Below are 121,038 nucleotides of genomic sequence, written 5' to 3' on the forward strand. Positions count from 1 at the left end.
ATTGGGCAATATTTCTGTTATTTGTTCCTAAAAAAGATGTGATCTTTAGTTTTGCGTTAGTTGTGCGTTATTTTTTAGTATTTATAAACAACGTGTCTGTACCCTATTAGTAAAGTAAATGCTTTAAAATGGGTGTGAACAAGAATTTATTTTAATTTATTTTGTTATGATTTTATTCTGTTTGTTTCATTTTGATATTTTTGTCTACAAATAAATATGACTTCTAAAGTTCAGTTTTTTGCTTTATTGCAAGCACCTACCTACCTACCTTCAAGAAAATAAATAAAAATACATGATCCAAAATGCCTTAAGGGGCGCCAAAATAATTGTTTGCACACAGGCGCCAGTAGCCCTTACGGGGGCCCTGTCTGTATAGATAGGCTTAACACAGAAAGAACAGCGATGGATGTATTATTTCCGGAAGGCTTACGTTTAAATGTCAATTGAAATTGATGGACATCTGATAGCTGAAAGTATGAAAATGATAAAGGTAAAAATGAATATAAGTGGCGGTGGCGGAATTTTTCAGTTTTTGCTCCGCCTAAAAAAATGAAGATCCGGAGCTGCCGGCATCCTATAATCACTAGTTTTTTTATGTTTTTATAATTGTTCTGTTTATTATTATTAAAATTCACACACAAGTATCACAATTAATGTTCATGAGTTAAACAAGCTTTCCGTTAGTTTACAATCGCATCATAAAAGTGAGGTTGATTGCCAAATTATCATTTTATGGAATTTTCCAAGGTTACTACTTTATAGTTACGCAACACTGTGTCGGGCTCTCCTTTCATTTAGTTCACTTCGCCAGAGACAAGTTGGTTGTCTCTGACTTCGCATAAACTGTTAACCCTGCAACACTGCATAAGCTTTTGATCTAATCTCTCAGATCTAACCTATAAAAGTGCAAATGTCAGATGAGTACAATAATTCAACATTCAATTGTGATTGTTGATAGTATGTAGTGTTTATCATTGATTTACCATAGTAGTGAATTCAGAGTTATTTTTCTAATATGCCAGCATGGTGTCTATTATTAAGAACCAGTTACTGAAACATTTATCTAGGTAAAAATGATTTTTTCTTTATCAGAATAATAAAAATGATTATTATTTATTTCATTTTCAAAAACTATTGTGGTAGGAGACGTTAATAAAAACGTTTATAACGAATTCAGTGATATTTCAAACATTCCTTGTTGATATGAATACCTAATGTCACTGATTATTTTTGAGAAAACTGTTCATTAGCACCTAAACTTTTCAAGGTAGAGAATGTGTCGTCCCACACGTTCACATTCATGTCTTTTCACTTTAGTACTGTAATGTTGTTTAGAAATATATTGAATTCTGAAGTTTCAATGTACATAAAATTAAAACATGGATTCTTGCACTATTTATTGGTGTGAAGTTATCCACAGATTTCTGGCCACACAAGCTGACGTAGAGGAAAATAAAAATCTGTGGTTGGGATACGAAATTATTAGCACCCGTACTAATATCTGTGGCTGGAAATACCTATTCACTATAGGTTGAACGTGAAATTATTGAGACTATTTGGTGTTTAACTTTTTTATAGAATCTTGACTAGATTGACGCGTCGATAATCGTTTTCTCATCAACAATACAGATTTAGGAAATAAAAAAATTGTAAATATTAGACTTACTTTCCAATAACCCATATAGAAATGATATCAGATGATGTGCGTCCATCAAAATCACATAACTTCTATAGTTTCTTGAGAATATTAACTTGGTGATGACAGTTTTCTTGTCATCTAAACAGATTTCGAAAAAGAAATTGTTGAAACAATCAGACTCACTTTTTAAAACACCTTGTAGAATTGGAACCAGAAAATGTGCGATCATGAAAATTACACAACTGTTATAGAATCTTGGGTAAATCAATATAGTGAAAACCGTTTCCTTGTCACCCATACAGATTTCGAGAGAAAAATTGTTGCAACAATCACACTCACTTTTTAAAACACCTTGTAGAATTGGAACCAGAAGATGTGCGTTCATGAAAATTACACAACTGTTATAGAATCTTGGGTAAATCAATATAGTGAAAACCGTTTCCTTGTCACCCATACAGTATTCGAGAGAAAAATAGTTGCAACAATTAGACTCACTTTTTAAAACACCTTGTAGAATTGGAACCAGAAGATGTACGTTCATGAAAATTACACAACTGTTATAGAATCTTGGGTAAATCAATATAGTGAAAACCGTTTCCTTGTCACCCATACAGATTTCGAGAGAAAAATTGTTGCAACAATCAGACTCACTTTTTAAAACACCTTGTAGAATTGGAACCAGAAGATGTGCGTTCATGAAAATTACACAAGTGTTATAGAATCTTGGATAGATCAATATAATGAAAACCGTTTTCTTGTCACCCATACAGATTTCGAGAGAAAAATTGTTGCAACAATCTAACTCACTTTTTAAAACACCTTGTAGAATTGGAACCAGAAAATGTGCGTTCATGAATATTTCACAACTGTTATAGAATCTTGGGTAGATTGATATAGTGAAAACCGTTTTCTTGTCACCCATACAGATTTCGAGAGAAAAATTGTTGCAACAATCAGACTCACTTTTTAAAACACCTTGTAGAATTGGAACCAGGAGATGTGCGTTCATGAAAATTGAACAACTGTTATAGAATCTCGGGTAGATTGATATAGTGACAATCGTTTTCTTGTTACCCATACAGATTTCGAGAGAAAAATTGTTGCAAAAATCAGACTCACTTTCAAAACACCTTGTAGAATTGGAACCAGAAAATGTGCGTTCATGAAAATTACACAACTGTTATAGAATATCGGGTAGATTGATATAGTGAAAACCGTTTTCTTGTCACCAAATCTTGTCTCGAAATCTGTATGGGTGACAAGGAAACGGTTTTCACTATATTGATCTACCCAAAATTCTATAACAGTTGTGTAATTTTCATGAACGCACATCTTCTGGTTCTAATTCTACAAGGTGTTTTAAAAAGTGAGTCTGATTGTTGCAACAATTTTTCTCTCGAAATCTGTATGGGTGACAAGGAAACGGTTTTCACTATATCAATCTACCCAATCTACCCAAAATTCTATAACAGTTGTGTGATTTTCATGAACGCACATCTTCTGGTTCCAATTCTACAAGGTGTTTTAAAAAGTGAGTCTGATTGTTGCAACAATTTTTCTCTCGAAATCTGTATGGGTGACAAGGAAACGGTTTTCACTATATTGATCTACCCAAGATTCTATAATAGTTGTGTAATTTTCATGAACGCACATCTTCTGGTTACAATTCTACAAGGTGTTTCAAAAAGTGAGTCTGATTGTTGCAACAATTTTTCTCTCGAAATCTGTATGGGTAACAAGAAAACGGTTTTCACTATATTGATCTATCCAAGATTCTATAACAGTTGTGTAATTTTCATGAACGCACATCTTCTGGTTCCAATTCTACAAGGTGTTTTAAAAAGTGAGTCTGATTGTTGCAACAATTTTTCTCTCGAAATCTGAATGGGTGACAAGGAAACGGTTTTCGTTATATCAATCTACCCAAAATTCTATAACAGTTGTGTGATTTTCATGAACGCACATCTTCTGGTTCCAATTCTACAAGGTGTTTTAAAAAGTGAGTCGATTGTTGCAACAATTTTTCTCTCGAAATCTGTTTGGGTGACAAGGAAACGGTTTTCACTATATTGATCTACCCAAGATTCTATAACAGTTGTGTAATTTTCATGAACGCACATCTTCTGGTTACAATTCTACAAGGTGTTTCAAAAAGTGAGTCTGATTGTTGCAACAATTTTTCTCTCGAAATCTGTATGGGTAACAAGAAAACGGTTTTCACTATATTGATCTATCCAAGATTCTATAACAGTTGTGTAATTTTCATGAACGCACATCTTCTGGTTCCAATTCTACAAGGTGTTTTAAAAAGTGAGTCTGATTGTTGCAACAATTTTTCTCTCGAAATCTGTATGGGTAACAAGAAAACGGTTTTCACTATATTGATCTATCCAAGATTCTATAACAGTTGTGTAATTTTCATGAACGCACATCTTCTGGTTCCAATTCTACAAGGTGTTTTAAAAAGTGAGTCTGATTGTTGCAACACTTTTTCTCTCGAAATCTGTATGGGTGACAAGAAAATGGTTTTCACTATATTGATATACCCAAGATTCTATAGGAGTTGTGTGATTTTCATGAATTCAAGGAATCTCAAAAAATTATTCTGATTGTTTCAACAATTTCTTTTTTGAAATCTGTTTAGATGACAAGAAAACTGTCATCACCAAGTTAATCTACTCAAGAAACTATGGAAGTTGTGTGATTTTGATGGACGCACATCATCGGATATCATTTTTATATGGGGTATTGGAAAGTAAGTCTAATATTTCCAATTCTATTTTTCCCTAAATTTGTATTGTTGATGAGAAAACAATTATCAACGTGTCAATCTACTCAAGATTCTATAAAAAAGTTTTAGTCCAAATAGTCCTAATAATTTCACGTTCAACCTATAGTGAATGGTTATTTCCAGCCATAGATATTAGTACGGGTGCTAATAATTTCGTATCCCAACCACAGATTTTTATTTTTGTCAACGTCAGTATGTGTGGCCAGAAATCTGTGGATAACTTCACGCCAATGCACTATTTTTGTAAATCAGAAGTTGTAGTTGAGTCATTAGTAGAAATGTAATTGATTTTTCAGTGGCAACATTTATGCCCAAGCAAATATAATATATTATATATACTTACTGATAATGTCAATGTCCTGGAGGTGTAAATATCTAGTGATAACTTACAGAAAACATGAATTCTTAAGTCTTCCAACTTAATTTGAAGAACTTTTAAAAAATATTTATTTATTTATCTAATTAGAAAATTCTCAGGAATCCCAATTTGTACAAATCATAATCTCAACTATAAAATCACTAAAACTATTTTAAAATGGCTAGTATGGGCACTTGATTGATTGGCCTATAAATTTATGTAAAAGAAAGCTAGTTGTGAAAATCAAAAGATGTATTTTTCATACTTCTATCTCTGTCAACTCAGAGATACTGTATGGAAGCTATTTAGGATCATTCCCATTTAATGTTTTTGTTAATGACATCAAAACTTGAATTAGTTATTCTCTGTGAAAAACATTTTTTCGTGGAGGACTCAATACTTCTTACTTACTTCTAATAAACTCAAAAAACTAATAAAAATTAGTTATCTCTGAAATATCAATGTTTGCTGCAGAGTTGAAATTATTCAGAAATATGGAATCCAGAATAGACTGAAAATATTCAGTCCAGAATGGTGTATAGCCATATACAAGGATGTTAATGTATTTTTATTCTTGATCTCTTACTCATTACAACACTGTGTACCATAGCAGGCAAACCATTATAATCAGTTAATTTCATAGGAGATCTCAGTATTGTGGTGGATGTCAAAATGGATTTTCTCCTTGAGTAAGAACAGATCTCCAGTAGAGAAAAGAAAATGTTCAACTTTATATACAGGTCTGCAAAAGGCTTCACCAATATAAATTCTTCAAAAATATTGAACAATGCATTGGTAAGATAAGTTATAGAATATTATAGCTGCTCTTGGTCACCAACATATCAAATTTCACAAATATAACACTTTTATCCTTGCAGTTATCACTTATACCATTAATGATCTCTGCCGCAGTAGTAGACAAAATGTTTGGTACTTCAGGTTCCATTCGATGACAGCCTACTACCCTAATTTTTTTTCTCTTTAATAACAGAGAATTTCTAAATATTTTGAACTCTGACATATGAATTTCATTTCATATATACATGACTTCAGGATTCCATTTAATTTTTCGAACATTTTAAAATATGGCAATCATCATAATTCAATTTCTACTTAACACAAAAATACTATATTGGTCACTGAAACCAAACATTCAAAAGATTACTCGGATCATAATCACAACTCATCTATACCCCATGGTCGTTCTTTATTTATATATATAGTATATATAGTATATATATATATATATATATATATATATATATATATATATATATATATATACAGTGTGACCCATTTAAAATGGAACCACCCCTGTAGAATGTGCATTTTTCAATCAATCTCAATTTTTTTTTATTGAAATATTAAGCATGAAAAACTGTATCTTGACACTAACTTTCACAATTTTAGTTTCATTTCCAAGGCACTCTATGGTTTTTTTTGTTTGTCAAAAACGGCAAAAGTTTATTAGGCAATTTTTGTTTTCAAATTTGACTACACCACTGGATTCGTAGTCGTTATAAATCAAAACTGTCAAATTTTCATTAAAAAATATTTGTTAACAACGAAGTTACAACAACTTCAATTTTGGAAACAAAGTATTTGTTTGTAATTTTTATTCAGATTATAGACATATTTGAGATCTGACAACACTGTCATCACCAAGTAGAACACCAGTGAATTTGTACAGTGAAAATCCGAAGTCAACAGCTCAATGCGTTCTACAGTTATAACTCCTGAAAATATGGTTATGTGAGAGATTTGTGGTGCAAGCGTTTTGTAATAAAAATCTGACTACGCCACTGGATTTGTGGATAATATTCCCTTAAAATCATTCATTTGAGTGTAGGTTACGAGAAGTGAAAATTAAAATAAAAATTGAATAATTGAATAACAGAAAATTAAAAGTTCATTTTCAAGTTACGCAGTAGTAGACCAAGTTCAGAATCTCATGTCATGGGATCTCCCAATTGCGCTTTTACCAAATCTTGATAGAATCTTGAAGTATTAATGGTCATACTTGTAAGCTTTTTGGAAGTTTCCCAATAATAAATAATAGTACTTTTGTAACAGCGCACCTGGAAAATCACATTTTATGAGATTCTGAACTTACTCTACCTTCTTCTATAGCTGATGAAAACAAAATGTATACAAACAAGTTTCAAAGTATTTATTTAACAATTAATTGCCATTAAGAAAAAACTGATACTAAAATAAACATTGATTTAAAACTAAACATTCAAATTTTTGTGGCTTCTACCAAACCTCCATTAAGTTCAATACATTTATCGTATCTCTTCCGAATATTGTTTACACTATTTCTTATTTGTTGAACTGTAATTTCGGCACAAGCTTGTCGTATCCTTTGCATGAGTTCAGCTCGATTCGTTGGTCTTGTTCTGTATACTTTTTGTGTCAGAATACCCCACAGAAAAAAGTCTAATATTGTTAGATCAGGCGATCTAGGTGACCATTCAATTAAGTCACTACCTCGTCCTATCCAATGATTTGGAAACTGGTTATTTAGCCACTCTTTAACAATCCTCGAATTGTGCACGGAACAGCCGTCGAGCTGAAAATATAAATTTACTTGTTCCGCAAGAGGCATTTCATCTATTTCGTCCGATAATTGGTTATTTAGAAATTCCAAAAAATTTTGCCCGTTTATGTTTCCATCAAAAAAATATGGACCTATTATTCTATTTTGTACTATGCCACACCAAACGTTAACTTTTTCGGAATATTGACTTTTACAATTTATGATCCAGTGCGGATTTTCCGTAGCCCAATACCGAGCATTTTGCGATGAAACTACCCCATTGGTGCTGAAAGAAGCTTCATCACTAAACATTATGCAGTTTAAAAAATTTCTTGTATTCAGATACTCACCTTGTGCCCACAAACAAAATTCCATACGTTTCACTTCATCACCTGCCTTTAAAGAGTGAAGAAATTTAGGTTTAAATGCTCTCATTTTGTTTTGTTTAAGACATCGTCGAATAGTCTCTCTCGGTAAGTTTACATCCAAATTGGCGACTCGTAAACTTCTGTTTGGGTGGTTTCTAAAATAATCTAAAACAGCACCTTCGTTTAAATTTCTTATTCGGTGATTATTTTTTAAAATATGTTTGCTGACTGCACCGGTTTCTTTAAATGTTTTGTTAATTTTACTGACGGTGCTTCTGTCAATGGGAAGTCGATTTGGATGTCTGTGATTAAATATCCTAGCTGCTTCTCTTTCACTATGATAATTGTCCCCAGAAATTCTCACAATTTCAATTCTTTCTTCTAATGATAATTGCAAAGCCATTATTAAATGCACGTAACTAACAACTATTATTTTATTTATGATTAACTGTCAAAATCACAGCCTACTGTTGATTTATTATAAAACCTTTGCATAGTGAGTTCAGCTTCCTCAAATTATTGATATCTCCTCTAAAAGATTGTTTTAGCTGAGTTATGAAGAATTTACAGGGAACAATTTTTGTCCTGCTCTCTGTTTTATTATTGAATAAATGATTTCCATGCTTTAAATCAATTTGATTTTAGCGGCTATGCGGAAGAATGTACTAAGTACTGCATAACTTGAAAATGAATTTTTAATTTTCTGTTATTCTAGAATACACTTCTCGTAACCTACACTTAAATGAATGATTTTAAGGGAATATTATCCACAAATCCAGTGGCGTAGTCAGATTTTTATTACAAAACGCGTGCACCACAAATCTCTCACATTACCATATTTTCAGGAGTTATAACTGTAGAACGCATTGAGCTGTTGACTTCGGATTTTCACTGTACAAATTCACTGGTGTTCTACTTGGTGATGACAGTGTTGTCAGATCTCAAATATGTCTATAATCTGAATAAAAATTACAAACAAATACTTTGTTTCCAAAATTGAAGTTGTTGTAACTTCGTTGTTAACAAATATTTTTTAATGAAAATTTGACAGTTTTGATTTATAACGACTACGAATCCAGTGGTGTAGTCAAATTTGAAAACAAAAATTGCCTAATAAACTTTTGCCGTTTTTGACAAACAAAAAAAACCATAGAGTGCCTTGGAAATGAAACTAAAATTGTGAAAGTTAGTGTCAAGATACAGTTTTTCATGCTTAATATTTCAATAAAAAAAATTGAGATTGATTGAAAAATGCACATTCTACAGGGGTGGTTCCATTTTAAATGGGTCACACTGTATATATATATATATATATATACTATATATACTATATAATATATAGTATCAAAAGCACTTGAATATGTCAAAGTCTATAATAAGAATAATGGAGACTTCAACGTAAATTTCATAACATTAGAGATATTGGAAAAAATAATCTTCTTTTTCTTCATAAATTCTCTAAACAACATCCAACTATAGAAAATAAAAAAAACTTACACAGATTTCAAAAAAGCATACAATCGAATCTTAATATCTGCCAAAAAAGTCAGAAGATTATAATAAAAAAGTATGGCAACTTATAAATCGTGAAACAGGAAGGAAAAAATATAGAAAACGTACTCAAAAAACACTTTACACTTTATTGTGAGATTTTCACTAAACAATTTTACAAAAACGCAACACGTGTTTTGCTATACAATGGCTTTTTCAAGCGTGTCTTTACTAACTATATTCTACATATTCGGGACAAGAGTTGTTCTAGAATTGGACAAAACTTATATTAGTGTCGAATCTTTATTGGATAATTTGAAAATGAATTTCATCAATTCTATGTTTTTCGTACCAACTACACCTGATGATATCAGAGTACTCACTATGAGACTCGAGAATAAAAATACTGGAGACATATGGAATACCTACATTTATTTTTTTTAATGGTGAATTTTTCAATGGATCCATTATGTAATATAATAAACAGTTGTCTAGAACAAGGCAATTTTCCGTTGGAATTGAAAATGGCAAAGGTATTACCTGCTTATAAAAAAATAGATCCATCTATAATAAATAATTTTTGATAAATATCCATACTGCCAATATTCTCTAAAATCTTGAAGAAAAAAATGTGTAATGACTTAACATCCTATCTAGATACTCACAGTATACTTGTAGCAGAACAATATCGCTGTAAGAGAGGAGTCTCGACTGCCAATGCCATAACGTCTCTTACCAAATTTATTGGAAGAAAGTTTTAAGAAAAATAAATATTGTCTGGATATCTTCAAGTATCTTACGTGTGCTTTAGATTCAATCAATCATTCAAACCTCGCAACAAACGCCATACAAAACAAACATAATTTCCTCCCACCAGAGAACATAAAACTCATAAAATAAGTCAATAAGGGAAACCGTATGGACATTTGGGAAAACTTAAACATCCATAAATTTAACAGTCATAAATCACTTATCGAGGAACAAATACAAATCAAGACACAACAAGACCTAACATTCAATATATTAAACAAATCAATACACACTCCTAGAAACAGTAAACCTAGAGAAGATCCAATACAAAGAATAGTACCTGATGTAACCCAAATACAGGCAAATTTACCTAAAGAACCTGGAGTACCTGTATTGAGGTGTTCGGACCGTATAAAAGGACATACAACAGGATGACACGTTCAGTTTGAGTAGAGCCTAGATGATGATAGTACAACCTGTTTCTGTTCAAAAAAATCTGTTTAAAATCTGTTTTTTTCGTTAATCAGCTGTCGCCCCCATACGAACGACAACTCTCAGAAGTTGAGAAACTTGTGCGAGCTAAGGACTAACGAGGTCTTACCTTTAAACGTGTGATTCCTAACACGGTTGCAGAATCATCCCAGCTTTAACCAGATAAATTATCTCGAGAAAAATATCTGGTCGAGGCAGGAATCGAACTCACGGTCTTCCGATCGTGAGTCGTGCGCACTACCACCGCGGCCAATTCCACATATATATATATATATATATATATATATATATATATATATATATATATATATATATATATATATATATATATATTGATGCAACTAATTTTCCTTTATTTTGAGTATTTCAATATGAAATTCTACAAAAAGGATTCGAAGCTTTATATCTTCTATCAATTATCTGCGAGCGCTTTCGACAGTTGGTAGTACTGTCATCTTATGGCACTCCTCAAACTGAATTGGTCATCCTGTTGTATATAATAGGATATAACTACAACAAAACACAATTTCAAATGGCAATATACAGGAAACCTACACAAACAAGCTCCACCATACCCGCAAGTTCAAACCATCCACCATCACACAAAATGGCTGCCTATAACGCATTCATATATAGAATGTTAAGGATACCACTCAGCAATGAAGCCCGAAACAAAGAACGGAAAATCATATACCAAATAGCGAACGAAAACGGATACACCCAAAAGACAATAGATAAACTAGAAAACTGAATCAAACAAAAAATGCAGAACAAGGATCAAGCCACCCCAACAGACAAAACAACACAACGATGGACAGCATTTACGTACGTAGGACACCAAACCAAAAAACTAACAAACATCTTCAAACCACTAAACATCATCATCACATACAAGCTGAACACGAAGATAACACAAAAAATAAACAACTATGAAAAAGAAGAAGACAAAGACCAAAACGGGATATACAGTATACAATGCTCGGACTGCAACAAATTCTATATCGGCCAAACCAAGAAAAAACTGATCCAAAGGTACAATGAGCACAAAAAGGCATACATAAATCCAACAGTATATAAATCAAACCTTGCAACACACGCCATACAAAACAAACATAATTTCCCCCCACCAGAGAACATAAAACTAATAAAACAAATCAACAAGGGAAACCGCATGGACATTTGGGAAAACTTGAACATCCATAAATTCAACAGTCATAAATCACTTATCGAGGAACAAGTACAAATCAAAACACAACAAGATCTCACATTCAATATATTAAACAAAACCATACACATTCCTAGAGAAGATCTAACACGAAGAAGAGTACCTGATGCAGAACAAATTCAGGCAAATTTACCTAAAGTACCTCTGACCGTATAAAGAGACAGACAACAGGATGACTAGTTCAGTTTGAGGAGTGCCAGAAGATGACAGTACTACCAACTGTCGAAAGCGCTCGCAGATACTTGATAGAAGATATATATATATATATATATATATATATATATATATATATATATATATATATATATATATATATATATATATATTTTTCAATATTAAATTCTACAAAAAGGATTTGAAGCTTTATATCTTCTATTATTTATCTGCGAGCGCTTTCGACAGTTGGTAGTACTGTCATCATTTGGCACTCCTCAAACTGCCAGATGCCAGATGATGACAGTACTACCAACTGTCGAAAGCGCTCGCAGAAAATTTATAGAAGATATAAAGCTTCAGATCCTTTCTGTAGAATTTAATATTGAAATACTCAAAATAAAGGAAAATTAGTTGCATAAATATATATATATATATATATATATATATATATATATATATATATATATATATATATATATATATATATATATGGTATCTTGAGGTTGCAGTCAAGGTCAATGATGAAAACTCTTTGCTAGTTTGTCAAGCTTTCGGAAATGTTTATTTCCTTCTTCAGGACAATCAACATGAGATTAATATAAAAAATTAGCAGCAAATCGAAACGAAAAATATTTTGAAAATTAATTTTGACATGAATGAAAATTATTTGCTGCTAATTTTTTATACTAATCTCATGTTGATCGTCCTGAAGAAGGAAATAAACATTTCCGAAAGCTTGACAAACTAGCAAAGAATTTTCATCATTGACCTTGACTGCAACCTCAAGATACCATCTGATTAATTCATAGATTCATAGATAGGGTGTCCCATATAAAACTCCGCGGGCAAATATCTAAAAAATGAAAAAGAATATTCATATTTCGTGAAAGCAGATAATTTTGGTGTCAAAGGGTCCTCTTATTTACGACGTAGAGATCCAGCACTAGGCGTCATCCGTTAGGGCCATATAAAGCCATATAGACTGAATATGTGGTTTCAACAAGATGGGGCACCCAATATTTGGATGATACTTTTAATGAGAAATGGATTGAAAATAAGGGTCCAATACCATGGCCAGCTCGAAGTCCAGATATTACTCCACTAGATTTCTTTTTGTGGGGATATATCAAAGACTTAGTTTATATGCGACGTCCACAAAATGTAGAGGATTTGAAAAATAGTATCACAAATGTTTGTGCTTCCATAACGCGAGAGACGCTTTTAGCTGTTACGAATCGGGAATTACTAAAAAGATGCAATATGTGTATTCTACGTGAAGGGAGGCAGTTTGAACACTTACTAAAATGATTCTTGTTACCACTAATTGATTTCATTATCATCATGTTAGTTGAGTTATGGTCAAAGTAACATATTTTTTGGTAATTTGAAACATTTATTTCAATTTGTACAGAAATACGCAACTAGATAAAATTGAACAGACAATGAAACTGATGGATTCATTTTATTGAACTCGTATTATTGCATTCATTTTGACTTATTCATGACCCTCTTTATAATATGCAATAATAATAATAATAATATTATTATTGATTATTGGAGTCATTGGTGGAATGATGTCTTCTCTACTCTCGAATCTGAAAATCATTCCGGCTTGCCGCACTAAGGCAGAAATCTTAGCCGCACAGATGCAGAAGGCTGTCATTCTGGGCTCACTGCGCTTGCTCAGGGCACATGATTCTCGGACCCAATGATCACTTACCCCACGGTGTGGGGGATGGTCATTGGTTGATAATGCTGGCGCGCCCTCCCGAATGTATCGGGGCTTCGGGGGATAGGGCCTGACCAGCGCACACTACGGGAAAAAATAATAATAATAATAATAATAATTACATATCTTAAATCTACCAATCATAAAATTAACAAAACAGAAAAAACCACAAGGAAATGAATCCGCGCGTGGCATGAAATCTTTGTTCATCTAAAATACAAATGTTCTCCAGATCTGTTTAAATATGAAAGGATGTAAATCTAAACGATTCAATAACAAACCATATGAATTTTTGTTTGAACATTTAACGTAAACATCATAAAAATACAAATATTCTCTAATTTTGTTTAAATAGAAAAACATACAAATCTAAAAATTAATAATACTAGAAGATTTAAAATTCAAACCAAAGACTAAACAATTTGAAGTGGAATAAGATTATAAAAGCTTTAGTCAACTCACACTTCTAAAATATTAAATTTCATATCAGATTAAAGGAAAATTTTGGCCTTAATTTGGCCAATAATTACATCAGAAAATTACATCTACAGATAATATTATGAGAAAGTGAACAGTCAAAATCACTTTTCAGTGGATGACGCCTATTGCTGGATCTCTTCGCAAATAAGAGGACCTTTTGACATCAAAATCATCTGCCTTCACGAAATATGGATAATCTCTCTCATTTTTCAGATATTTGCCCGAAGAGTTTTATGTGGGACACCCTGTATATATATGAGATGTGTCTCTACGTTTATTAGAATAGAGAAAAATTTAGGGCAAACCAACACTACCACTCACACGCAACTAGAGCTAGAAGGTTTCTGATAGCGAAGCCCCACCGAACCTCTCTTTATCAGAACAGTCACCTATACCTCGGATCTAAACTATATAACAAGCTAGATGTTTCTATTAAGGATTCAATGAATATCTGCATAGTCAAAAGACAAAAAAAATATCTCAGTGAAAGAAATTGCTACACCGTTGACGAGATTTAATAGCTACTCTCAATAAATAATTTTTAGTTAATTATCGTTATATGTCTAGATTAGTATCTGTCATGTTTTGTTGTTTTATATCAACTTTTTTTTTGTCTTACACAGACGTCTTCCTTGTTACTGTATATAAATGTTAATTATAATGCTTTCATACTGCTCAACAAGTGAAATAAAGTGTCATTGCTTTTCGAGTTTGAAAGCCGTGGATTTTTGGAATTTCTTCCTGACGTTTCGCTGGCGCGAGTAGCTAGCTTCTTCAGAGGTTTAACCATCATGGCTTCCTGTCCGATGACTACCTTTTAGGCTTTGTAAAGCGTATTTTTGCCTTGTCAGGTAATCCGTTGTATTTGTACCTTTATTCGTACCTGCACTCGAACCTGGAGCATTAACAATCTTGCTGCCTGTTGTCCTGTTCGTTATTCTCGAATCCCTTAAAATGGGGTTCCATATTTGATTGAGGTTCACCGCTTCTTCTTTTCTGTTAAAATTATCCGTGTGTTTGTGGATATCTATTGCCTCCCGTACCAGTCGGCTATGGTATCCCTGGTTGGGGGCAATTAGTTCTGTGTTTTCAAACAAGATTCTGTGGTCTCCTTCACTCAGTGCGTGTTCTGCCACAGCTGACTTGTCTATTTGGCCTAGTCTGCAGTTCCTTTTATGCTCTTTTAGTCTTGTTCCCATGGATCGTTTGGTGGTTCCGACGAAAAAGGATCGGATGGTTGCACGCTCATATCTACCGTTTATCCCTAGGGTTACGGATAGAATTGGAAAACTATTGGGCAAACACGACATCGAAACAGTCTTCAAACCCACGAGGAAGATTCAACAAAGCCTCAGGTCGGCTAAAGACAAAAGAGACCCATTATCAGCGGCAGGGGTCTATCGCATACCGCGCACTTGTGGAAAGGTATATTTCGGAACCACCAAACGATCCATGGGAACAAGACTAAAAGAGCATAAAAGGAACTGCAGACTAGGCCAAACAGACAAGTCAGCTGTGGCAGAACACGCACTGAGTGAAGGAGACCACAGAATCTTGTTTGAAAACACAGAACGAATAACATAGCCGACTGGTACGGGAGGCAATAGAGATCCACAATCATACGGATAATTTTAACAGAAAAGAAGAAGCGGTGAACCTCAATCAAATTTTATGAATTCGAGAATAACGAACAGGACAACAGGCAGCAAGATTGTTAATGCTTCAGGTTCAAGTGCAGGTACGAATACAAGTACAAATGCAGGTACAACTACAGGTACAAATGCAGGTACAAATACAACGGATTACCTGACAAGGCATAAATACGCTTTACGAAGCCTAAAAGGTAGTCATCGGACAGCAAGCCATGATGGTTAAACCTCTGAAGAAGCTAGCCACTCGCGCCAGCGAAACGTCAGGAAGAAATTCCAAAAATCCACGGCTTTCAAACTCGAAAAGCAATGACACTGAAAACCTCAGCCGTGAAAGTCTAAACCATTTTGTCAAGTGAAATAAATATTATAATTATTATTATTATATTCACCTATAGTATTTGGATTAAGGTTTGGTCGTGTCTATAAAATGTAAATTTTCTTGAGACAACTAAAAATAAAATGAAATTGAAAACTAAATCCAGCAATTAAGATATACTCACTCTGGAGAGAACCCAGCGATTACTGCCTAGTTGTTTGTTACTATCTTTATTTACTCAAAAGTATTATTTGTGATCTATGTAATAGGGTAAAAATTATACATGTAATATTTCATTTAATGAAAAGTATTTATCATTCATTTTTTAGATTTACAAAAAACCTGTCGGCAGATAAAATCAATATAAGCACATTCAAGGGTGAAGGAGAACTTTCCAATTTAGAACTAGATGAAATTGTTTTGACAGATTTACTAGAATTGCCGTGTTGGTTGAGGTTGACTCAAGCTTGGTGCAATAAGGTATATTTTAGAATACCATGGACGAAATTGAAGAGTGTTCCTATATGTTTGGTAAGTTACTAACAGTAATGTTTTCAGAATGAATATTTTAATCAAATGTTTTCTGTCAAGAGACTGCTGAAGATTTTAAGATCAGGTTGGTTGAGGTCTTCGAAGTAAAATGCTGCTCTAGATATTATTATTTATAAATGGGTAACCTTTGTTGGAATTAAAATACAAAAACATACATTATACTTACTAATCCTAATACTAATATTATATTAATATAAAAAATACATATGTTTAAAATTATAGTAAGAGATAAATAATATCTTGAAGCTGATATAAACTTCAATTTGAATGTTGCTCTAAATGTACTTAATCTATCTAAGCTATCAGGTAGATGATTTGCTTCCTTCATCACTCTAGGAATTGTGCAAAAATAGCCTTAATATTTTGAAAGAAAACAGACACTAAACAACTAAAAATTTCTCGAGTTTTGCTACATCAAAATTTGATTTTTTAGTACTGCTAAACAATCAATTTTATTTGATATCGAACAGTTTCTTACATTTAATGTAAAGTTGGGATTTAAGGGTAATTTCACAAATAAAAGTTCTGAAAGTTTTTTTTTATCATTTCCTATTAGAATATGAATTGTTTCCAGATTGGTCGAGACCAAATGAACAGGTCTATCAAACATTGGTAGGTACATTTTCCACTTAATACACCTATCAGAATTGATGTAATTGTGACTAATTCAAAGAAAATAATAAACATTTTGTCTTTTAAAGGGTACTTGTGAAAGGGTGGGGTTGTAGGAAACGTCCTGACAAATTATCAAAATTTGATTTGTTTACTAACCTACAAAATACATGTTGGAGATTTAGGCTAGGTCAATATGTGATGTGAATGAAGGACAACTTGTTGCCTGACGAGTGAGCACTGATGATGACGAAAGTCGAAAGCACTTTACAATAAGATTTTACAATTATATTACTTCTATAAAAAAAATTCTTCGATTCATTCATTACAGCAAGTGTATTCAGCTTCCCTAATTCATTCAGTACAGGTTTAGACAAGGAAAATCACCGAAATTGCAATTAAAGTATTATGCACTAAAATCTATCAATATCTGAATAGTATTTATTTAAAATAAAAGGGGTATATATTAGTAGAGGTTAATTTTCGGGAAAGAAAAGTTTTGGCTGTCTACTTCTCCATCTTGATACAAAAAAATGTGGGAATCTTCCAAAGAAATGAAGAAAGCAATCATTTTCAAAAAAGTAACTTCAAACAAAGATATGTATATCATGCAAAGAATTTTCTTATTGATTCGGCCATTACTTGATGAAGATCCATAGTAATTTCAAAAACTACACCTCACGATTTGATCTCCACAAACTTTATTTGAAAAAATATAATCACATGTGTATACACTTGAAAAAGCTACTGTGCTAGCGAAACATGTCATTATATTTTTTCAAATAAAGTTTGTGGAGATCAAATCGTGAGGTGTAGTTTTTGAAATCATACAAAGAAGTAACTTTCATACACGAAATGGAACAATAAGCCCTCTCAAAACAGGTACTTTCATATAAACATTGAATTACATAAAAGAAAAAAAATCGAATTAAATACTTTTATATGAACACTGAATTATACAAAAACCGCTATTCTCTATTCAGTTTGTATTCCAAACTTTCGTTATGGAATTGAATCAGATATCATTCACATGATTCCTACACAATATAGTGAATGAAAGAGGTAAAATTTCACTTACATGAAACACTGTCATCCTCACTGGTATCTGTTATACAGATTTGGTACTGAAGAGCTAATAAGGTAAGTGTCTTACGACGAAACATCGGATGTCTACCAGTGAGATGAAACAAGTGTCTCATTCCGAAACTTTGAAGTACACCATTGAAGAAGAAAGTATTTTATTTAAGTATGAATGATATCTATTTTAATTTCATAACAAATGCTTGTAGTACAAACTGAAGTTTTTTTGAAAGAAAAGTCTATGTATGATATATATAATTTTCAATAAATTGATGGATGTAGCCGTTACTATGTGGTAGAAGATCATGATGAAAAGAGAAATGAAAATTTCTATGTTTTTTACCACTTTTAAAAGTGGTAAAAAACATAGAAATTTTCATTTCTCTTTTCATATATAATTTTATAAAAAGTTTTTATTTTAGTAATTTTCTTTCTTTTTTCCATTGAAAGTGACCCACATTTTTGAATAATAACCATATACCATATCTTATGTATTTAGACATCTAGTGAATGTTTTGAAATCTAACTAATTCAAAAATTTATCAATTTTTCTATATTCGTATCTCTTATTGGTTGAGTGGACTTGACTTATGTTATCATCACTTCTATCACGTGATTTGGCCTTCCAAACCTCATTCGTCAATGATCAAGTTCACGTTGCCAGATGTCACCAGCATTCCAGAAACAGTTGATTTTGCTTCACCTCTCAAACTTTTTTGCAGTTAGACTAAGATTTCGTCGTTGGAGTAGCCACATGTTTTTGTGATTTGTTGGTAACCAATCCTCAGGATTTCCATCAAAAACTGGAATTTCTGTATTAACAATTGGAAAAGCGACTGTCAACAATTAATATCAAAACTTAATTCATTGAAGTTTCTCTTCATCAATTTACGAACAGTTTTAACAAAGAGTCAACTGCTAAATATATATTATGCTCAAGTAGAATCAAGACTTAGGTATGGTATCTGTTTCTGGGGTGGTTCCACCACAGCAGGAAATGTTTTTATAGCACAAAAGCGAATTCTGAGGTGCATAGCAAATTGTTCTAATAGAGAATCATGCAAGGCACTTTTTAATGAGTACGGCGTTTTAACTTTAACATCGGTTTATATTTTTGAACTATGTATGTATGTGTTCAAAAATAAATCAAGATTTACAACAAATGTAAAACTTCACCAACATGATACTAGAATCAAGAACCATTTTCACTTGCCATTAGCTAGATTCAAAGTAACATCATGTGGACCAGAATACATAGGTCCAAAGATATATAATCACCTTCCAGATTATTTAAAAGCCTTGAACAGTTTTTCTCTGTTCAAGAAATCATTAAAAAAATATTTATTAGAAAAATGTTTTTATGCTTTGCAGGAATTCCTTCAATAATGCATAGTCATCTTAGTTTTAGAGCATGTATTGTATTGACACTTAGTACACAATTTTATTGTCCTACTGGAAATAAAGAATTATTATTATTATTATTAACAAAAGTATCTGATCATTAGCTGGTTGTGACCAGATGAAGCAATATTCTGGATTATATTGGATATTGTTTGGCATAGCAGTTGTATGTCATCTCGACGGGTTTTCAGGACAAATTGTTGTTCTTCTTTATTAGTAGACTATTTCTCTTAAACATCGGGGTGACCTTTCCACATTTTAATAGATTTGGGAAAGATGTGATGAATTCACAAAATAAACGACAATTCTTCTATACATCTCAACACATTTTTCAGTAAAGAACGAGGTATTTCATCTGGGCCACTTGGTCGTTTATTTTTAATTCATAATAAATTGAAGTTATTCGAAAAAAAGTTCAAGAACCATCCATTTTTTTGAAAAATTACATTTATCAATATTTCATTGTTTCAACAATTTTAACAGGAGCTGGTTTAAAACAGTTGTTAAACATTTCGATTATTTGAAACTAATATTATCATGTTCAATAACTGTTTTCACGGAATTTAAATTTCTGTTTAAATCTGTTTAAAATCTGTTTTTCCGTTAATCAGCTGTCGCCCCCATACGAACGACAACTCTCAGAAATTGTGAAACTTGTGCGAGCTAAGAACTAACGAGGTCTTACCTTTTAACGTGTGATTCCTAACACGGTTGCAGAATCATCCCAGCTTCAACCAGATAAATTCTCTCGTGAAAAATATCTGGTCGAGGCAGGAATCGAACCCACGGTCTTCCGATCGTGAGTCGGGCGCACTACTACCGCGGCCAATTCCACATCTGAAGTTCTCTGTAATTTCAAATACTAAATTTCATGTTGCTTCATGTTTACTATCAATGTTGAAAATAAAATTTTGATATCTCGCTTGGCCGCTTCAGTCTGAATTTGTCTGATTTTTTGCATTTAGATATCCATTTTTCTTTTTTGGGAAAGTTTTTGATATAGTTTAGTTGTTTAAGATAGTTGCTGCACTCTCTTATCTCACAATTCACCCATTTTCTTGGATTTGATACACATACTTAATTTCTCAGAGGAAAATTAACGTCAGAATAGTATTTAAATATACTATGAAAATAATTACATGCTGAGTTTACAAACTTGTTTTATTTTCTTTTAAAAGTTCTTGTTTGAAATTATATGAAGATAAATCATCAGAAGACCTTTAAATACATGCTCTTCATTTTGGCTGTGTTGAGTTTATTTCAAATCAGAATTGACCTATGATCAGACTTGATGTTGTCCAAAACTAAATTTTAATCATCACTGACATCAAAATTGATGAATCAACATGGTGTATCTATTGTTTTAACTGGTTTTACTTTATTTTTGTTAATTCTAGTGGGCCATTTGACTTTCGGTTTGAAATTGAATTCACTCAAGATCTTATATAGAATTTCCATGCAAACAGATAAATCTGACGGAGTACGATAGCAGACTGAAACGATAGTATATCTTTTATAATTTTTATGGCTACTCCACGAGCTTCTATGTTTTTAAAACAAAATCCTTTTTGTCAATCATAATTTGGTTTACGAAAGAATTAGCTATTTCATATTCATCAATTTTTGTATTAACAATTTTTTTGAGAAAAATTTCAATCAAACAAAAAGTATCCAAATATTCAAAAACAGTTAAACATATAAATAATCGATCAGGTTTCAGATGATTCAGTCCCTGCACTTACAAACAGTAGCACTTTGGGGATTATTAAACACTGAAGTATTGATTTTGTATTGTATTATATTGGTTTCAATCTGGAATAAGTAGACGTTTTGAAATCAATGTAACCCATATGTTCTGTTCGCGTCGTAATATTTGTTTCAGCTATGTAGACATTGGAGATTCGTAAACCATTCATATGTTTGGAAGCTGTGCTGTCTGCTACAAACCGACATCTTCATAACCCTCTATGCATATATTGATTTCTTCTGCAATGAAGACCTGGAATTTGTGTTCTTGCTTATTTTTCTCAGCGCTGTATTATTTTTGATCTTTTTCAACATTCTGCTCGCATATGACTTGTTTTTTTGCTAAACGTAACAAAATAGTTTTGATTCCTTTCTAATTTGAGGTATTAAAAGAATTACTATTGCTTTGAAAACTGGGACTAGGTTTATTTATGTTGACCACTGCAAAATTAATTTCATTGCTTCGGTTCAAATGTAATTATTTTTTCAATAATCTTGTGACGAGATTATCGAAAGTATGTTTTCTTCAATATGTTGACCGATTCTATCAGTACTGTTCATTATTCCTCGTGTATTATATCGAAAATTGCTCACATTGAAAATGCGTCTTAAAAAATATCACTTATTTATTTGACAACTCTGACATTGATTACTTACAGCGTGTAACATAAGTACGTCAAAATATTCAAGTGACGTATTCTTAAGACAATTTTAAGAAAAAAAATATATAAATTTGTGTTCGGAAATGCTTCGTTTCAGAAATACAGGATGTTGATATTGATTTTTTTTATTCGTTTTTCAAAAATAACTTTTGCATTTATTCACACTTTTGTTTTAGAATTTGGATGAAGTATACATCACTCTTGAAACATGTGAAGAACTTCGAGTTTCGTCGACCTCACCCAGACCCAATTATGGAGGAGTACCTAGCAAATATAGCTTCATTCACAAAGTAATTGATGGAATAACTGTTGGAATAAATACAGTGAACATAGTATTCAATAGTCCAGCATTTACTGCATCAGTTCAGGTAACTTAAATAATATTGATATTATTAATAACACTCTTCTGTCAAAATTTAGATTAGTTTCGAATGACATAAAGAAAAAAGGGAGAGGAACTTTCAATACTGTTTCATATTTGTTATAATCTGATATAAACCAATTTGGAATGCGACGTTTCGTTCATTGGATGTCATCATCAACTCCTTCTTTTTTTTTGAATAAGGACCCTCAGTTTTTTTTCCTCGATTTTTGTAGCCATATGATACAGACATAAGGCGGAATCATGATTGAAGTAAACATAATCCAGGTTGGTAGGCTGTGGTCCAATGGAATCCGAAGAACCAAACTTTTCATCTGCTACCGCAGTAGACATCATCAGTACATGCATTGACTACGTGGACGAAGTCATATCTCAATGTCTCAGCAATGACTTACAGGCGAGCTACGTGCTCACTCACTCATTTATAATTTCAAGGGTGATGGGTATGGTGGTGATGCCGATGATGGTGACATAGTGGCGGCGATGGCGGAGTGTTTATACAAATGCTCACTTCTGATTGGTCCATACTTTTGCTGTAACTTCAACATTTTTTTTTTCAGTTCAGGATGTAATTTGCCCTTACATATTTTTATTGAAATCCATTTAGGTACATGCAATGGCAGCTATTCATCAAATAGCAAATTGCGTGGGATGTTAGTGGGCTTCAGCTCACATGCGGTTTTTAATGGTTTAAAACGTATTGGAAAGGTCAATAGAAAAGTGGGCGACCCACGATTTGAACGATCAACACATTTCAAGGTCTGTTTTTTTTGCAACCAAAATAATGCATAAAAAAATAATGCGAAAAAAGACCACAGTTACTGTATGGTGGTCAGCGGCTGGTGTAAATCACTATAACTTTCTGCAAGGAGCCCAAACCATCACAGCAGAGTCCTGTGATGGTTTGGCCTGGAAATCGAAGAAATGTACCGAACATTGCCTCAGCAGCAATGGTCAACAGAAGAGGTTCGATCCTGCTCCACGACATAGCGCATCCGCACGTTTTACAAATTCCTATAATTAAACGAATTGAGCGTTAGAAGTTCTGCCTCATGTAGAAAGCCAAAACCTTTCTTTATCAAAAAATATCTCTCCTAAAAATATACCTCTTTCGAATTTCACTGAGGTATTACAATTTAAAAACGAACAAAACTCTTGTAACAACCTAATAATAGTAATCATATATCCATTGTTTGGTCATACAAAATTGTAAATATATATCATTGAACAAAATCTTCTATTGAGGCATTACCATTTTGCACCATGATTTTGGTGTAAAAATAATCATTCAATCAATGAAAATTGAAAAAAGAATAAAAATAAATCTGGCCTGGTAACTGGATTATCCGGTAGTTCAACTCTTTTCAAATATATATCTTTAGCACGATTGTGTGTCAGTTTCTTTGAGACAAAGCAAATCTTTTCTGCGAGCAGTGTGTGTTCACTGTATGCAGTCTAATACATTGATCATCAATCAATGAGCCATGTGGTTTTCAAATAGATTAATATGGACTAATAACCCATTTCGATAATGCAAAATATTGAATCAATAATGCAATCTAAAAGTTTTCACAATTTCAACATAGCATAGAATACGAGAATAAATTTCCATCAAGAATATTTTAAAGCACCACAGGAAAATATGAAATAGTGACAAATGAAATTACTACCCTTGAAATGAAAGGTAAGCCCAAAATAAAACGACAAAACTGTTAGGGATGAGAATATAGTTCTTTAAAAAAATATAGTTTTGAATCTCTTTTCAAAGGTCAAAAATATCTGTTCTCAAAGTAATGGTAGGCGGCGTAGGATATTTGAAGGAAAGCAGGAATCCAACACCAGACCGATCTTCATTATTAGAAATGTGTTTTCTTGATGAACTTCTAATCCTTATCACACAACATATAAACTTGATGAGAATTTTTTCAACACTACCTCTCTCCTTGAATTAAAATTCGTGAACCCGCTAAATTTTGAGAGTGCTCATGGTTGCCTATCGTGAGGTACCACTGACGTTCTCACTAGCAATACTTGATGTAAATATACAGAAAAAATGAAAAATAAATTTTACAAATTTAATTTAGCATTTTGATTATTACTATCCAAAATTGTCTTCGGATGATGGCTGACCTATTCCTGTTATTCATGATTATTTATAGGTCACTTGTGCACTTTTACTGCTCCTCACTCTCCTCTCCCTTTTATCGACTAACGGTTCAGTGCAATGCAGACTACTTTCCCTCCCTCTTGATTAGTGGAAAACACTACTCATAGTTTCTGTATGTTCCTTCGACCACTGACACATGATGTTATTATGGGTCAATTTTCTCAGAGTTGCTGAAAGATTAGCTATGCATTTTCCAACAAATTTTACTGTACCCAGAAATCTCATTAGTTCAGATTTATTCTGTAGATCTGGCTTTAACCCTAAGATGAATTAGATTTGGTTTTTTTTTGGAAAATTTTGTATTTCAATCAAAATAAGTCTGAAGACGGTATCTATGAAAAACATATGTTTAAGAAAATTAATATTTCGAAATGGTATCTCCAAACATTCTTCTCTCCCTACGTACCTACACAGCAGGTTCTGGAAAATACCTGCTAGAAAACATGTGGTCCTGCTGCTGGACGAAAGAGAAACATTGCAAGACTAACCTCTGTGAGGTATCTTGCATGAATGTCTGTCGGATATAATTCAGTGTCCATCGTGGTATTAGCTGGAAAGTAGTTGTTTTCTGGCAGGCATTTACCAGAACCTACTGTGTAGGTACGTTAGGAGATAAGAGAATTTTTTCAAGATTTCATTTTGAAATATTCATTTTTTTATTAGATATATTTTAAAGTTTTTTCCGAAACTATTTATCATGTTCTTCAGTATCCTGTAATGAACAAAACATTAAAATACATACATACCCATACCTTTAATACTCCTGAAAATTTCTTGATTTTTCGTCTGGGATGCTTCTGAAGTTGAACAAATTCAAAAAGGTAGGAGAAGATACTGATAATGTCTAAAAGATTTTTATGTAGACATATTTCATATCAAAAACAAAAAAAATTGCAACTGATCTGCAAGAAATGTCATCATCTGCTAGTATAGGAAGATACTCACATTGTATTGCAGTTAAAGTTGTTTATTGAATATCAGATAGGGATTTTTCTGGGAGGGCTAACGTTATAAATATGTTTTTCATAGAACACTAAGGTTACAAAAAGGGTCAGTAAAATTAATGAATAAAAATTTTTGGCAGGGTAGGTTGGAGTATAGTTGTTGGAATATTGTTATTATGAAAGAGTAAGTTTAATTCAGAAACACAGAAATAAATTTAAAAAATTAAAGGCCCCCTCATGCGTACCACCTTCTAGGGTACATATGTAAATTGTAATTATATAAATAATAAATTCGACACCAACAATCAAGTTCATACATTCAATCACTATCATTCTAAACGAGATGAAATAAGTACAAAATAGTAATCTTGTTCAATTATTTTGTAAGTAGAAATCATAAATGTTTCCTTCGCATTAATTTTTAGTAATATTTAATATTATGTAACGAATTATGTTTTTAACCTTTTAACTTCAATTTTGTACTAGTTTTAAGATTTTAAACCTGAAGATGACAGGTACAATATCGAAACATCGTTGATTAAAAATACATAGACTGAATAAGACTCTTATTCCAAGAAATTGAAGAAAAAAAATTGTGGTCACCCTACTGTTAATACAATGTCCTATCAATTTTTTTTTCTAATTTCAGGTTTCAAATTCGTATTTTCTACAGACGAATAAATCCATACTTGTCATCCATATTTCAAAAAACAAGTGATTTTTTCATATTCACATTTCGAACCTAAATATTCCTCCAACACTTGATATACTAATAAGAAAACTAATAGAATAGAAAAGAAAATAATTAATTATATTTTGATAAAAGTACAATGACATTATATATTTTTTTTTGTTATTTCAGATAACAAGAATTTTGGTGGAGTCTAAAACGCCAAAATTTACTCAGTCAGATTTGAGAATGACACGTTTGAAAAACCAAGAGAAGGGCCAACTCTTAATATTCAAAGAATTAGTTTGGCAAAATATGAGAATAGAAGCAAAGTCTACTGTTGATAAGGATTTGACACCTCTGAGGCTTCTGACTAACCAGGCCAGATGCAGAATAGTGATGAAAAAAAGACTTTCAGGTAGGATGATTTATTTCTGAAACAAATATTTGTGGTGGTTCAGAATTTGAAGTTAAATATTTGTAATGCGATATATCATAAAATAAAACCCCTCTAAGCAATAGAAATTTTGTCAAGTTCAGTTGCTGATTATAATTTTCCTAATTTGTTCTGAACTAGTAACTTCTAATTTATACTAGTTTTTGAAAAGTAGCAGGAACTCTTGTAATGAGAGTACAAATAGTCTAAATTAATTCCTAAACCCAACTTGATACATACATATAAAGACACCACCACCACCACAAACTAACCCATACAGACACAACTATCAATAACCATTTTAATCACTCTCATCAACATATGTTAGCAGCTTACCATGTCATTATCCACAGACTCATCAGAATCTCCACAGAGAAATTGAATTTTATAAAACACCTTTTAGAAAATAACCACTATTTTAACATGGACTACAACATATTACATATAGAAAATAAGGGACAAAAATTAAACCTGCTAGAATCTCTGGAAATCAAATAAACGCAAATATTCAAATTTTCTTTCAAACGATCAACAAGAAGTTATTCATTCACCATTATTCAACTTATTTAACAAGATTTAATCATTTATCTGATAAGTTTTGTCATTACCTACTGTTATATAAAAGACATTGTAGAATAGTTTGATGTAATAATATAATTATTTTCATGAATAGAGTTATACATAACAGAATCAACTTTTTTCAGTAATATTTCAATTGTTTCTGGCTTACAAATTGATTAACAAAGGGCTCTTTAAACGTGTGTTGAATGTGGTTTTCTGGTAACCGAAAACCTTCAGAATTTGAAACTTGTGTGAGCTGAAATGGGATCATTATTCTTGTTCATAGTTTTCATGCCACAGTTAGCTATTTCCAAAACAATTACAGACTTTTTGATTTCGATCACCTTGTCTTTTGAATTGCCCAACACCTGTTGAAGTGAATAAGCAATTTTTATATTCCGTTTTTAAAATATCAGACCCAACCCAACTTCATTCCTGCGTACTGACAGTAAATTTCATACAACATTCACTAATTTTACGCTTCCTGAATAATTTATCGACTATTTTTGAAGGATAACCATTGTCTCAGTTAAACTTGAATGAATCATAACATAATTCTCAATATCATATCTTTCTTTACCTGGAAGATACATAAGTATTCTATTTATGCAAGGCTTACACTGCGACAGGACGGGAATATGTCGGGAAGGGAACATGACGTGAAGTTTCGTTTCTCTTCCTATAGTTTATTATGAAGGTTGCGCACTAAGGAGGCAACGGACAGGCACATGCCACTCGAAGAGCGTAAACTTCCTGTGCCTGTCCCAGGCCATCCTCCCATCTCTGCTCCGTTCCTCCTCACGGCGTATGTTTGACCTTGGATTTTAGTGCTCTATAAAGACACTGCCTTCAGACGTCAACAATGCCCTGTATTGTTTGAATAAATTATATTACGATGTAAAAGTTGCAATTACAATATCCTCCTCACTGGATGAGGTATCAGAATCCGAAAGGGGAGTCTTTGTTAACAATACTAGTATCGAGATATTAAATACGAGAGGGAAAATCAGAGGAGGATCCGAGCAGGAAGGAAAGGAAGAAGGTGGGGAAACAGGATGTGGCATTTCGCCCTCCCATAGTGTGCGAAGGAGGCAAAGGACAGGCCACAACCTGTTATGTTCTCGTCCTGTTGCAGTGTGCATCTTGCTTTAGAAAGAAGAGTAGTTCAGTCATTTTTTATTATAGACAATAGAAAGAGCTGTCTGGAATAATTATTAAAGTACAGGTGTTACTATACATATCGAATTATAAATCCCTACTTTCAGTTTCATATTATGTAAATTTAATACTCGGAGACCTGTCGTAACTCTATACGAAGTCCTATATCTTACTTGTTTTACATTACTGCAAATTTTCTGCTAATTTCTACTCGATATATTACATGTTACATATATACGTTACAAGGCTCTACTCTACGTAAAGCCTTTATAATGATAGCATGACCAGCTGTCGAAAGAGTTGGCATATAATTGAATAGGAGTTATAAAGTTTCAAATCCTTTTTGTAACATATATTAATATTAAAATACTGAAAATAAAGGAAAATTAGTTGCATCATTCAATAAATACATATATATATATATATATATATATATATATATATATATATATATATATATATTAATGTAAGTCACAAAAAGGATTTGGAGCTTTATATTATATGCGAGCGCTTTCGATAGTTGGTCATACTATCATCATCTAGGCTCTACGACCGTGTGTATATATAGAAGAGTGGTTTTTCGGGGATTTGGCCTGTTTAGAATAAAATATTCGCGAAAGCTCGGGCAGCTAAAAAGAGATATATTTTTTTCAACACCAGAAATTGCTGTTTCGACCTGCCATAGGTCTCATCAGTGGTGCTAAGCTGTACCACAAATTAATTGCTGGACTCAACTACCCTTAAAGAACAAGACGAGGTGAGCAAAAAAAAATCTGTTTAAAATCTGTTTTTCCATTAATCAGCTGTCGCCCCCATACAAATGACAACTCTCAGAAATTCAGAAACTTGTGCGAGCTGAGGACTAATGAGGTCTTACCTTTTAACGTGTGATTCCTAACACGGTTGCAGAATCATCCTAGCTTCAACCAGATAAATTATCTCGAGAAAAATATCTGGTCGAGGCGGAAATCGAACCCACGGCCTTCCGATAGTGAGTCGGGCACACACCACCGCCGCAATTATATTTGAGTTCTCTGTCGATTCAATAGATGGCATCTTTGTAAGGGGAGATGTCATCCCCGTTACTTACTCAGGCTTGTTCTTCAAGTACAGTTAAGTCCAGCAATGCATTTCTGGTTCAGCCTAGCACCACTTCTATGGCAGGTCGAAAAAGTGTTGTCTGGTGTCGAATCATAAATGCATTGTGTTTGGGCTCTGTAGAAAATAACGAAACTTATTCTAAATGCACTGATTTCAATATGGCACAAGTAAACAAAATCCAACATTCCACTCCGGATTTGTTGAAAGATGTGCAGTTATGTATATTTCCGTTATTTCAAAAATGCAAGTTTCTTGTACTCTATTTGGTGGCAAAGAAATCTAGGGAGTTAACTTCTATGCATGAGCTACACTTATTTGGAAATTTCCAACATTTTTTTATATAAAGATGGAGAAGTAGAAAGCCAAAAGCTTTCTTTCACAAAAATTATTCTCTCAAAAAAATACCCCTTTCACCATAATCTGAGAAAAAACTATGGTATGAGGTCACATCATTTTCATTGGATACAAGCGAAAAAACAATTCCTTTCTTTTTTGCCATTGATAAATCTTTTGCAAATAAAATGTTATGTAAGCCATAGGTTTCAGGTTTTTCTAAATCATATAAATATAAATACCATATAAATATATACATATAAATACCGTTATTGATTCTGGCCAAGAAAATACAGGTAAATCAAAATCAAAATTTATTTTCCAAAATTTTCTTCAATAATTGGGCTCCAATAGTTGCAGCTAGTAATTCTATAGTAATTCCAATGCTCATAGTTTTCATTGGGGATACCCCGCATTTGGATTGTACTAGTTGCACCCCGATTTCATCTGATGTTTTTATTCTAATATAAAAAACAATTGTGTATGCTATCTGGCATTTCAGTATATTGAACAGTTGAGAAAAAACTTCTAACCGATTCAAAAACGCCACTTTTCAAATTACAATCTACTTTTTTATCCCAGTCGTTTTAGTTGAAAAAAAATCTGTATTAACATCAAGATATGACCCAAGGGTCACAAAGAAACAGACGAAGAAAATCCTATAGAATCGAAAACTTATGAGCCGCAGATAAAAAAGTATGCCTTGTTATTGAATATGTCTGTATGGCGCCACAATAATCCGAAAATATAAGAAGAGAGCCAGATTTTTATTCCAATTTTAGTCCTAGAACAAGTATCAAATTTGTGGGACTCACAAAATAAGTAATTTGAGTACTCCCAGCCTTTCAACTTAAATTATGCATAAATCATTGAATTGGTCGATTCTTCAATAAAGTATTATCTACGTAACAATTTACACTCATCACACAATTTATGACTTAGAAATGGTGCATGGATAATTGACTTGATCGGTAAGAGATATATGTTTAATGTCATAAGAAATACATCTTGTCGACAAACATTTTTCTGCAAAAAAAATAACTACTATAAATATTAATAAATTGTTAAGTAAATATATAAATGTACACAAATGAGCACATACACAAACAGTATTTTTGTTGAAGTGTAATCTTGTACATGGATAAGGCTATGATTGAGTAATTTTTGTATTCATGTAATTTTGTATAAATAAAAAACGATACAAATAGTATGTATGTATATATACTTATAGTTGAAGGACAGTCTTTGCTGACTAGTTAAGAATAAAATTTGGGAATTATCTTTGGGTGATCAGCAGAACGGAAGTGTACTCTTATAACACAAGTTATTCCAATATTTTGATAAAATTTATTATCATCTTCAGGGAAAAGTGTTAGTGAGGTTGGCCGTGTTGAAAAGAATGTTACATTTAAACAATTGAAACATGTCAATACAATAAACAAGTCATTAAATTAAAAGAGGTAGACACCTCACTAGATACAAAGAAGAATATTGAATTAAAATGTACTAAAAATCGTTATTTGTTTTAAAATTATGGATTACCGGTAAAAGCCATGTGGTTTAAGAACCATATATACATACATACGTACATACAAACATATATACACACATACATACACATGAATATTATTATGTGTTGATGTTATCCTCAAAAAATTCATTTAATGTATAGTAAGCCTTTTTGACCAGAATTGCCTTCTAGTTTCTCCTAAAAGATAGTAGCGTGACTTATTCTATTGAACTTTTAGGTAACTTGTTATACATTTTCACTCCATTATTTATAATTGAGTTCTTGTTGGGATAGAAACCTTTAATTGGCTAGCTAGTCTAGTATTATTATTGTGAGGCGGAGAAGTAAAGGTATCTTTGTTCTTGTGTATAAGGCATGCTTATTCAAGAATAAACAATGAAGTCACAGTTAAAATTAAAAACAGTGGCTTACAAGGATCATTCCACTTTGCTCCACAGAGATACCGTACTGCACGTTTTTGTAATATGAAAACATATTGAAACAGCTGTTTACTACATACACCCCAAAATGCTATGCTATACCTTAAGTGAGAGTCTATGAGGGCATCCTAGTTCCTTTGATACTATTCTGAGTGCAAAACACCCAGAGGAATGTTTCTTGTTTATAACGCCTATATGTTCCTCAAATTTCAGACACTCTTCGATATCAATTCCCAAGAATTTTGTAGAGATCTTATTTTCCACTACTGTACTTTCCATATGAATTTCTGGTAGATTGCACTTAAAGGTGATTATACTAGTTTTTTAGTGCTGAATGACAGCAGATTTGCATCGCACTATTGTTTAATTTCGCTGAGGTCATTACAGATGCTTTCATATAAATTCTATTGATTTATATTATGCCACAAAAGTGTGGTATCATCTGCAAAAATGCTGAAACTACCAGAAATACGTACAGTAGCCAGGTTATTTACATATAGTAAAAAAAAGTATGGGTCCTAAGATCGATCCTTGGGGTACTCCTGCTTTCACGTTCTTTGTACTTGAGCAACTATTGGTTTTAACAAACTGTCTACGTCCTGTTCCAGCAATTCCATAATGATGTAGCTTCCGCAGCAGTATTCTGTAGTTAACACAATCAAATGCTTTTGACAAGTTATGTTATGGACTAATTCTAAATCTCTTTGCAAATTATGACCTATAAAGAAAAAATTCTATATAAATAATACATTCATATCCAACACAAATCAGAACTGCAAAACTTTTCTCAATGCATGTCAACCAAAAATTTGAGAAATATTAATATATTTCAACCCTATGAAAAAAAAAACAGTTCTTATGCAAAAGAAGAAAAGACAAATTAACTTTTGAAAATATGTTTGAGCGCCACTGATATTTTTTTTACTGTTAGTAACTCCCCCTCATGTAAATCCGAAAGTTTTCAACAAATTTGAACCTCTAAATATTGAAATAAAGATCAAGTGGAAGTAAATAAATCATGAAAATGGAATATAAAAGATAATTTTTTTAAAGAAACAGAAATAGAAAATGGACAAGTAATAATGCAAAGGATTTGAAACTCACGACATCTTGAGATGATAGTCGCAGAAAAGGTTAATGGGCAACTTGTGATATTTAATTATACTATGAAAAATTTAACTTTCGCCGTGCATGGTCACATATAACAATGCAAATAATTTTTATTTCTTTTCAGATTGTTTCATTCTTGGTTCTAGATTAGTTATTATATTAGATGAATTATTATGGGTTTTAACCGACTCTCAGCTGAAAGCTGTTCTGCATTTCCTAGAGTCACTTACAGATCTTGTTCAGAAAGCCACACAAATGACAAGAATTGTAAAAGCAGCTAGAAAATTAGAGGTGAGTTCATATTATTACAAATATGATAAAAATTAAACCATTGTCAAAAGGTCTTTTACCACCAGGTCCATACCAAAAATGAAGCTCTTCATTATCTAGAGTGTTTTATTTACATCACATGTATTTAAGAATAGTTGAATATTGTAAAAAAAAATTCAGTAAGTTTTCAGAAGATTTTGATAGCATTTTGTATAAAAATAAAAGAATAAACCAATATAACATGGTGCGATATACCATTACATTTTCAATTGTACAGCAACTTGAGTGAAAACTAGGTGAGTGTCAAACAAGCATTTCAAAAAGTCTTTATATCAGAAATTGGTTGTAAGAAACAATAAATATAAAAGTTATATGAATAACTTCGACTAATTTTGAAGTCTTATGGGTTGAAAGTTGTATATTGCATTTTCATTTGATTAGTAAGCTGGGTCTCAGCAATTATGGTTAGTTGGGAAGCAGACTAAGCATTCTTGTGTATCATTTATTACTATTTAATACAATTGTGAAGGCAGAGATTACATCCTCCATTTTGTTATTATTAGTATCAATCACTTGTCTGATCTCATATTCCTTAGCCATCAACTTATCTTTCTTTCAGTTTATTTATTTCAGCAATCAACTTCTGTACTTTATCAATCAAATCCCACTTCACAAGCAAACACTTGTAAACCGGCATTTTTTATACAGCCTTTTCGAGATTTTTGTGAGACAGACTAAGTACACTTCAAATTCTACAAATTTCAGTAGCACACAGAAATAATCATGTGGAACAGTCACATAAATGTGTTCACTACAATTCTCAACTTGCAACCAAAGAAAACTTATAGAAATATGACAGATGTGGACTATCTCACAAACTTAGAAAATTTCCAGCTTTTTAACTGCGAGAACTGTCACTATATGAATCATTGCAGTTCCATATGCACATATGTAGTGGATACTTGGATTGTGAACTTGAATAAGCAATCACTCAAAATTTATTCATCATCCGAAACCACATCGAATTGCTGGAGATTAAAAACATTTGGAAAAATGTTCTCAGAAAGTTTATTTGACATAAATGCAGTTCTTCATATGAAGCAGTATTTTTGGTACTTTTTGATAAGAAAGCCAATAGTGTTGCATCCTTAGTCGCCGAGAGGACGCTACCAACTTATTTTTTAAATGGAAAGGGGGTGTTGTTATACTTCGTTTGATAAGTCTTTGAATTCTCTATTCAATTCAAGTGAAACCCTTTGTTGTATGTTCATTTCATTTTTTTACTCAACTTAGTTGCTGTTTTTTTTTGTATTTATTATCATTTGTATTAGTTTTCATATTGTTATCCATCTATGTATTTATTAAATTTTGAATGTTATCAATAATTCAGTAGGCCTGTTGTTTATTCACAGATTTAAGGAAAATTGTCTCGAAAGGCAAAGCCATCCTCAATATATTTGTCCATATGGCTGGTTGCTTATATAGCAGAGCAAATGTTTTTTGCACGTATAAAAAACCCCTTATTTCTTCTATATTTCACTCTGGAAAATATTGCTTCCATTTACCAGTGGAAGTTGAAACAGTCAAAACCTCGCTTCACTGCACAATAATTTTTTTAAACCTTTACGGATCTAATCTACTTCCATAAATTGTTATTGATGATTTATACTGGCCATAGTCATGGTATGTAAAAATCATAATTTTGAATAAATTTTCATTATTTGAAATCGTGTTTACATTCAGATTTTCATCAAGATTTGGCAAGTGCGTAATAGCATAGTCAAATTTAATAGTTGTAACCATAAGAAATCAGAGTCATCCATTTGAGAAGACTATAAAATTATTCCACTAGAGCAGGTGAATCCACTAGTTGTATTCACCTTAAAGCCCAGAGAGAAAGTTTTATTGCACTATTTTACTTTTGGTAATTGGATCAGCTGTTCTTGATCAATTATCAACTGTATATTTGATTTAATAATCTGCAAACAAACGATATCATAATTTCAAGAAAAATTTTATTCAAAATGTTAACCATTCAATTCCTGAGTCTGTGTACAAATTTATGGATGGAGTAATTTCGTTGCAAGCACCTCTTTTTCTATCCTCGAGTTATTAAATGAACTGCAGTTGTGAATCGTACACTTCAAATGAATTTTCAGCTGATGTTACGTCTGAGCAAGGTGGGATACCTTCTCATTACGATAGGTTGGATTGTAACTGTCACTTTGACAATATCCAAACTGGTGGATATCAAATGTGGTCCCTCAAAGTATATGTTACACAACAGTAGCAACCTAATGAAAGTACCCCAGGAACCGTTCATAATATAAGGAAAAAATTTGTAAACAAAATTTATTTTTATCAGAAGTGAATGGTGAACATCCTCAAAATTTATCAAAATCAACTGAAGTGAGTTTTTGAATAATTTTGAAAATATGATATTTATCTAAGATGGCAAAATCGTAATACAATATAAAAGTATTAATTACTCAAGAAACGACTAAATTGATCTTAAAAAATGAAACAGTGTTGGATATAGAGAATTGAAATACCTCTTAAATAAGGTATAATAAGACCCTACTATTTTATGTCAATATATACTGTTAATGTTCAATAAATATTATATTTCCTTTTATTATTTATTGGTGTCAACTGCATCGACTGCTGTGGTCATTAGCCTCGTGTTGTGGGTGGGCAATGTTCAAGATTGTTTTGAATTTTCAATTATTTTTAAATTTTTGGTTGAAATCTTTGAATAATATAAAATGTTACATTACTTCATTACAAAAACGCAACACGTGTTTCGCTATACAATAGCTTCTTCAGGCGCGTAAAGGTCTGAAGAAGAATCAGAATGAATCAGAAAAACAATGCAAAAATAGTACTGTATTTTTTCACAATTTCCACCGAAACTAAATCTCTTATTGAAAAAACTAGAATATTGAAGTTGTGGGTAACTCAAGTGGAAACTATTTTTCTACACATTCTGAATATTTTCGAGAAAAATTTTTCTCCACAAAAATTATTTGTTTTTTAGGTAATTTTGTGAAGACTTGCCTTTTTGTACTCCTGAAAAAAAATCATTCACAATATTCATTTTAACATTTCATTTTCATGTTGATCTTAAAAAAAGCCCTAATCATAATATCAATGTGTTAGATGTTAAAATAGAAAGCTGAAATAATAATTTCTGAATCATACTGTCGTTATCTACTGATTGTAGTTTAGTTTTGTATTGTATAGTTGGTAAAATTGTATGGTTGGTAAAAAGTCAGTAGTATGACAGATAATAAAAAGTAGTAATTTTGATGATTGCTCCGCAGTATCATCTTATATTATTCAAAACAGTAAAAATAGAATAGAGGCAATATAGTAAAATCTATCAGGTTATGGGCCCAGATGCTCCAAAAGTAAATAGTGGAAGTGATCTGAAAAACTAAAACGTAAAAAACGACAAAAAGTAAGAACTATAATATCGAAAAATGGCCGCCAACAACCCGACAATGGAAGAGTTGTCATCGATTGAAAAACTGAGTGATGGTGAATCATTTCAATTATGGAAATTTCAAACTACAGTAATCTTCAAGTCACAAGGCGTTTGGGAAATAGTTAATGGAGAATTATTGGCAGAAAATATTACCGATGCAGAAAAAAAAGCTGATTGGATGAAAAAGGACGCCAAAGGTCAAAGAGTAATAATCACAACAGTCGATAAAAAAATATTAATGCATATATTAAACTGCAAAACATCATATGAAATGTATCAAAAACTACACAACATCTATGAAAAGGACTCAGAAGATCAGAAATGCACCCTTCTACGAGAATTCTTCAACTTCTCCTATACAAAGGGTTCAGACATTTCACTTCATATAAGCAAAATTGAAAACTTGGCATACCGACTCAAGAATTTGAAACAAAACATTGACGATGAAATGATAATGTCTAAAATTTTATCATCGCTACCAGAACGTTTCAAATATTTCAACACTGCTTGGGACTCTTCTCCGAGCTCAGATAGAACACTCACAAAACTAACATCAAGACTGATTGCTGAAGAAGCCAGAAGTAAAAATAACGAAGAAGAAGGGGCAGTTGCGTTCAAAACCTATGAAGAAAAGAAAGGAGGATATAAATCACACAATTCCAGAACAAGAACCACAGAAAAGGTGAAATGTTATAAATGTAATAATTTTGGGCACTTTGCAAAATCGTGCACGAAAAATACTGAAAATCAGCGGAGGAACTGTTCCATCTGTAAAAAAACCAATCATGTTGAAGAAGATTGTTTTTTTCGAAAAAGGAAAGATGACAGAAAAGTTGCATTTTTGACAGAAGGCGAAATAAAAACAAAAGAAACATTTAAAAATTTTGTGGTAGATTCAGGGTCGTCAAGTCACATGTGTAATGATATAAAAATAATCAATGATTTGGAAGAAACTACATCCAAAATATTAGTTGCTAAAAAAGGTGAAGATATGAAAAGTTTTGGTATTGGCTCCATTGAAGGAAATGACTGTGTTTTAAATGATGTTCTTTACATCCCAGAACTAAGTAAAAACCTTATTTCAGTCAACGCAATCACTGAAAAGGAAGGAAAAGTAATATTCGAAAAGGAAAAAGTAACCATAATAAAAACCAACAAAAAAATTCTTGAAGGACAGAAAAAAGAAAATGGACTTTACGTAGTGAATTTGGACAATAATTCAGAAAGTTTATTTACTGAGAAAGAAGAAAATGCTGAACTATGGCACCGAAAATTGGGTCATTTAAGTATTATTAATATTAAAAAACTTTTGGATCTTTCTACAGGGATAAATATTAGTAAAGCAGACTGTGAAAAAATAGGCAAACCATGTAAAACATGTTTGGAAGCAAAACAAACACGACTTCCATTCAACAAAATCAGATCAAGAGCAATGAGACCACTTGAAATAATTCATACGGATTTGTGTGGACCTATTGATCCTGTTACTTGGGATAATAAAAGGTACATTTTAACCTTCTTAGATGACTTTACCCACTTCACTATGGTTTACTTATTGAAAAATAAGTGTGAAGTTTCAGATTATCTGAAACAATATGTACTTGAAGTAGAAGCTTACCATAATCTTAAAGTATCAAAAATAAGAAGTGATAATGGAGGTGAATATCTTGACTCAGACCTCAAAAATTGGTACAAATGTAAGGGAATCATCATGGACACCACAATACCCCACTCTCCTCAGCTGAATGGAAAAGCAGAGAGATTAAATAGAACAATTATGGAAAAGGCGAGAGCGTTAATCTTTGACTCTGGCCTTGATAAAGGTTTTTGGGGCGAAGCTGTAAGATTTGCTGTTTATCTGCTGAATAGATGTCCAACTGAAACGATAAATGTAACACCAGCTGAAAAATGGACTAATAAAGTACCAAATTTGTCAGATCTGCACTTATTTGGGTGTAAAGCACATGCAAAGGTACTTGGTTATTTAAAGAAACTGGACGCAAGGAGTAAACAATATATTTTCATTGGATATTCCCCAACAGGATACCGTTTGTGGGACAATGAAAAAGGTAAAATAATTATACATAGAGATGTTATTTTTGAAGACAAGATTGATAGCAACTTACTGGATAAAAAGGATGTATCAAAAATAAATATAGAATGGGTAGATGATGAATGTAAGAAACTGACAGATCCAGAAATACCAGTAAATGAGAATAACGATTTGGAATCAGAAAACGAATCGGACCCAGAAAATAGAGAAGAAACAAAGACTGAAGAAGAATTTTATGAAAACAATGAAATGTTAAGATTCAGAGAAGGCCAAACAACTGTCAGAGGAAGAGATGTAAGAGCACCAAAAAAATACGATGATTATGTACTTTTAACTTATGAAGAAGCAATAAATAGTGAAGAAAAAGACAAATGGTTGAAAGCAATAGAAGATGAAAAAGAATCACTAAAGAAAAACAACACATGGGTGTTCGTGAATGAACATGAAGTGAAAGATAAGAAGATTTTGTCGAGTAAATGGGTTTTCAAAGTAAAAGAAAATGGAAGATACAAAGCGAGACTTGTTGTACGAGGCTGTGAGCAAAAATATGGTCTGGATTACAAAGAAACATTCAGTCCCGTGGTAAATATGAGCTCTTTGAGAATTTTATTTGCATTAGCAGCTCACAACAACTATATTATCAAAAAATTTGATGTAAAAACTGCATTTCTCTATGGAGAATTGTCTGAAGAGATCTATATGAAGATACCAGAAGGCTATTCCGAAGAAAACAAGGTATGCAAACTCAAAAAATCCCTTTATGGCCTAAAACAGGCCCCCTTAGAGTGGAATAAAACTTTTACCAATTTTTTGAGACTAAACGGGCTTCGCATTCTCAAAAGTGAGAACTGCATATTTTTAAATGATACCGGTTCACTTATGCTTGCCATATACGTGGACGATGGAATATTGATCGGACAGAATGAAGAAGAAATGAATGATCTCTTGAAAAACTTAGACAAAAAAATTCGAAACTGTTTCAGAAGATAATCCGAAATTCTTTCTTGGTCTAGAAATTGAAAAGAAAGCAGATTCAATAATCATAAGTCAAGAAAATTATGTAAATAATGTTTTGAAATCATTTGATATGGAAAATGCGAAACCGGCTAACACCTCTAGCGACTGATACAAAAGACGAAAGTGTATTTAACACAAACTTTCCCTACCGAAACTTAATAGGAAGTTTGCTTTACCTTTCAAACAAAACTCGCCCTGACATCTCATATGCTGTGGGATATGGAAGTAGAAGAATGGAAAATCCAACAAATAAAGATATATCCAATATGAAGAGAGTGCTCCGATACCTGAAAGGAACAAAAAATCTAGGTATTGCATATTGCGCAACATATGGAATAAATGAAATAACTGCTTACAGTGACAGTGACTTTGCGGGTGACACTGAAACACGAAAAAGCACCTCAGGCTATGTAATCATGTTTTGTGGTGGCCCTATTTCTTGGTGTTCAAGAAAACAGCCAATAGTATCACTATCCAGTACTGAAGCAGAATACATTGCTGCTGCAGAGTGTGTCAAGGAACTGGTATATTTGAAACATTTAATTGAAGAACTCACAAATGTTGAAGTGATAATAAAATTGAACGTGGATAATCAAAGTGCTATAAAAATAATTGAAAATAATCAGTGCAATAAACGTTCTAAGCACATAGACGTTAGGTTCCATTTCATAAATGAGAAAATCAAAGAAGGTTTAATAAGTATTTTGTATTGTTCAACTGACATGCAAACTGCTGATATATTCACAAAACCTTTGGATGTAAACAAATTTCAAAGATTCACGAATACATTGATGTGTGGTATTCCCGAATAACTTTATGTATTTGTCCTTTTGTTGAATTACTTTTATATTGTTAATTTGACCCAATGATTCAGTAATTATTAAGAGAAGGTGTTAAAATAGAAAGCTGAAATAATAATTTCTGAATCATACTGTCGTTATCTACTGATTGTAGTTTAGTTTTGTATTGTATAGTTGGTAAAATTGTATGATTGGTAAAAAGTCAGTAGTATGACAGATAATAAAAAGTAGTAATTTTGATGATTGCTCCTCAGTATCGTTTTATATTATTCAAAACAGTAAAAATAGAATAGAGGCAATATAGTAAAATCTATCATTAGAAACCGTTTTTTTTTTTCAAAATCAACAGTGGCCTTTTTTTATTGAAACATCTTTCAGTTGGTGTAGAGGAAGTTACATTATCATGGATATATTTTCCGGAAATTGTGAAAATAAAATTTCATTAATTTATATCAATTGTTCATTGGAAAGTAGTTAATCCATAATTCAACCAAAAAAAAATACCACTGGTAATTTTGACGAAACTATTTTCAGCACGTGGATATTTTGAACTGAAGAAGTATTTTTATGTTTAAAGTAAAAATAAAATGCTGAACTAAATATTCCTATTGAAAAAATACACAAGAAAATGCAACAGGCCTCTACCCTCTATATAATTATATTCTATCCACATATCGGATAGATTACTTTATTTTCTAAATTTCAGGAACTCCCTGAGTATCAGGCTCAAATGGATCAAGAAACTCGCGGAATTGATATTACACCAAAGTCATCCTTATTTGCAGCTTATGATGTTATTGAGACTTCATACCATTTTCTCTCAAATCAAATAGTATTACATCTATGTGATGATCCAGGAAGTAAGTCCTATTCTATCAATTTCACTTATTTTTATTAATTATTTTCAATATAACTTGGAAGTGTTAGGGGGCGTCCATAAATTACGTGAGGTGTTTAAGGGGGGGAGGGGGTCGAGTCAAATCTCATCTAATCTTACGTTGGAGAGAGGGGGGGTCCCGGCGAATATCACGCAATTTTTTTTCTGATTGAAACAAAAAAAATGTACTATTTTGGTCCATTTAATCCAGATTGTACATGCTTAAGATTTAATCTTAAGCGTAATCGTAATATGATTAAGATCATTCACTAATTTGTTCGAAAGAAAATAATTTCATTTATACTTCGACCGATTCAACCGCTGAATGCCTTCATCAGCACGCCTTAAGATCTCTATTGCCCAAGTGTACGAGATGATTTAGAGAAAAGATGCTGCAGTACATGCGGTATTTACATTGCATCTAGCACAAGAGCTGGAGAGCACAAGCGAGCAGCTCACATTGCACCAGCTAAGCAAGCGCGTATGTTCCGCAAAGTGCGACCCTCGCGGATTGTCACAAGACGAGCTAATGAGTTACTGTGCGCAAGCGCCAACGCCTTAGAGTGGCTAGATCAGAACGAAGTTGAAGGAGCAGATGATTTTACTGAAAATCATATGGACATGTTGGTTCCAGTAGTCTCTCTTGAGAACGCGCATGATTCTCCATGGACTGAATTAGAGTAGATATTCTTTTTTTAAATTACAGTAGTTACGATTTAAGTATTCTATTGTTGAATTTTTATTACACTTATAATTAAACTCTCAGCAATATTGATTACTAGTCTTAACTAGTCGTAAATAAAAGCACGAAGCATTTTTTTTTCTTTTTACAATAACCATCCAACGTGTTTACGTAAGAAACCCACATTTTGAAAAATCTCACGTGAGATTGGGGGGTGGGGAGGGGGTTGTGTAAAATCTCACGACATCTCACCAGGGGGGAAGGGAGGGACAGAAAATTAAAAAAAAACACCTCACGTAATTTATGGACCCCCCCTTACATATGATGTATATGGTTATTATCCTTTTCTAGTCCCATGTTGGGCGCCAATTCTTTATATTTTGGTTTTTAGAATATTTTTAATATCACTATCATTATTGATTTCATTAGCTATTAGAGAACAACAAGTATTTCTGAGCAAGAACATGACAATAAACAGACAAAGAAAATATCAACAACAACAAAAATCGAAAAAAGGGTGATCTGAAAAAACCCAAATTAACTAAAACCAAACCGTTTCAAGTCAAAGTAAACATAAAGGAGATATATAATTATCTCAACAACAAAAAAGAGGGATATAAACAAAACCCAACCAACTAAAACCTATATATATATATATATATAATATATATATATATATATATATATATATATATATATATATTTTCATATATATATTCAAGGAAGAGCTATAAAAAGTGATGATAATACAATATTATTAATTTGTTGAAAAAAGGTTAAACTAACTGTTAGTGAGGATGGCCGTGTCGAAAAGAATGTCGACTGTCTAAGTTAAAGAAGAATCTTTTATATTTTTCGGGTACGCAGTCAATAAAGGGATGGTAAAATAAGTGAACTTTTTTTTCTGTTCTAGCTTTCGAGTCTTTATTGGCTCTTCATCAGGAACTGAAAGTGAAGTTAGTAATCCCTTTCACTTGCCGTGATTTGTAAACATAACATTTCCCAAACAACAAACACTCTTGGTAAAAAACAACATGAAAATAAAAACTTTACATTATGTAATGATTGATAGATTATTTGAATTACTCTCAGTAATTATTAAATCATAGTCTCCCATGAGGTCGCTTCCTCTGTGACTCCATCATAGTCTCCATGGGAGACTATGATTTAATAATTACTGAGAGTATTTCAAATAATCTAATCAATCATTACATAATATAAAGTTATTATTTTCATGATGTTTTTTACCAAGAGTTTTTGTCGTTTGGGAAATGTTATGTTTACAAATCACGGCAAGTGAAAGGGATCACTAACTTCACTTTCAGTTCCTGATGAAGAGCCAATAAAGATTCAAAAGCTAGAACAGAAAAAAGAGTTCACTTATTTTACCATCCCCTTATTGACTGCATGTTTAGCTATCACAGTAGCTTTTTCGTGAAAAAGCAAAACGTATTCTGGAAAACTTAATTTTCTGTCACCATGCAATCGTATAAAATCATATATGTCAATTCATTTCCAAACCTTTGCTCTTAATTAATTTTCAATACCAATGAAAACCATTGTAGGAGTACCTCAGGATTTGATTCTTGGTTCCCTGTATTTATCATTCTCATTAGCGATATTAATAGAACTTTGGCATTCCTGATCGAATCATTCAAATCGCATGATACATATTTTATTCTAACAAATCATCAATTTGAACAACACATTGATAGTTGTAATAGAGCATCTATTGAATTCAGTGATTACTGTCAAGAAAATTGTCTAACATTAAACGCAACAAAAACGACATATAAGCAGTTTGTATAAAATTCCAGTACTCATATATACATCAACAATAAACCTACCAAAGTAACTGATAGAACGAAATGTCTAGCTTTAAAGTTGGCTCTGAAACTTAGGAGTCTCAGGTTTAGAAGTAACTGAAAAATCAAGTTCGCTTTTTTATGTGATTCAAAATATAAGAGAAAAAATATCATCCCATGTATTGAAAGTCCTATATCATGACTTGATGTAGTCATCTTTTCATTATTGCTTGAAGTCATATCAACAGAATTTTTACAGATCAGAAATGAATATTATGATCCATGTATGAATATCATCAACAGAATGGAGTAAGGCAGTCTTTAAAAATGAAAACATTTTAAGTCTTCCAATGTCTGAAATTGTATAAATGCTTCCACAGAAATTCACAGGTTTTATTCGATATTAGGATTATGACAGTAACTAGAAAACATTTCAGGAAATAATATTTGAATGCCACTCAACCTAAAAATTTCCTCAGATAAATATCCTTTTTTGTAAACTGAAACTTTGTGTCTTTATCATGCTTTTTGTCGTGGTATTGCTAAATAACAAAGTTTCTGTTAAAAAATGAAAATTTATCCATATAATTTTGAGGTCTTGTGGTATTATTATTGATAACACCACACTTTACCAAAAATTCTTCTCATTTACCATGATTAAAATATATAACGCCATCCCAAACACGTTAAAGACCATGAGTAGCTATGCGATCAAATGCACATTGAAAAAACTCGAGGATAGATTCAAAATATAAGTGTTTCTGAATGAAAAATACACGATTTCTTTTAAACAACATATATCCTCTGTACCTACGAAACCTTTTTTATTGTTTTGCCACTTTCTTCAGGAAAATATAATAAAAATTATCATTATAATTATAAATCGTTCTGTTATTACTTCTGCCTTGTTATGAACAATGTAATATTATTATTACTATTATTCACTTTTCAGGTTTTTTAATAATTGATTTTGGTTGCGTGTACTTATAATTTTTCATTACATCTGCATAACTTCTGCGAAAGGCAGGACAAACTGTATCCTCGGACGAAGCTACTGTTACATGAGTGACATATAGCAGGAGAACTAGCCAAAACAAAAACAAAATAGAGAGAGAGTCAGTATTCATAAATTGATTAAGGTTTTCGCGGCCAAGATTTTCAGTGTTACGATCTTCGTTCGGGTTTGAAGGCCGTCGTGGTTTGGAACTGTATTCTAACGTTTCGCCAGCACGAGTGACTGGCTTTTTCAGAGGTGTATTCATCCTGGTGGTGAACCAGCTACTCGTGCTGGCGAAACGTTGGGGTACAGTTCTAAACCACGACGGCCTTCAAACCCGAACAGAGAGACAGTATTGTTACGTTTTTCCTGTGGGTTCGACAATAATTGCCACACTGTACAATCGAACTCAACTTTTTTTCACTATTACACTGTCAATACAACACAAAAATCATAAGTGAACTTCAAACTCAAATATCCATCGACTTATTAGCCCACTTCGTAACGCACTTTCAACTAGACTCCCTCCTCTGCCTGTTGGTAGTGTTTATATATCCCTATGGATGTCTTTGAAAGCTAATGGGATAATTTTCGAAGCGACGGCACACCTAGCGAACACAAGTAGGGTTGAGCGCGATCTTAGCCAAGTCACAATCGATCGGTGATGACCAGCGGCGGCCGGCATTACTTTTCTTCAGGGAATAATTTATAGCACTACCCTACCCCCTTCCTCGAAGTTGGTCAACCCGAACAACATTCCAAGTGGATACATCACGACCTATGTATGGACTCAGTTGCTCTGCATGGAAAACCTTAGGCTTGTTTCTGGGTGACAATTGGATCCTGTACACCAGATCGTTTATCGACTTTGCCATGGTCTCTGCAATTTGGGACACAAACCTTTCCTCGAAGTAGTGTAGCTCGGTAGATCTACACTACTTCACCACATAGAAGGATCGAGAACACGAGTAGAGTTGAGCACGACTTTGGCCAAATTACAGTTCATCGGTGATATTTTGAATTGTGTTCGTCAATTGCCAATACATCGACTGCTATTAATAAATAATAATAATAATTCATCTTCAAAAGTTCAAAGACAAGAGATGTTGAAGACAAGTGTTTTCAACTTGAAACTTCGACAAAGTATGCCTTGAGATTGATGGAATTCCAAATAGGTGAAATATTATATCACTTCTATTTCATATATTACGTTGTGTGGTGTTTCTGTAAATGATATCTATTTGAACTTCATAACGAACATTTGAAGTACAAACTGAATGGAAAAAAGTGTTTTCCATGTGATTCAATGTTCATAAGAAAGTAGTTGATTGGACAGGACTTTTTCTTCCAGTTTGTATCTGATAGAAACTTCTATGCATGATCTACATAACTATTAAAGTGTTTATTTCGGAGTTAGTTGATTCCTTCCTTCGAAAGTTTCATGCATTTTTTGTTTCAAAATGAAGAAGTAGAAAGTTAAAAATCTTCTCAAAAATTAGTCTCTTCTAAAATGTATTCCTCTTTCAATATAATAATGTTTCATGAAGTGTGTTCGCTTTTTCTGAATAGATCTTTTCTTTATGCCCTTAATTTTAAATTTCAAAAGCATGCTTTTTGCAAATACTTGTTGGGCTCGCAGGATATAAAAAATCAAATGATAATTTTGTTTCCACTTCTTATGCTACTCGAAATAGAAATTTCACCATTCCCGTCGCAAATTCAATTAGAAATTCCTTATACTATTTTGATGGTAAATTATTCAATCACTATTACCATTAGAAATAAGTTCTGAAATCCTTAACAACTCCAATTTAACAAAAAATAATGAAAATTTTGCTTATTATTAGGATTCTTAATCGATGAAATTATTATTATCATAGTTCACAAAAGTATTTTAACATTTTTTTTTTCATATTATGAGCATTTCATTTAATTATTTTTTGAATTTCATTAGTTTGGACTTACATTGTCTTATATATAAAATTATTTGAAATCCCTGAAAGAACTAACAAAAAAGAAGAAGAATTAAAAAAATAGCTGAAAATAACAATTATATTAAGCCAAAAACCTGATATGAATAAAAGTGAAATAAAATACAAGTAAAAATAGAACAATTGAATAAAAAGTTAAGAGATTCCATGCCAAGTTACTTCACGACGTTTCGATTGTGAGTATCCACAATCGTCTTCGGGTGATGACTGGAGTAATTCCTCCGAGAGATGACTTTTTCCGCTTAACCTGTTCAGTGGGAGATGACCGTTTGGCGGAAGTTGGCCATTTTTCGCTTGATTATGGGTTTCCATATGTTGCGTATCTCTACGCTAGCTTGGCTATGTTGATGGGTCCAAACATGCTCTGCTATTCCTGATTTGCTGGTTTCGGTTTCCCCTCGCTGCGTGTGTATCTTGTGCTCGGCAATGCGAACATTCAATGGCCTCTTAGTTTCACGGATATAGGATTTTCCGCACGCACAGGATATCCGGTAAATGCAATTCTCGGAATCACAGTCCGCGTTTGGTGGCCTGGTTTTTTTCAACCTAATAAGATGCAAATCTTCAGAAGTATATTTTTGTATAATTTGAGTTTCAGGAAGTAACAATGAAATTATGATCCCTATTCTGCCAAGTAATAAATAAGCCATATGCTCAACAATATTTTCTAGCAATAAAAAATTATTTATTAATAATCATCTTTTTCAGGTGGGCGCTCATCTCATCCCAATTTGCAGGATGGTGGTGCATTACAAGTAACTCTGAAACAACTTCAAATTGATTACTATCCCTATCATTTAGCAAAAGGTAAAAAAGATGTGGTGTGTTTAATGGTTTCATTAGGTTTTTCATGTTGTAGGGAACCGAAAACATTGGCCAAAGTATAATGTCAGCTCTGTACCACATCCTTCGTGGCAAGATCAATCTTTCAATTACTTCAGAAACAAACTAATGGATATAATAGATGAGAATAACTCACAGCATAGCCCGCTCAAAAGACCACTGAAGGTAACTAAAAAAATATGTGAATCGAAATTATTGTCAATTAGATGGCAATGTGGTTGAGCCGACCTCAGATGAATTTGCATGTTTTATCATGAGTCTCATATTGGAAGGTAGGGTCTTCGTGTTACCAATAAATCGCACAAAGGTCACTATAATTTCTGGGAGTTTTTTGTAGGGAGAAAATTTTGCAGTTTGAAATGAGGTGCTCATTTGCAGTTTTATTTAATAGCCCTATCACACTTACCTGTGAAATCGATAATCTGGTATATTTTCCTAATGACAAAAAAATGTTCATATAAGCAACCTTACCCAATATAACTAAAATCTTTGAGAAAAGCATACATAATTGTCGCATTGCTTTTCTAGAAGTACGACAAGAGCAAGGTATCATGAGTTATACACAATAATTAATAGTCAAAGAAACACACTTTTATGATTAGTTCGGACTGACAATCATCAAATAGTATTTCACAAACTCAAAACCTATAGAATTAGAGAAGTATCCAATTTTACATGTTAGCATTTATACAACCACAAACAGAAAGTTGTAAAAAATACTGTATTCAGAGTAAACTCACCAAATCTGATGCACAAACTTTTTCATAACGGTGTTACACAAGATTTAGGAGCCGTTGCTTTACATACACTAGACAAATGAGTTACCAAGTATGAATAACTTCAACACTTTTCAGTTTGCTGATGATACAACTATAATTTTTGACGTATCAAACTGTGATGGATTGAAGCAAAATTTTCAATGAACTGAATGGGCTAGAATTCTTTTTTTAAAAAATTATCTGAAATTGAACATTAACAAAGTTTAATTAAATTCATTCAGGCAACATAACATAGACACACTGTGACAGATGACATATCAGCACTTTCATCATCTAAGAGTAATCACTTGTTCGATTGATGACCTTTGTTGGGAAAGAAAGTTTTTGGCTTTCTACTAAAATAAAACCCTTTCAATTCAAATGACCTTTGTATTTTGTAGAAATTCATATTGAATATAAGATAAAGTAAATAACTTTTGTTTTTATTTGTTATGACCAGTTTCGGTTTGTTAAACCATTTTCAAGTAAAATATAGCATGAAGAAAATAACTTTAAACTTTAGTCTGATTTCTAATGTCTAAAAACTCAATAAATATCAGACAAAAGTTATTTTCTTTATCCTATATTTAAGAGGAATCAATTTTTGACACTTGAGATCGATTTCAGATTGAAAAATACACTTGAATACATTGGCACAGAACTTCTCGAAACATTGTTATCTTTGAGGGTTATTACATAAACTCTTCATAGTCGATAAACAGGTTGTTTTTTAAGCGATACATTATTAGGGTCTGGAAAATCTTCAAAGTTAGAAGTCGGTTATATATTTTGAATTACCTTCACCTGCAACTAAAACATCAACTGTGAAAATAAACATGATTATAATGAGTTCTACAGCAATTCACTACCTTGTTGCAAATACAAAAGATGATTTCAGTGTATACCTACATGATACTCTATTAGCTAAACACATTTCTTTTAATTGATATTTCATGTATCACCAATTGATTTTTAGGACATAACTACAAATTTTGATAGTAAATTTAGTGACGAGAACTTACAAGAACTCAGGACACGACTAGCTAATACTGACTGGGTTTTATGAGAACATTCACAACAAATAATGCATTTGAAGCATTTATGAAAAAATTAACATGGTTTTATGTCCTGCAGTAGGTGTGAGTAATGTAAAACATGTAAACGAGCAAATCGCAAAAAATTGAGTGATTGGTGAACTTGAGGATAAAAACAGAAAGCTGAAAAAGTTTTACAGGAAAAAATGATGAATGGAAACGTAACTGAAGAGATCTATAAAATAAAGAGAGAGTTGTACAAGAAAAAAATTGATAAATGGTAACTTGACTGAAGAGATCTATCGAAAAAGAATGAGAGAGTATACAAATGAATTGGTCAACTCAAAAACCGACTATTATGCAAATAAAATAGAAATAAATGAAAACAAACAAAAACTACATGGTTGCAGAGGAAAAATAAAATTGATAAAAATAAGAATATATAGGCGGTAACATAATAAATGACGGAACAGAAGCTGCCTATAATTTTGCTTATCATTTTACAATTTAAAAATCTGGCAAAATACACGGCTTAGATTATGTTACTACCAGATACGTACAGTTTTTAAATTGAATGAAAATAATGTTTTTCGGGTAAATTTCAGGGCCTAAACTACTGTCAAACATCAACAAGGTAAAGAATAAAATATAATTATAGTAAAAAAAATTCAAGTACAAGCTTCAATTTACGAGCTATAAAAAGAAAAAATAAACTATGAAGTGAATGAAACCCTTTAATTTATTACATTACACAATTTATATGATATAAAAGATTTTCGCGAGATTTACCTATTTTAGCGTCACTTAGCTAATCTTGCATTGTCATCCAAACTATTGTCAATCCTCCACAAGAGTCAAAACTTGGTTCCAGATGTTCACATCGACTTTTTCAAAGTGGTTACAATAAATGACCTGCATCAGTTTTCTCCTGAGTCATGCCTTTGGGACTTTGCGGGACTCAAGTTATAGCTATTTTACTTTTTACCAATTCTTCACCTACATAAAACCATCTTTTTGCCATTTCTATTGAATGCAGTTTATCTACTGGAAAGACCCTGAATAAGAAAGTGAGATAACCTGTCTCCTTAGGAAGACGTCATCTATAGGATCGACAAGAAACTTGAACCACCCTGAATTGTTAAAGATGATGGCATGGTTATTTCTGTTAGGGGAGGAAGAGTTCAAGAGTTGCAACTATAACCCGGCCAGTACCACTGATGAAATATATGGCAGATTGAAACAGTGTTGTCTGCTGTACCAAATTAAATGCCACACTTTCGGACTTTTTTATCATCTAGTTGTCTGCTTGCATTGAAAGTTGCAGAAATAGACAGAAAACAAATCTCATTGAGAGGTCGATGTCATAGATTGACTTTGGAACTGATCACCTTTGGGAGCCTCGTTTTACAAGACTGATATTCAGGGTTCAAGTCTTCTGTTAATCTCAGAGTCATCGTCCTTTCCATATATTGTGTATCATCTTATTGAAACTCATAATTTTATCGTTTCTGAGAACATTATTCAAATCAGATATTAATTCGTATTGTTTCTAATATAGGAATATGGAATTAGGGCAACTGAAAATACGAAACAAAATGAAAGTGGACGTCAAAAGGAAAACAAGATGAAAATGATGATGCAGTTGTCAAAGATAATGACCACTTGTGCTATTGTGAGGATGAATGATTTTATTGTATACAAAGTAACAACTTCCAATAACAAACAAGGATTGAAAGAGTTGCTTTTTGGTAAGGTCACAATATTTTTATCACAGTACTTTGATGCAAGGAATCCACATATATGAATAAACTTTCAGAGGCTCATTTTAACTGATTTATAGAATATCAGAAATTAATTCCACTCCGATGAGGTTGACAACTGATAAACTAGTTTTGAAGTATAGATAATTCTCTTTTGTTTGTGATGTTAATGAACTTCAATGAACTCGACTCATTGATTCGGCCGTTATTTGATGAAGATCCATAGTAATTTCAAAAACTACACCTTACGATTTGATATTCACAAACTTTATTTTGAAAAATATATTACAACATGTTTCGCTAGCACAGTAGCTTTTTTTAAATCACTTGAAAAAGCTGCTGTGCTAGCGAAACATATTGTGATATATTTTTCAAAATAAAGTTTGTGAAGATCAAATCGTGAGGTGTAGTTTTTGAAAAAAAAGCACATTTTTCTATTTATGCATATGATAATAATGATAATTTCAGACAAAACAAAATATTAAGATACGATATATGTTTGTGGAGTGATTTCTCCTTATTACATTATATATTCTTATCACAAAAAAGAATCTTAGGTGTATCTTTTATATTTCTAATATGACCTGTAACTGTAGTATCTCTTTATGCTTATGACATGTATCTTTATGTAATTTGCTAACAGAACAAAGTTTATTCATAACAAAAAATGTCATCATGGTAATACCAGACAATGTGAAAATTTCTGTATACCATTCTCCCAATAAAAGTGAAAAATGACTCTCCATAATGTTTAGGACTAATATCTTTCAATGAACTTCAAAGCATGACCAATTCAATGAACTTCAAAGAATGCCCATGGATGATTTTTGTCTTGAAAATATGGTTTTAATTTAAATTGAAAGGGGTATATTGTTATTTCAACGACTTTGGTTATACAACATTTTAGGTTTTGTCACTGAATATTTCATTATTTACAGTGAGCACACTTAATTCACCATCTGATCTGATTGTCATCTTGTGATGTAAGAATCATATTCGTACTCATTTTTTTTTTTTTCTAAAATAATATCCCACACACCAGAACTATCAATGCATGCTCCACAAAATAAATTGGTGTCATCAGGAGATATCCAAACTAATTCCTAAACACTAACTAAGCCTATTTACATCAATAGACTGAACCCTCACTCTCATTTCCTTTGCTGTTTGGAAGCCTATACTAGTTTGTTTGTACAAGTTCTTTGTTGGATATTTGACATATTCTTTCGCACTTTGTTTTGGCTGTATACAAATTTCTTGCCTATTGTAATCTAATGCCTCACATTCGTAAGAGACATGAAGATCTGCTCTATCCCTTTTTTACATTATCTGCAGCTAAGTTACAGTGATATTTTGTTCCCTCCACTGAGCAGGCTTGTAGTTATTCTGAACAGATCTTACTCCGTTGAAGCAGTTCTTTGGTTATTTTCTCAGATGGTTTGTAATTCGTGTCAGGAACACACATCAGATTTTTTGTTTCCTATGATTCCCGAGTGTCTTGGCAACCAGATGTTTGGTTTGTGACCACCAAATCTTCAGTTATTACATTGTTTTTAGGTTCATTAACCTGAGTGCAGGCTGATAAGATAAGAAAGAATTCAATGGTTCTCAAATTGTTGTTCTTTGCACATTACAGGGTTTCATACCATCATCATGAAAGAAGAATATTGACTTGACTGAATGGGTAGCTGTAAAGTACCCATACAGTATGTTTCAGCTGTCATATCAAAAGTAACGTATGATGTTAAGCGTGTTCTCATTTCATTATTTAATTTTTGTCCTGAAGCAAAGTGATTTATTGGTTTTATAAGCATATGATTATGCTGCTTTTTTCGTGACATGACATGAATCCATTTCTATTGATGTACCTGCCCTATATTGATATCGATGCAGTGGTTTCTTGTAAAGTGAAGTAGTGAAGTAGTTTTTCTAATATTTCAAGCATGACTGAACTGATGATTTGAATGGTGCTTCATTCTATTGTCGTTTTCTAACATGTGATTTGATGGACTCTAGACTTTGCTGGCCTACGAAGTTGAATATATACTGGATGCTCTTTAAAACGAGTGTTTGTTTATTCTGACCAACATATATTTTTGTTGTAGCTTATTTCATAAATCTTCAACTGCTATTTCCATCTTATTTTTCGAGTTGCCTAACACTTGTTATGAAGACAGTTTTGAAAGTTTTTTAAATTTCGAAAATTCCAATTAAGTGTGATATATCAATAGAGTTGTCACCAAAAAGACTAGTTAAATTAAATTGGTGATGGTTTCTCGGAGACGAAACGTCTGATTGAACATCTGTAAACGCCATATTATACAATTCGAAAAGTGGCACTGAGAATGTTTTTTAGTATCTTACTAAATAATGTCAGAAAAATTAAAACAGAATTGGAGAATTTCGATTCTTTTTGAATAACTCCGAAAATGATCAGAATTTCGTGAATTTTGAAATGTAATTCAAAAACGTTCTTAAATGGTTAACTTTTTTTTAATTCAATCGGCAGTTTTCGATTTTCCCATGTCGGTCTTCCTTATCTTGGACATACAGTATCTCTAGGGAAACTTGCAGGAATATGTTAGTGTCAAACTGAGAAAACCATGTTTTTATCAACCAATAGTATTTTGGATAACTGTCAATTCACAATTTCTTTTCGAATAACTGACATTGTTAAAAACGAATCTGCTACAGCAGTTGTTATTTCTATAAAGAGTTTGTATCAATATTTGTTGTTTCCTTTCTTTAAAATATTCTTATGCTTCATCTTGTAATAATAAAGTAAGAGAAAATAGTTAATCTCTCTAAAACATATAAAGTTTGACGATGTTTATTTTGAATGTTGTGTTTATGATACATCTAAAAAAATCTGATAATTTGAAATAAAGCACTGCCCAAAAAATTCCACCATATAGAAGTTTCAAGTTCAGAAATTCATATAGCAAGGTACCCTGTGCCACAATTCCGTTGATTGATTTTAATATAGCAAATACAATAAAAATTGTCAAAATCAATTAATAAACAATGGAAAATTTACAAAAATATATTCTAATCAGTAGTGTCCGACCGAAACTGGTTTTTACGACCGAAACCGAATTTCGGCAACGGTCTCAGTTTCAGCCGAAACCGAAACTTCCATAAAAGGATTATGTTCTGAGGAAAAAATAAAGAAAACTTTATTACAATCAGTCAGTCTTCATTTTTTTAATTTTAAATCACAACGTTATGCAGTCTTTGACACTTTTACTTATTGATAATCAACAAATCAACATAAAAACCCCTTATTACAAAAAAATATTAATTGCACCTTAAAAATACTTAAAATGGGTGATATGTTTATTTGAGTAGGTGTAGATTCTTCTTTTGAATATTATTAATGGTTTTTCAAAAATATTGAATATAAAATTACTTATTTAAGTTGTTACCTAACATCACAATAGGTATTTAATATTTATGTAATAAACAATGTAAATCACAAAGTAAGTCACGACATATGATTAAGCACGTGGACGCGGCAAAATGTCTTCGTCGCTTGTATGAAATTCAACGTGCCGAACATGACCGATCATAGCGCGAGAACTCCCGAATACGGTTTCGGTCGTAGTTTCGGCAGGTTTGCCGCCGAAACTGAAACTCGTTTTTTTTGCCGAAACTCGACCGAAACTGAACTTTCAGTCGGACACTACAAATCAGATTGCCAATGTTCAAATGGGAATTTTTGAAAAGGGTATCACAGTATTTGAAAAATAAATCTAAAGAAATGAACTTTAGATGATCAAGCCAGTCTCGGATATGCCTACACAGTAGGTTGAATGGACGTACGCCTATCAGAAAACAACTACTCCACTGGCTAATACCATGAACGGCGTTGGATTATATCCGATAGAAGTAGTTGTTTTCTGATAGGCGTCAGTCCATTCAACCTACCGTGTAGGTATATCCAAGAGTGAAGTTCATTTCTTTAGATTTGTTTACTGCCTGTCTTCAAGCATAGCCCACTGACTAATAAGAAAGTTTTTCTTCATTATTCAGAGGAATCGGGCAAATTCCGGATATGCAGTTGGTTAGTACCTCGTCCACTAGATATAGTGACATTTTTGTTGTTCGCTCCAACTTAAGACGAGGAATGAAATACTCTGAAAGAATTTCCATTTTCAATTATGGAATATCATTGACTTTAGGTCGATGATGGTCACTGTCTTGCACTGACGAGTGGCTAAGGGGCCCGAAACCGGTCTGCAAGTGTGCCCGTTCCAAAATTGAAGGTCGACTCTTTCAGTTGTATTGCCAATTGCATATGCAGGAAAATTTTCTGTGAAGATTCCTGCACTGACGCCTGTCGGTATAATCCAACGCCGTTCGTGGTATTAGCCAGTGGAGTAATTGTTTTCTGATAGGTGCCAGAATATTCAACCTACTGTTTAGGTATATCCGAGGCTGGCTTGAAAATTTAAAGTTCATTTTTTTTTACATTTTTTACGGCCTGTCTTCAAGCATAGCTCACTGACTGATAAGAAAATTAATCTAAAACAAGCTCTGCTCACACACATTAGAACTGAAACAATCTTGCCACACTTTTCACCAACCGAGTTGGCCTCATCAAAAAATAAACGATATTGAGTAATTGCAATTTGTTTATTATTTATGTTTGAAAGTCTGTTCGAAATCTGGTTTTTCCGTTAACCTTCTGTCGCACCCCTACGAACGACAACCCTCAGAAATTGAAACTGCGAGCTAAGGACTAACGAGGTCATACCTTCCTAACACGGGTTGGACAAGTGAAAATCGATCGTTCAGCCTGGGGCTTGAACCACCGACCAACACGGCGGTCGATTTGTGTGAATGAGCCAAGCACCCACGTCGAACCGACTGGCTACCAACCGGTCCACACTTAAGTGGATTTATTGGTGTTATTTTTTCAACCCTTCAATGAATAAGAGTAAAAGTGAATCTTACTGAAACTGAAAAATTCAAAACTTAATGATTAGCTGGAGAAGTAGAAGTCAATAGCACCAGTTACCAATATCATGATCAGCGGTAAATCAAATTGAAAATTAATAATATTACCCCGTTAGACATGAAGAAGGGACATAAAACACTTTCATCCACTTCAGTTTCTAGATATAAGACATCATAAGCACAACTTTCATCCATAAAAAGTACACTTTGTACAAGAATCATCAGATGATAATTTTTAGTGATTTGGTAGGACAATGATGGCACTCTCCATCGCAAATCCTTAATTGTTTTATCATAAACTAGTTGTTGCTCGGGACTTCATTCATGAGAACTTCAATTTTTGGATTCTCCCAGATTTTCCAACATCAAATATTGCCATGTATTTGATTTGTATCTTTGATTTATAAGAAAATCGTATTAAAGACTATAAATATAAATTGATGGATGTAGCTGTTAGTACGTGGTAGGAAATCATAATGAAAAGAGAAATGAAAATTTCTATGTTTTTTAAAAATGTCCGTATTGGACGAAACTGCAGTAACGTTAGTTACAAATAAAAGTGGTAAAAAACATAGAAATTTTCATTTTTCTTTTCACTGTACATATAGTTAACCAAATGAACTAAATGGTATTTTGATTGGTATTTTTTCCAACAAATGTTTACATGAAAATATTGGAACTTTTAAGAAAAAGAAATTGGTCAAGAACTCTACTCAGTTGTGGAATCTTAGCTGATTCTTGATGAAAATTCATCATAACTTTTTGATGAAATTTTCACAGAATCACAAGTTTCACTATACAATATTGTAGTAGTTGTTTATTATAGCAATAAAACATGTGTTGCAGTTCTGTAAACTGTTTGCTGAACAAAGTGTCTCACTAAGTCTTGTTGGATTCAACTGAGTCATCTCATAAATAGCAGGCAAAATTCAACAAACCCTTGTCATCGAAAAAGAGCTTGTCGTCATTAATACATAGCAGCTTGAAATTTTCATATTTAAATATTATTTTCCAAATTTCTGTTGTTTCCATACACAAAAATGTTTTTGTTGCAGTCAACCAAAAAAAACTACCAATTGAGGGTTCCCAGGGGGTATTTTGCCCTTTGAATAGTTATAGTTGGGTTTTCCAGCCTTTAAAGATGAACGGATGGGTGAAATATTTTTGTCAATGATTTCAAATAAATATTCGTTACTTTTTGGAAGCACTCTATTTACAAATAAATATTTTTTATTTACTCAAAAAGATTTTTTCATCAATCAACTTTGTATTTTCAGGTGAAAGGGGTCGAACAGGTCTTCCAAAAAACACGAATATCATTCATGCAGAGTTTATCTACTACTACTATACCACATCTTTTCCCTTCCCACGTAAGTAATATTTTACAGTAATCACATATTAATCTTAACATTTATATTTCTGTTATTTATATACAAAAATTGTTATGAATCCAGATCTCTGTATGATTTGTTATTATAAATAGGTTGAAACTGATTGATTTTAATCATTTTCAAACAGCTTTCTGAGTGGTCAATTAATTCAAACAATTCATATTAACAGTTTTTTTTACATTTTATACTTATGTTATTACTGCTAATACTACTTCGGCTGCTATTTAAGGATTATTCTAAAAATACTAGAAAAGTGGCTATAGCTGTAGGCGGGTCCAACACTTTAATAGCATAGCAAAAAATTCTATGTTGTCGTATCTAAAAATCCTTTGTAGTCCAAATAATGGCTTCTAGAAGGTATACAAAATTAGTGAAATTACCTCGCTATATTTGGAGGTAACTGTCACCAAATTCAGTACCTGCTTATATCCACTGGCATATGCAATATCTTTTCAACAAAATTTAAAACTGTATTAAGATATTGAAAACTTCATAATAATCGAACACTGGCGACCTTATGTCGAACTGACAGTACACGAGCTTGGTCAAATTTCAATATTGGTACAGATCTGATGGAACAGCACATTTCACTCAACATCATTACTGCAACAGCTACAATATACTGGTTACTGAAATACGTAAATACTGTTATTACTTTTCCGTCACCTGTTTTAAAGCCATACATTTACAGAAATTATTGGGAATTTTAATCTAAATAATCATCCTGGAAACAAATCCTTGACTCACATTTTTTATTTCTAGACGCGTTTTGCTAACACTATAGTTTCACTACGGTGTTAGCGAAAAAATGTTTGTGAAAATTGTTTAATTATTATCATGGATAACGCTTTCTCGGCGACGAGTGACTTCACATTATTGCTAAAAAGTATTATAAATGAGACATTTTATGTAAATTTTATTCAACTTTGATATCCATTCTTGTTTGTAAGTTGTGACGCCAAATTCAATACCAATCAAAATTTCAACCTCAATACCTCAATGTATCAATGGTTGTTGAACCATAAGTACCAAACTTCGAAACTAGTAGAAATCAAAAAATATGTTTAGTCCGAATAAATTTCTAAGTGCCGAAATATTTTGAAGGTATCCACATTTTGAATTTTGAAGAACATCTTCAAAATTCGAAACATAAAATAGATAAAGATAATTTAAACATCCTACACACATGCGAAAAAGGGAAAATGATGAATCTGTTGGAATCTATGGAAATAAACAGGTCAAAAAAAAATCCCAATTCTATTGTCCTCAACGAACAACTTGATTTAAATAATAGTCCTCTCCTGAACCTATAATCCAGATCCCAAAACCTACATTATATTGAAAGCTTTGTTATGTTCATGGATTTTACAGGTATATGAAACGCAGGTACCGGGTATCAGGTATATCAAATCATTTATGATAGAATAAGCAACAGGTATAAATTACTCAGATTTAAATGTAATCAGTTAGTTTTGAAAATGGTGTAATAGCCGAAACCGGTCAACAATAAAAGAAATATAGTGGAAAATCGACAAAAGTGTGTTTTTGTAGTGTATCCTCAGTGAACATGAATTTCCACAAAATAAACAAGTCGTCAATCGAAGAAGATTCTCTCAGATGCCTTGAGATATATCTGGTCGAGCTAGAGTTCAAACAAAACCAGGTCTCTTTCAGAGGTGGTGTGTTTCAGGGCTTTTCCCTCATCCCCTCTCATTTCCAGAACCTCACTATTGTCATTATCTATTGTCTAAGGAAAACTCATGGGTATTGAGTGGGCCAAATTGGACACATTTTAAGAGAAACAACGGTTTTCAAACTAGATAGATGAAAACTGATGACTGTGTCTGACAGTCAAATTTTATGACAAAAATGGTGAAAACCGCATATCGATATTTATCATTGTTTCTGACTTAAGTACCTATGTTTTTCGAAAATGTGCATTTTCAAAAAGTTGCTGTAACATATTTCCTGTCAAAAATTTCTGTTTCTATGAAAATATTTCCAAAGCACTTCTTTACGTAGTATTCAATGGTGTAAAAAACAAATTTTTTCAAATGAAGATATCCATAGTTATTGATGGAAAACTATTTTTTTTAACTGACACCTTGTATATTCCTGCATATTTCAGTAGAGCTTAGAGCTTACCAAATGTAGCACATTTTGTGTTTTGCTAAAGTCACCTTTGAAATACAGAGCTTTAAGTTTTTTTCATATAGACTTTGAAATGCACATTGTGATCAAGTAGGCTTTGAACGATGTGGCGAAGAAAAAACAGAATGCCAATATTTACTGGTAGCTGTCAAATTTTGATTTTCAAACACATTCGCAATGAAGTATGAGAATTATGAAAAGTGGGATATGATAGTCTGTATAATACAAACCGGGTAAAATGCAGAAGCAGCAAGCCATTTGTATCACGAGAGGTATCCAGAGAAAAGACACCCTTTTAGAGACATTTTCTCAAGATTGCGACACAATCTAATCGATGTTAGTCAATTTGAAAAGAAAAGGCCAAAATTATATGAATCAAATAGGGACAAGGATTTAGAAAAAATAGTTGTTTAATGAGCTGTTGAAAGTAATCCCAAAACAACAACGTGAAATTTCAAAATATCAACAGGCCTATCAAGAACTAACGTTATGGGGATTTTGGAAAAAAAATTCAAGCCAAACAGGACCAGAAGAGTTCATCAACTTAGATCAGGAGATTTTGAACGCCGCATGACTTTTTATCAGTGGTTCCTGAAAAGTTGTAACTATGTGCCTGATTTTTCGTTAAATTGTATTTGGACAGGAAGCTTATGTGAGCAGTGCCGGCATTTTGAACCGCTATAATTCTTATACTTGGACACAACAATATCTTCATTCTATTGTGGGGCAGAGAAGTCAAGGAAGATTGGATTTAGTGTGTGTGTGTTTTCAAGGGTAGAATTATTGGCCCTTTCATTTATATGGCACTCGCATATCTCAGAGGTATTTTGAAATTTTAAGGTAAAATCTTGAACTTCCTTAGACCTTAGAACCTGGACCTTAGAAAAGTATACTTTCAACAAGACGGGACTACGCCTCACAACACTGCAATTGTCACCAATTTTTTGGTTGCAAATTCTGGTAATAATTGGATAGCGAACCAACGTCAGGGGGTCTTGTGGCGAATACTTCACAACCCTAGAATATGAAGTCAATATCTTCACCTACTACAAAATGGCGGAACATTTAATAATTTCCTGAATACAAACACATTAATATCGATATATCTAGAAATATTCCTTTTTATCTGCCATATGGCAATTCCAACAACCCGATAAGGTTTGTTAAGTTATTTTTTGTTTCCCGGTCGCTAACGACCGCGAAAAGTAGTATCCAAATATCGACGACCAATCCAAATTGGCCGTCAAGGTCCTACAGAATGGCCAGCCCGCTCGCCAGATTTGACACCTTTGGACTTTTTTTATGGGGCTATTTGAGAGAATAATAAATATTTGTAGTGATATTGACGTTGCTGTGTTCGAAAATGTTCGGCGTGAAATATCGGATAGGCTGTTCATATGTTAAGAAGTTCAAGGCAACCATTTAGAGCATCTTCTGAACCGTCCTCAAGCTTATAACCTCATATTATGTAGTTAAATGTCAATGTATTCAGGCAATTATCAAAAGTTCCGCCATTTTGTAGTAGTTGAAGATATTGACATTATATTCTAGGGTTGGGAAGCATTTGTCAGGAGCTTCAAAAATATTATGTGTCACAAGACCCCCCCTTTCCATTAATTTTTTTCCCAGATGGCGCCCAGTCGCCATCTTGAAACTTTCATCTGTCAATTTCACTTCAAAATAAAATATCCCAATTTTTTGAGTTGCCCGTTCAAAAAATAAAGGGGGGGACATTAAAGAAATGCACTGTATATTTCATTGTTTGTTCTTTATCATTATTACCATTGTTGAAGTTTCATTTATTAGTGGTAAATATAGTATAAATTGTCTCATCAGTTTCATCGAAACTATGCCTTTTAATTACCGCTGTGCTAAGCTTTCTCAACATTTAATAGCTACTTACTGAACAATTTCTTTCTGTTTTATCGCCGTGTCGTCCAAAACCTACTTGATCACAGTCTGTGTTTCAATGTCTACATGAAAAAACCTAAAAGCTCTGTATTTCAAAGATGACTCTAGTAAAACATCAAGAGTGTTACATTTTTGAAAACGTAATTTTAAGCTCTATTGAAATATGTAGAAATATATAGGGTGTCCCATTGAAAAAAATTGTTTTCCATTAGTAACTATTGATATTTCATTGAAAAAAACATTTTTTTTACACCATTGAACACTACGTGAAAAAATGTTTTGGAAATGTTTTAATAGAAACAAGAAATTTTTGACAGAAAAAAAGTTACAGTAACTTTTCGAAAATACATATTTTTGAAAAACATGCTATAACTCAGAAACAATGATAGATATCGATATGCGGTTTTCACCATTAAGTTTGTCAAAAAATTTGACTCTCAGACACAGCCATCAGTTTTAATCTATCTAGTTTGGAAACAGGAATTTCCCTTCAAAAGTGTCCAATTTGGCCCACTCTACAACTGTGATGTCCCCAAAGCAGGAGACATAAATATTTTATATAGTTAATCTTAAACTTCATACCTCTATTCCTCTGTAGAACAGGATCTTATCGGTTTTGAAGAGTGATGGAAAAATACACGAGAGCTACCAGAATTGGAGTTTGGGATGTGAAGAAAAAGATGTGGAAAATTGGTAGAGTGTTTTTTCATAATCCACCTGGTAGGCCGGAATTAATCATTTATCTAATTGAGTTTTGACATAAAATGCCAATGATTAACATATTTGTACCTGTTTTAGTGGAATTAATATTTTAATTGTTTTTCTTTCAAAATCTACCTGTTTAACTATAATGAATCATGTATCTAATTGAGTTTTGTTATTACCTACTGTCATATAAAATATATTGTAGAATAGTTTGATGTACCAGTCCAACAGATGAAGCTACTATGTAGCGAAACGTGTCATAAATATAATTCATAGTGTGAAGATTGTAGATTCTATAATTATTATCATGGGTAGTTTTTATTTATGGTAGCTGCAAGAGTTGCCACTTAACTTGCCTTGATTTTCGATATTAAAGGAGGTGACCATTACATTGTCAATGAGTGATTACACTCTTTCAGCCATGTAAGAATACAAGAGTGTACAGGGTTTTTCTCCAAGAATAATGAAGAAGTTGGGTTATCCAAAATCTGGCCTGCCCTCCTTAAATCAAATGGCTCAAAGTCAGACATATAGGAAATCCTATTTTTTTTTGTCAGGATGGTATCATTAAAGTCCTAATTATCTGTGTGCCTGAATGTGAGCATGCAGTTATATATGTGTGTGTGTATGTGTGTGCGTGCGTATGTATGCGCGTGTATATGCCTGTGTATATGCCTGTAGTTGTGTAGTGCACCAATCTGTCTTATCAAGAGCACATATCAAAATTCTGCTAGAATATCTCTTTGACAGCTGAGCTGCGACCTTTGTTATTCTATGAAGGGCCTCAAAACACTGTCCAGATCTCCCTTCAAGAGAGTATCAGTAGATTTATTTGTACCTTTTCCTGTGACTGATAATGACAACAAATGCCCGATGGTAGTAATTGACCGATTCTCTAACATAGCCTCAGGTGGTTCCTAATCCAAATCAAAAGGCCAGTTTGCTACCAAAAACTTGGTTGTCCGACATGGACTACTTTTAAAACAAAATTCGCTAGAGGGTTAACATTTGGACCAGATCTGTGGCAAAAATTGATGCATTAACAATTAGACTACCTGTCTCTGCTTGTTTTAGAAAAGACGGACAAATTGGTACCGATATTCCTCCTGGTTTATAGAATTACAGAACATGTAGCATCATGTTTTTCTCCATCGATGCTGAAAATCAAAGGGTCTGAAACAAATGGGTGTATATCTTTTAGTTCGCATATCGGAGCTTCAACGCAGACGACAGGTTATGCACCATTAATGTTGATAAATGTCTGATAAGGTTTGATTTTTGACAGAAAGAAGAAGTTGGTGAAATTCTCCCTTTCAGTATAGGATAAGAATGATTACCACCACTAATTAGTCAAATTCAATCTACAAATCAGCAGTGTCATAATAATAAATGCAAATTGCTAGTGACATAATAAAGACATGGTTCACAGGAAAGCAGTATCAACTAGTTTGAAGTAAGAGGATGCGGTGAAGTTTTGCCAATCCTGACTTCAAAAAGGTTGGGGTTATAAAATGTAGAGAACGTAACAAGGTTCTGACTCTGACCTAGTGTATAAAATTCAGTTGTCATATTGAAGCAAACCCAAGGTTGTCTACCTAGAGATATTAAGTCTTTATATTAATATTTCTGTTATTCCTAGTGCACCACCTGAATATGAGTGATGTAATAAGTATCCTAACCTCAAAGTCACGAATGCTTTTATAACTTCCAGTGAGAAATTATAAGAGTATTCCAACTTCGAAAACAGACCTGTGGTCAAATAAATGATAGTCATTATTATTCACCTTGCTAAAATTGCAATTCGTGCAAAAAGTAGGTAGATAGATAGATAGAGATATGAAAATTACAATTCAAATACATCGAACAAGGCCTTAGTAAAGCCTTTAAAAACAAATTATGGTGAAATTATCAAATGAAGATAATTCTGTTCAGGAACAACCCACATCAGTACCTATTTAAAATGATAACTTTCCTTTATATGTTGAATTTTAATTTTGAATTCATTATAGAACATTATAATGTTCTATTATAGAACAGTATGGTATAGTGTAAAAGGAGCATATTATAAAACCTAGGTGCATAATAATTTTCAGAATATTCAAATATGTGTTGTATATCATGAATCCATAATAAGCATGGATAAATATATAAAGAAGGTAGTGTCATGATTTTGTTCATCTTAAATGTCCCACTCAAGGATTCCATTTGTTGAATGGAAGTCTAGAAGGCTAAAATAGTCACACAGTGAAAATTCTGAGTGAAATCTATAAAGGGTAATGCCTATTGCACAATGCAAGGAAGGTTTACAAACTCAATTATTTGGAATCCTTGGAAATTCTTAAGAATAAACATTGCGGGTGCAACCTGTTAAATGATCAAATCGATCTAGTTTACTCACCGGTTTTCAAATAAGCATATCCACATTGTCACAAGTAAACAAAATTCAGGTACTCAATTAACTAAGTACCTCTATTATTACCTACAGTGTTGCTATATAAGGGCTAATTTAATTGATTATTTTTAGTTTAACGTATAACTTTGAAAATGTCCTTATAGGACGAAACAGCAGTAACGTTAGTTACAAATAAAAGTGGAAAAAAACAGAAAGATTCAATTCTCTTTTCTTCATTATGATTTCCTACCACATAGTAACGGCTACATCCATCAATTTATTGAAAGTATTTACCTTAAGTCTTTTTACATTTTCTTAGAATTTTCTTATATTCTGAAAGTAAATTCTGTTAAGTTTGAAATGGATGGATTCTGTCTGTATAAAAAAAAAAACAAAATATACTGGAAATGCCTAAGCAAAAGCACAAACTTTACAAAAATAGTCCATTGTGCTTGAGTATTATACTAAATAACAAACCTTCCATGAGATATTATGGGCAGTGTTCAGCCAAGATATATTATTCATGTCCATTTGGCAGACGTCCTTGTATTTTTCACTAACAGTAGTTATACAGGGTGAGTCAACAAGATTCCCTCGGTCCGTTGCTATCAGATGAAACAATTTTTGAACTGCTCAAATTTTTTTGCAGTCATATTAATAAATACTATCTTTTAAAATTATTTTCTCGCACACTGGGTGATTCAGCCGGGCGTGGCCAACCAAAGTTATATTTTTTTAAATAGAACACCGAGTATGTGAATACTTCATTCGATTCCATATTTTTTTTAACTCTCTAAGGAATTTTTGTTTTCGAATTTCCATTGCGGCATTACCAATTTATTCCAGAAAAACCTATTTTACAGATAATATTTTTTTAATTCACCACCCACATGTCTACAGCAATTAAGTGGATTTTTTATTAGGAATAGTTATTCAAAATTACTATGATAATTTCTGGAATCTCAACTTTCGAAAATAATATACAGGGTGCTCGGTAAAACCGCTCAAGTTTCATTCATTTTCAAACAGACATAATTCAACTTTTTCATTTGTATGAAATGTTCCAACATTTTTCATCAGACGTATACTATACGGAAAACATATATTTTACAAATTATACCCAGTTTTATTGATTGTTGTAACCACAAAAAATTCATTTATTTACGTTCACTTCATCATAAAGTTTTCAATATGAACAATAACGCCTAAATTCATATTTCATGTTTTAATTGAAACTGCAGAATTTTCCTCTTTTAGACAGCTCTGGACAACTTGGAATATAAATTGTTTTTTACAGTGCCACCACCAAAATTTTATGTACAATTAAATCCAATCACGTTCGTTTATGATTTGGAAAGTTGTTTATGGTTAAATGCATTTGGATTAAACTTATTTACATCTGCAACAGATTCCAGAAATGAAATACAACTTTCTAGCTATACCTATGTGGATGTGAGGATTGAAGCTATTCTTCTGAAGGTAACTATTCACTTTTAATAGCACAGGTCATTTATTCTCAAATATGAAAAGGATACACTCCAAAGGCTTTCAGCCAATTGATCAACACATTTTTCATTTGTTAACATTACAAAAACACCCATTTAAACCTGAATAGAAGATAGATATTTCAGATCAGGCAAAAGATCAGTGTTTTGATAACTCATGTACCTTCTACTCAGTACAAAAATTCTCATTGTCGACCCTTCATCGACAGTAATCCATACTGGAGAGTAATCCATACCCTTATTCCGTGGGTGAAACCTGATAAGACCCAGGCACTATTCATCCTTTGACATAGGTTGCATAACACTACTGGATTAGGCCCGCTTTTTAGCTTTCTAACCCCCGATGCTGCAGGGGGAGTATCCTTTTTCGTCTAACTTTTCACTTTCCACCTTTCTGGCAACGAGACCCTACCGGTACCTAAGCTAAAGTCGCTCCTTCATATCTATCGGGTTCATAAAGTAGATAAACTTACCGTCGATGGTGCTATGCATTCTTTAAACTTATTATGACTTTTTTCATCATGACTATTTGAATACTCTGAGTGAATTTGACTTTCTATTATTCATTAATGAACGTATCTGAATAATGGATGATCAAAAATCATGTGTAGATCACATTTTTATTAAAAGTAACCATTAACAAAACAAAATGTAAAAATTATATTCACTATAAAAAATTACCTGTGATGCACTGTTTGGAACCTTTAGTGTAGTAATAAATGTTACTGGAGTTTTATCTCAACCTCAAACTGTTATTTTTAATACCTCGACGCGTGTTTCGATCACCAAGTGATCATCTTCAAGACACAATGAAACTCCTGTAATATTTATTAAAAATTATAAGATACTTTCTCAAAATATTGAATTTGGTCAGTATTTTGGAATAAATAACTGATGTGCTTACAAATCATCTCATCGATAAAATAAAAGAAACTTGTAAATTTTTCTTCAGAGTTGTACCAGAGAACAAAACACGAGCATCTCATTATTCAATATACTTATTATTCAAAACTGTAATTCTCAGATGGTAGCTGGTTGTTCATAGGAGTGGTTCATTCTTCTCAGTCAACCCATAGTTATATGAACGGTTCGATTCCAACTGTGGGTTTTTCGATTTTTACTAGGACGGTAGCTGGTCGGGTTGACGTGGGTGCTTTTCTCCACTCACTCAGTCGACCGCTGTCTGAATCGGTGGTTCAAGCCGCATGCTGAACGATCGATTTTCACTTGCTATCGTCCAACCCGTGTCAGGAATCACACGTTAAAAGGTAAGACCTCGTTAGTCCTTAGCTCGCACAAGTTTCGACTTCTGAGGGTTGTCGTTCGTAGGGGTGCGACAGCTGGTTAACGGAAGAACATATTTTATTTGATAGGATTCAAACTACGAACAAGGAATGGTCATCCAATGAAATTTCAAAGTCAAATAAATTTACTTGATTTTCAGAGTTCCAATTTTTTATTATGTGTATGATTTTATGCTTTAAAAAATCCTACTTTGATAGTATCAAAAGTTCCAACCGACCTTTTTTTATCCCTCTTAGATATTGGAATGAAAAAATATATTCTATGCAGTTATGCAGCAGACAATGTGGCTCCTTGTCATTATAATTTATATGCACTTTCAAATCACAGTGGGACTACTTACAACGGACATTACACAGCATATTGCAGACACCCATATAGTGGCACATGGCATGAATACAACGATTCACACGTGTTCCCAATTTCGCCAAAATCAATTGTGAGCAATGAGGCATATGTCCTCTTTTATGAACAGGAGGGAACGAAGCAGCACCTTTGATGTGTTTTTTTTTCTTTCTTTTTGTTTTTCTTTCCTTTTTTTTATAATCTTAGTTCTTTGAATTGATTTGTATTTCTAGTTGTGTCATAATTATAAATGATAACCTTCTAATAATTATTCAATGAATTTTTAGGTTAGTTTTGGAAACGCATTTCTGCAATCCAATCATCAGAACCGACCAAAATCATTGGCCATATATGTGACAAAAGCTGTTATAACAAATGTCAGGGGATTTGAAGAATCTTCTAGAGCCGATTTAGCTAAATGTCTCGATTCACTCCATATGGGCTCTCTGTTTTTTGGGACAGATTTTCCATCTGATGCTGATGATTTATATGTTGTCACTCAAAAATTTGTAGATCACATATCAGCTGATGACGATGTACGCAAAGTATCTGTGGAAACGGATTCATCTTTCTCAGAAATACAGGTAAATATTAGTGTTTTTATTTTTCTCTCGAATGAAAAAAAAATAATAATTTTTGCCTTGAACATATACATGTTACAATTTCAAAACAAATACATATATTATATTAAATTGGGAATTATTCTCAGGAATTATAACTTCAATAGTCTTTTAAACTACAAAAACATTTTTTATTAAGAAAAGTTTCGTATTGTGCTTGAACTCTTGATTGAATCAGGCAGTTTATTGTATATAAAAGAATTTTTAAATTTATTTGATTTGTGGGAGGATTTCCTTAACTAACCACCATGTCGTGTACAATAATTATGAGTAGAAGCATTCGTTTCAAAAGATGCGAGATCATTTCTTACATAAGTCACACATTTGAGTGTATATATATATATATATATATATATATATATATATATATATATATATATATATATATATATATATATATATATATATATATATATATATATATTGTGTGACATCTGTAAGGTTCTATTACATCAAGAAATGAAACAAACACATGGATGGAATGATGATTTGGAAACCTCATAAAATACAACCATGCAAAGTAAGGTTTAAATGCAACAAAACATATATATTTTATTTGAAACCGGATCTGCTTTTTATTGCTCTGCAATGTTTTGAAAATCTAATGGCAAATTTTTTTCGGTGTAAAGAACATTCAAATAATCATTTTTTTCTAGAATAGATTCCGGTAAGTGTAACCGGCATCAGCCGGATTCTTCTTTGACTTGATATAATTTATTTGGTGAATATACCCACTGAGAATAACACACCATCTCTGGAAAAACAGATTTTTTTAAACAGATCTAAAAAATTTGTTACATTCGTAATACCAACAAAAATTTGTTTAACAATCCTTTGAAAACTTTCTGGAATCACTGATACCCCATATGATAATCTATTCATTTCAAAAAGTCCTTTGTGAGTATTCAGTAGGTACCACTATTTTTTTTTATTCATCATCTAATTCAATTTGCTGAAAATTTTGTCATCGTCCAGTGCTGCAAAATAATTATTGATTATGTGTATTGTATAAAGATCAACGTGTAGATTTGGATTCAAGATTATTTTAAAAATTACCACATATTCGAATTTCTGCAATTTTTTTAAAGGATGGCACGGCATGGTGGGTGTTGCCCATTCATTAAAATCTACCCGTGATGAAATTTCAGAATTTTGTAGTGCGATTAATTCTTTTTCAACTCTGTCTTGGAGTGCGAAGGGTAAATTTCTTGCCTTACAGAAAATAGGTCTGGCATGTTCCTTCAAATACAAAGTAGCCAGTGCTTTATTAAATCTACCTGAACCCTCTGACTACTTGAATATTACATAAGCCCACATTATAAAATTAATTTATGACCAGTAGGTAAGGTATCATTGTAAAATTAATTTAAGACAGACAATTGAGACTCAGGCACCTAGCAGAAGAGGTATCTGTGGTATAAATAATGACAACATTGTATGTATATTCAGTTCAATCTTCCTCTTGAAGATGATCGATTGGTGATCAAAACAAGTATCGTGGTGTTGAACATAACAGTTTGGTGTTGGGATAAAACTCCAGTAATATTCATGAGGTACTTGTTACCGAATGTGGTCATAAGGAGTGGTCCCAGAATGTCGATTGCGATTCTCTCGAAAGGGCGCCCACTGAGGTACTAGTTCAACTTTCCTCCTTGCCTTGTCTTCGGACCATTTCTTGAAGAGCACAGGTCACAGCACTTACACCACTTCCCCACGTGTCGGCTGCAAGCCACCCAATAGTATATTTCACCATTCAAAGAATATAATCCTATTCATCATCTTGTAGCTCCCTGATGATGACAATTTCCATCGTCAAAATATTGAAAATATAATGTTATAACAGTACAACTAGGCTTTTGCTGCATTCCTAAATAATTATATAACAAATAACAGAGTGATAATTGAAAATACTTCTGAATACTACTTACTCACACACACACACACACATATATATATATATATATATATATATATATATATATATATATATATATATATATATAATCGATCGCTTCAGAAACACTTCACTAACTTTCTTTGAAAGCTTCTGATAATTCCTCTTCAATATTCTCTGTTTCACTATCACTGTTGTCATTTAAATCAATAATGAATTTATTTCCACCATTGATATGGAAGTGTCCAATCTCCATATAGTATTTTTCAACTAAAATTACTTTTTTAATCCTTTTCTGCCAGTCTTCTTCGGTAATATTAGTTAATCCTTCTTTAATTAGCTCTATTACCTTCTTATCAAATTTTGGAAAATTATTTTTAGGCCTGATGCTTTGTTTCAATTTTCCCCAAATCAACTCGATGGGATTGAAAACACAAAAATAGGGGGAAGTCTCAGTATGGTGTTACCATATTTTTCAGCAATACTCTCAACATTTTTCAAATGTTTTTGTGTGTGAAACTTCAAGTAGTTGGTTTTTGATATAGTAATCTTCAAAATACAAATTGTTATTCTTAAAGAAACTTTGTATTTCATCTTTCCTCGAATTTTTATTCGGTTCTTTGATGAGCTGTCGTGAAAGATTGGAAGCGTTGTCAAGAACTATTACACTATTCGCATCCAAATTTGGGATCAATGTGTTTTCAAACCATTCTTCGAAAATATTAGCTTCCATGTTCTTATGATAGTCAACATTGCAATCTTCAAGTTTTTTTCTACATAATAATTCGGAACCCATTCTTTACTTCCTCCGCAATGCACAATGATTAGTCGCGATCCTTTGTTTGCAGGCATGTTAAGCGTACATATTCTCCATTCATCAGTCCACCCTTTCGTATCTGTGTCATGAGTGTCATACCAAGATTCGTCCAAATAGAAAATTTTCCGTTGTTCTTGTCTATGTTTAGTTATTTGTTTTAAGTATTTGTTACGAGATTCCACTATTCTTCTGCTTTCCATAACTGCTTGACGTTTGTTTATTATTTTAAATCTAAATCCTAGTTTCTTTATCCAATTCTGAAGAGTTTGTCACAGCAGCTCACGTTATGGCCGGAAGGGTTCAATATTTTCCTTATGATTTCAGTTGTAGGAATCTCATTGCTTTTGTAACACTCGTATAATGTTTTTTTTCTATGATTTTATTAAATGAACATCTGAAGGTTTTGGTAATCAATCGCGTCTTGCGTTCATAAGGTTTGTTTTTGACTATTTTACGTACAGTTGAGAAAGGAATTTGGGTCAAATGTGATGTTGCTTGTAATATGTTTTTCCCTCGAAACCAAACTTGATATGTAGATTCTTATATACATTGAAACATACTATCTGTGTTTCAATATTCAAATGAATCGGAATCTTATTCACTGGTATCTCTTTTTCGCATTGTTTACCAGCGCTATTGGAATGACTACACAGGAAAAAGTCTGCATTGTTATCACACTCGTTATTACTATTAGTACTTGTCCAAGGACGCCACATTTTAAACAGATAACAAAAATTTTAAGTAATTATACCAATATCGAATTTCAACACTCAAATCGCGGATCAGTTTCTGAACTGAACACGACGGCGATAACCATCCCCGCATTCCATGATTTCGATTCGTCACCGTAACATGACTTCAAATTTAATTCTATGACTCTTCAGCCAATCATAAAATTATCCAATACGAACCGCCCAGTCTATAGTCCACGTGGACTAGTTTGCTGCAGGTTCGTTCATTTCTATGTATTGGTTTTATTGGCTTTTGAGGATGCCGCCAACTTTAAGAGTGCACCATATCGTTTATTTCGACTATACCTCTCACACATTTTCGTTGGGTTCAATATACTACGAAATGCCCTCAAGTGCGACCATCGTAGAGCTGTTAAGGCTATTTGGGATACACATCTTTGGAAGAATTATCTGGAATTCGTGGGTTCTTTCATCTGTGCTTTCCCATTTTCGAGTTAGTAGGTCATCTCAAATGCACTTGGGGTCCCATTGGAGCCAGTAAGTTTTTTCCTGCTAGGCATGCAGCTGCTAGCTGCAGATCTCTTCCCATTCCGTCCTTACTACCACTCCTTTCTCAATCCATTCTCGTACAGTTTTGAAGACTAGATCCTCCCTATGTGCTACTATATCTTGCCCCGTCATGGAGGAAGTTTCACCCTCGGAGGCTGTTAACGATCGTACCACATCATGGTCAGGTGGTACCTCACATCTTCTGTCCGTATCCCTGGATAAGGGACCCTTACAGGTTGCTACCTTCCGGGTCAGAGGGAACCCGAAGTAGTGGGAGGTAAGGGAGGTACCTCGTTATCAGAGTGGATGAAGTTATCAGATGCTTTTGGGTAAGCGTGTCTGTTTAAAAAAAAAACTGTTTCGTACCACATTATGGTCAGGTGGTACCTCACATCTTCTGTCCGTATCCCTGGATAAGGGACCCTTACAGGTTGCTACCTTCCGGTCAGAGGGAACCCGAAGCAGTGGGAGGTAAGGGAGATTACCTTCCTATCAGAGTAGATGAAGTTATCAGGTGCTTTTGGGTAAGCGTGTCTTACCAACCTTTCAAGTTCAGCCCCAAACTCCTGCAGGCTCTCGGATGGACTTCGAGTTCTCACCTTGTTGAGCTTGGCAGACTTGTTGAAGGTGCTCAATACCATACCTGCCCTCCAAAGCTGATATAACTGCTTCATAATCTATCTGCTTTTTGACTGGGACATTCTGTAAAATTTCGGAGGCCTTTGCTCGTAGTGCACGTATGAGGGCTGTTGCTTCCTCTTCATTTTTCCGCAGAGGCCTCAAATTGTCTGCGATATATTGACCATTGACCAGATTCGCCATAGAAAGTTCGTGTTTTAATAAAACTACTGCTAGAAGGGCGGGACATGACGTTTGCAATCCGACTCCTTCAAGCTTCTCTTCAAATTTCTTTTCAACACCCTCAAGCTTCTCATCGACTACTTTTTCAAATTCCCCCTTTGTTTCCTGAAATGCTTTTCCAAATTCTTTTTGAATAAATCCTTGTACCTCCTCTTTACTCACTTGGGAAGATTTTTAATCTTCCAATTAATAAAGGTACATCTAATTGTCTTTTTCTTGTTTTTCTTGAATATTTTCTAATAATTTACGATCGTCTTCTCTGTCCCTTTCCTGTTTATCCTGAATAGTTACCAGCAAGTCTCTTATTTTCTGTTTTTCCTGAATACTTAGTAGAAATTCACGATCCTCATTTCAACGTTATCTTTTTTCCTCTCTACTACGATTTTCATTCTCCGCCAGGCCACTATGCGAAGCCTCGAACATTCTTCAAGCCCTTCCATCTCGTCGTAATCAACACTCCTTGTTTTCACCATAAAACAGAAAATGTTCAGTAAATTACCCACTTTTGACAGTAAATGTTACGTTTTTCTCCTGGGTTTACCAATAATTGACTACACTGTACTGTACAATAATGAAACTTAACTTTATTTCACTGTTGATACAACAAAACACTTTAACTAGACGGAATTCTATCGAAGCCGGTAGCATTATTCTCGCCAAGTTTAGAACGGCCGCGAGCGGCGGCCGGCGTTATTTTCTTTAGAGAATCATTTACCTACTTTGCCTAATCTTAAGTTCACACATAACGACACATAAGGGAAAGTTAAAAAATTCTGCCGTCAAAAGAAGATAAAAAACAAAAATAGGAAAAAAAAAGTTGTATGTAGTAGTTTGAAGCAGTTGTGAAAGGATAATTTTGGAACTCCTGAGAAGTACAGTTAGCATCTCTCTATAGCAAATCTTTGTATTTTGGAATGTTATGTATCGCTAGTAATATGATTTCTTGTGGCAATTTGTTGTAACATAAAATTTCATTATAGTGTGGAGAATCTTAGAAGTGAGTTAATCTATGCTGAGGAATTCGCAAAAGATTGCCATGTCGTGTATTGTAATCATCATTTGAAGCAATTGTCAAAAAAAAAGTCAAGTTACGCCTAGCAAAAAAATGCATTTCATGATGAAAATGGAAGATGGTGTTAGTGGTTTTTACTTTTGAAAATTGGTATCTGTCTCGCCATTCCAAATTGAATATAAGTTGAACATCATTGCTGCCTCAACCAAACTCGGCTTCAATTGTTGTATAGCATAACTGAGGATAAACTACAAAAATACACTTTTGTCTATTTTCCACTATATTTCTTTATTGTTGACCGGTTTCGGCTATTATACCATTTTCAAAACTAACTGATTACATTTAAATCCGAGTAATTTATACCTATATTATTCTAGCATAAATGATTTGATATACCTGATATATCTGATATACCTGATATCCGGTACCTGCGTTTCATATACCTGTAAAATCCGTGAACATAACAAAGCTTTCAATGTAATGTAGGTTTTGGGATCTGGACTATAGGTTCAGGAGAGGACTATTGTTTAATTCAAGTTGTTCGTTGAGGACAATAGAATTGGGATCTTTCTTTGACCTGTTTATTTCCATAGATTCCAACAGATTCATCATATTCCCTTTTTCGCATGTATGTAGGATCTTTAAATTATCTTTATCTATTTTATGTTTCGAATTTTGAAGATGTTCGTACATTAATGATTTTTTATCCGAAATGACATGTTCGTGGTACCTTGTACCTTAAATTGCAAATTCAGGGAGATCACTAATTTCAAACATTCTCACACTATACTAAATTCTATAGACTTGACAAAGAAACTCAACAACATAAAAATTAACAACAACATTAAATTAGTATCGTTTGACATCAAGAACATGTTTCCAAATATTCCAACAGATGAATGCCTTCCCCTGATTAAAAACATATTAGATAGACATAATACTAACCCATATGTCAACAGTGAACTCTCTGAACTGTTCAACACGTGTTTAAAACAAAACTATTTTAAATTTAATAATACATTTTATATACAGAACTCAGGCCTACCAATGGGATCACCGATAAGTCCGTTACTAGCTGATATATTCCTAAACAATTTAGAGACTAATCTAATTTTGAATAACTGTCTTTCCCATAAACATATTGTGTTCTGGTTTAGATATGTATATGACATATTAGTAGGCTTCGATGGTTCAACTAGACAAATATCTCATTACTTGAAATTCCTCAATAGTCTACACGATAAGATCAAATTCACCGTAGAGATAGAAGAGAACAATGAGATAAATTTTTTAGATCTGACAATATCCAAAAACAATGATAAACTCGATTTTAACATTTTCCGAAAAAACACATTCACAGATTGCACAATACCTTTTGACTCTTTTAACCCGATTTCACAGAAATTGTCTGCATTCAGGTCAATGATACATAGGGCTTTCACAATACCCCTTTCTGATCAAAACCTCCGAAGTGAAATTGCAATCATTAAACAAATAGCAGTTAATAACAAAATACCTACCACTCTAGTTAACAACATAATAATGAAATATCAACAAAAATCAATAATGAAAGAACTATACTCAATTTCCACAAGACCAGAACACAAATATGTTAGTATCAATTATGCTGGTAGAATCTCCGAGAATATTAAAAATTATCTCTCAAAATTCAATTTACAAACATCCTACACATCCAACGGAAATTTAGGAAACATATTATTTAATGCCAAAGCTAAATTAGAGAAAGGAAAGAGATCTGGTATATATCGAATAGAATGTGGTGAATGCCCTGCCATATATACAGGCCAAACTGGGAGAAATTTTGATACAAGGTACCACGAACATGTCATTTCGGATAAAAAATCATTAATGTACGAACATCTTCAAAATTCGAAACATAAAATAGATAAAGATAATTTAAAGATCCTACATACATGTGAAAAAGGGAAAATGATGAATCTGTTGGAATCTATGGAAATAAACAGGTCAAAGAAAGATCCCAATTCTATTGTCCTCAACGAACAACTTGAATTAAACAATAGTCCTCTCCTGAACCTATAGTCCAGATCCCAAAACCTACATTATATTGAAAGCTTTGTTATGTTCACGGATTTTACAGGTATATGAAACGCAGGTACCGGATATCAGGTATATCAGATATATCAGGTATATCAAATCATTTATGCTAGAATAATATAGGTATAAATTACTCGGATTCAAATGTAATCAGTTAGTTTTGAAAATGGTATAATAGCCGAAACCGGTCAACAATAAAGAAATATAGTGGAAAATAGACAAAAGTGTGTTTTTGTAGTGTATCCTCAGTGAACATGAATTTCCACAAAATAAACAAGTCGTCAATCGAAGAAGTGTATAGCATAATATGCCATATTTAGATGAGAAAAAACACTATCTATTTGTGTATTCCAAGTCAAGTTGGAGTCCAAGTAGTTACATAGGATATTATCATTGTGCATAATTCATCTGGCATATATTGATTTAGTACAGAATTAGTACAGTATGTGTACTGACATTTAGTATTAGCTTGTTTGACACCAAGTACTAAATTTTTTTGAAACATCATCCAGTTTGATAGTAGAGTTGCTCTGATTTATGGTCAGATATAGCTACAGTGGTGTTATCTGCAAATATTGTTATATACCCCTCTTTGATATGAAAAGGAAGTTCACTATCATATTATAGTAACAGTAATGGCCCATTAACTGAGCCTTGAAGCACTCTGAGGTTCAGATTCCTGGCGTTAGAGGTTGATCCATTACATTTCACGACCATGTTTCTATAATCCAAATAAGATTCAATCCATTTGATCATGTTTCTAGGAAGCCCCAAACTTCAACAAGAAGACTATCAGAGCATATGGAATCAAAGGCTCTGGTCGGATAAAAAAACAGAAATCATGTACCTGTTATTATCAATTTCATTATAAATATGATCCATATGATCCAACCATGTTGATAACAAAATAAGTTATTGATGTCAAATAGATCAATGACTCTGTTGACAATTAGTTATTCAAATAATTTGGAACACGAGTTCAATAACGATATTTGTCTCTAGTTGTCGATCTCCTTCGGACTACCTTTTTTTTGTGTGAATCGGAATAACATCTACTTCTTTCAATGCACAAGGAAAATAACCTCAAATGAGGGATTCATTCAAGAGATGTGTCAATGGCTTGGTAATGAAATCTATATGTTTTTCAGAGTAACAATTGATAGTTCATCAGTCCCCATGGATTTTTTGTTTTTCATTCCGGAAAGGGTATTCAAGATCTCAATTTTAGAGAATGGTAGAGACTGGAATGGGTGCATTATATCGACATTGGCTAATGTTGTACATAGAAGCGACATATTTTGACCAAAATGGCTAGGTATACAAGTTTTTGCAGAATTTGAGAAATACCCAAAAATTCTGAAACATCACTAGCATCTGTGGCGAGTTCGTTATTTTGTTCAGGTGTGATTTGAATTCTTGAGGTACCTTCCTCCCTAATTAGTTGTTAATGATTCTCAAGTTCATTTACTTTTATTCTTCAAATTGTTCATTTTGGAACGGAAGTAATTCATTTTTGGCAATTTGATATTGTGCTTAGGTAACAGTTATTTTGATTGAATGATTCATTTCACAAGTATGAGATTGTGGCCTGGAAATAACATTGTTCCGCGATTCTTCTGTTTGAATATCTTGGACTATTCCTTTGCATACAAACCATTTAGCGGATTTCCCCAATAAATAGCCATCAGTTTTATAATCACTGTTCCTATTGACGCTGTCGCACTCTATAAAGTTGTTGGATATTTTCAAATTATGTGAAAGGCTTTTTACAGCTAGATTACGCCACATCTACTTGTATATGTCTCAGTGATAGTAATGTGGTTAATCCAGGCTATTTGTTTACAAATATATTGTTCAAGGTATTCAAATTCATGTTATAGTTTTTGAGTCATAGAATAATTATGACATTCTCATTTCCAAAACGTTAATTATCACATGCAGGGTTTACTAATTGATTATCCCTGAAACCAGGTTTCAGAATAGGTTGAACTGAAAACTTTTCGCCAGACTTGTCGTTTAAGAAGTTTGGTCGGATATCAGTAGTGCATTCTTTTTTAATTGTAAATATTTAAGGGGCAGAGTTCAATTGCTGGAGTTACCACTCCATGGAGTTTGTGTAGATATATCATTAAAATTCATATCTACGCCACTGGGATTCATTAGTTGATGTGTTTGTATACAGTTTGTTTTTGTGGAAACAGAATCGTTTTTGAAACGGATGACAGTATTTCCTGTCAAAAAACAAACTTTCAACTTCTTTTTTATCAACTCTTATGGTAAATACCTGAACATGATATGCATACGTAGTAACTTGGTACCTTCATTTTGCAACACAAATGACATTTTGTTTCAATTATGTATATACCCAATCGCGGTCTGTATTTGATGAATACTTTAACTTATGTAAGATAAATATCTCCTCATAGTATCAATATTGTTTTCAGGCTATATTCAAATTTAAGCTAATAACACTTCCATTTTCAGTTTACTCGTGAAATGCTATGGACAGAGGCAAGAGATATTTGGTTCATTAATCTTGATCCTGTGTGGGGTGAATTTTACGAACCTGGATCAATTAATCGGAATAAATACGTAACATTTTTGGAAGCGATACCAGTAACTATTTGGCTTCACACTCATTTAGATCCAAATTCAACACTGAAACCAGTTTCTGGGGAAATACCAAAATCTTCAAATGCCGATATTCATGTCCTGGTCCACATCTCGAATTTGATTAGTATCCAAATAAATCATTATCAATATTTATTTCTTCTAAGATTAGCCGAGGACGTTACATTATTGACAACACTCATGTCAAAGGATGCTGAAAATATTTTCAAAGTAAGTGATTTTTCAATTATAGTCTGTGAATTTCTTATCTCGCCTTGCGAATAGTTTTCTCATTCTTTAGTTAATAAGAAATATCAACTGGTTGAGATTTTGTTTTCATTTTTTCTGTAGGTATCTACTCGTATTATATTAGAAATTATATATTTTGTCTAAATTTGGTGCAGCAACATCTACTTACAAGTAGATAGATAGATAGATAAATTTATTAATCTCCATAAATCATTTACATGACATAAGTCCAATGGGTAGTCATAAAGATAAGATAAATATAATAGTTTGAGTAGTCAGGTATTTACACATAATAACATCAAGTAATTGATGGAGCATACAATATATAAATATGAGTCTAAGTTGGATGCCAACTATTGACAAAACTTGTTGAAAATATAAAATGTACATATAAAACATATTAAAAGTGTTCAAAATGTGTCTATCGGTCATTGGATCTAGTTCTAATATTCAACTCAATGTATTCAGTTAGTGAATAAAAGGAGTGATGGAGCAAAAAATTCTTTAGATCGGATTTGACTTTTTTTTAATTTTTTGCTAATTTTATGCATTCAGGAAGCAGGCATATTCTGTTGAATTGATTTAGGTGTATGTTGTTTTTATATCTAGTATCGTGCTCATGAAGATCGCTATTTTTTGTAAATTTATCTTTATTATTAAATGTATAAATTAATAACTTACTTAAATAGGTAAACACACGGGAACGTTAGAATATTTTCATGTTTGAAAGTATTTCTGCAAGATTCATTATAATCCATGCTAAAAGTGAGTCTTATAAATCCTATTTGTAAGATGAACACTCGTTATACTTCAGTTGACCTACCCCATGTAATGATATTACAGCTGATTGCCATGTAGACAAGAGCGTAATACATGTTATTCAAGTGGTTTCTATGAAAGTTCGATTTGAGACTAGTAAGAGCATAATACAGTGTATTCAGTTTTTTACGTATGTTATCAATTTGGTTGTTGAAGGTTAATTTGTAATCCAGCTCCATACCAAGGAATTTCGTACTTTCTGATGCTAAGATACTATTGAATTGGATAAGGACCATTTTTTCCATATTATCAATGAGGTGATTTCTCTCACACCATCCAGTGAAGTTCTTCACTACTAGTTGTACATCATTCGTCAAGTCAAATGTATCGTTAGCAGTTAATATAATTGTTGAATCATCTGCATAAATGAAGACCCGCCCTTTGTTAATGTGGAGAGGTAGGTCATTGATATACAATGAAAACAACAAAGGACCCAATACTCCACCTTGAGGAGTCCCAAGGGAAATATTTTTTCCTCTGAAAGTTCTTTATTGACCTCAACTTTAAGGGTTCTACCGGTCATGTATGAAAAATGAAAGATTGTATGGAATTTCGAATGCCCATTGATTCTAATTTTATCTTCAAGAAGTATGGATTGATGGTGTCAAAGGCGCGGGTGAGGTCAAAGAAAAGTCCTACTACATATTTATTTTCATCGATATTTTCATAGATATACTGAATCATATCTGTTGATGCGGTCTCAATAGAGTAGTTGGATCAGAAACCGTGCTGACAAGGGGTTAATATTTTTCTATGCTCTAGGTAATTTATCAATTGATTTTACACAGCTGTTTCTATATCTTTTGAAAAGCAGTTGAGTATACATATCATTCTATAGTTTTCTATACAATGCGTGTCTCCTTTTTTAAATGCTGGGATGGTTTTTGTGATTTTTAATTTCTTTGGAAAGCAACCTTGTGTAACTGATAGGTTCACAAGAGTGGCCAATTCACTTGAGATTTCTTTGACAGTCTTTCAGTAGTAAAGCTGGAATCTCATCGATCCCTGCAGATTATTTCTTTTTTAGACCCAGGATAATGTGCTTGATATCACAATTGCTAATAGGTTTGAAGAACATGCTTTGTGGAGAGCTTATATCATTTTTTCTACAATTTTTTTGAGTAATTAACATAATTACTTGTATTGCTTGACGTAATATTTTCCAATAAACACATTGAGTTTTTATCTTTGTTTAGGTTGTAAAAAATAGTTCAATTATTATGGGAGCACTCTTACCACAGCTCGAATTGAATTTTGTTATGCCAGCCCTAAGCACCGAAAGAGATATTTTGGACGATGTGGATTCATTTATTCCTCCCATTTCATCTGTTACAGTAGATGAAACTTCATTTGGTAAGTTTTTTAACTGGTTATGAATATTTTTCTAGAGTTTGAAAAGAGCGGATATTTTTGTTACATTTGGCTAGTGCTGATGCTGAAAAATCCATAATGAATATTTAGAAAACACTTTATTCTGCGATCGTTACACAAAAAAGTTTTCGAAACCGAAATGTGTTCCACTATACAGTACCTTCTTTAAGCGACTAATTCAAAAGTATCAGTCTAATGACATGCTTGAAGAAGATACTATATAGTGAAACATATTAAGAATGGTAAGGACACTGAGTGAGATTCAAATCGGACATTACCTTGAAATTTATCGAGACAAATAGGGGCGGACCTTATTTCCTTCAAACGATCGCGGGAAGACGTTCTGACCGATTCGTCAATTGATGTTTATGAGTAGGAGAAAGAGATAGAGCACTAGAACGCCCAACACTTCTTACATACAATCGCATTTGATGCAAACAAAGTTTGACAATGTGGTATAAGGAGAACGGTATTGTGATTTCATTCATAACATTTCAGGTAGGAACTAGGAAGGGCGATGTTAGACAGCGATCTATTGTTTACACAGCGTAGCTTTATAGACATAAAATGTTTTTCTTCTGTGGTCTATATACGGATGATTCTTCCGAGCATGAAAATTCATTTGAAATAATTTAAACTCTTTCTCCAAGGTATATTTGAATTAAGTACTTATATAATCCCACGTCTCTTGCTAGATTTGCTTCTTCTTCGGCTGCCTCTTGCATTGAATCCCATGCAGATTTTCTCAGGACATCGGAAACCTTATCGTGATATTTATTGATGATTTTATTGGCCATCATGGGCATGTTGACAGTGGCAGCTATTTCATCGAGTTGCGAAAAACCGATTCCTGTAGAAATGGCAGCTACGGCTAAACCCGAATTGATATCCATTTCAGTGCATTCTGTCTTCTCCGTTGTGATAGTTTGGATTGAGCAACACATTTTGCATTTCAGAACAAAACTGCTAAAAAGGTCCTTTCTTGTTTCTCGAATTGGAACCATATCTGTTATATCACAAGAAAATGGTTCATGAATTTCACTAGTTCGGACTTCCATTGTCTATTATATAAAATGATTTGAACTCCCTGAAACAAGTAAAAAAGAATGATTAAAAAAAGATAGTTGAAAATAACAATTATATTAAGCAACAATAAACCTGAAATGAAATGATAGTGAAATAACCTACAAGTAAAAATATAATAATTGAATAAATAAAAAAATAAAAATTAAAGGGATGCAAAATTATTCAATTATTATATTTTTACTTGTAGGTTATTTCACTATCATTTTTGTTACATTTGGCTAGTGCTGATGCTGAAAAATCCATAATGAATATTTAGAAAACACTTTATTCTGCGATCGTTACACAAAAAAGTTTTCGAAACCGAAATGTGTTCCACTATACAGTACCTTCTTTAAGCGACTAATTCAAAAGTATCAGTCTAATGACATGCTTGAAGAAGATACTATATAGTGAAACATATTAAGAATGGTAAGGACACTGAGTGAGATTCAAATCGGACATTACCTTGAAATTTATCGAGACAAATAGGGGCGGACCTTATTTCCTTCAAACGATCGCGGGAAGACGTTCTGACCGATTCGTCAATTGATGTTTATGAGTAGGAGAGAGAGATAGAGCACTAGAACGCCCAACACTTCTTACATACAATCGCATTTGATGCAAACAAAGTTTGACAATGTGGTATAAGGAGAACGGTATTGTGATTTCATTCATAACATTTCAGGTAGGAACTAGGAAGGGCGATGTTAGACAGCGATCTATTGTTTACACAGCGTAGCTTTATAGACATAAAATGTTTTTCTTCTGTGGTCTATATACGGATGATTCTTCCGAGCATGAAAATTCATTTGAAATAATTTAAACTCTTTCTCCAAGGTATATTTGAATTAAGTACTTATATAATAACTCTATTTATATCATTCCTATTATTTTGTGAATACATTTAGTTCGCTTATCTAAATTGGGTATAAGAAAATTTATATTACTAAATTCCAAGGTATAGATATATGTAAAAGGAAGAAACGAATAGCAGATACGACCGCCCGGGATTAGGAAATATTCCTCTTTACGGGACAAAAGATACCTTTTCAGTATATATTTCAATCTCAACAAAAACAATTTATTGCACTACTCTAAAGTATCACCTCATTTTTTTGGTAAATTATATCAGTTATCAAATTTCAAAAATAAATTCACATTGTCAGGATTGATTCATTTTTTTAACTAGAAAGTACCTAATATAATTACTCTAAAACTTGTGACTACAAACTATTATCTAATTGGTCTTCCTTTTGGATATTGTGGATCAATTAACTCTGGCAAAAGGTGATTGAAGTAAAAATCTTTCAATTTCGGTAACATCTCATTTTCCCAAAATAAATGATCTTTTTCTATATGCAACAAAATTTTTAAGTTAGTATTCTTTGTGTTGATAGACAATTTTTTTTTATTTTAAGAAAGCATCTTCACCTCTTCCACAAGTAATCCAAGAGGGCTCCATATACAAAAATATGACGATTTTCGGCGAGTAATAGCAAGTTGGCCTTGAACTTGAAAATAATAAGCATGATTCCTTTTCAATCGCATTTGATTGTTCTTCAACTCAGCAAATGTTATTTTTTTCTCAGCAATACCTTGTTCAGGACTCATTTTAGAAATACTGGAAGGGCATTTTATTTCTAATAATTTATCTTCCTCAACAAAACTATCTGGCGTTGCTCCCAAAAATGGAAGATCCTTGTCAATAAAGAGGCCACAGTTCTTCACTTCTTGACTAAATTTTTCCCTGAATGATTGAATAGCATGGGACTCGTTTGCTTTGCCATACCGAGTGGCTTGATTACTTGAAAATTTATTATATAACATATTTTTTATACAATTTGCCCTTGAAGTAGTTTACCGCATTTTACAAATCTATCCAAAGTGGGAAGCTGTTATTCTAAGAACATAAGGGATTACCAGCTTGCCCAACTGTAGCTCTTTCGATATATTGAATTTCTTGTTGGGTCTTCTTCAATTTGTTCAAAAATTCAGTTTCCATTTTCTTATATGTTTCATCATCCAACGGTAAAGGTGGCACACATGCTTCTGGTCCATAATCTTCATCAGGCATGGATGATTTCACTTTCGGATGAAATTTTTTTTTGCGTACTTGTAATCTTTTTTTTTTGGTTCTGGAAATGAAGATCTGTTTAAATTTCTGTGGATTTCTACTCTCTAATGAAAGAATTTACTCGAAAAGGTCAGATTAAAATTAATATTTCATATGAATAAATTACATATAAAAATAAATACGGTAATTATACTGAAGATAATTAACTTTTCGACCTGGAAATAAACATATTTGATAATGGCGAATTATTCAATTCAATTTGATCATTCATCAGATGTTGAGAGTTTCTAAATTTGTTCATTTCTATACTTTGCAATATATGGTTATTTTCAGGTAAGAAAAGTTAATTATCTTCAGTATAATTACAGTATTTATCTTTAGTTGTAATGTATTCATATAATTGATGAATTTATACATGACCTTTTCAGGTTAATTCTTTCAATGGTTGTAATTATTATTAATGCTTGAGAAAGCTATTGGCTAGCGAAACACGTGTCGCGGTTTTTGTAAAACCTTTTGTAGTGAAAATCATACAATAAACTGTATCAGTAGGTTTATATACTAATTAGATTATGGGAAAAACTTATAATACTTCAACTTACCGTATATGTCCCTCAAATTTGAAGAAAAATTTCTAAGTAGATGGTTTGTGCATTCTACTTTTTGGCCTAATTTGTTTCCACACGGCCTACATTCCAACAGTTTGTTGTGTACCGAAGAATCGCCATCTCCTATCATCCTACAATATCTCAGACTGTGTAATTCTTCACTACATTTGAAACTTTCCACTATTATATCAGTTTCCATAGAAGTGGAGGTTCCTGACCAATTTTTATAGCATTTATGCTGGGGTATTTCAATATCCTTATGCTGGAATTTTGCACAAATTGAACAATATTTGTTTCTAATGCCCAAGTACAACAGCTTGCCCGTAGGATACCCAATAATACATCCCTGAAACATAAATCTTTTAGTGATATTTTTTTTTCATTTTATGAAGAAATGGCAATTCCATTTCTCATTATCAATAAGTTACTCACCACTCCAGATAATGCATCATAATTAACATTATAAGACCAGGCCCCATCTGTGACAACTGTTATACATGGCACTCCGTCATTGTCAATATCTCCCACGTCTCTTTCTAGATTTGCTTCTTCGGCTGCCTCTTGCATTGAATCCCATGCAGATTTTCTCAGGACATCGGAAACCTTATCGTGATATTTATTGATAGTTTTATTGGTCATCATGGGCATGTTGACAGTGGCAGCTATTTCATCGAGTTGCGAAAAACCGATTCCTGTAGAAATGGCAGCTACGGCTAAACCCGAATTGATATCCATTTCAGTGCATTCTGACTTCTCCGTTGTGATAGTTTGGATTAAGCAACACATTTTGCATTTCAGAACAAAACTGCGAAAAAGGCCCTTTCTTGTTTCTCGAATTGGAACCATATCTGTTATATCACAAGAAAATGGTTCATGTTTTTTGCCACTAAAAATTTGTGCAAATAAATGTTCTATGTCGAAAATCCGCCTACCACTGAAAATTTCATGGGTCGTAGCCACTTGCCTGAAAAAATATAATATGTCAATGCAACTCAATAATGTTGATTATTAATATGATACAATCAAGGAGCAGACATAATTACATACTTTTCCATTATCTCTAGGTAATCTTCATCTGATGAAAATCTTTCTATATCAGGGAGTTGTTGGGTGTCAGTTCTAACCTCGAGTTCTAGTCTTGCAGTGGAAGGTAAACTCTCCGGTACAGCAGTTTGCTGTTCTGGCCAACTAGATTGCTCACGACTATTACCTCTCCCAAGTTTTTGCTGAATAATCCTAAAAAAAATTCAGGAACTTACAGGATAAATCAAAGAATAATAATCCACTGGCTAAAAATTTTTATCGCGATTTTTCAATAAGTTATGGTTTAGTTAATTAACAATTTCATGTAGCTTCAATATTAACATTGCAAGTGCGATTATTGTTAAACCACAAATCTCAGAATTTTTCTGTTCGTGGAACGATTCTTCGAAGGCTTTGAGAATAGCTTCCAGTTGGCAGAATAAAAAAAATGTTATTCTTCACATTATTAACAATTTACATCGGTGAAAAATAGAAAAGTTGAATATATCATGAAAACATTTTTTATTATTATTATTTATTCGTTTACTACCTAAAATTTTTTTTTTATTTTTACCTTTTATTGTTTTAAAAATTGTTATAAACATGTGCGTTATTTATAAGATGATTTCCAAAATATTGTTGGAAATCTAATCTTCGATGCAAATTATGATTTAAAAAAACAACTTTACAAAATTGTTTTTGTTGCTTAAAAACGGTTTTGTTAATCAACATTAGTATTCAATATTGAAGAATCATTTCTCTTTTTAAATCATAATTTATCACATTGCTAACTAAAAAAAAAGCTTCAATTTAAATATTTATAATCAACGAAACAAATACAACCATGTTGACTAGACTAATGAACATACCTTTTGGATATTAATCGTCGACTTCGATTGCTCGAAGATGGAAATCGAGTTTTCTTCTGCGTACTTAGTCGACCCATATTGAAAAATAGCACAATAACATACACTAGCGAATGCACACACACTAAACACACCACCTAATTTAATCTGGTCCGCCTCTGGTCAGTACTCTACTTCAGAAATCTCTAGACTAATTCATAAAGATATTTACGTTTCTGAAATCCCAATTATATATTGCGGTTTCGTCATAAGTGTCAACAGTAGGTACCTACTAGATATGCTAATGAGTTATTTATGATCGAATATTCCTAATCCCATCGATCCACCTGCTTTAGAATTGTCATTCCTTCGACCTCATTCCACTACAGAGTAGTGGCCTGCTTAAAAGGCAATAGTAAACAAACCGTACAAATTCCAGTGTGATGTGGCCAACGCTATTTCATACGATTTTCAGTTTAGGATTCTGTCGTGGGGTAACACATTCCCATAAAAAATTTCAAAATACTCTTAATTTCAATATGCCGGCCAAATGACACATTATATGAAAAAATGTTTCTAGCAAACTCTGTCTATTTCTGGATGTAGAATCCCGCTGAGTCAATATTTTTTTCATAAAGTTCCATATTAACGTTTCAAAATTTTTTTTCCGCAAATATGAAACATTCATTAACTCATTTTCATCATCATTTTCTCGCAGAATTCTAAATTAGATTTCAGTATAACGCGCTCACTCCTTACGACTCTTTTAAGTATAAATTGAAAGGAGTATATTTTTAGGACATATTCATTGAAAAGATGGAGAAGTTGAAAGCCGAAACCTTTCCCAAAAAATTAATCACTCTTAAAAATATACCTCTTTCAATTTGAACAAGATTCTTATGGCTGGGATTTTTTTCAAATAAGCGAATTAATGTCATTACGTACTATCATCGATGACATTAGTAGATTTAACTCATTCGTGATAAAGTCGTAATTTTATGAATGAATTGAATGCTTCTTCTTATAATGTGCTCTTTTATTCACTATATTGTGTAGTAATCCTGTGAATGATATCTGATTCAATTCCATAACGAATGTTTGGAATATAAACTGAATAGGGAAAAGTGTTTTTTGTATAATTCAATGTTCATATAAAATTATTTGTTTGGAAAGTATTTTTCTTTTGTGTGAAAGTAGCTGTTTCGTGAGTGCTTTTCTCTCAGTTTTGTATGAAAGTTACTTCTTTGCATGATCTACACATCTTTGTATAGTTAATTTTTTGAAATTAATTGCTTCATTTTTGTAAGATTCACACATTGACATTCAGAAAATCTCTCAAATATTCAATAGTTTTTGGTATAGGGAAACGAGTATACATTACATGATACTAAAATATCTCCATCCCGCAACTTTACATCTTCAATTTCATCTATGAATTCAAGTGAATCAACAAAACATAAAGTCGATCATGAGATTGAGAGTTTCAAATTGTTTGGCTAGCCATTTAGCAATTTTATAAGTGATGAAACTTATGGCATAGGCAATTTGTGAATTTTTGGCAGGCTGTTTAGTTTAGACACTATAATATTAGAAACCTGTAGACTCCTGGACACATCTTGAGTGTGTTTTTCACTTCTGAAACCATTTATTATAGGGACTGTTATCAATTAAATTATCAATTCTCCCATAGTAATCTAACTGTCCAATATCATAACCTTGTCTGCTTTTTGATAGAAAACATCTTTCTTTTTCAATCATATATGATAATCCATTTTCTTTCTTTTTTTGGAAGTAAAGTGTACCCTGTTAGATATAAATAGAGACCAGGTCAAGATTAACATATTAGTGAACTTCATCTCCTGAAGATGCCAACTTGGTTGGTGAAACGCGCGTCGAAAAGAGTGTTGCAGTTCTGGTGTTTGGAAACAGTGTTTGTTTTGAATATTAAATATACTTAACATGATTATTGTAATATATACACGCACACGCTCCTGAAAATCAGAAATTAACCCCTCCCCAAAATTTTGATCTAAATCCACCCTTAGTATATGTGGTTCGTATATAAGTTCGGGTCAAATCTTGCAACTGAATTTCAAAGCAGTTATCCTTAACCAATTGGGTTGAAAATTTGCACACACGTTCAGTTTGGATGAAAATGCATAGTTAGCTAACGTTTGTTTGGATGAAAATTCATATTTAGCTAGGTGACTCCAATCTTCATCCAACATGGTGGATATTTATTTTTTATGTGCCCTATCAAATGAAAACGTTTGATGAAAGAAATGGGAAAAATAACATGACATCACTTTAACTCCAATCTGGTTAACCTTTTAATTTGGTGGACTAATTTTTTATGTAACTACATGAATTGGGTTTCAAATGAAAGAGTTTGATGCATATGAAGAATACGAAAAATAACATGTCATCATGATTGGTTCTTAAGCATTTCCATGATATGGGTATTCAATCAAATCAAATCAATTTATTCTTTACAAAAAAATACATAAATATTCAATCAACAAAGATCAAAGACAGATGCATCTTTATCGGACTAGACAGAAAAATGGGATGTAAATATGCAGTTTAGATAATTAACATATAGTTGAAATTAAAGTTACAGTGAAATTAAAGTTATAATTAAAATTAGTAAGTTAATATTTTAAGAATTAATATTAGCGAGTCAAGATTTTAAAAATCAATATTGAAAAACGAAACACATTTTAAAAGTTGAGAAACTCTTCTATACTATAAAATATTTGTTCTGTCAGAAAATGTTTGAGTTTAATACTAAATGACATGTTAGCCATATTACAGATATCTCGTTTAAGCTCACATATACATTTAAATTTATAATAATTTAACTCTTGAACCTGTTTTCATTTTCTTTAATATATGTAATTATTTGAAATATGTATAAGCTGGGCAAATATTTATTTGCGATCTTTTGAATTGGTCTTTATATGTTGACAATGAATGGACAATGAACATAGCTCTTAATATTTTTTCTGTGCTCTGGATGCCTTATCAGCATGTGGCGAGGAACCTCAAAATACTAATCCATACTGTAGAACTAACTGAACAAGTAAATAATATAGTAATTTAAATACATTGAAAGAAACAAAGTCTCTGAGCTGCCTTATCATGTAACAGCAGGTACTTAGTCTGGAGCATACAGTTTTTATATGGGCCTCCCATGAGAGTGTTTGGTGAAAACAAAACGAAAAATGTCATGAAATCACTCGATATGGCAGACCTCTATAATATCATCAATCAATTTATTAAAAGAAGAAAGTAATACAAATCATGAAATTATGAAACAACAAAGCAAAGGTGCCGGGAAACTTGTTAAAGACATTAATAGATAAAGAATGCTTGATCGATAATTCATTAGAAGTGGCAAAAATGTTCAATTTATTTTTTGAAAATGCCTCAAAAGAAATGGTCTCTAGGAATTCTTATACTCCTGACATTCCAATTATTAACATCAACAAATTGCAAACCAATTTACTTTCGTGTTACTATACTTCAGCTGAACTAAGTGAACTCTTATTTCCTAAAATAACAACAACAACTAAATACTAAATAGTTCGCTTCCAATACCTGAACCCATTCATTCTATCTGGAGACCACTCTCAGTTATGAAAGATACAGATGCTGTGAGATGCTATCATCCATTTTGAGCCTATCTGAGGAAAATTTCACAGCACCACATTCTCAGATTATCGAGATAGTGTGAAGCAGTGTATGAAAAATTATCGATGGCGGCATCTATTATAACTGAAGAAGATTATTCGTAAAACTAATTCTGGTTGCTGAACATCCAAATTCTATCCCAACCAAAAGTGAGAGCTCTCGATTGATAAGCAAAAACTGCAAAAAATAGAAAAAATCTATATTCAAAGGTTCACATCTCGAAAACTGTACAATTCTGAGCTTTGGCTGTGGACACTTTCAATCAGCACATCAAGAACTACAACATATTGTAATAAATCTGAAGCCGGCCCTGACCGATATCTCAGTCAGCAAACGCATGACTCATCGCGAAACATCGCGAAAGGTGTAGATAGTCCCGAAATCCCTAGAGAGATCCGAAGCGATCGTTGGCAATATAAAAAGGCGCCGCTTCTAGTCAGCCAGGCAGTCTGTACCTAGAAAGTGAATCGTGCGTTTAAAATAAATCGAACTGTAAAGATAAATTAAGCGTTAGTTGCTAAGTGTTGTACGTAAATTAGTCGTGATAGTGAAATATTGTAAAAATAAATTTGCTTAAGACAGTTAATACTTTAATCCGTTACAATTGGTGATTAGAAGTGGATTTTTAAAATAATTTTGTGAGCGCTTAGTGGACAATTTTTGTATTACGGTGAAATTGACTATAAAACTTTCGCGCAGATAGACTGGTGATTCATTGTGTTTCGCGAAGTGAACAGTACCGGACTACGGAAACATAAACTGATAGGTCTTTCTCGCGAAAAATAGATTTGTGAAAATAAATAAGTGTTTCGTACTCGAATAAAATAAGTGGACGTAGTCAGTTTTGTGGAAAATAGACAATAAGAGACAAAATGTGTTCGACGAAAGTGTGGCTAGTGGACTTGAAGCAAGAATTGGAGGAGAGAGAGCTAGATTCTTCCGGGAAGAAATCAGTACTCCAGAAGAGACTGTGGGATAGCTTGATTTAATCAGGAGAAGATCTCGAAATATATTTATTCGAAGTCTCTGGCGGTGATTTGAGTTCAATAATGAGCAAACTCGATGGACTTCAACAAAATTCGGTAAGCCTTGAAGAGAAGCTTCTGGAAAATGCGAAAAGCTTGAAAAATAAATTTCTAGAAAATTCGAAGAGTCTAGAAGACAAGCTTCTGGAAAATTCGAAAAGTTTGGAAGATAAATTTCTAGAGAATTCGAATAGCTTGAAAGAAGAACTTCTAGAGAATGCAGAAGGCTTGAAGAAAGAGCTTTGTAGTGTGGCGAGCCTACTCGAAGAAAGGATAGGAACCATCGAGACAGAAATAGATAAAATCAGGAAGGAAATGAACACAGAAGTAGAGAAAATCAAAGGCGGAGTTCAGGCAGACATCAGCGAGATAAAGGAAACAATTAGAAAGTTGCAAAACCAAATCGATAGTTCTGCCCACCCCACAGAAACGGTTAATGAAAACTCAATTCCGGAACTGAAAGACGTCAAACTCAATCCTGAACCAGGAACACTCTCTATGAAGCCGCCCGAGTTCGACGGAAAAACTCCTTGGGCAAATTATCGCCGACAGTTTGAAGCTGCGGCCAGAGCGAATGGATGGAATGCAGAAGAAAAGGCGGTAGCATTAACATTGGCGTTGCGTGGAGAAGCAACGAATATTCTGCATACCCTCACGGCCCAAGAACAGGAAGACTATGACCAACTCATAAAGCATCTTGAGCTGCGGTATGGACAGGCCCACTTAAAGCGTTTATCATTCACAGCTGAAGAGCCGCTGCCAGAAATCAGGAAAATCCCTACAGGAGTTTGAAGCCGACATAGCTCAATTGGTCCGTCTGGCATATTCTGCTACACCCGAAAATGTAATGGAGCGGTTAGCAGTTCAGGCATTCTTGGATGGATTTCACGACCAAGAAACGAAGCAGGCCTTGACGCTAGTTCATCCCAAACATCTTGTCCCAAAGATGGACAAGTGCCTGCAGATATTGAGGCCACCATCAAAAAAGTAATGAAGGAAGTTTTGCCTGAGAGGAAAAATATAAGATGCTCGAACTGTGGGAAAATTGGGCATGTGCGTAGCTAATGTCCAGCTTTTAAAGAATCGACACCAAATCAGGAAAACTAAAGGGGGTCGATGAGAAGGGGCAATTGTCGACCTGTACCCAGCAACTCCCCGTAAAAACGCATATGTTGCCGTTCGTCAACGACAAGACAAAGGTGTTTTCGTAGACGGCATCAACAACTAGCCTTGCACCATGCTGCTAGATACAGGTGCGACGAGAACCATTCTTGTGCCAACCTTTGCCAAAACACCGTCAAGCTGGAAACTACGCACCGCAACAGAGGAGCCAGCCACTGTACTTGGAGAATTACCAATTGAACTGGTGTTGGGCAGCACTAAATTGAAACATCGAGCATTGGTGGCAGACATCGAGGACGATGCAATCATTGGAATTGACATAATGAATTCCAGAGGGTTCGAGCTTAATTTCCAAGACGGCGTCCTACGTGTCGGCGGAGAAGAGCTGGTGCTTCATGGAAGAAGCGAAGAGACGATAAAGGTCCTATTGGCTGAAGACATGTGCGTACCTGAAAGGGCTGAAACCATCCTGGAGGCTCGCTTGGACGGAAGTGCGAGCAGTGGCAAGATGGTAATGTTCGAGCCCAAGATACACGTGAGAAAATTGGACGAGGAATCGCACTGGGGAAGACCCTGTTGAGTGTTGATAAAGTTGTGCCGGTCAGGATCATGAATGTCAACTACTTTCCCGTGACCTTGAAGAAAGGAACAATGCTGGAGCACTGTTCGTCCATTTCCTCTGTGACACGGAGTGTACGCAGTTCGGTTAGCCAAGCCAACAACTTGCCTAAAGAGTTGGAGAAGTTGATTGACATTTTCTTCAAGGACATACCACAAACTCACCGATCAAAACTGAGGGAGTTAGTCAAGAAGTACCAGGAAATCTTCGACATTGGAGAAGGAAAAGGCGGCAGAACGAATGTGGTTCAGCATAGTTGAGAGCAGTTCAGGACAATTCTGGGAAAACTATAAAATTGTTAGAAATCAGTTTTTTTATGAACAACAAATTGATGCAAATCGTAATAATCCAAGACAGATGTGGAAACATCTTAAATCAATAATAAATCCGGTTAACAATAGTAAAATGAATAAAATCATCTTTCGTGAAAACAATTCAATAACAATTAGTGAAAATGAACATGAGATAGCTGAGAATTTCAATAATTACTTTGTTAATAGTATTTCAAATATATCTAAGATTATCCCTCAATCTGATGAATGGTCATCCACAAATTATTCAGTTATAAACAGTTCTTTTTCCAAATTTAAACTATTAACGATGACTCAACTGCGGAAGATTATTCATTCCTCAGACAATAAAAACAAGTCTGAAGTACTGAATAGCAAATTTTTAAAGAAACATTCGAGGTATTTGGGTATGTGATATTAAACCTGGTGAATACATCTCTGGATAAAGGAATATTTCCAGATCAACTGAAGATAACTTCTGTTATTCCTATACCAAAGGTTAGTAATACAATTGAAGCAAGCGATTTTCGCCCTATTAATACTCTACCAACTTTAGAGAAAGTCCTTGAACTAGCAGTTTATGAACAATTAGTTGCATACTTGGATGATAATGAATTATTCTTAGGTAAACAGTCAGGATTCAGAAAAAATAATTCCTGTGAATCAGCTATTCAGTATACTTTCTCTTGATGAAAAAATGCGTATGATGAAAATAAATACACTGTAGCTGTCTTTCTTGACGCGCGTTTGAAACAATTGACAGAAACATTTTGATAAAAAAATTAAATTATTACGGGTTAACAGGCTCTGTGCTGGCATGGTTTCTTAGTTACCTTAGTGAAAGAAAACAGAAAACTAAAATCATTTCAAAAATATCTGATGAGATAGATATCAACATTGGTGTTCCCCAGGAAAGTGTACTTGGCCCACTTTTATTTATTATATACCTAAATGATATTTATTTTTTTCCTGGACTACATGAACTTAATCTGTTTGCAGACGATACATTTATACTTCGAATACAGAACTCACGATGTTGTAGATACTCTCAAAGGTTCTATGAAGAAAATCGAAAAATATTTACATATGAATAAATTAAAATTAAATGCAGATAAAACAAAAGCTATGGTGATAACAGCTAAATATAACCTGAACTCTATTGATTATAATGAAATAAAAATTTAAATTGGTAACACTACCTTGGAATATGTGTCTGAAATGAAATATCTGAGAGTTATTGTAGATAACACTTTGAGTTTGAACAGTCATGCTGAATACGTTATAAAAAAAAATTCAAAAAAATTATATATTTTTTTTCTAGGATAGCAGATAATTCGACTATTAACTCCAGAATATTAACATATAATTGTATAATTAAACCTCATTTTGAGTACTGTCCAACTTTAATGCATTTAATAAACCAAAATAGGCTTTCCCAATTTCAAAAACTCCAAAATAGGGGCATGAGAATTATATTAAGATGCAGTCGTTATACTTCCATTGATCACATGTTAAATATACTACAATGGCTGTCGATTTCAAATCGATTATTCTTTTTAACAATGGTTTTTATATTTAAAATAACCAAAAGTCTCCAACCAACATATTTTGATGAATGTTTGGTTTTCAATAATCAAATACATGAACATGAGACAAGATCTTATAATAATTTTCTTATATATAGAACTCACACTGGTGGCGGAACGAAAAACTTATTCTACAAGGGACTACGGGAATTTAACAATTTACCAAATGCCATTAAAGAGGAAAATACTGTAAGAGGGTTTAAAAGTAAATTATTGGAATACCTAGAGCGTTAGTTAGTTGGAAAATATGTATATCACTATTGGTTTTCAACATTGGGTCTTATAAATTGTATATTTTTTATTATTATCTTTTTATTTAGTTTATCTTCATTATTGTTATTATCTATAAACAGATTTGAATTTTATTAATATTTTTGGCACTATGGAAATTTCAATTGTTAATTAGTTATTATGGCTTGTAAGATTAGGATGTATCTTATAATAAAGATTACTACATAGAATCGGCACTGAGAATGCCCGACCAATCCGGCAATCAGCTAGAAGACTCCCTCTTGCCAAGAGAGAAGAGGCAGACAAGATAGTCAGCGATATTGGAAAAGAAGGAGTCATCGAACCTTTTGACAGCCCCTGGTCTTCCCCAGTCGTGTTAGTGAAGAAGAAGGACAGCTCGACAAGGTTCTGCGTGGATTATCGCCAACTAAATCACGTGACGAAGAAAGACACCTACCCTCTTCCAAGAATCGACGACACCCTAGACACGCTCTTCATAATTTTCTCGACCTTGGATTTGAAAAGTGGATATTGGCAAGTTGAATTGGCCCCAGAAGATCGAGAAAAGACAACTTTCACCATCGGCTCAGGATTGTGGCAGTTCACGGTTATGCCATTCGGGCTTTGTAATGCTCCAGCGACCTTCGAGAGATTGATGGAGATGGTTCTCGAAGGGCTCTCATGGAAGACGTGTCTAGTGTATCTCGACGACATAATCGTGGTCGGAAAATCGTTCCACGATCACTTGAAAAATCTGGAGGAGGTATTCATGCGTCTGAAGAGTTCTGGATTGAAACTTAGTCCCAAGAAATGCCATCTGTTGCAGAAAGAAGTCCGTTACCTTGGCCACGTTATCTCTGGGGAAGGAGTGGCGGTAGACGAACAAAAGATCAAAGCAGTTAAGGATTGGCCCATTCCAAAAGACGTACATCAGCTCCGGAGCTTCATTGGTTTATGCACCTACTACCGCCGATATGTGCTGGGGTTTGCCAACATCGCAAAACCATTTTGCCAACATCGCAAAACCATTGACCCGACTCACAGAAGGGCAGATCCAGTTCCAGTGGTCTGAGGAATGCCAAGACTCATTCAAGAAATTGAAAAGAGCTTTGATCAACGCTCCTGTTTTAAGCTACCCCCTACCTGACGGAAAGTTCATTTTAGATACAGACGCCAGCAATGTGGGACTTGGAGCGGTCCTTTTTCAGATCCAGGATGGACAAGAGAAAGTTATTGGCTATTTCAGCAAAACGCGCAGTAAACCAGAGCGCAATTATTGTGTCACCAGGCGAGAGCTGTTGGCCGTTGTGAAAGGTGTAGAACATTTCTACAAATACGTGTATGGAAGAAGATTTCTGTTGAGAACGGACCATGCAGCTCTCAAATGGCTGCTGCAGTTCAAAAATCTCGAGGGCCAAGTAGCACGCTGGATTGAAAGACTTCAAGAATTTGACTTCGAAATAGAACATCGAGCTGGGACTAGCCATAAAAACGCAGATGCCCTATCACGGAGACCATGCCCCGATGACTGCTCACATTGTCGACGAGCAGAAGAGAAGGAAGCAGCTATTTGTAGCTGGGACAACTGGGAGGATAATAAGATCAAGGAAGACCAAGAGAAAGACCCAGATCTTGGTTTAGTCATCGAATGGAAGAAAAGTAATCGAAGACCATCGTGGCAGGAGGTAGCAGGTTATTCGCCAGCGGTTAAGTCCTACTGGGCACAATGGAACTCCCTTACCTTGGAAAACGAGTTTCTGAAGCGGGTGTTGGAGTCTGAAGACGGTGCAGAAGAAAGGCGCCAGACAGTGGTACCCAGGAGCAGACGACGGGAGATGCTCAATGAAATCCATGATGGAGTCACTAGAGGATATCTGGGAGTAACGAAGACCCTCCAGAAAGTAAGACAACGGTTTTACCGGGTTAATTGTCAAGCCGACGTCAAGGACTGGTGCAGAAAGTGTGCTGCATGCGCTGCCAGTAACGGACCTAGGATACGACCGAAAGCTCCAATGCGCCAGTATAACGTAGGTAGTCCTTTCGAGAGAATCGTATTGGATATGTCGATTCGGTGTCCCATTGGAGCTGCATTCGGACCAGGGCAGAAATTTTGAGTCCAACCTGTTCCAAGAAATATGTAAACTGTTGAACATTCAAAAGACAAGAACCACAGCCTTACATCCACAGTCCGATGGAATGGTGGAACGGATTTTAGACCGCCACTTGTCCAAGGTAGTCTCTGACCATCAAAGAGACTGGGACCAATACCTCCACCCGTTCCTGCTGGCTTATCGTTCGGCAGTGCATGAGTCAACCGGCCAAACTCCTGCCAGTATTATAATGAGCCGAGAGCTGCGGCTTCCTTGCGACCTAAAATTTGGGACGCCTCCAGAACAAGACACTGCGGGGGAAGACTATGTCAGCAAGCTTCGGCAGAGAATGGACGACATTTATGAACGAGTCCCTCTGAAATTTCGGAGTTCCAGCAATAGAATGAAGGAGGCCTATGACATCAAGGAGAATGCTGGAGGATGCGAAATCGATGACCTAGTTTGGCTGTACAATCCTAAGCGACGCCGTGGTTTATCACCAAAGTTGCGGAACTCGTGGGAGGGTCCGTACAAAATCATGAAAAAGTATAATGACCTCGTTTACCGAATCCATAAGCCACCTCGAGGAAAGCCTAGGGTCGTCCATTTTAATAGATTGGCTCCTTATGCTGGAAATCACGACCAAGTTCGCGTCCTCAGAGCACCAGAGGATGAAATGACGTTCCAGCAATTCATGTCCTTATACTCAAACGGACAGAAGGTCGTACATGGGGTAACTCGAGAAAAGCCACGAGACATTTTCAAGGTTCCAGTTGATTACCCATTAGCTCACTGCGTGGCAGAGGATCTTCAAATGTCCAAGGGTATCGCTGTGGTATTCAACAAGAAATTCGGTCAGCTCCAAACATTACGAGAACAGAATCCAGAAGTCGGATGGGTGCTACAGTTGAAGAAGGGTCAGAGAAATATTTTCTACTTAGTGACCAAAAAGCATTCTCGAGACAAACCGTCGTATAAAGATGTCTGGAGGAGTCTTACCAGACTGAGGGACACGATGCTCGACCAAAATCTCGTGGACCTGGCAATCCCGAAATTAGCCTCTGGGCTCGACCGTGCATAAAGACTGTGGAGTGTTACTTCCATCGAACTTCACAGTGCAGATATAGAGAGTCCTTCAGGTATCGACAAACGCCAAGGATGACATTTCGGGGCGAAACGTCTTTAAGAAGGAGGCAATGTAATGAATCTGAAGCCGGCCCTGACCGATATCTCAGCAAACGCATGACTCATCGCGAAACATCGCGAAAGGTGTAGATGAGTCCCGAAATCCCTAGAGAGATCCGAAGCGATCGTTGGCAATATAAAAAGGCGCCGCTTCTAGTCAGCCAGGCAGTCTGTACCTAGAAAGTGAATCGTGCGTTTAAAATAAATCAAACTGTAAAGATAAATTAAGCGTTGTACATAAATTAGTTGTAATAGTGAAATATTGTAAAAGTAAATTTGCTTAAGACAGTTAATTCTTTAAACCGTTACAATATCAAAATTTCGGCAAAATTCAAGGCAAGCCATTTCTCATAAGAAATGTGCGGGGTCCTTTATCAAAATATTGAGGAAAAATTTTACCATCCGAAACAAAATTAATCTTCATACTCATTGCAACACCGAAACAACTGTTAATTTTTAAAGAAAAAATCGCACTCGGTGAACAGCTACTTGCTGAATTGTTGTCTGAAATCATTTGAAGGGATTGAATTACATCAATTTCATTGAATCATGCGGTGCCCTGAAATCACCATGGAAAACAGTTGCTCATTGATATTTACTGTCAACCTGACAATATTGTTGAAATATCTTGTTGTATTAACCCCCAGACCAGTTTTCATTGCATTTGTTGTTTCTAGTATTGTTGTTCTTTGAATCACCGTTGTTCCTGTTGTTTCTGCCGTGTTTTTGTTCCCATTGTGTTTATTGTTCCTGTATTTGTGTTGGATATTGTTCTTGTGTTCCAGTTGTTTTCTGTTCGTGAGTACCTGTTCATATTTTAATATTTCTGAAGTTCCCATTTTGACTGATATCAGCTCATTTTGATCGACAAAGTTCAACAAGGCACGTCTGTCACTTCAAGCAAAGATTGAAATTGTTTTAATTGTTGGTGAAGGGGGAGGTCTTATCGTGAAGCGGCCGCTGAATTTAATAGAAGACACCCGCTAGAGGTAGCGGTACACCCTGGAACTGTACATAAAATATATAATCTATTCGTGAGCACCGGCCAAGTAACAAAGGACAGAAAAATTGTTAAACATCATATTGATGATGATACGATATTGGCGGCTCATCAAGCTGATCTTAGAATTAGTTTGAGAAACTTATTGCTTCAACTCAATATGAGCCGCAGTAAAATATGGAGGTGTTTAAAGAGGCATAAAATGCATGCGTTCAAACCCAAATTTTTACATACTTTGCACGAAGGAGATGAAATCCGGCGTATGGAGTATTGTTTATGGATGCAGGGAAATTATCTCAATGACAGGAATTTTTTAAAGTATATCTTATACAGTGATGAGGCTACTTTTACCATGAATGGTGTTGTATCTTCCCAGAACATGAGGTTTTGGGCTGAACAAAATCCAAATTGGGTGGTGAATTTTAGAGACCAAATATCTTAGAAAGTTAATGTGTGGTATCCTGAACGAAAATATTATTGGGCCATTTTTTTCGATCAAAATTTAAACGGACGACTATTCGTTGATTTTCTCGAAAATGCATTTTCCGATGTGTTGGAAGAACTACCTTTGGATGTGACACAGCATGATTTTTCAGTTAGATGATTCACCAGTTCACAATAGTGGCATAACAAGGGTTTGGTTGAATAGGAATCTACCTATGAAATGGATAGGACCCAATAGACCTCTCGTAGTATGGCCGCCATGATCCCCAGATTTAACTCCACTGGAATTTTATTTATGGGGAAACTTGAAAAATAAAGTTTATAAGGATAGGGCAACAAATAAGGAAGATCTCCGTGCAAGAATTATACAAGCGTGTAGAGAAATCACACCTAGAAAACTGAGAAGAGGAAATAATGGAAGGCGCATAGAAAAATGTGTTCGATTGGAGGGAAATTTCATAGAAGGCACGAAAATATAAAATTGTCAACAGTTAAATCATTTGAAATTGATTGTTTAGTTTTTCAATTGAAAATGTGATTTTGAAAGTAGTACTTCGAAAGAATTTTGAACTACATAACATACTTCGCCACAAAATATCCTTTTTTTTTTTAATAATGGGAAAATGAGAATATGAACTAACAGTCATCCTAAAACCTCACTGATTACATGTTTCCGTTCCTCTTACAAAATTACCATTTTCTCTCTTATTGAGAAGGAATAACTTTCCTGACAACAAAATAAAAAATAAATTATTTATGTGAAAACAAAAGTCGAGATTCTCTTAAACAATTTCGTTCATGTTTTGATGTCAAAACCAAAAAAAATCTACTTCAATTATTACGGAAGATACGGGGGTGTTTCCATGAGAAGTGAAACAAATTCGGATTTTTCAGGACTGAAATTTTTTCAGGAAAAAAGTGTAATCGTAGTAATTTGGTAGTCCTGATCACGAATCTGAAGAAATTTTGAGCCTATTTTGCCCCCTAATATGTTTTAGCGTAAAAATGGGGTGTTCCATCGCGAGTGGCGGACAGTGTATATCACTTTAGCCAACCCCATTCAGGTGGTAGGTGCATTTTGAGCATTTTCATCAGTCCTGAGAGTTTCATCGTTCCACCTCGAATATTAAGGAAGATACGGGGGTGTTTCCATGAGAAGTGAGACACACGTGTGTCTCACTGTATACAGTACTGTATATTATAATGTAATAATATAAATATATATATATATATATATATATATATATATATATATATATATATATATATATATATATATATATATATATATATATATATTATATTGAATATCCCCGGAACTAATCAGAATTTCCTAAATTGTAACTTTTACTATTTAACCAATTTTCTTTCTCTCGCGGTTTCCGATTTTCCCATCCTTGTCCTCCTTTTCTTGAATACACAGTAAACGTTCTTCCTAACAATAAGAAGGAAAAGCAAATATCAAAATACATGCATTTATCTTTGATGAATTGATTTTTGAGGAAATTGCTTTTTGGTACACAGTTTTTTGTGAAATCATCAGACACCGATTTATTCGAGTTATCCATACTATTTCTAATTGAAACTTTATAGTTTGGTACTTTTTCTATATAAATATATGAATATATAAATTTTACTTTCAATCTTTGAAAATTAAGTCACCGTAATATATAACTACTTGTATAATACATAACAATCATTTTTCAGGTTCTTCTTTTACATTGAGGCGGAATAATTCCTCCGATTCTCCATTAAATAGTTCTCGAGAATTAGTTGAGAATGAATTCTCTAGTTATTTTGAAAAACAAACTAACATTCATATGGAGTTAGGTAAGATAGATTCTGATATTAAACATCCACTGCAAGAAGAACATAAACCGAAACTTCCGAATGCCGAAAATTTGAATTTACCTACAAATCTTAATTCAGGTAAGCCATTGCCCCTAATGTAGGTTTCGAATTGTTACTATTATTGAACTAATTGAAAAATGACTTGACTGTCGTTAGACAGGTTTTACAGAAGAGACAAAATTCTGATTTATTAGTTATGTAGTCATGATTACCAAATTTTGTATTTTAACTTTATCACTTTCAGTTTTGAATCACTTATGTTGCTGTAGAAATATTAGTTTTGGAACAGAATTGATTCTAAAAAACAGGCTACATTTGTAAAATGTTTTTACTATACTAAAACCAATAATGATAGAGAGTAGAAGTAAGCTCAGTTGACAGCAAATCGGGGGCGTGCTTATTAATTTTTGAGAGGGTTAAGAATGAAAGAAAAATTCATTGTACAATTAGTTAAAATATTCATACACATTTTTTATTTATTTCATTAAAACTTTGCAATATCGTAATTTACCTAATCGTTGTAGTCATTAGGTGGGCCTTATGAAAACGGAGTAATAATCGTGGTAATTATAGTAGGTATAGTAGGTTGCAGCAATTGATAAGTGAACTCTTTATAACTATTCTCAAGCTTTCGAGTAACTTAAACTCATCGTCAGGGGTACTAGAAAATACAAATTACAAATTTTTGATAATAGAATATAATATAAATGTACAAATTTTCGTCTAATCTTCAACCTCAGATTCGTCACTGTTGCTACCGCTATCATCAAAGTGAATTATGATTGGTTCAATATTGTGTTCAATACGGTTGTCTACGTCCCACATTTTTTGCTCCTCTTTTAAAACATGCTGCATGCATTTCTTCCAGTCTTCTGCAGAAACAGTTCGAATAGCTTCTTGTAGGTGATGTTGCACGTCCACTAATTTAAATGTTCTGTTCTTTTACTTGTGCCCAGATTAATTCTATTGGGTGTAATTCGCAGTGGTATGGTGGTAACCTTAAAACTGTAATTCCACGACTTAACGCCATTTCATCCACTGCGATTTTTTTATATTTGTCTGTGTGTAATTTTGTCAGCTGAAGTAGTTCTGCCTTTAAACTATCTTTGTTATATTAGATGTTCTTATTAATTAACCATTCTTGAATTGCTGCTTTTTTCCATGATTGTTTCGGTAATGGTTCTAAATGTCGACTATGGTATGGGGCATTGTCCATGACGATGACAGACCCAGGTTCCACAAGTTGAATGATGCCTTCAAATCATTTTTCAAACACCTCCGCATTCATCTCTTCATAATAGTCGCCTGTTTTCTTAGATTCAAATATTAATTCACCATTTGGTAAAAATGTCACTTCCTATATGCGTAACTATCAGACGACTACCTTTTCCAGATGGCTGTTTTAACCCAACTGACAAACCTTCAATAAAGGCTTGTCGTGCACTTGTTATATTACCATCCTGCCATACTTTTTTTTGACCGTATGTCCTTGGTTAACCCATGTCTCGTCCATGAAGTACAATTTTTTTTTGAGCTTCCGAAATTCGTCAATTTTTCTTAGATAGTTTCTTCTAAATGCTATTATTTCTTGACGTTCAATGAGAATGCTTTTCCTGTCAACTTTTCCATACGTAAATTTCATTTCGTGTACAAGTTTCCTAAAAGTTTCTTTACCCATTTTTGGGACCAATTCATGATCGCTAAGTGCCTCCAGAACTATTTGTAGCGTGGGCAGCTCATTTCTGAAAAAGAAACTGTGAATGTTCTGCGTATACTGGTTTTGGCTTCTTCATCAACTGTGATTTTTTTTCGTCCGCTACTAGTTTTTGGTATTTGTACGTCCCCATGAATTTCTGCTTCTCTTAGTATTTTGTAAATCGATGATTTTGGTACACCGGTATAATCAGAGCACATATCAACTAATTTATCTTTTGTAATTGTGGAACTTAATGATGTAGAAATGCCCGGTTGGTTATTAGGAGGTACACACGTAGAATTACAGCACATATGCACAAAGTCATCTTTTGGTGGCTGATGATCTCTTTCAAGACAGTGAAATACTCGCAGTACAATTTGTTTTTCTCTTATTGACCGAGACTCCGACCGTTTTACCTTTTTCGACGTGGAAGGCCCGACCATGTCTCCCATTTTTTGAGTAGTTTGAGAACGGTGTAGAAATATAATTATGTAACGCTTAAACACTTATTAGCACTATTATTTTCACCAATTGTTATCACAACACGTCGATTGCTGACTAAGTTAACTGTAAAACGTACAATTCACGCTGTATAATTCACAAACCAATGATACGCTCATGGCTGCAAGTACATTAGTGAGGACTGCAACAATGAGATGGAAGTTATGGTAAAGTGACAAAGACAGAAATATCGTTGCGTACAGCGTTGCCACTAGTTGTAATAAATATCTAACACTATACAGAAAATAATGAATTTTAACTGATCAGTAATCAGGAAATGTATAAGTATTACTCATTACAAGCTCATTACTGATTTTTGTCATAAATAATACCTTTTAATCGTACTAGTATTGTGTATTATCTATAATTTGCCACAACCTACAACTCTACTGCTTACTATATTTTGATTCTGCTATAAACTGGTAACGTAAAATTTCGATATGACAACGCGCTTTACTCTCAATCATTATTGGTTTCACTATAGATTATCTGAATGTGAATAAAATTGAAGAAATCGTGATTAACCTCTACTCTTTATATTTCATACTCAAATTTGAATAAAGCTGTATTTATGATTTCTTTATCCAAGATAAACAAGAGTTCCCACAATGGTCTGTTCGAGTTTTCTGTCCCAAGATGACATCTTCAAAACAGTAGTACTTATAACCACATTTGTGGTTATAACCACAGCTCTGTCTGTTGTTGGATCCCGAATTCTTTGTTATGGGCTCTGGTTTAATTTAGTTGCCTAATATTTGAAACTTCAGAGAATGTCTTTTTCATTTGCAAATCGATGTCGAATTTTGGTGTCTTCGTAAGGGGAGATTTTAATGCATACTTATGAATATTTCATACCGAAAAATTGTTTGAAAACGATTATAAAAAGAAATATTCTCAAAAACTGTAGTCTGACAAGTGTACGAAGATATGGAAGAGTATTGCCATAGTTTTGATCTTTTCTGATTGATATTTTAACTGTTTCATAGTTAATTTCCGATTGAAATATTCAACTGGCTGAACAATGATTCTATTATTTTCAGGGTTAAGTTCAATGAAGAAAGGTTTCAACAACCTAATGTCCTCTATCGATAGTGCTTTGAAACCTAGTCCAGAAGATGTCAGCGATAATATGTCCATAAGAAGTGATGTTTCCAGTGATTCAGAAAAATTTGTATATATGAACTGTGAACCTGATATACCTGGAAAAGATTTGATGTTTTTTGCTCCAGAGTTTCTTTGTGATAATGAACCAATTGAAGAAGCATCTGAAGTCTTAGAACAAGAAGATAATATTTCTTCACCATGTGATTCTGCTACAGTACCTCATCAGGAAAAGAACAACTATGTGAGTCAATTTTTTTCATTCTCTACATGTACATACACATAAATACACACACATGCATTAACGATTACACACTAAAAGGAATAAAAGTTTTATCTGACATAAAACTTATCATCACTATGTTATAGCAGAGTATGAGATTAGAATTTTCGCTCATCCAAAAATTCGGTTTTCTATATTTTTTTTGTTCTTCAACACGATTTTTTGGCGTAAAAAATGTTATTTAACAAAGTTGAGTTCTAGAACATTTAATTTGCCACAAAAAAGTTCCTATTAGTGGGAGCTTTACGATCCACAGTTTTCAAGTAACAGAACTTGAAAGAACCATGAACCAAGGAAAAAATGGTCTTCGACGACTTCATCAAATCCTGATACACCCTTAGGGCAGAGTGTATCGGCTTCTGTGGATGAGAGAGCCGACGAGGTACCCACGCCATTGCAATGGTATAGGGAAGACTGGGACGAGAATGGGCACTCGATGTTGTGTTGATGGGTCCAAACATGGTCTGATATTCCTGATTTGCTGGTTTCCCCTCGCTGTGTGTGTTTCTTGTGCACGGCAATGCGAACATTCAATGGCCTCTTTGTTTCACCAATATAGGATTTTCCGCACTCACAGGGTATCCGGTAAATGCAATTCTTGGAATCGCAGTCCGCGTTTGGTGGCCTGGTTTTCGTGAGGCTGCTACGGATAGTGTTACCGGATCTGAAGCAGGTTCTGATGTTGTACTTGGAACCAATTATTCTTATCCTCTCCGATAATCCTCTGATGTAGGGAAGTGAAAGCACTGGTTGTGACGGCATCTCTTCCTTGCGAGGCTCCTGCTGTCTTTTAGCCAAAGTCTTTTCTACCATCGCTTTGGAGTAGCCATTCCGTTGAAGATCATTTTTGATGATGGCGCGATGGAACGCGCTAGCCGAGCACTGATAAAGTCTTCAATCAATTATCACCGTTGGAAGAGGTCAACTTTGTTGCAGGATGCCACTGAACGATTTGAAGAAATAAAAAGAGAGATATTGGAAGATGATCAAGGACCAATCTTTTCCAAGATTGAAAGCACGTGCTTGAAGATCCGCCAAGACATGGAGAATACCCACAACAGAAGGTGGGGGAAGTTAGTGAGGAAACAATGCCCAAACACAGACCGAAAACAGGACAACTATGAAGCCGCCAACGTCATCAACATGAGTTCCCGCCCGCAGACGGGAATAGAGGAATCCTTGTTGAGGAAAGGCCTAAATTTCGCCATTGCGCCAACATTTGTGCCCACTTTGGAGATAATTACGGCAGTGGAATACACCAATTCATTTACTGACCAGACTGAGGCAGAATAATTCAGATAGAAAATCAGAGAACAGCTGGATCGAGAAACAGTTCCAACATCTAACGTCAGCAATGAAGAACTTAGAGCTCTGAACGGCCTACGTAGAGACAACACAATCAAGATCCTACCTGCAGATAAAGGAAACGCTACTGTGGTGATGGATACTGTTCTCTACGAACAGAAGATCGAAGAGGTTCTGCAGAAGGAACGATACATAAAGATCATACCCTACTGCCTCAATTGAAAGGAAGTTGTACCAGATTTTGAAAAAAACACCAAGTCTATTTTTCAGACAAGGAAAGATCATCGCTAACACCGCACCACTTTTATGGATTACCCAAAATCCACAAGAAAGATGTTCCTCTTAGACTGATCATCAGCTCCAGAGATTCGGCTACTCAAAACTTGTCTAACGTGGCTTGGAATCTCTTAACTTTTCATTTTCATTTTTATTTCTTTATTTTTTGTTCAATCGTTCTATTTTTACTTGTATTTCATATCACTATTATTTCATTTCAGGTTATTTTTGCTCAATATAATTGTTATTTTCAGCTATTCATTTTTAATTCTTCTTTTTTAGTCGTTTCAGGGATTTCAAAACATTTTATATATCAGACAATGGAAGTCCGAACTAGTGAAATTCATCATGAAATATTGTCAATCACCTTCAAATAATAACCCTTCATGCCGGTACTAAGTGGGGCTGTCGCCAATGCGACGTTGGCGATCTTGGCTGGGATTACCCCCTTACCTGTAGAGGCTGTAGTAAGACATCAAGTATGGATGAGAAATGGTTTGAGAAAAAGTGACTGTGATTGTGATAGGGTATAAGAAGAAACGAAGATCATGACCAAATATATGTGGACGTTGGTAGAATGGATAAAGAGGAGGTATGAGAGTGGTGGGCTTGAATGATATTATTAATGATGTGGAATTGGGGGCGATAGAGAGAGTGATTGAGGACAATGTGTCAGAATGAATCAGGGTGGTCAGTGACTCTTATATCGCGGTGGAGTTACTCCAAAAACTCCGAACACAACAATAGGGCAGCTAGAGTACTTAGTCTTGCAGAGCAGCGCAGATGTCGATCGTGGATCGAATGGAGAAAAGGGCATGAAAGAACTATTGAGAGAGCATGGCAGGATAAATAAGATTATATGAGTAGTGTAGAATGGTTGGGAATGAAAGGCTTACTCTGTCCAGGAAGATCGTCCAACTCATCACGGCGAGCACATAATTGTCGTCTTGGACAAACCGATAAATCAGCTGTAGCCGAATTATTATGCAAAAATATGTAGAAAGACAATAGAAATTCAAAAACATAGAAATAATTTCAATAGAAAGGAAGACGCATGAGCATAAGTGAAATCTGGCTATATGTCCTTAATTGTACACAAACAAGGTCCTTTAATTAAGAGAGATGAAGCCACGACCACTAATAATGATATAAAATAGGAAACAACTTCCAACATTATAGTTTCTGCGTTGAGAACAACTCGAGCACTTCAAACGTTACCTTAGATAATGTCTACCGCAGTAGTAGACGAAACGTCCGGCATACACACTTGCAGACTATGGACAAAAAACTTAAAAAAATCATTGACACAGTTATCTCCGGCCGTGAAAGTTAACACTCTTTAGGTTAGTCAGTTTGCATGTCTGACATGTCTGACAAAAACTGATTGAACTGCAGATCTTCAATCTGTATCTCTCTGTATCTGTAGGTAGGGAGGGTGAGTGTAAGCCCACAGTACTTAGGCCACATGTGTACATCCTCCCGAGGAGTTGTCCTAGGTCATCGTCCATCCTGTCCTTTCCAGGAAGGTGAACAGGTCACTGAGTTTATATTTTATATGTTGAAGACTTTCATACCAGTGATGTCTTTGTTAGGCCAACCTGAGTCCTTTTTTTCTCAGTAAAGTAGGTCCACTAAATCAGTGTTCAAAATTGGTGTTACTCCCGTCTTCAGTATATGTTCTATTCGTTTTGTTTACATTATTTAGTTACAACGGTACCTACCGCCATTCCGATAAATCTGTCAGTTATTGAATTTTCTTCGCTCGGTGAGCTTCTAACTATTTTAACTGTTCACAGTATGCAGAAGAATAAATATTTATTAAGATGCTACAAAAACTCATGACATTTAAACCGGCAAAACTTTTGAAACAACCTGATACCTACTCCTTTCAAACCTATATATCCAATACATTCTCTTCCTAGATTCCTACTATTTCCTATCTTTCTACTAGTTACTGTGGCCATACGCATTCTTAACTCCCCTTTCATGAAGTCGAAATCTGTTGAAATCTGTTTTTCCGTTAACCACTCTGAATGACAACTCTCAAAAGGCTAAACTTGTTCGAGCAAGGTCTTTCCTGGTGCGATAATTTTTTTTTCTATTTCTGTATTTCAGGTAATAGAAATAAACGACCATCTTGGATAATATTCTCTTTTCATTATCATTTTTAGATTTTATATTCAGGAGGTCTTTTATTATTAATATCTGTAGATGGTTCTTCTTAATTACCAGTTGTAATATATCTATTTTTTTCAGATAATGGTAGCAACTTTTAAGTTAGAAAAAATAGAATTTGTTCATCAATCTATAGGATATTCATCTTCACTTAAAATCCAAGTTGGAGAATTAACATGTGATGAGTGTCCTTCTATTTCGTGGCATGAATTTCAGGTATGCACCCATTTTTTTTTAACAAGATCACTCAAAAGTAATTTAACATTAATTATGAAAGTTAAAAACGGATAGATTCTTTACGCAGCTCATGCCTGTCTAATATTCCTGTTATCTGTCTAATATTCATATTATCCGTCTATTGTTGGCGGATCTACAGCAGCGGTAGCGAAAATGAAAAAACAACTATTGCATTGGTTATGTTATAATAGTGGATTTATTGTGAAAATCTAAATAAATTTTATTAGTGACTTTTTCGCAGATGTTCATATCTGGTTTTATGAACCCTCGCTCAAAACCTCAAAAATAGTGAAAAACTAACATATCCCACACACGTTCTGATACATCTCTATACAAATTACTGGTAAATTGAAGCAGCTTATATCTGAGAGCTTGGAGAATTCCCAGAACAAACAAACTAACTTAGTCACGCCTAATAATATGGTTGGGAAAGAAAGTTTTTGGCCTTCTACTTATCCATCTTGATACAAAAAATGTGGGAATCTTCCAAAGAAAGAAAGGAAGCAATCAATTTCAAATCGTATCTCTATACAAAGATGTGTAGATCATGCAAAGAAGTAACTTTCAGGCACACACTGGAAGAAAAAGCCCTCTTGAAACTGCTATTTTCATATAAAAATTGATGTTTCGCCATAAGACACTTGCCTTATCAGCTTTTCAGTAGCAAATACGGATACTATTATAGAAAAAACACTCAATTCGTTCATAATTACGACTTTTTGTCACGAAATGGGTTGAATCCACCCATGTTATCGATGACAGTATGTGAATAACATTCATTCCCTAATTTGATCAAATCCCAGCCATAGGAATTTTGTTTAAATTGAAAGGGTATATCTTTAGGAGAGGTTAATTTTGGAAAGAAAGTTTTTGGCCTTCTACTGCCCCATCTTGATACAAAAAATGTGGGAATCTTCCAAGGAAAAGAAGGAAGCAATTAATTTCAAAAATTACCTCTATACAAAGATGTGTAGATCATGCAAAGAAGTAACTTCCAGATACAAACTGAAAGAAAAAGCTCTCTCGAAACAGCTATCTTCGTTTAAACAAGATTCTCATGGCTGGGATTTAATCTATTTGCTGATGACATCACTCTTGTGAAATCAGATAAGTCATACATCGATTTGATTCGAACTGTTGATGAGAAAAAAGCTGGTTCACACAGAATATACTCAAATTAAATGAAAATAAAACATAGAACTCAATTGTCCCCTCAAATCTACTCTATCAGGAAATACAAAATGTATATATACTTGGTATATTCATCGTCGATTGGTTAAACTGGTCCAGCCACGTAGATTATGTACTTGGTAAGCTCTCTGGAGTTTTATTATTTCTAAGACAACTGAAACCAGTAACCAATCTATAAAAATACCTTACTTCTCTCCATTTCATTTTGTACTATCATACAGTATTCTACTTTGGAGCAACTCGAGTAATGTAATAATGGTATTCCGATATCAGAAAAAAGCCATTCGTATTTTAACATAGATCATATAGTAGTATTTATTTATGTTAACCTGATGTGCAAACGTTCATTAAACGTTTTCACATCAGGTTTGTGAGAGTAAGTAAAAAGTAGATAATAAAAATTAATCACATCAACACTTTATTCAGCTTGGTATTATGCCGATGCATGCATGTACATCGTGGCGTTAAAGATACATTGAAACGTAAACAAATTCAAGAAACACTCCGATATACACCAATATAAAACAAGACCTGCAGATCTGTTGAATCCCAACAGCACAGACTAGCTATTAGAAACAAAAATTCTCTGGTCGGTGGTTCAGCCTGCGGCTTGAACCACCGACCAACACGGCGGACGATTGAGTGAGGGAACAAAGCACCCACGTCGAATCGACCGGCTACCAACTAATTTCCTTTTTAATGATAAGATAAAGTGGACAAGGTGGAGAAATCTGAAGTTTATAAGATCAAGTGTCCGGAGTGTAATAGTGTTTATATGGGACAATGTGGCCGAAATTTCTCAAAACGGTATCCTGAACATGAAAGGTCTTTCAGACAATGTAAAAATGATTCGACTTTTTCAAACCATTCCTTGGAATGCAACCACCAGTTCCCGAATCTAAACAATACGGAAATTTTGCATTATGCAAGCAAAGCTTGGAAACTCAATTATTTGGAATCCTTGGAAATTCATAAGGATTGCGGATGTAACCTACTAAATGACGAAATCGACCTGGTCTACTCGCCGGTTTTCAGATTAGCATACCCACATTGTTACAGGTGAACAAAATTCAGGTACTCAGTTAAGGACCGTCTGTTATTACCTACAGTGGCGTGTATACAGGGTGTTTATTAAACATGCGGCAAACATTTAAGAGACTATTCCTTGGACTATTCTAAGGATATTTTGTCCTTTATTTTGATGATTTTTGATAGAGCGCTTTGTTTCGAAGATACAAAGCGAAAAAAATTTCGACAATAATAATTTATTACCAAAAATTACATGTAATGTTTCTTAATCTACAAGAACTGTTGAAAATGACTACCCCCGCTCGGATGCAAGAATCCAATCTTCTCCTCATCGACTCCCGAACTCTTTCAAAAACACCAGTATTGTTTCTGATTGAGTTACACTCAACAATTATCCGCTTTCTCAAAGCTTTCACATCTTTCACTGTAATCAGAATGTTGTTGATAGGTACCAACGGAATTGTTAGATTTTTTATTACTCGGTAGGTCCAGTTTAGTACGCTATACTTTTATTTCGGCCACGTTAATAATTTTTAAAATTACCAGAATGGTTATTGTCGAAATTCTTTTTCGCCCCGTATCTTCGAAACGAAGCGCCCTATTGAAAATCGTCAAAGAACAAAATTTCCTTAGAGTAGTCCAAGGAATAAAAAAACTGTTTTAAAATCTGTTTTCCCGTTAATCAGCTGTCGCCCCCATATGAACGACAACTCTCAGAAGTTGAGAAACTTGTGCGAGCTAAAGACTAACGAGGTCTTATCTTTTAACGTGTGATTCCTAACACGGTAATAATCCCTTAATTTTTTGCCGCTTGTTTAATAAACACCCTGTATAAGGGTTAACATTGTTAATTATTTCAGTTTATTTTATTCAGGCAATCAATTTGAACAAATCTCTATCATATATCCTCTATCTCTATCCTCATTTAATTTGTAGTCAAAATATGTTTTAGATTTCTCTTGCAATTTTTGCATGACAAGTTTCACGATTAAACTTGAATTTGAAAGGGAAAATTTCAAATACGAAAATATTCCAAATTGTCATATTATACATTCAGGTAGACTGAATGGAATTGCATATTGGGAATATAAATCAAGCATTTCGCGAGCTTGATAGAAAGAAACGAATTATATTGATGAAATGTATTACTTCACTACCATTTCATACCTCCCACTTGCAGATCCCCTTTGCACTATACTCACTTTTCATAAAAATCGATTGAAGGTGACTAAAAGTTTTAACAATAAACGACAAGTTGCTTGACTCCCAAAATTAATTAATGAAAGTCAAATTGTTAATCAAGACAAAAAGTAGTTTTTATATAAGGGGTAATTTGCTTCTTCAAATTCTCACATACGACTTCTTATTACTGAAAACATAATTTTGAAGTGACACTTCACCCTCTCATTTGTAGTCGTTTATTATCGGTGAGAAACTCTTATGGTTATGAAATCGATAATTTGTTCTAGGTAAAATTCCGCACAAGGTCCACATCACGTACTGGTTTATATTCGAATATTCCAACTAGATCCAAGGTGAAACTGAGATTAGATCACGAACCTGCTCCATATTTTTTTTCCCTAATGGATTCGGATATCACTGAGAGAGATCAGTTTTTGAAAATTTTCAAAGATTCGTTGTTCATTAAAGTTAATGATTTATCACTTCATTTGAAAACAAGTACTTTGGCAGGGTTAGCCGAACTCACAGAAGATGAATTCTTGCCAACAATATTCGAGTTAAAGGTAAGTATAGTTTTTTTGGTACTTATTTTTACCATCTATAACTTATGTATTGAAAAATGTCAAAAATATATTTTAATGAAATTAATCCGATAATTAACGAGTCATTTTTTGTGGAGGAAAATCAATTTTTCATCGACCTTTTTTTTTGTGGTATTTGTTACCTTCCACAATCTGAAAAAAATATAAAAATTATAATGGAGAACTTTATACAAGTGTAGAAAGGGTAAACTTTTTAGTTTACCCTGATAAGTTATTGCGTAAAATCAAAGTATTTTTCACAATGAAAAATGTTCTATTTATCAGTAACTGCCTATCAAAAAAAATCCAAAAAGTAATACAATACATATCTTTACATTTCAGAGGCCAAAATCTGCCCCGGATATTTACGATATTTTATATATACTTTTTTTTTTAAACTTCAACGCCCTGTATCTCAGAAACGAAGCAACTCCGAATAAATGTTCATAAGATCTTTTTTTTTCAAAACGACCTAATGAATCACCCTCTGAAGTTTTGTACCGTAGTTATGAAACACCCTGTATAATTTTTTCACAGGATTGCAAAATAAGTCTCTTGAAAAAGTTGTTTCTTTTACATTTTCATCACCATATACTATATTTCATCAATCTAGGATATTTTTTGACATTTTTTATAAAATGCATTCTTTTAAAAAAATGGATATATTCAGTTCATTTTTATTTCTTTGTGAGTACCATGTCATGCAAATATAATTTTTATGTCAATGAAATATATAATTTATGTCAATGAAAAATTAAGTATGATACTGCGAAGTATGATGTTGCGAAGTTATGATGGTTTCACCGTTTTGTGAGAAAATAAGTAAAGGTCTACTTTTTATTCAATAAGATCAAATTAAAAAAACTCATAGTTTCATAAAATTAACTGCCTACATTTTAGTATGTCGTTCTTCACGCTCAATGAAAACGACGGTTTTTCTGGATGACCAGAAATAATCCCGATCGCGTCCTAAAACTCTACCTCTTAACATTTGATTTATGCACTGCTTCACTGCAACAGTTTGGTATATTAGTACACCATCAGCTGCTACCATAATTTTTGTTTGGTAATAAGGTCCTCATAATAGTAATGGTGATAAGATCCACATTCATCAATAGTTTAAAAGAACATCTGAGCCTCGAGACACATGTCTGATGCGTTACTACTATGAGCTTTGTAGTGCTTACTAGTTTTTGTGTTTCACTTGTCATATTGAATGTTTGTGAATCTCGAGACCAGCATTTTTGCTGAGTAGGGAGCATAAGAACATATTTTATATTTATAGTGTCTTAACTTGTTGAACTAACTGTACGCTGTTGTTATATTTTTAATACAAAAAAAAAATTAAAAAAAAAAAACATCTACAACCTAACTAATATCAGTAATCAAAATAATTTGTTAATCCTCAGCTGTCGAAAGTTTCTTTAAAGAGGTTTTCAATGAGTACTGGTCTCGACATTCGATTACAAAACCATAATTTTTTTGGGATCGCCAACGGCAATTTTGGGAACTCACTGTACCGCCTGAAGAAGAGGTTGCTTCATCTTTCCACAAAATGTTACACACTGAAATCGTAAATTCCTTTCAGAGTATAGATGTCGGTTTCTAAACTTGAAATTAATTTTTTTAAACGTTTCTAACACTCCCCATTCAATAACCACTTTTCGTTATCTTGACATCTTGTATTTACTCGTTTTACAAAAACCTTTTCTACAAAACCACATTTATGAAATTTACCATTATCCTTGGCGTAGTACTGAATCGGGATGGTTTCTTCTCACTACATATTAAAACAATTTCAATTTCTTCCTGAAATGATAGCACTATTTAGTTTAGTTTGGCAGAATAATATACGAAATATTTATAGAATTCGTCTTTTAAGTTGTTTAAGAGCATCTTATACACACGAATTCTCAACGCAGTTGTCAGAGTATTCGAACGGATATTTAAGTAGAGAGAAGAGAAGAGAACCTACTCATCAAAAGATATGTAACGAAGGACAGGATACAATATAAGTGTAATCTGTCTATGCTCTGCATCACATGAGCTCATCTTGCATTTGTTCAGATGCCTTGCCCTACCCAATTTACAAACGGATATATTTCAAGGCGATTCCCTCAGTCTCCCTCTTTTCTGAATGTCACTGCGTTTATGTGGAATAAACTTCCTGAGAACGTTTTTTCGAATGGATATAATATCCAGCGATTCAAATCCAATGTGAATCGCTACTTTCGCATACCGCTCTCAGAGCGCTTTAAAGATTTTCCTGAAGTGCTTGTGTTTTGTCCTTCAAAAAAATATATATGAATTACCTTGAATTGAATGCCCCGAAAAAAAAGGTCTCCGTCAGTCCTTAAGGGTGGTGAATGGAATTCAGGATAGACAACTCAAAAGACAATATGGAGATTATGGAAAGGATGTACGGCTCGTAGACGAAATCATTCAACACAATATGTGTAGAATGATTTCGTCTAATTTTACTTTTGGAATAACTTGTGTTATAAGAGTACACTTCCATTCTGCTAATAACCCAAAGGTACTTTGCAAGTTTTGTTGGAGTGTGCGAAAGTATTCAGGTTCACCGTTTTATTTTTGTGTTCCTTAAAAACTTTGATATGAGCCCATAAACGGCAGGGATTTGTTGGTTAGTCCTCACATTTTCTGGACTGCAAAAAATATATTTAACAGCATGTCTTGCTTTCCCTTTTAATTACCTTTGAAAACGATATAAATTGTCAGGTGAGATCTTCTTTTCTTCTGTAGAACAATAAAATCGGGAATGGGTTTAACGGGCTTGACGGATTACTTTAATGTTAGTTTTTTAAGATTGGAACTCAGCTTGTCCATACATTTGGCAAATAAAATATAAAAATCATTGGTTTTAATATTTTTATTTACATTCGAAGTTTTTCAACGGATGATTCGTTACATTGGATGAAAAATAATTTTTTTCTCGTGAGGTGATGCTTTTAAAACGGACATGACATGCATCATGAATATTCACTTTTTATTGATCTAATCCGAATTCATTGTGTTTGATTTTTCAGATATTCTTGATGAAGTATCGTTAACATGTTCTTTTCCTTCGTGAAAGATTTCCAATTGTAATTTAAATTTTCTGAGTTCTTTTTATTCTTTCTCAAGTGAACATTTTTTTTCTTTCTTGGAACTTTTCAATAGTTTCCCTAAGTTTTTATTTAACAATTATTTTTCTACAAAGCTTGTTGACAAAGACCCTTCTCAACAACTGATGTTCAATTTATCTGTATACAGAACTATAAATTGAAATGTGAATATATAAACAATTTTCAACATTCTTTAATATACTCAAAGAGAAACTAGGGTATGTTATATGTTGTAGGTTACTGTGGAAAATGTGCAAATTGACCTGGAGGATGATCATCCATCAGTTAATGTTACTTCGTTTGATCGGGCACCACTGGTACTCAACGTCATTCAACTCTACATATTTCGGAATGAAGATGGTATATTCAATATTTCTCCTACTTTCCCAATGAATTTTAATACCGGCAAGTTTACAGGTTAGTATGTAATTCTGAAATTTGATATTTTTCCAGCAAATAGTGCATGAAATTCGTGGCACATATCTTTTAAGATTCAATTTTATCGTGCCATATTTATGATGTACTAATCAGAACTTGAATTTTTGTGAAAGCATCGACAGAAATTCAAAGTAGTCATCAAGTGATGGCCTTTGCATATTATGTTCATATTTTTTTCTCAGATTTTATTTGTTAATGTTCTATTGGTGTGGCCAAAGGTGCTTGCTCCACTGCTACAGTTAATGTTAACATTATTAACTAATGTTAACATTATTTTAAGCATAAATGCAAACCCCACCATTTCTAAATTTCGTTCTTGAATAGAAAGAAACTAATTTAAAATTATCAATGTATGTCATTTTCATTTCGTCTTCTTTCAGCCAATGTTCGGACATACACAGTATGTCTGTATTGTGCTCCATCACTATCAGCTGTAGAAGTTTATTTTTGTTTGACAAACCTTGTATATTGAAATGCAAAATAGAGTAGTCTTTCCCTTGGGTTTTGGTGATAGGCACTTGATTTGGGAGTCTATAATCCTCCGTCTGTCTCGTATTTAAGATTCCTGAAGGTGAGAATCCATCACTTCTGCTGGTCTCCTCTTCATCGAAAAAAACGATATCATGGATCCATTTGGCCACGTTTCACGTTTCCATGCTTCATTAAGTAATTCTCGATTGATGATGACCTTCATGGAGGAATACAATTCTGGTTTCCTAGAAGGGTGTACCTCAAACTTAACTCCTGGTAGTTTATTATTCAGAAACATCATAAGGTCATCCGGTTTAGTTCCTGCTTTTAACCTAGTGACATGTAGGTAGACCTTTCTTGAGATAGTCTCTATTGTACTCGACTCTGTATTTCCTACCAGGAATTTCCTATTTCTCTTGTGTGCCACCTGAGATCAACCTTCATCCTTCTGTACATGTTCTTCAATGGAAGTTTGAGCTAAGTGTTGAATCTTGTTTATTGTTGTGTAGCTTTGGGCTTGTATTAATGCTGTCTTGACATGTTGCGGAGATATTAGGTCCCACGGAGATTCCAATGTTGGATTAGTAGCCACTGCCGCTTCAATTTGTTTGGAATTGTCTACGTTATTCATGACTATTGTATGTTGTATTTTTTTTCTTCTTTGATGGTCAACTTCGTTTATCCGAGATTAACATGGTTTTGTTTGATTTTTTCTTCAAGCAGTTCATTTGTTCTTTTTAGCAATTTATTGTTTTCAAGTAAAATCTGATAATTTTCTCCTTTCTCCAATAATATTTTCCTTAGGAAGTCGATTTTTGATTTTATAATAAGTACATTTTCTTCTTGATTAACTTGGTCTTCATTTTTATTATTTTGTGGAATTTTACACACCTCGCAGATGATTCTTGTATCACATAGTTTCTCTCATTTCTGCTTTTTCCTGGCTGCCCAGAATAAATGAAAAACTGAACCACACTTTACACACACTAAAACGTTGGTATTTTTTGGCAATATTTGAACATTTTTACATTAAAATTTCTGTCATTTATAGAACAGAGATCTTCTACCTGCGCATCACTCGACGCCATATTTCATTGATTGACGTTAGATAGATAGACAGATAGCTGAAGTAAAACTTCAGCTAAGGTATTAGTGTTAAATAGAAACTGAGGTATTAGTGGCCCACATCGTCCATGAATTAATTTTGGGACTAGACATCATGTCGCCTATGTATTCCTGGTGGGTATGAGAAACAAACTTGAAAGCTGGAAATGAGGAAATTGTGTTCTTAGCCTTATGACAGTCTCAAGATCGTAAAACTGGAAGACTTTAGAATCTTTCCAACGCCGAGAGATTCATACAAACAGAAATTTCTGGACATGGTGGCTTGGGCACAACATTATTAAAGCCATCGGACGGCTCCTAAGTAGTAATGTTCGTGGCTTGATCTCTCGTAAATGTTAACAACCACATAATTTCAGTAAGAATAATCAACCCAAATAATAACAAGAGTGACTCTTGAAAAAGGACTTCTGCAGCGTGCTTGACAGTCCACAAAGGAACTCATCGATTCCTTCAGGAAAACGTGGTGCCATTTGTCTAAAGAAGAACTATGCATAGTCACCCGCTTTCTGGAGGAGTAAAGCGACATGGTTGTGAGGGGCAAAAATCATTGGTCTAATTGGTAGATCAATATCGGATCGAAAATAGGGCGAAACTTCATCTATTGTTAGGGATATATTGGAGGAAGGAGTAATTGAATAATCAAACAGTGTCTGGTCATCACCTGTGGTATTGGTGACTAAGAAACATGGATTGACGAGATTCTGCATAGACTACAGGAGGGTTATTGATGTCACCAGAAAGGACAGTTTTCCTCTCCCAAGAATAGATGATACACTGAACATCTTGGCTGAATGCAGATGGTTCTCAAAATTAGATCTCAAAAGCCGATATTGGCAGGGACCGTCCGCCCCAATGATAATGAGGAGACTGGCTTTTTCACCTGCATGATTTATAATAGATGACAGTTGCAGAATCATAGTGCAAGGCAATGTAAAAAATGACGCAAAAATGTGTGGTGGTTCATTAGTATACATTGCAACTGCAATTTATTTTCAATCAACAAAAAATCTAGAGATGCTGCAGACAGACCAAATGTAGTTATTTCTTACAAGAACAAAAGAAAATTGTTTTGGGCAACTCTAATTTTTTAAATTTGTTGCCTCGTGTTCACAAGGCAACAATTAAAGTGTACAGCTGTATAACTGTAGAAAAGAAAGGGAAAAGGGCCATTTTTATTGGAACACTTTTGTTATTACTATAAACTGAAACAGCACCTGCGCAGAAAAAGGAACTATATTTTTACACACACAATTCTGAATGTATTTAATTTTAGAAAAAGAAAATACTAAAATACCATTGATAATTTTTCATAAAATGATATATGTGTTTTTTTCAGAAAGTGAAATCAGGCCTGATTTGAAGAATCAACTGTATTTAGATAATGAGGAATTGAGAAGACGTTTAATGGCATTCGAAAGAGTTTCAGAAGAAAACCGTTCTTTACGCAAAACAAAGGAGGAGTCTACTATACTTCGTTCTCGTTTGAAAAAATCACAAGAAGAAATTGCTCAGCTGATAACAGATAAAACAAAATTAATCAATGAAATTAAAAAATTACGAGAACAAATATCATCAAAAGAGAGTAGTTCTATGGTCAATAGCAGTAAAAGATAGCAAAACTGTTTTGACTGTACAAATTACTGTAGTAATGTTAAACGTTAGCAGTATTTGACGGTCATTTTGTTTTTATATATGATAATTTGTTTATATTTCCTGTATAACAGGTAGAACTAGTTCCAGCCATCGAGTGAAACTATAATATAAGTTTATTCATGACCTTTTTTTACTCAAATATTTACTTAAAGTTATATATGAAAAGATGGTATGAGCTTTTAAGAACTTATTATGTTTTAGAAAAATGATATTGTAAAATTAAAAAGATTGTAAATAAATGGAGTGAATGAAGTTTTGAATTAACAGTTGATGCATTAAATATTTCAGCTTCCTTATATAGAGGGTGTTTCATAATTAATTGATGATCCTGAAGGGCGATAATCTTTGATTTTTTTCAAGGAAAATTATTCATATGAACATAGGTCCACAACCGCTTCATTTCAGAGATACAGGATGTTGAAATTAAAAAAAAAAAATCAGTTCTCCCCTAATATCTCTTAA

General features: G+C 33.6%; 1 protein-coding gene across 1 annotated transcript; it reads left to right on the plus strand.

Moving 5' to 3' along the window:
- Window positions 1-891: 891 nt before the first annotated feature.
- Window positions 892-120,828, plus strand: LOC111511192 (bridge-like lipid transfer protein family member 3B). Its single transcript, XM_074177051.1, has 20 exons — window positions 892-1,067; window positions 16,316-16,517; window positions 22,216-22,407; window positions 26,395-26,620; window positions 32,976-33,142; window positions 41,185-41,338; window positions 47,539-47,637; window positions 47,690-47,838; window positions 51,024-51,213; window positions 57,462-57,554; window positions 66,032-66,213; window positions 68,174-68,470; window positions 78,892-79,248; window positions 81,282-81,438; window positions 102,064-102,285; window positions 105,445-105,749; window positions 109,626-109,760; window positions 113,471-113,746; window positions 117,126-117,306; window positions 120,260-120,828. Exons 1-20 carry the CDS (start codon window positions 1,024-1,026, stop codon window positions 120,535-120,537), a joined length of 3,906 nt encoding a protein of 1,301 aa, XP_074033152.1. The 5' UTR covers window positions 892-1,023; the 3' UTR covers window positions 120,538-120,828.
- Window positions 120,829-121,038: the final 210 nt, after the last annotated feature.

Source organism: Leptinotarsa decemlineata, unplaced genomic scaffold (genome assembly GCF_025532065.1).
Source record: "Leptinotarsa decemlineata unplaced genomic scaffold, Ldec_3_MD MMD2_tig00002159_RagTag_RagTag, whole genome shotgun sequence".
Lineage (NCBI taxonomy): Eukaryota > Metazoa > Arthropoda > Insecta > Coleoptera > Chrysomelidae > Leptinotarsa > Leptinotarsa decemlineata.

Bases quoted from the DNA above. Each gene is read 5' to 3' on its own strand.
- LOC111511192 (XM_074177051.1), top strand. From the start codon at position 1,024: ATGGTGTCTATTATTAAGAACCAGTTACTGAAACATTTATCTAG. The intron at 33,143-41,184 runs GTGAGTTCATAT...TCTAAATTTCAG, and splicing joins AAGCAGCTAGAAAATTAGAG to GAACTCCCTGAGTATCAGGC. The intron at 117,307-120,259 runs GTTAGTATGTAA...TGTTTTTTTCAG, and splicing joins TAATACCGGCAAGTTTACAG to AAAGTGAAATCAGGCCTGAT.